This window comes from Hypanus sabinus, chromosome 5 (genome assembly GCF_030144855.1).
Source record: "Hypanus sabinus isolate sHypSab1 chromosome 5, sHypSab1.hap1, whole genome shotgun sequence".
In the NCBI taxonomy this organism is placed as follows: domain Eukaryota; kingdom Metazoa; phylum Chordata; class Chondrichthyes; order Myliobatiformes; family Dasyatidae; genus Hypanus; species Hypanus sabinus.
The window spans coordinates 176749249-176893427 of NC_082710.1; the positions used below are offsets into that span (position 1 = coordinate 176749249).

At 45.4% G+C, this 144179-nt stretch overlaps 1 protein-coding gene across 2 annotated transcripts; it reads right to left on the reverse strand.

Moving 5' to 3' along the window:
* Positions 1 to 28099: 28099 nt before the first annotated feature.
* Positions 28100 to 116383, reverse strand: LOC132394656 (butyrophilin subfamily 1 member A1-like). 2 transcript variants are annotated; one of them, XM_059971017.1, is made up of 9 exons: positions 116252 to 116383; positions 115125 to 115265; positions 107650 to 107728; positions 102063 to 102410; positions 78049 to 78327; positions 62068 to 62187; positions 58662 to 58694; positions 44923 to 44949; positions 28100 to 28716 (listed from the first exon to the last, which is right to left on the reverse strand). In XM_059971017.1, the coding sequence occupies exons 3-9, from the start codon at positions 107705 to 107707 to the stop codon at positions 28184 to 28186; spliced, it is 1398 nt and encodes a 465-aa protein (XP_059827000.1). In that variant the 5' UTR covers positions 107708 to 107728; positions 115125 to 115265; positions 116252 to 116383; the 3' UTR covers positions 28100 to 28183. The 2 variants fall into 2 exon arrangements, with proteins under 2 accessions (XP_059827000.1, XP_059827001.1); XM_059971018.1 differs by lacking the exon at positions 107650 to 107728.
* Between the last annotated feature and the right edge of the window lie 27796 nt (positions 116384 to 144179).

The window sequence follows — 144179 nt, forward strand, 5'->3', positions numbered from 1 at the left end:
AGGTGCATTCTGAAATGTACAGAGAGCACAAGGGAGTGTTTGTCAAAGATGGAGTTGCCCTTATTGAAGGAAAGCTTGTGGTTCCAGAGGGAGGAAGAAACCAGATGATCCACAGGTTCCATGATCTATGGGGACACCAGGGGCACAAAAGCACCTGTGAAAAGTCCAAGGAAGTGGGCTGGTGGTCTAAGATGAAGGATGATGTGGAGCATTATGTAAAAAATAGATTCAATTGTGCACAATATAATCATGGCAGACATGTAAAGACAGGAGCCCTTTGACACACCAGACCAGTGGAAGGGCCTTGGACAAATCTCCAGATAGATTATGATGGTCCCTTCCTGCCCACCCCAGGAGGGTACAAATATATTCTGGTAGTAATCGATACCTTTACAAAGTGGGTGGGAGCTTTCCTGGCTGAAACAAACACAGCAAAGGCCACAGCAACAATCTTATTGGAAAGGATATTCACTCGCTGGGGACGACCCCGGAGTATTGAATTGGATAAAGGCACTCGTCTCACAGCCCAGATAATGCAAGATGTCATGGCACTGTTAGGGATCAAGCAGAGATTTCATTTACGCTATGGACCAGTCCAGGGGAATTGTGGAAAGGATTAATTGAACACTAAAAATTATGATTGCAAAATGGTGTGTAAAGCTCTGGTTCATATTTTCACTGTTATGCAGTGTGTATTTCATTTTGGCAGTTCTGTAAGAGCAGTTTGTTTTCAGCCTGTTTGGGTTACTGTTGAAAACGAGGGGTGATGTGGAATGTGTGCCATCCAATTTCTGGGAGATTTTCTTGGTGAGGGACAATAAGGTTGGTCTTGGGCTTTTGTTCAGTGGGAGATGAAGAGAGAAGATGTGGGGAGAACCGGTCATAGCATAAGATCCGGTTGGAGACCCATTTGTTCGCGATGGATCACGAGCGATGTTCAGAAGGTGCTGTGGGCGTTCATGCTGACGAGAGCCCAGCTTGTGAGTGACAGAGAAGTTCAAGATGAGCTCCAACTGTTTAATTGACTGTTTAATTAGAGTGGGGCTTATCTTCTTGTTATTCTTTACTAACCCTTTAACCCTTTAATTGTATGCAGTGTACTGTCTGTTATTTCATGGCACCAATTTGTGACGGGGTGGAAGGTTACACCGCATCCACACAGAGTGGGGTTTGGGGAGGGAGAACACCTCAATCTCATGGGTTTGGCGGAGCCAGAGGTTGTCTTCCCTAGACTTACGTAACCAAGGAAACCGGGGGTTTCAGGTGCAACAACATGGCAGGTCGTTTTGCCTTATGTACTGATGATAATAAGGAATACAGTGGCATCTTCTACAGGTTACACCCCGTATAAACTCATGACCCGAAGGGACGTGAGAGGATTAGAGGATTGTTAGGATTAAATTTGGCAGAACCTGAAATAGATGGGATTGTGTCAGAAAAGTGGGTACAACAATTGGTAGAGACAGTGAAAGAGGCCGATTATGTGGCAGCCCACCAAACAGGAAAGAAGAAGCAACAGAGTAAAGCTGACTTTGACTCAAACATCAGTCCATAGAATTAACCCCAGGACAAAGAGTGATGATTAGAATACATCAGCCCACCTCATTTTTAAATCCAAGGTTTGCAGGGTCCTAGGAAATTACAGACAAAGCAAGTCCTTCAGTGTACAAAGTTCTGACTTCTCCAGATAAAAGTGCACGGTAGGATGGTTGCCCCTCTGACTGGAGGCCTGTCACTGGTGGGGTGCCACAGGGATCGTACTTTATCATCCATATTAATAATTTGTGTGATAACATGGTGAACCTTTCAGCAAATTTGTGGATGACACCATTTTGGGGATGCAGTGAACAGCAAGAAAGACTTGTTCCACTTGCAAGGATATCAAGAGGGAGATCAGTGGGGAGGGACGAGTGGATAAGGGAGATGAGTAGGGAGCAATCCCTGCAGAAGGTGAGAGGATGAGGGAGGATGTACTTGCTGGTGGGATCCTGTTGGAGATGGCGGAAATTATGAAGAATTATGTGCCGGCCGCAGAGGCCTATAGGGTGGTAGGTGAGGGCCACCCTATCCCTGGTGTGGCAGGGGAGGATGGGGTGTGGGCAGATGTGTGAGAAATGGAAGAGATACTGGTGAGAGCAGTGTTGAAAGCCCCTGTCTTTGAGGAAGGGGGACAACTCAGTTGTCTTGGAATGAAAAGCCTCATCCTGAGAGCAGAAGCGGCAGAGACGGAGGAACTGTGAAGTGGATCACAGGTAGAATTGTTTGTGAAGAGAGCTGAGTTACAGGGAAATGTTAAATAGTTGGTGGATTTGAGTTGAATTACAACGTTTCAGAGAAGTTTGGACAATTACTTGGATGGGATGGGTCTGGTGGTCTATAGTCCAGGTGTGAGTTGATAGGACTAGACAGAATAATAGTACAGCATGGATTAGATGAGCCAAAGGGTCACACTCATACTCAATGACTCCATGAAGTGAGTTTGAACAAACTGGGCTTGTACTTGCTGGGTTTGGAACAGTAGGAGGAGATGATTGAAACATGGAAGATGGAGAGAGGGTGGATGTGGAGGGGTAGTTTACTCATGTAAATATCCGGCAACTCACTTCCGATGGAGATAGGGTAAAACTTTATCTCCCACAGAGCTGTCCTGAAGAACTTTCTTCTCCAAGGATGGGTGGAGGCAAGATCTTTGACCATCCTTAAGGCAAAGGGAGATACCCAGCACCCCAACCTGTCAACCACCACAAAACTCCCCCAACCATCCCATCTCCTTGCACCCACCCTATCCATTACCTCCCTGAATCCTGCATCATGGAGTTGGTGGATAAATTCTGTGAATATTAACCCGCTCTGGAAGCGGTAGAATTTAATGTGCCTTAGAATGTGGTTTAGCATAGTTTAGAATGCAGGTGAACTCAGCCCAAAACATCAGAGGCACCTCACTCCCCACCATCTGTACTATCTACAGGAGCCCTCAAGAAGGCAACATCCGTTATCTGGGCAATGCCACCTTCTTACCTCCTGCTCAATAGTAGCGGTAAGAGGCCTTAAGTTCCACACCACCAGGTTCAGGAACAGCTACTTTACTTGAACTATTCTGTTCTTAGACCATCGTCACAACACTAATCACCTCCTCATTACGGCAAAACTGGACCAGGGGTGCAGAGCTAGCCAGAGTGCACCCAACACATCTTTAAGAAAAAAGTCAAAATAAACAAGCTAATTAATTAGATTCCGCCCAGGGTGATTTGAGTATCTCAGAAACTGCTGATCTCCTGGGATTTTTACGCACAACAGACCCTGGAGTTTACACGAATGGTGTCAAAAACAAAAATAACATCTAGCGAGTGGCTGTTCTGTGGCAAAAACTTCTTGTTAAATCCACCCGCTGGATGTTATTTTTGTTTTTGGCATCATCCTTTGTAAACTTCAGTGTCTGTTGTGCGTAAAAATCACAGGAGATCGGCAGTTTCTGAGAGACTTAAATCACCCTTGGCGGCACCTAATTAATTAGCTTGTTTAGTTTGTTTTTCTCTTAAAGATGTGCCGGATGTGCTCCGGTGCGCTCCAGCTAGCACTGCACCCCTGAACTGGTCACTCTGATTGTACTAAAGTGGATTGTTAATAAATATTTTTTTATATTTTTGAGTATTGAATTGACTTTATTACTTACATCCTTCACATACATGAGGAGTAAAAATCTTTACGTTACATCCCCGTCTGAATGTGCAATTTATAGTAATTTATAATAAAAATATTGGGGATGGTTTAAACTAGATTCACAGAGGTTTGGGAACCGAAGTGAAGAGGCAGAGGATGGGATGGTTAGCACACAAGTAGAGATGGTCTGTAGGGAGTCTGTGAGGAAGCAGAGACAGATGACAGAGCAAAGATTCACTCAGCCAGATGGATTGAGATGTGTCTAATTTAATGCAAGGAGTATCATAAACAGGGCAAATAAACTTAGAGTGGGGATCAATATGTGGAACTGTGTCATTGTGGCCATTACAGAGACTTGGATGTTTCAGGAGCTGCTGTGTGTGCCGGGCTTTAGATGTTTCAAAAAGAACAGAGAGGGAGGCAAACAAGGTGGCATTGCTAATCAGGGATAGTGTCACGGCTGCAGAAGAGGAGGAAGTCATGGAGAGATGGTCTATTGTGTCAGTGTGGGTGGAAGTCAGAAACAGGAAACGGGCAATCACTATCAGTGACAGAAGGAGAGAGTCGAAGACTTCTCAGCTTTCCATGGAGATTCATGTTCATCACTCGCCCAGTTTTTCCATAATTATTTCAAAATGAATAGAAAGATGCTCACTGGGCGAAGGCTCTCCCACTGACACATTAACCACCTTCCCAGCCTCACTTACTGTGAGGTGGCCAAAGGGAATCCCTTCTCCAGTTGGGCCATCTACATATATCTTGTCAGAACTTTCACAACACATTTTATAAATTGCGCCCTGTCAAATCCCTCAGCACAATGGCTGTCCCAGTCAATATTAAAGATGTTGAAATCACCTCTTATTGCAATTTTAACATTCCTTCAGTAATCTGCAATCTCCCTACAACTGGGTTCTCAAATTCCCACGGATTTTTGGTCCCATAATTAAATCCCCAAAGAATGGTTCTCCTCCTTTTATTCATAACTTCAACCAATATAGTCTCACTGGATGCACTCCCAGCTTTATCGCTTGAAGTATTGCAGTGAAAATTGTTACTGTGTTTGTACCCCTCTTACTTATAATTTCTACCAATTGAGCCTTACTACACATTCCCCCAGGAATATTCCTGAGTTCTCCAGTGAAGATCTCTGTATCCAACATCATGATCCCCTCCTCTCTTACCTCCATCTCTACCACTCCTGTAGCCCCTGTACTCCAGAACACTGAGCTGCCAGTTCAGACCTTCCATTAAAATCATTTTGAATGCAATATGCTATCAGAATCCTGTGTCCCACAGACCCAGATGGAGAGAACGAGGCACTGGAGATCTGAGAGTCAGAGGGGCAGAGAGAAACCCACACTGGGAGGAGAGTGTGAAGACCTTTGACCCTTCACTCCCCAGTGAGGGCCACTTTGCAAATGGAATCGGGTCCACAAGTCTGGAGAGTGAGTGAGTGAGTGAGTGAGTGAGTGGAAAGGGCAGGAGTTGAGTGCATGGAGGTGGAGTAAGGGAGGATGCAGAGAGGAGGGGGAGTGCCAAGGCTCAAAGGGTGGAGTGGGAGTGAGGGTCTGTGAGGGAATGCAGGAGGAAGAGGTGAGATGTGGGAGTGAGGGTCTGTGAGGGAATGCAGGAGGAAGAGGCAGGATGTGGAGATGTGGGAGTGAGGGTCTGTGAGGGAATGCAGGAGGAAGTGTCAGGATGTGGAGATGTGGGAGTGAGGGTCTGTGAGGGAATGCAGGAGGAAGACGCAGGATGAGGAGATGTGGGAGAGAGGGTCTGTGAGGGAATGCAGGAGGAAGAGGCAGGATGTGGAGATGTGGGAGTGAGGGTCTGTGAGGGAATGCAGGAGGAAGAGGCAGGATGTGGAGATGTGGGAGAGAGGGTCTGTGAGGGAATGCAGGAGGAAGAGGCAGGATGTGGAGATGTGGGAGTGAGGGTCTGTGAGGGAATGCAGGAGGAAGAGGTAGGATGTGGAGATGTGAGTGTGAGGGTCTGTGTGGGGAATGCAGGAGGAAGAGTCAGGATGTGGAGATGTGGGAGTGAGGGTCTGTGAGGGAATGCAGGAGGAAGAGGCAGGATGTGGAGATGTGGGAGTGAGGGTCTGTGAGGGAATGCGGGAGGAGGAGGCAGGATGTGGAGATGTGGGAGTGAGGGTCTGTGAGGGAATGTGGGAGGAGGAGGCAGGATGTGGAGATGTGGGTCTGTGAGGGAATGCGGGAGGAAGAGGCAGGATGTGGAGATGTCGGAGAGAGGGTCTGTGAGGGAATGCGGGAGGAAGAGGCGAGATGTGGGAGTGAGGGTCTGTGAGGCAATGCGGGAGGAAGAGGCAGGATGTGGAGATCTGGGAGTGAGGGTCTGTGAGGGAATGCGGGAGGAAGAGGCAGGATGTGGAGATGTGGGAGAGAGGGTCTGTGAGGGAATGCGGGAGGAAGAGGCAGGATGTGGAGATGTGGGAGAGAGGGTCTGTGAGGGAATGCGGGAGGAAGAGGCGAGATGTGGAGATGTGGGAGTGAGGGTCTGTGAGGGAATGCGGGAGGAAGAGGCAGGATGTGGAGATGTGGGAGAGAGGGTCTGTGAGGGAATGCGGGAGGAAGAGGCAGGATGTGGAGATGTGGGAGAGAGGGTCTGTGAGGGAATGCGGGAGGAAGAGGCGAGATGTGGAGATGTGGGAGTGAGGGTCTGTGAGGGAATGCGGGAGGAAGAGGCGAGATGTGGAGATGTGGGAGTGAGGGTCTGAGGGAATGCGGGAGGAAGAGGCAGGATGTGGAGATGTGGGAGAGAGGGTCTGTGAGGGAATGCGGGAGGAAGAGGCGAGATGTGGAGATGTGGGAGTGAGGGTCTGAGGGAATGCGGGAGGAAGAGGCAGGATGTGGAGATGTGGGAGAGAGGGTCTGTGAGGGAATGCGGGAGGAAGAGGCAGGATGTGGAGATGTGGGAGAGAGGGTCTGTGAGGGAATGCGGGAGGAAGAGGCAGGATGTGGAGATGTGGGAGAGAGGGTCTGTGAGGGAATGCGGGAGGAAGAGGCAGGATGTGGGAGTGAGGGTCTGTGAGGGAATGCAGGAGGAAGAGGCGAGATGTGGGAGTGAGGGTCTGTGAGGGAATGCGGGAGGAAGAGGCAGGATGTGGAGATGTGGGAGAGAGGGTCTGTGAGGGAATGCAGGAGGAAGAGGCAGGATGTGGAGATGTGGGAGTGAAGGTCTGTGAGGGAATGCGGGAGGAAGAGGCAGGATGTGGAGATGTGGGAGAGGGTCTGTGAGGGAATGCAGGAGGAAGAGGCAGGATGTGGAGATGTGGGAGTGGGGATCTGTGAGGGAATGCAGGAGGAAGTGGCAGGATGTGGAGATGTGGGAGTGAGGGTCTGTGAGGGAATGCAGGAGGAAGAGGCAGGATGTGGAGATGTGGGAGTGAGGGTCTGTGAGGGAATGCAGGAGGAAGAGGCAGGATGTGGAGATGTGGGAGAGAGGGTCTGTGAGGGAATGCAGGAGGAAGAGGCAGGATGTGGAGATGTGGGAGTGAGGGTCTGTGAGGGAATGCGGGAGGAAGAGGCAGGATGTGGAGATGTGGGAGTGAGGGTCTGTGAGGGAATGCGGGAGGAAGAGGCAGGTTGTGGAGATGTGGGAGTGAGGGTCTGTGAGGGAATGCAGGAGGAAGAGGCAGGATGTGGAGATGTGGGAGTGAGGGTCTGTGAGGGAATGCAGGAGGAAGAGGCAGGATGTGGAGATGTGGGAGAGAGGGTCTGTGAGGGAATGCAGGAGGAAGAGGCAGGATGTGGAGATGTGGGAGTGAGGGTCTGTGAGGGAATGTGGGAGGAAGAGGCAAGATGTGGGAGTGAGGGTCTGTGAGGGAATGCGGGTGGAAGAGGCAGGATGTGGTGATGTGGGAGTGAGGGTCTGTGAGGGAATGCAGGAGGAAGGGGCAGGATGTGGAGATGTGGGAAAGAGGGTCTGTGAGGGAATGCAGGAGGAAGAGTCAGGATGTGGAGATGTGGGAGTGAGGGTCTGTGAGGGAATGCAGGAGGAAATGGCAGGATGTGGAGATCTGGGAGAGAGGGTCTAAGGGGGGCTGAATGGTGAGTGAGGGTTAGGGAAGAGTCAGAGGGAGGATGAAGGTTTGGAGAGTTAGAGGGGAGGCTGGGGAATGTGAGGAGGGGTCAGTGGGTAATTTCTCTGTGCCTCAGCCCAGCTCTGTGTGTGTCTTTCTGCGGAGGTGGGGGGAGAGGTCGAGAGTGAATGAACTTTCAACTTTTGTGGGACTGTCTGTGACCAAATCACACAAACCATAATTTAGAAGAACATCTAGCCATCAAACTGAATCTGACAGACTTTTTCCTGACTTCACAGAGAAAATGCAGTGCTCACATTTCCAGTTTCTGGGACATCTAGAAGGAGGGGACACGGTGAGGGGACGTCTATTCTGATGATAAATTAATTCACCAAGCAGGAGTGAACATTTCGAGCTGGGGGTGGTGTGGGGCCTGTGGATGTTTGGAGAGCCAGTATGTTCAGGAGAGATGGTTAGATTTTTCAATAAGGGAAATCGTGGAAATGACATCAGCACAGGGAAGTGATGTTGATGTTATTTAATAGGAAAGCAGGAGTGAGGGGCTGAATGGCCTCCTCTTGCTTCTATTCCTGATGCTCTTCAGAGCAGCAGACAGACTAAACTGAGGGAGAACAGAAAGGGCCGGGGTGTACGTAACCGTGTCAGGCAGTAAGGTGATAAAGTGGTTAAATATAATTCTTGACGAACTCTTATTCAAATAATTTAAACTGCATGCAAGCAATCTTCACAATAAAAAGGTCGATCTGGAGGCAACGTGACGTTGTGAGATGTCGGACACACTGGGATTACTCAGTCAGGGCGGCAGAGAAACTGTCTGACTTCACCCCTGTGCAGTCCTGCTCTGATGTGAGGAACTCTCTTCCTCATTATCCCATCAGAAAACATGTTTGAATCATGTAATTTTTTTCATAATTACACCAATGTCGTTTAAGTTCGACCCGGATTCAAATCCTCTTGCAATAAAGGCCAACATACAGTTTTCCTCCTCATTGTTGCTTTCAGCTTCATTTTCAACCCCCAGTGAAAGGGAGATATCCAGTGAGTCAGAATCGGAATCAGGGTCATTATCACTGACTTACAGTGTAATATTGAATTTATTGATTGCCAGCACCAGTATCAGAATCAGGCTTATGTTGTGAAATTTGTTAACTTTGTGGCAGTGATACAATGTAACTATTCCATACATAGAACATAGAAACCTACAGCACATTACAGGCCCTTCGGCCCACAATGTTGTGCCGACCATGTAACTGACTCCAGAGACTGCCTACAATTTCCCTCGCGCAGAGTGCTCTATTTTTCCCAGCTCCATGTACCTATCTGAGAGGCTCTTAAAATACCCTGTTGTATCTGCTTCCAGCACCACCACCGGCTGTTCACTTCATACACCCACCACTCTCTGTGTGGAAAACTTACCCCTGACACCCCCTCGGTACCTATGTCCAAGCTCCTAAAACTATGCTCCCTCGTGTTAGCCATTTCAGCCCTGGGAAACAGCCGCTGGCTATCCACACGATCAGTGCCTCTCATCATCTCTATCAGGTCACCTCTCATCCTCTATTGCTCCAAGCAGAAAAGATCGAGTTCACTCAACCTATTCTCATAAGGCATGCTCCGAAATCCAGGCAACATCACTGTAAATCTCCTCTGCACCCTTTCTATGATTTCCACATCCTTCCTGTAGGGAGGGGACCAGAGCTGAGCACAGTACTCCAGGTGGGGACTGACCAGGGTCCTATATAGCTGCAATATTACCTCTTAGCTTTTAAACTCAATCCCACGATTGATAAAGGCCAATACACCATATGCCTTCTTAACCACAGAGTCAAACTGCGCAGCTGCTTTGAGTGTCCTATGGACTCGGACCCCAAGATCCCTCTGATTCTCCTACTGCCAAGAGTCTTACCATTAGTGCTGTATTCTGCCATCATATTTGACCTACCAAAATGACCAACCTCACACTTACCTTGGTTAAACTCCATCTGCCACTTCTCAGCCCAGTTTTGCATCCAATCAATGTCCTGCTGTAACTTCTGACAGCCCTCCACACTATCCACAACACCCCCAACTTTTGTGTCATCCCTACACTTCCCCATCCAGGTCATTTATAAAAATAAAGTAGGGGTCCCAGAACAGATCCCTGAGGCACTCCATTGATCACCAACCTCCATGCAGAATATGACCTGTCTACAACCACTCTTTGCCTTCTGTGGGCAAGCCAGTTCTGGATCCACATAGCAATGTTCCCTTGGATCTCATGCCACATTACTTTCTTAATAAGCCTTGTATGGGGTACCTTGTCAAATGTATTGCTGAAATCCATATACACTACATCTACTGCTCTACCTTCATCAATCACATCCTCAAAAAATTCAGTCAGTCTCATAAGGCACGACCTGCCTTTGACAAAGCCATGCTGACTATTCCTAATCATATTATGCCTCTCCAAATGTTCATAAATCTTGCTTCTCAGGATCTTCTCCATCAACTTACCAACCATTGAAGACTATAATTTCCTGAGCTATCTCTACTCCCTTTCTTGAATAAGGGAACACCATCCAGAACCCTCAAATCCTCCAGAGCCTCTCCTGTCCCCAGTGATGATGCAAAGATCATTGCCAGAGGCTCAGCAATCTCCTCCCTCACCTCCCACAGTAGCCTGGGGTGCATCTCGTCTGTTCCCAGTGACTTATCCAACTTAATGCTTTCCAAAAGCTCCAGTACATCCTCTTCCTTAATATCTACATGCTCAAGCTATTCAGTCCACTGTAAGTCAACCCTACAATCGCCAATATCCTTTTCCATAGTGAATACAGAAACAAAGCATTCATTAAGTACCTCTGCTATCTCCTCTGATTCCATACACAATTTCCCACTGTTACACTAGATTGGTCCAATTCTCTCACATCTTATCCTCTTGCTCTACACGTACTTGTAGAATGCCTTGGGGTTTTCCTTAATCCTTCCCGCCAAGGCCTTCTCATGACCCCTTCTGGCTCTCCTAATTTCATTCTTAAGCTCCTTCCTGCTAGCCTTATAATCTTCTAGATCTCCTTCATTACCTAGTTTTTTGAACCTTTCTTAAGCTCTTCTTTTGTTCTTGACTAGATTTACAACAGCCTTTGTGCACCACGGTTGCTGTACCCTATCATCCTTTCCCTGCCTCACTGGAACGCACCTACTCAGAACCCCACACAAATATCCCCTGAACATTTGCCACATTTCTTCCATACATTTTCCTGAGAACATGTTTCCAATTCTGCTTCCAAGTTCCTGCCTGATAGTCTCATATTTCGTACGATAGCCTCATACGGCAATTGCGCTTGTGAATATGCATGTGTCATCTAATTATTATTTCATTATGATAGTATTTAGCTCCATTCATTCCATTGTAGTGCTTGTCAAAACTTGGACACAGCACAGTAACACTTCGCTGCCCATCTGCTTTTGGCCTTGCCTGAGGAATGGGACAGTTGAGTCAATGACTCTGAAGACTAATGGTATTCCTTTTATATTGAGTTGTTCTTTTCAGCCGGAGTGTGGGCTTCATTTTCCAATTGAGAGTTTTAGTTAACGGCCCTGTTTGGCCTAGCGTTTATTGTTTCTTTTCCCTTTAACACTGTTCACGTAAAAGTCTGTGAACTATCGACCCGCGTCAGTGTCTCTCACTCCACACTTGGGCCACATCCAAACCGGGTGACAGCAAGTCTCAACAAGCAGTGCGATGGAATGAATGGAGTTTAATATTATCACGATGAAATAACAATTAGCTGACATGTACATATTCACAAGTGCAGTTTCCATATCTACTGCTCTGCAAAATCCATGGTTGCGACAGGAGATTGACAGACAGACTTTATTGATCCTGAGGGAAATTGGGTTTCGTAGGAGTTCCTGCTGCTGAACGGCTGATCCAGCGCCACAAATGCACCTGGAGACGGGCCAGGGCTTCTCAGCTGCGCACCCAGAAATAACATTCCCAGAAGGCTGATCAACTCCGTCGACAGGTGAGCCCGTTCAAGCCAGAGCCGGAGGTCTGGTCGGCATCAAGGGATCTTCCCCGGAAATCAAGAGCCGGATATTTTCACCACGCTACGTGGGACCATTTGTAGTGGAAAAGGCTGTCAGCAGAGTGTCCTATAGATTACGTCTGCCAGCATCACTGAAGATCTACACAGTGTTCCATGTTCCCCAGCTCAAGCCGGTTACTACCCCTCCCTGGCCCCAGTCACCCCACCTCCCCCTCCTCCCCGCCTGGTAGATGGTTCCCTTGTCAATACTGTGCGATGCCTCCTGGCATCTCGCTGGGTAGGTGGTGATGTCCAGTACCTTGTGGATGGGAAGGGTTTGGCCCAGAAGAACTCACTTGGATCCCGGTGAAGGACATCTTGGACAAGTCGCTGATCCAGCACTCTCAGCGGACACAGGTCTGTTGTGCCTAGAGAAGGGGACCCTGTCACAACCACGGATTCGGCAAAGCAGCAGATACAGAAATTGCACTTGTGGATTTGCACGTGTCAGCTGATTATTATTCCATTGTGACAGCATTTACCTCCATTCATTCCGTCGCAGTGCTTGTCGAGACTTGGACACAGCACAGCAACGCTTTGCTGCCTGTCTGCTTTTGGCCTTGGGCCATATCCGAACCGGGTGACACTTCATTCAGGACATTTATAAAAATCACAAAGAGCAGGGGTCCCAGAACAGATCCCTGCAGAACACCACTGGTCACCGACCTCCATGCAGAATACGGACCATCTACAATGACCATTTGCCTTCTGTGGGGAAGCCAATTCTGGATCTATAAATCAAGGTCTCCTTGGATCCCATGCCTCCTGACTTTCTGAAGGAGCCTCGCATTGGGAATCTTATCAAATGCCTTACTGAAATCCGTATACACTACATCCACTGCTCGACCTTCATCAATATGTTTTTTTACTTCCTCAAAGAATTCAATCAGGTTCGTAAGGCAAAACCTGTCTTTGACAGAGCCATGCTCACTATCCCTAATTAGACTACTGTAGGTCTCTCCAAATGCTCATAAATCCTGTCTCTCAGGATCTTCTCCAACAACTTGCCCATCACTGGTCAGACTCACTGGTCTATCATTTCCTGGGCTACCTCTACTCCCTTTCTTCAATAAAGGAACAGCATTTTCAAACCTCCAATCCTTTGGAACCTCTCCTGTCCCTACTGATGATGCAAATATCATCACAAGAGGCTCAGTAATCTCCTCCCTCACTTCCCACAGTAGCCTGGGGTATATCTCATCCGGTCCCGGTGACTTACCTAACAATACTTTTCAAAAGCTCCAGTTCATCCTCTTTCTTAATGTCTAGTGGTCGCCAACCTTTTTAAGCCCAAGATCCCTACCTCAGTCTTAGTGCTGAAGTGGAATTCATACTCATATTTTGTGTTTGCTCAGTGTGAATGGGTTGAGGATGCAGGGGTTTGGTGCCAGAATCTTTACCAGATTAGTTAGGATGTCCATGCTTCCCCTGAGACACAATCTTAGACCAAGGAGGTCAATCCACCCCCAAATGATATTGAAAGTCACTTTTTTCTTCTAATTATTATTTAACGGTGCAAGGACAAAGGAAACTGTACAAGTTTTACCTTGCTTAATGGCAACATAAGTTTCTTTCAACAATGTTTTTAGTGAGAAGAGATGATCGAATTTCTCCGTTGTCAGGGTACCATCTGTCACTGACAACACTGGAGCTTCATCGCCAACACTGCGAATGTTAAACAGCTGTTATAAACGGAGCATCAGCCAATTTTGAATTATTTTATGGATGAATTTTGTCAAGAGATGTCCTACCTGCTCTTCTGATGATATTCTTCCTAAAATAAATGAAATACAGATTTGAATTAACGGAGACTGGACGTCCTACAACAGGAATTTTGTGCCAATTATTGCATGGCACTGAATATTCCCTTTTCCGAACTCACTCCTGCTGGCACACAGATTTTAAAAAGGTCATTGTGGAAATGACGTAGGGCCACCAGACACAGTACAAAGAAAGCTTGAGAAATTTATAATATCGGGGATGATACTTTCTCACCCGAGTAAGAGATTGAGGTGATCAGACGGATATTTAACATTATGCATGGATTAAAGGGTGGGGGAAGATAAAGAATGTATGTGGATGCCTTCAGCCAAAGATAAAATGTAAGGCAGGCTTCAATAGATCATGCAGTAAGTTCAGGAAAGAGAATGCAAAACTCGCTGCCATGGGTGTGGTTGAAACTGGCAACAGAGACCGAATGGGGAAGCTGGAGAAACACACGAGGGAATATGGTTCACTGTTCGCTGTTCCCCTTGTCTCTACCTACTACCCCACGTGCCTCCATATCCAGCACATCATTACCCCGTTAGTCTATCCGGGTCATCGACTGTATTGAGTGTTCCTGGTGTGGCTTCTAATAGACTGGGAGAATGCTTTGTCAAGCACTTCATTCCATCTGTTGCAAAAAAACCCAGAATATCCCGGTGGCCTCACATTTCAATGGGACTTCCCATTCCCATTCTGACATGTCAGTAAATGGTCTCCTCAACTGCTACAATGAGACCACACTCAAGTTGGAGGAAGAGCACCTCATATTAAACAATCAGACCATAAGACAAAGGAACAGAAGTCGGCCATTCGGCCCATCGAGTCTGCTCTGCCATTTCTTCATGAGCTGATCCAATCTCCCCTTTAGTCTCATTCCTCCGCCTTCTCACCATAACCTTTGATGCCCTGACTACACAGATACACATCAATCTCTGCCTTAAATACACCCAATGACTTGACCTCCACTGCTGCCCGTGGCAACAAATTCCACAGATTCACCACCCTCTGGCTAAAAAATCTTTTCGCATCTCTGTTCTGAATGGGCGCCCTGCAATCCTCAAGTCATGTCCTCTCGTACTAGACTCCCCCACCATGGGAAACAACTTTGCCACATCCACTCTGTCCATGCCTTTCAACATTCGAAATGTTTCTATGAGGTCCCCCCTCATTCTTCTAAACTCCGAGGAGTACAGTCCAAGAGTGGTGAAACGTTCCTCATATGTTAACCCTCTCATTCCCGGAATCATTCTAGTGAATCTTCTCTGAACCCTCTCCAACATCAGCACATCCTTTCTTAAATAAGGAGCCCAAAACTGCACACAGTATTCCAAGTGAGGTCTTACCAGTGCCTTATAGAGCCTCAACATCACATCCCTGCTCCTATACTCTATTCCTCTAGAAATGAATGCCAACATTGCATTCACCTTCTTCACCACCGACTCAACCTGGAGGTTAACCTTAAGAGTATCCTGCACGAGGACTCCCAAGTCCCGTTGCATCTCAGAACTTTGAATTCTCTCCTCATTTAATAGACAATAGACAATAGGTGCAGAAGTAGACCATTCGGCCCTTCGAGCCTGCACCACCATTTTGAGATCATGGCTGATCAATTCCTATCAATACCCTGTTCCTGCCTTGTCCCCATATCCCTTGATTCCCCTATCCATAAGATACATATGTAGCTCCTTCTTGAAAGCATCCAGAGAATTGGCCTTCACTACCTTCCGAGGCAGTGCATTCCAGACCCCCACAACTCTCTGGGAGAAGAAGTTTTTCCTTAACTCTGTCCTAAATGACCTACCCCTTATTCTCAAACCATGCCCTCTGGTACTGGACTCTCCCAGCATCTGGACATATTTCCTGCCTCTATCTTGTCCAATCCCTTAATAATCTTATATGTTTCAATCAGATCCCCTCTCAATCTCCTTAATTCCAGTGTGTACAAGCCCAGTCTCTCTAACCTCTCTGCGTAAGACAATCCAGACATCCCAGGAATTAACCTTGTGAATCTACGCTGCACTTCCTCTACAGCCAGGATGTCCTTCCTTAACCCTGGAGACCAAAACTGTACACAATACTCCAGGTGTGGTCTCACCAGGGCCCTGGACAAATGCAAGAGGATTTCCTTGCTCTTGTACTCAATTCCCTTTGTAATTCCACCTGTTTATTTCTTCTACCAAAGTGCATGACCATACACTTTCCGACATAGTAATTCATTTGCCACTTCTTTTCCCATTCCCCCAATCTATCCAAGTCTCTCTGCAGACTCTCTGTTTCCTCAGCACTAATGGCCCCTCCACCTATCTTTGTATCATCAGCAAACTTTGTCACATCTATTCCATAATCCAAATCGTTGATATACAACGTAAAAAGAAGCTGCCCCAACACGGACCCCTGTGGAACACCACTGGTAACTGGCAGCCAACCAGAATGGGATCCCTTTATTCCCACTCTCCGTTTCCTGCCAATCAACCAACACTCTATCCATATATGTAACTTTCCCGTAATTCCATGGGCTCTTATCTTGTTTAGCAGCCTCATGTGTGTTACCTTGTCAAAGGCCTTCTGAAAATCCTGTTACGATCCCCGTAACTGGGTCACTTACCAGCAAAGATAGAGAGGTCCGTTGAAGTCTGATGGTACTATTTTCAACAGTATTTATTGATAAAAATACACAAAACGAATATCAATGCAAACACACACAGATAATATACGTAGTCAATACTAAATTTTAAATGCGGGTATAATAATAATCAATAAGTAATAACTCTATCGTTGTCTAGGGGATAATGTATTGTCTGATGGAAATATAAAAGTATTATATAAAAATATAATTAGATCGTTCAAGCTGCAGCGTTTTGGTTGTTAGAGAGAGAGAGACGTTTAACTTGCCCGGGTCTTTTATGATGCCGATCCTTTTAGTCAGGGAGTGGGTTTCCCCGTAACTGATAAAAGCCGTTCTCCGTGTTGCAAGCCACCAGTCCCCCTTTCTTCAACGGAACTGAACGCACGTGGCCTCCGTCGAATGGCTTCCCGATATCACGGGAGCGATAGTGTTTCTTCTGGTGCGTCTGAGGGGCTGTTCCTACAGTCCCTCTTTTATCCTGACTCGCCGGGTAGTAGATGTCAATCAGGTTGGGATGATGCAATCTCTCTCTCAACCAGCCCACTTTGCCCGAGGGCTTGCACGTAGCATAGTCCCCAATCCACAAACGTTGTCTCCAGGAGACAATGGCCTTGTCTCGTAGCTTTTCATCGCCGGGGAACGAGGCATTCCGCACGCCCCTCCCTCATTTCCTGGACCCTTTTGACCCAACCCAACAGTGATCTGGCGATTCTCACAAAGGAGGGGGCTGCAGGCAAAGCAATCCAAATACACAACATCCACTGCATCTCCCTTGTCTAGCCTACTTGTAATTTCCTCAAAAAATTGCACTAGGTTTGTCAGGCAGGATTTTCCTTTAAGGAAACTATGCTCAGTTCTGCCTATCTTGTCATATGCCTCCAGGTACTCCGTAACCTCATCCTTGACAATCAACTCCAACAAATTCCCAACCACCAATGCCAAGCTAACAGATCTATAATTTCCTTTTTGCTTCCTTGCCCACTTCTAAAATAGCAGAGTGACATTTGCAATCTTCCAGTCCTCCGGAACCAGGCCAGAATGTATTGAGTTTTGAAAGATCATTGCTAATGCCTGCGCAATCTCCACAGCTACTTCCTTCAGAACACGAGGGTGCATTCCATCTGGTCTGGGAGATTTATCTACCCTTAGACTATTCAGTTTCCTGAGTACTTTCTCTGTCGTAATTGTGACAGCGCATATTTATCTTCCCTGACACTCTTGAATGTCTGGTATATTGCTGATGTCTTCCTCAGTGAAGACTGATGCAAAATACTCACTCAGTTCCTCCACCATCTCCTTATCTCCCATTACAATTTCTCCAGCATCATTTTCTATCGTTCCTATATCTACTCTCACCTGTCTTTTACTCCTTATATACTTGAAAATGCTTTTAGTATCCTCTTTGATATTATTTGCTGTTATTTGATATTAAATATATTTGATATTATATTCTTTCTGGGCAGCCTTCAGCTTTGTAGCATGACATCGATCAGTCTACACAAGAAATTCTGCAGATGTTGAAAATCCGAAGCAACATATACAAAATGCTGGAGGAACTCAGCACCATCAATTTCTCTAACTTTTGGCAGTTTCTCCTCCTCGTAATCTCTCTTTGCCATTGCCTATTCTGTTTCCCCTCTCACCCCTTCTCTTTCACTCAGCTCTCTCTAGTGTAGTGGTTGCCAACCTTTCTAAGCCCAAGATCCCCTACCTCGGCCGTAGTGAAAGGCAAGATTGACCGACTAAATGGTTGACACACACACATGCGCACTGGGCAGAAAAGACCATAAGGAAAACCCCACAACCCCGGAAACAAACTCTCTTTACAAACTGCTTTCCGTAGTGGGAGGATTGCTATATTACAATGAACATAATTAGAAGTACTTATTTTTATAATACTCACATTACAATACCTTTAATTCTGTGTTTCATTATTAAATTTTATTTGAACACAAAAAATAAATGAATAAAAATTGACTGAACAAACAGGAGGAAATCTGCAGATGCTGGAAATTCAAACAACAACACACACAAAATGCTGGTGGAACACAGCAGGCCAGGCAGCATCTATAAGGAGAAGCACTGTTGACGTTTGGGGCCGAGACCCTTCGTCGGGACTAACTGAAAGGAAAGATAGTAAGAGATTTGAAAGTAGTGGGGGGAGGGGGAAATGCGAAATGATAGGTGAAGACCGGAGGGGTTGGGATGAAGCTAAGAGCTGGAAAGGTGATTGGCGAAAGGGATACAGAGCTGGAGAAGGGAAAGGATCATGCGATGGGAGGCCTCAGGAGAAAGAAAGGGGGGGGGAGCACTAGAGGGAGATGGAGAACAGGCAAACAACTACATATGTCAGGGATGGGGTAAGAAGGGGAGGAGGGGCATTAATGGAAGTTAGAGAAGTCAATGTTCATGCCATCAGGTTGGAGGCTACCCAGCTAGTATATAAGGTGTTGTTCCTCCAACCTGAGTGTGGCTTCATCTTGACAGTAGAGGAGGCCATGGATAGACATATCAGAATGGGAATGGGACGTAGAATTAAAATTTGTGGCCACTGGAAGATCCTGCTTTCTCTGGCAGACCGAACGTAGGTGTTCAGCGAAACGGTCTCCCAGTCTGTGTTGGGTCTCGCCAATATATTAAAGGCCACACTGGGAGCACCGGACGCAGTATACCACACCAGCCGACTCACAGGTGAAGTGTCGCCTCACCTGGAAGGACTGTCTGGGGCCCCTGAATGGTGGTGAGGGAGGAAGTGTAAGGGCAGGTGTAGCACTTGTTCTGCTTACAAGGGTAAGTGCCAGGAGGGAGATCGGTGGGAAGGGATGGGGGGGTGGGGAGTGGACAAGGGAGTAGCGTAGGGAACGATCCCTGTGAAAAGCAGAAAGAGGGGGGAGGGAAAAATGTGTTTGGTAGTGGGATCCCGTTGGAAGTGGCTGAAGTTATGGAGAATTATACGTTGGACCTGGAGGCTGGTGGGGTGGTAGGTGAGGACAAGGGGAACCCTATCCCGAATGGGGTGGTAGACGGATGGGGTGAGGGCAGATGTGCGGGAACTGGGAGAGATGCGTTTGAGAGCAGAGTTGATGGTGGAAGAAGGGAAGCCCCATTGTTTTAAAAAAGGAAGACATCTCCATCATCCTGGAATGAAAAGCCTCATCCTGAGAGCAGATGCAGTGGAGACAGAGGAATTGTGAGAAGGGGATGGCATTTTTGCAAGAGGCAGGGTGGGAAGAGGAATAGTCCAGGTAGCTGTAAGAGTCTGTAGGCTTATAGTAGATATCAGTAGATAAGCTGTCTCCAGAGATGGAGACAGAAAGATCAAGAAAGGGGAGGGAGGTGTTGGAAATGGACCAGGTAAATTTGAGGGCCGGGTGAAAGTTGGAGGCAAAGTTAATGAAGTCAACGAGCTCAGCATGCGTGCAGGAGGCAGCGCCAATGCAGTCGTCGATGTAGCGAAGGAAAAGAGGGGGATGGATACTGGTATAGACTTGGAACATGGACTGTTCCACAAAGCCAACAAAAAGGCAGGCATAACTGGGACCCATACGGGTGCCCATGGCTACTCCCTTGGTTTGGAGGAAGTGGGAGGAGCCAAAGGAGAAATTATTGAGAGTAAGAACTAATTCCGCTAGACGGAGGAGAGTGGTGGTAGAGGGGAATTGGTTAGGTCTGGAATCCAAAAAGGAGCGAAGAGCTTTGAGACCTTCCTGGTTGGGGATGAAGATATATAGGAACTGGACGTTCATGGTGAAAATAAGGTGGTGGGGGCCGGGGAACTTAAAATCACTGAAAAAATTCAAAGCGTGAGAAGTGTCATGAACATGTGGGAAGAGATTGAACAAGGGGGGATAAGACAGTGTCAAGGTATGCAGAAATGAGTTTGGTGGGGCAGGAGGAAGCTGAGACAATAGGTCTACCTGGACAGGCAGGTTTGTGGATCTTGGGTAGGAGGTAGAAATGGGAAGTGCGGGGTGTGGGAACTATAAGGGTGGTGGCAGTGGATGGGAGATCCCCAGAATTGATAAGGTTGGTAAAAATTGGCTGTTGCTCTCAGTGTGGTGACTGGGGCTGAATACTTTCTGCTAGTTCCCTGAGATTTGACTCTTAACCACAGACAGCCAGTCTGAGACGGCCTGTGAGGTGTCTGTCAGTAAGACACCTACGTACTTAGATTTCATGATGTTCATCTGTTGCAACACAGCGCCCTCGCAAACCTCCTGACAGACTGAATATTTGAATGGACAGTTTCCTTTGTTGGACTGAATGTTGAACCTGCCACGGTTTTCAGGTGTTTTGATTGGTAAACTGTTACTGAGACACTAGTATAAGTTTCTGCGGTTCGCAAGATCATTGCACCACTGTTTTTTGTTTCCCAGTTATTTACATCTGGGGAATTTTGGAAATTACAGGGGGAGAAGTGTTGTAAAGTTAGCATTACAAAGATAATACAAATTAGCATAATGGTAATATAGCAATACTCCCGCTACGTAAAGGTGTTTGTAAAGAGTGGTTGCTTCCGGGTTGCAGTTTTACTTCCGGTTATTTCGAGTCCGGGTCATGGTAGGACTACACACACATGCGCACTGGACAGAAAGAACGGAACTAAAACCCCGCAACCCGGAAACAATCTCTCTTTACAAAAAAATCTTTCCGTAGCGGAAGTATTGCTGTTTTACTAATATCCTAATTAGTATTACTTATTTTTATAATGCTCACATTACAACGGTATTTGTGTATTTATTTTTCAATTTTTTCCGGATCTACTGGGAGGAAATTTAGTGTATTGCAGTACCGCTTTCAACCAGAGGGCGGGGATGGCGAGCGGCCCAATGGTCAGTTTCACGGTGCAGGACCGCCACCTGCTGCTGGAGACCGGTACTGCAGGAGGCGCAGAAACAAAATGTAATTGCTGGGAACCGGCACTAGAATTTATTGTGGCAAACACGAGGAAATCTGCAGATGCTGGAAATTCAAACAACACACACAAAATGCTGGCGGAACACAACAGGCCAGGCAGCATCTATAAGGAGAAGCTCTGTCGACGTTTTGAGCCGGGACAGAAGGGTCCTGACGAAGGGTCTCGGCCCGAAACGTCGACAGTGCTTCTCGTTATAGATGCTGCCTGGTCTGCTGTGTTCCATCAAGAGTTTCTTGTGTCTGGAGCGTGGGCGTCGGCAGCAGGAACAACATTTACTGCCCATCGACTGCCCTTGAGAAGGTCGAATCGAGAAACTTAAGCTGACATTTTTTAAGTTAACGATAATTTTCAACCTATTATAGACAAAACCAAAAAAAAAAAGATTAAACCAGTGGCTTCAAAAGGGACTTTGAAAGGCCAGGTTTTGCTTTGTAAAGCAGAAGGTCTTTCCAGGTTTACATATATAACTCTCCCCTTAAACGTCGATTAAAAAATCTGTAAATTGACAGACACCATGTTGTTTAACTTTTTATGCAAAAACAAAGTTCATTATATAAAAAATATCTGCTGTCATGAATAGTTATGACGGGGGGGGGTCTAAATTTTCTAGATTTTGACAATCTTAATAATACTTTCAAAATTAATTGGATGAAACAATTTTTACATAATCCCACTTCTATATGGAATTGTTTTCCTTTTTTCTTTTCTCAGGTTGGGGGATTGAATTTTTTTTCTTTTATGTAATTACAAAATAGACAAAGTTCCTCTCCATTTATCTCAGTTTCATGAACAGATGCTTTTATCTTGGTCTTTCATTTACAAACACGATTTTTCTCCACATAGTTACTTTATCTGGAATAACCACAACATAACATAAGAATAAATCTTTGCTTTATAGAGATTGGTTTGATAATAATATTTTGTTAGTTAAACAGTTATTTAATTCAAGCATTACTTTATTGAGTTATACTGAGTTTATATCCACCTTTGAATTTCCTGTGACTCCAAAAGAATTTGCTGTTGTGGATGCAATTCCCTCTGGTGTAATTATGTTGTTTAGAAATACATCATATTGGGTAGTTGAATTACCCAACTTGGATCCATCCAGTACAGCTGTAGGAAAGATTTGTTTTCATCCATCATTTTTAAAAAATATTAAAGGTATTAGAAGTTTGTTTAAAAAATTACTTCTATTCCTATGGCTGTTGGAATAGTCGCTTGGGGAATCTGAGGTGGAGGAGTATTTGGGGCCTATTTAATAAATTTTTATTGAGGAATAAAATTAATGAAATTTCATTTAAAATTATACATAGATATTATCCAACCAATGTATATTTGATGGGGTTTAATTCTGATATTGAAACTAACTGTTCTTGTTGTTAGTTATATCCAGAGGATCTATTTAATCTGTTTTGGGATTGTGAATGAGTTAAAACATTTTGGGTTGATGTTTGTCAATTTATAGATCAATATATTAATGTGGATTTTACTTTTTGTTTTGAAAATGTCTAATTTGGGTTTACTAATAATAGCAAATCTCATAGGGATCATTTCTTTATCATAAATCTTCTGTTAATTTACAGCAAATTTAATATCCATAAATGCAAGTACATCAATAAGAAACCTTCATTTATATTTTTTACATCAGACTTCAAACTATACATTAATACTCTGAAAACTTTCCATAAGCAGAAAGCTGTAAAGACTGTACAAATCTGTCAATGTTTCGGATTATCTTTGTAAATGTTTCTGTTTTGTGACTCCTTTTAGATATAGTTCCTTCTGTCCAACAGTATTTAGAGTGGATTTTCTTGTTCATTTGAAGTTAATAGTTATATATTTGTTGCTGCTTATGTGTGATTTCCTGGCTTTGTTAGCATATGTTTAGTGTTTCTGTTTTTATTTGTGTTCAATAAAAATAAAAAGAATAAAAAAGTTAATGAGCAGTTACAACATTTAGTTCCTATCTTACCACCACCCTTACAAAGCATTCCACGCACTCTCCACTCTCTGTGTAAAAATCTACCTCTGACAACCCCCCCCCCCCGTACTTTCCTCCAATCTCTTAACATTCTGCCCCCTCGTGTTAACTATTGCTGCCCCGGGAAATACTTCCTCTGCATGAACACTCTCTGTGTGAAAATTCCTGTTAAATCCTTTCCTTCTCACTTTATATTGATTAGTTCTTGATTCCCCAGTCCGGGGAAAAATGGGTCCGGCTAATTAAAACTGTCACAAGAGTTCAAAGCTTATCACCAACGACTCAGGATGCAACTTGAAATATCAAGTAAATCCAGACTTAAACACGAGCATCAGTGACGGTGACATTTTTACAGGATTGTTGTAAAAACCCACCCAATTCAGGTGGCACGGTAGCCCAGCAGTTAGTGTAACGCCCGGGGTCAATTCCCGCTGCTGTCTTTAAGTTTGCAACTTCTTCCTGTGACTGTGTGATTTTCCTCCAGATGCTCCGGTTTCCTCCCCCATTCCGAAGATGTATAGGTTGGGGTTAGTAAGTTTCGGGCATGCTGCGTTGGTACCAGAAGTGTGTCCGCATTTGTGGCCAGCGCCCTGGACAATCCTCAGACTGTGTTGGTGATTGACGCACAACGACCCATTTCACTGTGTGTTTCGATGTACGTGTGACAAGCAAAGCGAATTGTTAACTTTAAATTCACGACTGATCTGAGGGGAGGACATCAGCCCTCCGTACCCCATCTGGACTGGACGTGACTTCAGATTCTTGTCAATGTGGTCGTCCCCGAGATTCCCCGCTGAGCTGATCGTCAAGTCACACAGCCCAGGGGAGACAAAGTGACCAGGCAAGCAGAGTGATCACCCTGGGGTACAACAGGAAAAGGCTTCGAAAAGAAACCTGGTTAGCAGCTGACTTGAAACTGGCTATCAAAGAGTGGCTTTCATAGTTTCAAAGGATGTCAAGATTATGAATGAGAAGGCAACGGGATAGAATTACAGTCATGTGTGATTAGACCTGACCCACACAAGGAGCTGTAATGATGTAAGACAGGATTTCCCAGTGTGGGTCAAGAATTAGAATCAGAATCAGGTTTATTATCACTGATTTATGTTGAGAAAATTGTTTTGCGGCTGCAGGACAGTGCAGTCAATAGTGTTACTACATGTTACGTGGGGCAAACTGGTGTGGTACTGTTGATGGTCCGTTCAGAAATCTGATGGTGGAAAGAACAAGGTGTTTCTAAAACCCTGTGTGTCTTCAGGCTCCTGTACCTCTCCCTGATGGGATCGGTGAGAAGAGGGCAGTCCTGGATGCTGAGGATCAAAAAAACGCATTGTGGATTTTCCAGTCCTCTAGGACCAGGCAGGATCAAGTGACACTTGAAAGATCATGACCAATGTACACAAAATGCTGGAGGTAATTCAGCGGGCCAGGCAGTGTCAGTGGAGGGAAACAGACTGTTCAGAGGAAGTGTTTTCAGCAGCATCACAGACACAGACAATGGCAGAAGACTTAAATTCTACAAAAATTATACAAAGCAGTGAAGAAAGTGTGCTGGAAAGGATGAGGGGAGAGTGAACGGAGGAGTTTCACATCATGAACGGTTTAACAGAGGATAGATTCCAGTAGAAGATGAGCAGTAAGTGGTTTAATGGGGGGAAGATGGTGGAGGAGCATCTGCCGATCTCAGTCGGATGGAAATTCATTCAACTGTAACAGTCGAGGGGATCTGATACGATAATACGTGGGGTTGTGTGGAAAGGAAAAGGTGGTGGGGGAGAGGCTGGGGACCGTAAGTGAGTAATCCACAGCTTCCCGATTGGGTGGGAGGGACGGTTGTCTCTCACCGCACTCCCGGACAGTGTTCCTGTCTCAGTTGGAAATGCTCGTTGTCACACTGGAATTCGTGGGACCTTCTCCTGAAGCCCATCACCCCTCCTGGGGCAGAGTCCACCAACAGCAGCTCACCAGGGTCCTTGGTCCTAGGAGTCTTTCACGTTGTTCCTCGATATAGCCCATCTTCGACGATCCTTCCTCTCCCAGTGATGAGATCTTTGGAGCTTCTGCTGGTGTTCCTGCAGCTCTGGGATTTTACAGAATGAGGTTGCTTTCCCCCTGCCCAACCCTGCTCCTTTTGCAGCCAGGCTGGGGACTGTCCATGGTGGTACCTGCGATCTTTCTGTGCATAACTTGGCCTCAGGTGTCGGCTGCACTACAAGAGGACTTGGTCGACTGCTAAAGCTACGAAAGAAATGAAAGCCGGGCAGCGTCACTAAATATCAACAACAGGTAAATGCCCAGAAACCAGTCGTGTGGCCTTAAATGTCACGACATTGAACCCGGAGACTACCTGGTGGTGTGGACATTTAAAAGAAAGAACTGTTTGCAACTTCGATTTGAAGGACCATTTCAGGTTTTGCTGGTCACTAACACAGCCATCAAGGTCGGAGACAAACCGTCGTGGATTCACACCTCTCACTGTAAGACGGTGCTTAACCATGGCAGTTGGATTAGATCGTGTCCTTTCCCTGCCACGAACACTCAAGCTGCTGGGTGTGTATGGCTGTCCCAGCACATGTAGAAATGGATGTGTCCTTCACTGAAACAGAGATGAACTGTTACTTTAATTGGTCCAAGCCCTCAGCCCCAGGTATTTCTTGTACAATGATGGTGGGACCCCCTGCATCCCCTTACCCCTTTATACAGGCCCCTGCTGTATTCATTGTACACCCATGATTGTGTAGCCAAGTTTCCAACGAACTCAATATATAAGTTTGCTGATGACACCACAATTGTAGGCCGTATCTTGGGTAATGATGAGTCTGAGTACAGAGAGGAAACTATGAACCTGGTGGCATGGTGTGAAGACAATAACCTATCCCTCAACGTCAGCAAGACGAAGGAATTGGTTGTTGACTTCAGAAGGAGTAGCGGACCACATGACTATATCGGTGGTGCGCAGGTGGAACAAGTCAAAAGCTTTAATTTCTCGGGGTGAATATCACAAATGACCTGATGGTCTAACCAAGCAGAGTTCACTGCCCAGGAGGCCCACCAGCACCTTTACTTCCTGAGAAAGCTGAAGAAATTTGGCCTGTCCCCTAAAATCCTCACTAATTTTTATAGGTGCACCGTAGGAAGCGTTCTTCTAGGGTGCATCACAACCTAGTATGGAAGTTGTCCTGTCCAAGACCGGAAGAAGCTGCAGAAGATCGTGAACACAGCCCAGCACATCACACAAACCAATCTTCCATCCTTGGACTCACTTTACACCGCACGCTGTCGGAGCAGTGCTGCCAGGATAATCAAGGACACGACCCACCCAGCCAACACACTTATTGTCCCACTTCCCTCCGGGAGGAGGTTCAGGAGCATGAAGATACATACGGCCAGATTTGGGAACAGCTTCTTTCCAACTGTGATAAGACTGCTGAACGGATCCTGACCCGGATCTGGGCCGTACCATCCAAATATCCAGACCTGACTTGCACTACCGTACTTTCCCTTTTCTAATTATGATTTATAATTTAAATTTTTATTATATTTACTTTGATTTGTAGTTCAGGGAGCGCGAAGCGCAGAATCAAATATCACTGTGATGATTGTACGCTCTAGTATCAATTGTTTGGTGACAATAAAGTAAAAGTAAAGTATCGGATGGCCAGAATGTCACTGGGGATATGGGATGTAAATTTTGAAACAACCGGTGTTTCAGAGGATGGTATATTCCTCTGTAAGACAATAACCCCAGGGTAAAAAGGACAGTGTTGCCCCTGGAGAATGTTACACCTGCCTAGGGAGCCGGTAAACCAGCACAGGAACTGATTAACATGACATCAGCAATGGAAAAGTTAGTAAATTAAACTGCATATACTCTCGATCCAAGCCAATAAGCAATATCTAAATTGTCGGCAGAATTGGTGCCGGTCCATACAGTGACATTGCAAATCCAAACGGCTTTAGACTGTGTTTTATCCGAGCAAGGAACCACATGTGCCCAGACTGGACAAGAATGTTGCACCTACATATGAGATGAATCAGGACAACAGAACTCACTTCACAGATCACATCCTGGAGGGCACCAGGAAGATGAAGGAAATAGGAACTCAATTCCACAATTATAATCCCACAGGAAGCTTGTGACCCTGTTCCAATCCCATTTGTTTTTCCGGTATTACATACATGTTGAGAGGATCGGAGTTGGGGACACTGATGATTTTGTAATTTTTTTAATAGATACTATAAACAGCCCATTTATTTTTTTATATATTTTTTTCTCCTTCCTTTTTTTTCTTAATAGTTAGTTTAGTTTTTCTTAGGGTATTAATTTTTTTTTCTTTTTCTCTTTTCTTTTTTTTCCCCAACATGAATTACTTTTTTTTCGTCTCGTTTATATGATATTTGTATCATTCATGATTTGGGAAGACAACTATAATGTACTTATTGCTTATGTATCCTTTTATGTTCATTTTAATTTTGTAAATTTGTAACCCCATTATCTATGTACTAATCTTATCATGTTGATATTAATAAAAAGATTGAAAAAGGAAGCTTGTGGCCGTTTTCTTTCCCACCCTCTCCTTCTTCCCGTTCCCCACACACTCCTCCCCACCTCTCTCCGTTTATTCCAGTCTCCACAGCCCTCTCCAAGCAGATTCCATCATCTTTGTCTCTCCCACCTCTCACCTCCCAGCTTCTGACACATTTCCACACTCCACCCCTCCCTCATCCGGATCAGCTGTCAGCTTTTACTCCCCCTTCCTTCCACCTTTCTGCACCTTCGGCACTTTGTGTGTTACCACCGGCGCCTGTCCCGTCCCCTAAGATTCACCCTGACCTCCCTCTCCCAGTCAGTATCACCCCCACTTGCCCCAGTTACCCTGTCAGTCCCGGTGGACTTTAGCACCCGGAGGAGCCGGGGAGCTCAGGACCCGCCGTCCGCGGCTGCTGCTGAATCCGCAGTGTTTCTGTTCCGTTGACGGACGCGGTGAACGAGTTAAAATTAATGGATCGATAATTCTCACATCGTGTTTATTTCACTCTCCGCACATTTATATTTACACTGACTGACTCCTGACACCGGTCCCGGGACCCGACCCGTTTACAGACCCGGAGCGGAACCGGAGCAGATTCTCAGCCACTGGTTTTCATATCCAGTCTCGAAGTAAGGATAAAGTTTCTCCGTGAATTTATTCCCGGTGAAGGTGTGGAGATGGGATTTGGTCTCCGCATTGTAAAATGAAACTGTCCCGGACTCGTAACTGAGATAAACTCCCACCCTCCCGGGGATGGGACCGGCAGGGAGACGGGACTCAGGGGAGGTGAGAACCCACATCTCGTCATCATCCCGCTCGATGATCCAGAATCCGGTCTCCGGACTCACTGTGAACTCTCCCTTCCTCTCCACAGACTCTGCGGCGACTCCCAGATCCCAGACCCGATTCCCCGTCACCTCCACCTCCCAGTAATGTCTCCCCGATGTGAATCCCTCCGATCCCAGCACACAAGCCCAGTCTGTGAACCTCTTCCCGGTGTGAGGGAGATCCCTCCAGGTCTCGGTCCATCTCACACTCTTCCGATCCTCAGACACCTCGAGCTCCGGATTCGCCGTTTCCACATCCAGGGTGACAGAGACTGGGGAGAGAAGCAGAGAATTAGAGAGTCCCCGGAGATCGGGGGGAGACGGGCAGCGCGGCCCCGGGGATCGGGGGGAGACTCGGGCAGCGCGGCCCCGGGGATCGGGGGGAGACTCGGGCAGCGCGGCCCCGGGGATCGGGGGGAGACTCGGACAGCGCGGCCCCGGGATCGGGGGAGACTCGGGCAGCGCGTCCCCGGGATCGGGGGAGTCTCGGGCAGCGCGGCCCCGGAGATCGGGGGGAGACTCGGACAGCGCGGCCCCGGGGATCGGGGGGAGACTCGGGCAGCGCGGCCCCGGGGATCGGGGGGAGACTCGGGCAGCGCGGCCCCGGGGATCGGGGGGAGACTCGGGCAGCGCGTCCCCGGGATCGGGGGGAGACTCGGGCAGCGCGTCCCCGGGGATCGGGGGAGACTCGGGCAGCGCGGCCCCGGGGATCGGGGGGAGACTCGGGCAGCGCGGCCTCGGGAATCGGGGGGGGGGGGGAGACTCGGGCAGCGCGGCCCCGGGGATCGGGGGGAGACTCGGGCAGCGCGGCCCCGGGATCGGGGGGAGACTCGGGCAGCGCGTCCCCGGGATCGGGGGGAGACTCGGGCAGCGCAGCCCCGGGGATCGGGGGGAGACTCGGGCAGCGCGGCCCCGGGGATCGGGGGGAGACTCGGGCAGCGCGGCCCCGGTGATCGGGGGGCCGACCGGACCCTTTCCCGGGGTTTAACCCAAACGCAGCGGATGGACAACCGGCATCTTCCCGAGGTTTTTCACCGGGATAGTGAGCGGAGTTTTTTAGATCAACACACTGACATTGTGGAGGATCTCAGCGGGTCAAGCAGCGTGTGTGGAGGGAGATAGACAGTCGATGTTTGAGTCCGAAAGCCAGCATCAAGAATGGTGAGAACGAGGAGATAGCCGCTGGAAACTGGTGTAAGGCAGATGAGGGCGGACAAAATAAAAACTGGAGGCATTTAAAGAGGAGGTCAGGGAGGCTGTTCTGCAGAATTCATTCATCCTGACCAACTTGCTTCAACGAGCTTGTCCCACTTGCCTGTGTGTACCCATTATTCCTTTAAACTTCCTCTAGCAGCCTCCTCAGCTCCAGGGAAAGTCCCAGCCTCTCCTTGTAAACCGAACCCTCCAGTCCTGGTAACGTCCTTGTAAATCTGTTTTACTCCCCCTCAGTTCAATGACAGCCTTCCTTTCGGAAGGTAACCAGAACTGTACACATTGCTCCTAATGTGGCCTTACCAATGTCTTGTACACACGTAGTGTGACGTCCTAGCTCCAGCACTCAATATTCTGAAGATGAAGACAATCACCTCCTGGTCTCTCTGTTCCACAACACTCTCCAGGGACCCACTGATTCCTGTATAAATCCTGTCCTGGTTTACCTTCCCAAAACCCGCATCTCTCTGAATTAAAATCCATCTGCCCTTCACTGCCCAGCTGATGAAGATCACGTTGTAATCTTGGATAAACCATGGGCATGATGGTGATGTTCAGGGTTGTCATGGTAACGTAGCGGATACAGCTATGCTATTTCACCTTGGGGCCTTCCAGGGTTTGGGGTTCAGTTGTGGCACCGTCTGTAAGGAGGGTCTCTGTTCACCCCACGACTGCAGGGGTTTTGTCCGGGTGCTGGTTAGTGGGTTAACTGGTCATTGTAAATTGTTCTGTGATTAGATGGGTGTTAAACAGCTCGGTTGCTGGGTGTGTGACTTGCTGAGCTGAAAGGGCCCATTTCACACTATATGAAAAATAATAATTAAATAACTCGCTTCACTGTCCACTACACCACTGATTTTAGAGTCCCCCACAAACCTAATAAACACGTCACCTACATTCTCTCCAGATCATTCATATGGATGATGAAAACAGTGGACCCAGCACCGATCCCTGCAGAACAACCACTGGTCACAGGACTCCACCCAGACAACTCTGGGCCAGATCGTAGTGTAGCCCATGTGATCCAACTGTCTGGAATAGTCGACCATGAAGTACCTTGTCAAATCCCTAGTTAAAGTCCATGTAGACAATGTCTACTGCACTTCCATCATCTCCGTCCATGCAGAAAGCCAAGCTGGATGTCCCTGATCAGTCCTCACCTTTCCAAATGAATGTAGATCCTGTCTCTCAGAATCCCCTCCATTAATGTACCCACCACTGATGTTAGGGGTAAGTTTTCTACGCAGAGAGCGGTGAGTGCGTGGAATAGGCTGCAGGTGATGGTGGTAGAGTTGGATAGGATACGGTCTTTTAAGAGACTCCTGCATAGGTTCATGGAACTTGGAAGAAGAGAGGACTATGGGTAATCCTAGATAATTTCTAAAGTAAGTACATGTTCCGCACTGCATTGTGGGCTGAATGGCCTGTATTGTGCAGTAAGTTTTATTTGTTTCTATGTTTCTATAAAAGCCAAGCTGGGTATCTCTGATTAGTCATTGTCTTTCCAAATGAATGTAGATCCTGTCTCTCAGAATCCCCTCCATTAATGTTCCCTCCCCTGATGTTAGGTTCACCGGTCTGTACTTCCCAGGCTTTTCCCTACAGCCTATCTTCAATAAATGTTCAACATTAGTCTCCCTCCAGTCTTCTGGCCCCTCACCCGGAGCTATCAATGACTCACATATCTCCAAATGGGCCCCACACTCTCCTCCTGAGCTTCCCACAATGTCCTGGGATACACTTGATCAGGACCTGGGGATTTATCGACCTTTCTGCATCTTAGGACCTGCAGCACATTTGCTTCTGTAATGTGGTAGAAAATGAGGTTGATCATCTTCTGTAACACGGGGGAACTGAGGGCCCTGTGGAACTGGCACAGAAGAGGAGTTGAGGCCTGGGACAGGGAAATGATGACAGGGAAGGTTTAGAAGGATACGGGCCAAATACAGGTAAATGGGCTGAGGGGTGATCTGACAGAAATAGATACGATGATGAGGGGCTTAGATTGAGCAGATGGTTGAAATCTTCTCCCCACAGGAGTGGGATCAAATACAAGAGGTCACATGTCTGAGGTGGGAGGAAGGAGTTTAAAGGTGAGTTTACTTGAAGAGTCAGTGGTTGATGTTGAAACTTGCTGCCAGAGGAGGTGATGGAATCAGATACAATCACTGTGTTTCGGAGACACTCAGACTGACCTAATGCCGGCCAATGGGATGAGTATAGATGGGTAAATAGGTCAGCACAGAGTTGATGGGTTGAAGTGCCTGTTTCTGTGCTGTATGACAATGACTCTGTGACTTCAACTGAACTGAATGACTGAGACCCCACAGCCCTGCGGTGCAGAAAATTCCACAGATAAACATCCTTGCTATCGTATTCCAGCCATTCCTGCTTTGCCGTCATCCCTGCCAGTATTCTTTTCCAATGAATTCTGGCCAACTCCTCTCTCATGCCTCTGTAATTCCCTTTACTCCACTGTAATACTGATACATCTGCCTTCTGCTTCTCTTTCTGAAATTTCAGTGTGAATCCGATCATATTACGATCACTTTCACCAAAGGGTTCTTTGACCTTAAGCTTTCTAATCAATTCCAGTTCATTTCACCATTCGTGAATAGCTGATCCCAGAGTGGGCTCAACCACAAACTGCTCTAAAAAGCCATCTCTCAGACTTTGTAGAAATCCCTCTCTTGGAATCTGATTTTCCCAATCTATCTACATATTGAAAACCCAGCTTGTATCATTGCCCTTTTGGGATACACCTTCTATCTCTTGTTGTAGTTTGCAGACCACTTGCTACTGTTTGGGGTTTGTATACAACTCCCATCAGGGTCTTTTCACCCATGCCATTCCAAAGCTCTGTCCACAATTATTCAACACCTTCCGATCTGATGTCCTCTTCGTCTAATGATTTGATTTCATATTTTTTTAATAACAGAGCCACGGAGCCCCCTCTGCCTTCCTGCCTGTCCTTTTGGTACAATCTGCATCCTTGGACATTAAGGTCAAAAATATAATCTTCTTTCAACCACGATCAGTGATGCCTACAACATGATACATGCCAATCTGTAACTGTACAAGTTCATTTACCTTATTCCGTACACTGCACACATTCAAATGTAACACCTTCAGTCCTGTATTCAACCTTTTTGATTTTGTCCACCTTTGCATTACAACTCACCCTGTTGACTGCAATTTTCCCCGATCATCAGCCTCTCCTTGTCCGGAGTCTCACTACACACTGCCTCTGTTTGTAAACCAACTACCTCCTCCTCAGCACGATCACTCCGGTTCCCATCACCCTGCAAATTAGTTTAATATGCCACCCTCCAGGCATATGGCACCAACACTGTGACAAATGAGGAGACAAAGATGACCGTCAATGGCGCAGAAATCTCTTCCCTCACTTCCCAGAGTAGCCTGTGGTATTGACTGTGGTTTTATCTATCCTAATACTTTACTAAACAACCAGCACATCCTCTTTCTGAATATCGACGTTCTAGTGTATCAGCCTGTTTTGTGCTCTTCTCTTAAAAATCACAGTCTCTCTCTCTCAGTAGTTAATACTGAAGCAAAGTTTTCATTATAGAACTTTCCATCCTCCTCTGTCACCAGGCATGTTTCCACTTCTATCCTTGATCGGTCCTACCCTCACTCTCGTCATCTGCCTGTTCTTCATGTATGTGTACAATGCCTTGGGGTTTTGCTTAATCTGACTCACCACGGCCTTCTCGTGTCTTCTAACTCTCCCCAGTCCAGTTCTCAGCTCCTTCCTGGCTACCTTGTAACTCTCGAGAAGCCCATCTGATCTTTGCTTCCCAAAACTGGAAGTAAACTTCCTGCTTCCTCTTGCCCTGATGTTCCACATGTCCTGTCAACCATGGTTTCGTCACCCTCCCACCCTTTCACCGTCTCAGTGGGACAAACCTGTCCATGAACCCCTGCAAGTGCTCCCTAAACAAACACCATATCTACATTGTCCATTTCCCTATGTACCACCATTCCCAGTCGACAATCCCAAGTTCCCACCTAATAACATCATAACTCACCATCCTCCAGTTACATTGGCTGCTCAAATCCCTGTCCGAGGCTATGGGAAAAGTGATCTGCTGGATCAACTTCATGGCTTATTTTAGCCCTCCTGATTTCCTCTCAAGTGTTTGTTTGTATTTCTTATACTCAAGTACCTCATTTGTTCTTCGCTGCCTACATTTGCGATGCACCTGCTCCATCCTGTTAACCAGAGCCTCATTTCACCCCCGCAAAAAAGGTTTCCTAAACCTTTTAAACATGTCTTTTATTCTTGCAGGAACATACAATTTCTATACTCTCAAAATTTTTGAAGGCTTCCCACTTACCCAATCCTTTCTGATGCCATCAGATTGGCCTTTTACCAGTATAGAATCTCAGACTGAGGGTTAGACTTGTCCTTCTCCGTAATTAATGGAATTATGATCTTCTTCTTCTTCATGTGCCTTGTGGGTTACACGCTTGGGCCATCATGGCTCTCCACATCGAACGATCCCTCGCAGTGTCAATGATATCTCGCACACTTAGATCTGTTAGTTCTTTCACAGTGTCCATATATTTTCTTCTTTGCCTTCCTCTCACCCCATGCACCCCTCATACAAACTCTTCTCCCTCCTGCCATCTGGGAAAGGGTACCGAAGCATTCGGGCTCTCACAACCAGACTGTGCAACAGTTTCTTCCCCCAAGCCATCAGACCCCTCAATACCCAGAGTCCAGACTGACATCTACATCATCTATTATTATATTGAAATTTGTCCTCTACTGTGCCTATTGTCTTGTTGATTAATTAATTATTGTACTGCCCTGCTCTGTTTTGTGCACTTTATGTAGTCCTGCTTAGATCTGTAGTCTGGTGTAGTTTTTGTGTTGTTTTACGTAGTCTAGTGTAGCCTTGTGTTGTTTCATGTAGCACCAGGGTCCTGGAGGAACGTTGTTTCGTTTTTACTGTGTACTGTACCAGCAGTTTATGGTCAAAATGACAATAAAAAGTGACTTGACTCTTCTGCGTTTCCCAGGCATACAGCCGTGTAATGGAAGGCATTCTATTTCTCCCTTTCTGATGACATGGCCCAGGAATTAAAGTTCTTCTCATTTACTGTGCTCATTAAAGACCTTTCTGTATGGGCACGTTGGAGTACCGTCTCATTAGTTACCCTAACTCTATATGATATTTTCAACATTCTTCTAAGAAACCACATTTCTTTTGCTTCTAAGTTTCTTTGGAGTTCTGGTGTTCTAGGCCATGTTTCGGAAGCATACAGCAAGATTGGCCAGATGTCACATTTTAGTAGCCTAAGCCTTCTTGTCATAGAAATGTGTCTGTTGGTAAAAATGGGTTTCAGTTTCTGGAAGTTGGTTTTGGCAATGGCAATTCCTTTTATTTCTACTTTACTTCTAGCATCTTGTGATATAAAGCTACCAAGGTAATTAAAACCGGTCTTTTGTTCAATCTCTTGGTTACTGATGTACAATTGGCAGTTGGGAGTATCCTGCTGTTTCAATATTACCATACATTTGTTTTACAGTTGATGGTTAGACCAAAATCTGCACTTGTTTGTACTACTTTGTCTAGGAGGATTTGTAGGTCTTCTGCAGCACTTGCTGTGAGGGTGGTATCGTCTGCATATCTTATATTGTTGATGTTAACACCTCCGATTTTTATCCCATCCAGGTCCTCTATTTCTCTGAGAATCATTTCACTATAGATATTAAATAATTCCGGAGAGGCAATGCATCCCTATCTAATTCCTCTTTGAATTTTAGTCCAGCTGCTTATACTATCATCACATTTTACCGCCGTCATTTGATTCCAATATAAATTTTGAAGCAGTTGTTGGTCCCTTCTGTCAATGTTTAGTGAGAATTTGAAATAATTTTTCATGTTACACTTTGTCAAATGACATTATTTTGATATTCAATTCAAGTCAAGTCAACTTGCATTGTCATTTCGACCATAACTGCTGGTACAGTGTATAGTATAAATGAGACAACGTTTTTCAGGACCATGGTGTTACATGACACTGTAGCGGTGTGCTACAAGCAGCGCTAAAATTACGACACGGAGTCGGTAACTGCAGTCGAAGGAAAAACTTTATTCGAAAACTTCAGCCTCACTTTTAAGCCTCTGTCAACCGGCCCCCCATGGCGAAGAGGCTCCAAAGCTCTGTGCTCGCAAACCCCCGTAGGCTATCTAATTGTGAGTCGGTTCGCATACGCTAGGAAATGAGCCGCCACATAACCCCCCCCCAGAACCGGCGATACACCCCCCAATGTCCACAGTCTGGGCCAGAACCTGCTTGGGAGGTCGGCCTCTGCGCCGAGGCGCCGGAAACTCGGCCGGTTGCGCCAGGTCCACATGGGCCGGCTTGAGGCGGTCCACCGTGAAAACCTCCTCCTTCCCCCCAACGTCCAGCACGAACGTGGACCCGTTGTTCCGGAGCACCGTAAACGGCCCCTCGTATGGCCGCTGCAGCGGCGGCCGATGCCCGCCCCTTCGTACAAACACAAACTTACAGTTCCGTAGGTCTTTGGGTACGCAGGTCGGGTGCCGCCCATGCTGTGAAGTGGGTATGGGGGCCAGGTTACCGAGCTTCTCGCGAAGTCTGCCCAGGACTGCTGCGGGAGCTTCCTCTTGCCCCCTTGGGGCTGGTAGGAACTCCCCGGGGACGGCCAGGGGCGCGCCGTATACCAACTCGGCCGACGAGGCGTGCAGGTCGTCCTTGGGCGCTGTGCGAATGCCGAGTAGGACCCAGGGAAGCTCGTCCGCCCAGTTGGCTCCTCGCAGGCGGGCCATGAGGGCCGACTTCAGGTGACGGTGGAAACGCTCCACTAGCCCGTTCGACTGTGGGTGGTAGGCAGTGGTGTGGTGCAGCTGAGTCCCCAAAAGGCTGGCCATAGCTGACCACAGGCTGGAGGTGAACTGGGCGCCTCTGTCGGAGGTAATGTGGGCTGGTACACCAAAGCGGGATATCCAGGTGGCGAGCAGGGCTCGGGCGCAAGATTCGGAGGTGGTGTCGGTGAGCGGGACCGCCTCTGGCCATCTTGTGAACCGGTCCACGATAGTCAGGAGGTAACGCGCTCCGCGCGACACTGGCAGGGGGCCCACGATATCCACATGAATGTGGTCGAAACGCCGGTGGGCGGGATGGAACTGCTGCGGTGGGGCTTTGGTGTGCCGCTGCACCTTGGCCGTCTGGCAGTGCATGCACGTTCTGGCCCATTCACTGACCTGTTTGCGGAGTCCGTGCCAAACGAACCTGCTGGAAACCATCCGGACAGTTGTCCGGATGGAGGGATGCGCCAAGTTATGAATGGAGTCGAAAACACGTCGCCGCCAGGCTGCGGGGACGACCGGACGGGGCCGGCCGGTGGCGACGTCACAGAGTAGGGTCCTCTCACCTGGGCCCACGGGGAAGTCCTGGAGCTGCAAACCAGAGACTGCAGTCCTGTAACTCGGAATCTCCTCATCTACCTGCTGTGCCTCTGCCAGTGCCTCAAAGTCTACCCCTTGGGAAAGGGCATGAACGGTAGGGCGAGAGAGCGCATCCGCCACGACATTGTCCTTACCCGAGACGTGCCGGACATCCGTTGTGTATTCAGAGATGTAGGACAGGTGGCGTTGCTGGCGGGATGACCAGGGGTCAGATGCTTTCGTAAACGCAAAGGTAAGCGGTTTGTGGTCCGTGAACGCGGTGAAGGGCCGGCCTTCTAGGAAGTACCTGAAATGCCGGATTGCCAGGTAGAGCGCCAACAGTTCCCGGTCAAAAGCACTGTACTTGAGCTCGGGTGGCCGCAGGTGTTTGCTGAAAAACGCCAGGGGTTGCCAGCGACCTGCGATGAGCTGCTCCAGCACCCCACCGACTGCCGTGTTTGATGCGTCCACTGTGAGGGCGGTAGGGGAGTCCATTCTGGGATGTACTAGCATTGCGGCGTCAGCCAAAGCTTCCTTCGTTTGAACGAAAGCGGCGGCGGACTCCTCGTCCCAGGTAATGTTCTTGCTCGGACCCGACATCAGGGCGAACAGGGGGCGCATGATCCGGGCAGCTGAAGGGAGGAAGCGGCGGTAGAAATTGACCATACCTACGAATTCCTGAAGGCCTTTGATCGTGGTGGGTCGGGGGAAGTGGCGGACCGCATCTACCTTAGCGGGCAGAGGGGTTGCCCCGTCTTTAGTAATCCTGTGGCCCAGGAAGTCAATGGTATCAAGTCCGAACTGGCATTTGGCAGGGTTGATTGTAAGACCGTACTCACTCAGTCGGGCGCAGAGTTGACGGAGGTGGGACAGATGCTCCTGACGACTGCCGCTGGCTATGAGGATGTCATCCAAATAGATGAACGCGAAGTCCAGGTCCCATCCCACCGCGTCCATTAACCGCTGGAACGTCTGTGCGGCATTCTTCAGGCCGAACGGCATGCGGAGGAACTCGAAGAGGCCAAACGGGGTGATGAGAGCCGTTTTGGGGACGTCGTCAGGATGCATCGGGATTTGATGGTACCCTCGGACAAGGTCGACCTTGGAGAAGATCCGGGCGCCGTGCAGGTTTGCCGCAAAGTCCTGAATGTGCGGCACAGGGTAGCGGTCCGGTGTGGTAGCCTCGTTCAGCCTGCGGTAGTCGCCGCACGGTCTCCAGCCCCCCGTCGCTTTGGGCACCATGTGCAGGGGGGAAGCCCAGGGGCTGTCGGACCGCCGGATGATCCCCAATTCCTCCATTCTCTGGAACTCCTCCTTCGCCAGTCGGAGCTTGTCCGGGGGAAGCCGCCGAGCACGGGCATGGAGGGGTGGTCCCTGTGTCGGGATGTGGTGCTGTACGCCGTGCCTGGGCATGGCTGCTGTGAACTGCGGTGCCAGAACCGATGGGAACTCCGCCAGGACCCTGGTGAAGTTGTTGTCGGACAGCGTGATGGAGCCGAGGTGAGGGGCTGGCAACTGGGCCGCGCCCAGGGAGAACGTCTGAAAGGTCTCGGCGTGTACCAGTCTCTTCCTGGGCAGGTCAACCAGCAGGCTGTGAGCTCGCAAAAAATCCGCACCCAGAAGCGGTTGGGCTACGGCGGCCAGTGTGAAGTCCCACGTGAACTGGCTGGGGCCGAACAGTAGCTGCACCTGACGGGTGCCATAGGTCCTTACTGTGCTGCCATTCACGGCCCTCAGGGGGGGACCCGGTGCCCTGCTGCGGGTGTCGTAACCCGTCGGAGGTAAAACGCTGACCTCAGCCCCAGTATCGACCAAAAAGCGGCGTCCCGACCTGCTATCCCACACATACAGGAGGCTATCCCGATGGCCAGCCGCCGTAGCCATCAGCGGCGGCTGGCCCTGGCGTTTCCCGGGAACTTGCAGGGCGGGCGGCAACGGCGGGCTTCTGCGCCCCACCGCTGGTGGTAGAAGCACCAGTGGTCATTGGGCCGGGGGTTAGTGGGCTCTGCGGCCGGGCCTGGACTGGTTTGCTGCCGGGAGCGTGGCTGGGAGATCTGTGCGATGGACGCCCCGCTCACCTTTTTGGCGTTCCACAGCAAGTCCGCCCGGGCTGCCACCTTCCGGGGGTCACTGAAATCTGCGTTGGACAGCAGCAGGCGTATGTCCTCGGGCAGCTGCTCCAGGAATGCCTGCTCAAACATGAGGCCTGTGTGTCCCTCGGCCAGAGACAACATCTCATTCATTAAAGCCGATGGAGGTCTGTCGCCCAAGCCATCCAGGTGCAGTAAACGGGCAGCCCGCTCGCGCCGTGAGAGTCCGAAAGTCCTGAGGAGCAGAGCTTTGAATTCCGTGTACTTGCCGTCTGCCGGGGGCGACTGTACGAACTCCGCGACCTGGGCAGCTGTGTCCTGGTCGAGGGAGCCCACCACGTAGTAGTAGCGGGTGTCTTCTGAGGTGATCCGGCGAACGTGGAATTGGGCTTCGGCTTGCTGGAACCATAGGTCCGGGCGCTGTGTCCAGAAACCCGGCAGTTTCAACGAAACCGCATGAACAGAGGCGGCGTCGGTCATTTCTGGTCCAAAAATCGTTTGGACCGTCGGGGTCACCAATTGTAGCGGTGTGCTACAAGCAGCGCTAAAATTACGACACGGAGTCGGTAACTGCAGTCGAAGGAAAAACTTTATTCGAAAACTTCAGCCTCACTTTTAAGCCTCTGTCAACCGGCCCCCCATGGCGAAGAGGCTCCAAAGCTCTGTGCTCGCAAACCCCCGTAGGCTATCTAATTGTGAGTCGGTTCGCATACGCTAGGAAATGAGCCGCCACAACACAGTACAAAAAACTAGACTGAACTACATAACAAAAAAAAACACAGAGAAAGCTACACTAGACTACAGACCGACACAGGACTGCATAAGGTGCACAAAAAGAGCATTACAATAAATAATAAACAGGACAGTAGGGCAAGGTGTCAGTCCAGGCTTCAGAAATTGAGGAGTCTGATAGCTTGGGGGAAGAAACTGTTACATAGTCTGGTCGTGAGAGCCCGAATGCTTCGGAGTCTTTTCCCAGACGGCAGGAGGGAGAAGAGATTGTGCATGGGGTCCTTCATAATGCTGTTTCCTTTGCAGACGCAGTGTGTAGTGTAAATGTCCGTGATGGCAGGAAGAGAGACCCCAACGATCTTCTCAGCTGACCTCACTATCCGCTGTAGGGTCTTGCGATCCGAGATGGTGCAATTTCCGAATTCAGTTGCTCAGGATGCTCTCAATACAACCCGTGTAGAATGTGATGAGGATGGGGGGTGGGAGATGGACTATCCTCAGCCTTCGCAAAACTTGCCCTTTCTGAAAGCATTCGTAGTATGAAAATTGCATTCCTAGTTCCTCTATCCTCAACAAACTCATATTGCAGTTTAGAAGTTTCTGGCCTTAACTTGTTTTTAATTCGACTCAGAACAAAATCTTTATTCTGTGACTCATAAGACTGATTGTTCTGTAATTTTCACAATCAATAGTTCCAGGAATTTTTGGCAGAGTTATAAATACTGATTTTAAGAGATCGTCAGGCAATACACCAGACTCATACATGCCATTAAACAGTTCAAAAAGAATATCTATGCCCAGATCTTCTAGGGCTTGTATCATTTCCACTGAAATTTCATCAGGTCCAGTGGCTTTACCATGTTTCATACTTTTCATTGCTTTATTTATTTCTTCTTTGGTAATAGCTGGGCCAGAATTAGGGTGTTTAATATCTGGGGGTTCCCCTCTATTATCTTCAAAAAGCTGCTCTAGATACTGAATCCACCTCTCACATACTTTAGTAAACACAAAGTACTCTGCAGATACTGTGGTCAAGTCAACACGTACAACACGCTGGAGGAACTCAGCAGGTCGGGCAGCATCCGTGGAAACGAGCAGTCAACATTTCGGGCCGAGACCCTTTGTCAGGGCTGAAGAGGGATGGGGCAGGGGCCCTATAAAGGAGGTGGGGGGGAGGGTGGGAAGGAGAAGGCTGGTAGGTGCCAGGTGAAAACCCAATCAGAGGAAAGATCAAGGGGTGGGGGAGGGGAAGCAGGGAGGGGATAGGCAGGAGAGGTGAAGGAGGAATGTAAGGGGAAAGCTTTATTGGTAGTAGAAGAAGGCAGAATCAGGAGAGAGGTGATAGGCAATTGGAGGAGGAGGCAGAGTGAAACTGGGATGGGGGAAGGGAGGGGGAGGGAATTACCAGAAGTTGGAGAATTGCATGTTCATACCAGAGACTGGAAACTACCCAGACGGTATATGAGGTGTTGCTCCTCCAACCTGAGTTTGGCCTCATCATGGCAGTAGAGGAGGCCATGTATGGACATATCCGAATGGGAATGTGAAGCAGAGTTGAAGTGGGTGGCAACCGGGAGATCCTGTCTGTTGTGGCGGACGGAGCGGAGGTGCTCGGCGAATCTGTGTCGGGTCTCGCTGATGTAGAGGAGGCCACACCGGGAGCACTGGATGCAATAGACGACCTCAACAGACTCACAAGTGAAGTGTTGCCTCACCTGGGAGGATTGTTTGGGGCCCTGAATGGTGGTAAGAGATGAGGTGTAGGGACAGGTGTAGCACTTACACTTGCAGTGATAAGTGCCCGGTGGGAGATCTGTGGGGAGGGACGTGTGGACCAGGCAGTCGTGGAGGGAACGATCCATGCAAAAAGCAGAGAGGGGTAGAGAGGGAAAGATATGCTTAGTGGTGGGGTCCTGTTGAAGGTCCCTTTCTAGACCTCTTGGTCTCCATCTCTGGAGACAGACTGTCCATTGACATCTTCTATAAACCCACTGACTCTCATAACTACCTCAACTATACCTCTTCCCACCCTGTCAAATGTAAAAATGCTATTCTCTATTCCCAGTTCCTCCGTCTCCGCCGCATCTTTTCCCAGGATGAGGCTTTCCATTCCAGGACATCTCAAATGTCCTCTTTTGTTTAGAATCATGGTTTCCCTTCTGCCATCATTAATGATGCCCTCACCTGCACCTCCTCCATTTCCCACACTTCGGCCCTCACCCCAACCTCCTGTCACCACAACAGGGACCGTGTTCCCCTTGTCCTCACCTACCACCCCACCAGCCTCCAGATCCAGCATATTATCCTCCACAATTTCTGCTACCTTCAACAGGACCCCACCACTAAGCACATCTTTCCCTCTCTACCCCTCTCCACCTTTTGCAGGGATCGTTGCCTCCACATCTGCCTGGTCCACACGTCCCTCCCCACAGATCTCCCACCTGGTACTTACCCCTGCAAGTGTAAGTGCTACACCTGTCCCTACACCTCCCCTCTCACCACCGTTCAGGGCCCCAAACAGTCCTTCCAGGTGAGGCAACACTTCACTCGTGAGTCTGTTGGGGTCATCTATTGCATCCGGTGCTCCCGTTGCGGCCTCCCCTACATCAGCGAGACCCGACGCAGATTGGGTGACCGCTTCGTCGAACACCTCCGCTCTGTCCGTCACAACAGACAGGATCTCCCGGTTGCCACCCACTTCAACTCTGCTTCACATTCCCATTCGGATATGTCCATACATGGCCTCCTCTACTGCCATGATGAGGCCAAACTCAGGTTGGAGGAGCAACACCTCATATACCGTCTGGGTAGTCTCCAGCCCCTGGTATGGACATCGGATTCTCCAACTTCTGGTAATTCCCTCCCTCTCCCTTCCCCCATCCCAGTTTCACTCTGCCTCCTCCTCCAGCTGCCTATCGCCTCTCTCATGATTCTGCCTTCCTCTACTACCCATAGTGCTTTCCCCTTACATTCCTCCTTCACCTCTCCTGTCTATCCCCTCCCTGCTTCCCCTCCCCCACCCCTTGATCATTCGTCTGATTGGTTTTTCACCTGACCCCCTACCAGCCTTCTCCTTCCCACCCTCCCCCCACCTTCTTTATGGTGCCCCTGCCCCCTCCCTCTTCAGTCCTGACGAAGGATCTCGGCCCAAAACGTTGACTGCTCATTTCCACAGATGCTGCCCGACCTGCTGTGTCACATACTTTATCTGGATCTGTTAGTATCGATCCGTCTGCTGATCTTATGTATCCTGTAGAGGAGGTTTTTTAATTCCAGTAATTTCCCTAATTTTCTTGTGCATTTCTTTGCTGTTGTTAATGTGGCCTTCTACTTCATTGCATTTTTGATTCAGCCATCCTTCCTTTGCAATATTGTACAATTGTCTAGCTCTCTGTATTCATTATTCTTCACTAACCTTCTTTGTTCCATCAGATCTAGAATTTCTTGGGTTATCCACCCCTTGTTGGTGTGTTGGATTTCTGGTACTGGGATTATCTCCTCTGCTGATTGCTGTATAGCATATTTAAATCTGTCCCAAATCGGTGTTGTTTCATTTTCTTTGATGTGTTCTTTTACAGCTGTTTTGAATTGTTGCTTAAGGATGCGATCATTTTTAAGTTCTCCCAACATATACTTCTTTCTCTTTGTTCCACGTTTCAGTTTCTTTAATTTTGTTTTGATGGTAGCTATTACTGGATGGTGATCTGAACCACAGTCTGCTCCTGGGTAGGCTTTAGAATTTGTGATATTATTTCTAAAGCGTTCGTTCATGGTAATGAAATCTATTTGATTCCGTGTTCTATCTCCAGGGCTAATCCAAGTACACAATCTACGTTGATTGTTTTTATACCAAGTATTGGTGATCACTTGGTTGTTTCTGACACACCAATCAGTAAACCTTTCTCCATTTTCATTTTTCTCCCCTAATCCAAAAGGTCCTGTGATGTTATCAACCCTTCCCTGTCCAACTTTGGAGTTAAAATCTCCCATGAAGAGTTTTATATCCTGAGATTTACATTGCTCATAAGCACTGTCGAGATCTTCATAAAACTTGTTGATATCCTCTTCAGTGATCAGTGGATCCACATCCCGTCACACACTCCTGTCACCTAATTCCCTGATAGGAGATCCAGTATTGCATTCTCTCTACTTGTGACAGCTACATGTTGAGGAAACTTTCCTGAAACATTTGATGATCTCTATCCGACCCAACTGTCTGCGATCTCTCTGTGAATTTGCTCCTCTAAATCCTGCAGACTGTAGGGTGGTCGGTAATATAATACCGTTAACGTGGTCATAACTTTCTGATTCCTCAGTTCCACCCATATAGCCTCAGTAGACGAGCCCTCCAGTCTGTCCGGCCTGAGCACTGCAGTAACACTTTTCCCAGGCTGGTGATACCAGATTTCCCTCTTTAATGTATAATGCTCTATCATATTTGCCAATTTTGCTCCCATGTTTAAAAACATGTCTAAAACAATGGAACCTGGAACACTGAGCTGCCGGTCCTGCCCCTCCTCCAACCGATGGCTACAATGTCATAATTCCACGTGCTGATCCACGCTTTAAGCTCACCCGCCTTACGTACAGTACTTCTTGCATTGAAATGGATGCAACTCAGAACATTCTTCCCACCACACTCAACCTTTCAATTGCTGTCTTTGTACGGAGTGTTAACAGCATCTTTTCCCACAACTGCTCCATATCTGCTCTGGCACTTTGGTTCCCATCCCCTGCAAGACCAGTTTACACCACTCCACCCCACCCCACCAACCCAGAGCAGTACCAGCAAATCATCCCACTTGCAAACAAAACATACAAACTGTTATATTCTCTGCTTCAGCCTGTGAATGCAATCATGCCACATGACTCTTCCTCCTTTGTGAGAACACATCACCCTGAACTCCTTCAACCTCCTGAATACCTCCCATTACACCGAGACTGACTCATTTTCAAAAGCTGTTTATACTAAACCTCTCAGTTTAGTAACACAAGATCTTACCTTCATGGCCACATATCCTCTTCCACTCTGAAAACAGAAAGAACAGACAAGACTGAAGAAATCTCTCGTGGATTTAGTGTGCAATTAATTTCACAGGAAACGGCTTTAGATACATAATCAGCCCCTAATTCTGTGTCACAACTTGTAGGTCAGAAGGTAAATGTTTATCCTCAAGGACCACGTCAGTAACTTTCCCAGAGTCTCAGTCTCCAGCATTACCATTTCCCATGGGGTGGAAGATACAAAAGCCTGAACCAGTCTAAAGGACAGCTTCTACCCTGCTCTGATAAGACTATTGAATGGTTTCCTAGTACAATCAGATGCACTCTTGATCTGACAATCTACCTCAATGTGATCTTGCTCCTTATCATTTCCCTACTCTGCACTTGCTCCGGAGCTGTTACACTTGCTCCGGAGCTGTTACACTTGCTCCGGAGCTGTTACACTTTCTCTGCATGTTGTTGTTTTACCTCGTTCTATCAATGCACAGTGTCATTAATTAATCTGTACGAACAGCATGTGTCACATACCCTGGGTTACCAAACCAGCAGAAATGGAACAATACGTTGGAGTCTGGTATTACTGTAAACTGAGTAATACAGTAATATAAAATGCAAATATATATATATATATATATAAAACAGGTTAGCAATGATATATTCTGTGTGTATATATACATACATACAGAAGTGTGGAAATATGAATCAAAACCAAGCTCCATCAGTCTAGGGGGTCAATGAATAGTCTTATTGATGGTGCAGAGTTCAGTTCAGTTCAGTTCAATGCACTGTGGAGTGGAGGTGGGGAGGTGGATGGGGAGAGAGGTGGGGAGGAGAGAGGGAGAGGGGAGGGGCAGTAAAAAGTGGGAGTGGGAGAGAGTGGAGGACGGAGGAGTGAGAGATGGGTGTGAGAGATGAGGGGAGAGAGGTGGGGGTTGTGATGGGGGGAAAGATGGGGAGATGGTTGGGGGAGAGAGGCAGGGAGAGATGGGGAGAGACATGGGGTGTGAGAGGTGGGGGGAGAGAAGGCTCGGGAGGGGGTGTGAGACGGGAAGGAGACTGGGAATGGGGGTTGTAGAGAGATGGCAGGGAATGGTGAGGGAGAGAGGAGGGGAAGTAGGAGTGCGAGGGAAGGGAGAGCTAGAGTGGGGGCAGAGAGGGGAATGCTGAGAGGGGGAAAGGGAGAGACACAGAAAGATGGGAGGGGAGAGGGAGAGTTAGTGGGGATAGAGACGGGGAGAGAAATGGGGAAGAGAGATTGGGGAGAAAGAGAGGAGGGCACAGAGGGGGTGGGTGAGGGACAGAGAGAGAGGTGAGGGGGTGGGGAAGAGCAGGATAGTGGATAGAGAGAGAAGGTAGAGAGGGAGTGGGTAAAGAGAGAGGAGAGGGTGTAAAGAAGGCAGAGGGGTGCTGGAGATGGGGAGAGAATGGCTTGAGGTTTGGGACAGAGGGGGAGAGGGGGTGGGGGAGAAAGAGAGAGGGGAGAGAGAGGAAAGAGAGGGAGGGGCAGAGAGAAAGCAAGGGTGGGGGAGATGGGCTGAGGAGAAAAGGGGGAATAAGAGAGGAGGGAAAGGAGTGGGAAGAGGGATGTGAGGGAGAGAGGGTGGTGATGTAGGGAGAGCTCAGGGGTTAGAGGGCACGAGCATTAGGGAGAGGGGGACGGAGATTGGGGATAGAGAGTGGGGAGATGGGGAAGAGAGAGGTGGGGAGAGAGGGGGTAGTGGAATGGTGTAGAGGGTTAGAAAGGCTGGTAAAAAAGGGGGTTTGAGAGGTGGTAGAGAGAAAGAGGGAGAGGGGTAGAGAGAGGGGAGAGATGGTAGAAAGAGGGTTTGAGAGAGAGTTAGGGAGAGCGGTTTACAGACAGATGTTTAGGGACAATGTAGAGGGGGGGTTACATGGCGGGGTAGTGAGAGAGGAGTAGAAAGACAGTAGAGAAGGAGGGAGTAGAGAGTGGGTAGATGGAGACAATGGGTAGACAGAGAGGGTGAAAGAGAGAGGGTAGAGAGACAGGGTAGAAAGAGGGAGTTAGAGAGAAGGGGTAGACGGAGAGGTGGGTAGAAGGAGAGAAGGTAGTAGAAGAACAGAGAAGGTAGGGAGAGCAGGTAGAGAGAAGAGGGTAGACAGAGAGGGGGTAGAGAGAGGGGGGTTTAGAGAGGGTGAGGGTAGAGAGTGGGTTAGGGAGAGTAGGGAAGAGAGAGGGGATAGAGAGAGAGGGTAGAGATGGGTTAGGGAGAGTGTTAGATAGAGAGGGTGTAGAGAGGTGATAGAGAAAGAGAGGGGGTAGAGAGAGGGGGGTTAGAAAGTGGCCGGGGTTGAGAGGGGTTTGTAGTCTGTGGGTAGTGGTGAGTAAAGAGAGTTGGTTTTGAGTGAGGGTTTTGGGGGGTTAGAGGGAGGATTGTGCAGAGATTGGGGGCTTAGAGTGGTTTAGAGGTGAGCAGTGAGAGATGGGATAGAGAGAGAAGGGGAGGGGGTAGAGAGACGACTAAGGAGAGAGAGAGAGTAGAGAGAGGGGTAGAGAGAGAGGAGGCTTGGGAGGTGGCTGGAGAGAGGTGAGAGTGTGTGTGGGAGGTGGGGGGAGTGTGGGGGTGAGAGGGAGAGTGGGTGAGAGGAAGTGTGGGAGATGAGGGCGGAGTGCCAGAGGTGAGGGAGGTGAGAGGAGAGTGTGCTAGGTGAGGGTGGAGTACGGGTGGTGACGGGGAGCGGGGGAGGTGAGAGGGAGCGGGGGAGGAGAGGGAGAGTGTGGGGGGTGGGGGGAGTGCCAGAGGTGAGGAGGCAGTGTGGGAGGTGAGAGGGAATTGAGGAGGTGACTTTAGAGTTGGGAAGATGAGGAGAGGGTTGAGTGGTGGAGGTGAATGGGGAGTGTGGGATGTGAGGGGGAGTGAGGAAAGAGAGTGGAGTGTGGTAGGTGGAGTGGTGGAAGTGAGGGAGAGTGGGGGTGGTGAGGGAGAGTTGAAAATTTGAGCGGGAGTGCCAGATGTGAGGGTGGAGTGAGGGGAGCTGAGGTGGGAATGGGGGAGGTGAGGGGGTTGGGTGGGAGGTGAGAGTGAGTAGGGGAGAGAGGGAAAGGGGAGGTGATGGAGAGTATGGGAGGTGAGGGGGAGTGCCGGAGGTGAGGGTGAGTGTGGGAGGTGAGGGAGGAGTGTGCTAGGTGAAGGTGAGTGTGGGAGGTGAGGGGCGAGTGTCGAGGTGAGGGGTGAGTGCGGGAGGTGAGAGGGAGTGTGGGATGTGAGGGGGAGTGTGGGTGTTGAGGGTATGTAGTAGAGAGAGGGAAAGGGGAGGTAAGGGAGAGTGTCGGAGGTGAGGTGGGAGTATAGAAGGGGGAGTGGGAGGTGAGGGCAGAGTGCCAGAGGTGAGAGGGGAGTATGCTAGGTGAGGGAGGAGTATGGGGGGTGAGGGGTAGAGTGAAAGGTGAGGGAGGAGGTGAGGAGGAGCGTGGGAGGAGAGGGGAGGTGAGGTAGATTTGGGGAGTGTCGAGGTGAGGGGTGAGTGTGGGAGGTGAGGGGGAGTTTGGGAGGTAGGGAGGAGTGTGGCAGGAGAGGGGGTGTGGGAGGTGAGGGGGAGTGTGCAATGTGAGGGTGACTTTGGGAGGTGAGCGGGGATTGTGTGAGTAGTGAGGGAGAGGGGAGGGAAGGGTGAGTGTGGGAGGTGAGGGGGAGTGTGGGAGGTGAGGGAGGAGTGGGGGATGTGAGGGAGGACTGGGATGGGGAGGCGGAGTATGGGAGGGGGCAGCGTGGGAGGTGAGGGGGAGCGGGGAGGTGAGGAGGAGTGTGGGGGTTGACGGGTGAGTTGGGGAGGTGAAGGCGGAGTGCCGGAGGTGAGGGAGGAGTGTGCTAGGTGAAGGGGGAGTATGGGAGGTGAGAAGTGGCATGTCGAGATGAGGAGTGGGGGAGTTGAGGGGGGTGTGGATGTGAGTGGTGTGTGTGTGGAAGGTGAGGAGGGAGTGTGGGAGTTGAGGGGAGAGTGTGGGAGGTGAGGGGGAGTGTGGGAGTTGAGGGGAGAGTGTGGGAGGTGAGAGGGAGTGTGCGATGTGAGGGGGAGTGTGGGAGGTGAGCGGGGATTGTTCGAGTAGTGAGGGAGAGGGGAGGGAATGGGGAGTGAGGGAGGTGAAGGGTGATTGAGGGAGATGAGGGGTGGGTGTGGGAACTGAAGGAGGGTTGTGGTATTTGAGGGTGACTGTGGGAGGTGAGGGGGAGTGTGGGAAGTGAGGGAGGTGTGGGAGGTGAGGGAGGAGTGGGGTGGGGAGGCGGAATATGGGAGGGGGCAGTGTGGGAGGTGAGGGGGAGCGGGGGAGGTGAAGAGGGGTGTGGGAGTTGAAGGGTGGGTTGGGGAGGTGAAGGTGGAGTGCCGGAGGTGAGGGAGGAGTGTGCTAGGTGAAGAAGGGTATGGGAGGTGACGGGTGGAGTGTTGAGATGAGGGGGAGTGGGGTGTTGAGGAGGAGTGTGGGATGTGCTGGGCAGTATGGGAGGTGAGGGGGAGCGGGGAGGTGAGGAGGAGTGTGGGGGTTGACGGGTGGGTTGGGGAGGTGAAGGCGGAGTGCCGGAGGTGAGGGAGGAGTGTGCTAGGTGAAGGGGGAGTATGGGAGGTGAGAGGTGGCGTGTCGAGATGAGTGGGAGTGGGGGAGTTGAGGGGGGTGTGTGGAGGTGAGGAGTGTGTGTGTGGAAGGTGAAGGGGGAGTGTGGGAGGTGAGGGAGGAGTGTGGTTGTTGAGGGTGAGTGTGGGAGGTGAGGGGAGAGTGTCGAGTTGAGGGGAGAGTTTGGCAGGAGAGGGGGAGTGTGAGAGGTGAGGGGAAGTGTGGGAGGTGAGGGGGAGTGTGGGAGGTGAGGGGAAGTTTGGGAAGTGAGGGGGAGTGTGGCAGGAGAGGGGCAGAGGGGAGGAAAGGAAGAGTGAGGGAGTTGAAGGGTGAGTGTGGGAGATGAGTGGTGGGTGTGGGAGCTGAGGGAGGGGTGTGGTATTTGAGGGTGTGTGGGAGGTGAGGGGCAGTGTGGGATGTGATGAAGTGTGTGCGAGGTGAGGGGGTGCTGGAGGTGAGGGTGGAGTGGTGGGAGATGAGGTGGAAATGGGGGAGGTGAGGGGGAGTGGGGGAATTGAGGAGTAGGGTGGGGTTTGAGGAGTGATTTGGGGAGGAGAGGGTGAGTGTATGAGATGAGTGTTGAGTGGGGGAGGTGAATGGGGAGTGGGGGATGTGAGGGGTGAGTGTGGGATGTGAGGGGGAGTGAGGGAAGTGAGGGGAGTGTGGTAGGTGGAGTGCTGGATGTGAGGGAGATTGGGGGTGGTGAGGGAGAGTCGGGAATTTGAGCGGGAGTGCTGGAGGTGAGGCTGGAGTGGGTGGAGATGAGGTGGGAATGGGGGAGGTGAGGGGGTTGGGTGCAAGGTGATGGGGACTGTGGGCGGTGAGAGAGGAGTGTGGGGGTGAGAGGGTGTATGGGAGTTGAGAGGGAGTAGAGAGAGGGAAAGGGGAGGTGAGGGAGAGTGCGGGAGGTGAGGGGGAATGCCGGTGGAGAGGGAGGATTGTGCTAGGTGAAGGGGGAGTCTGGGGGGAGAGGGGTTGAGTGTTGAGATGAGGGGGAGTGGTGTTGAGGGGGTGTATGGAGGTGCGGGGTGTGTGTGGAAGGTGGGGTGGAGTGTGGGAGGTGAGGGGTGGGTTTGGGAGCTGAGGGAGGGGTGTGGTATTTGAGGGTGAGTAGGGAGGTGAGGTGGAGTGTGGGGGTTGAGGGGTGAGTTGGGGAGGTGAGGGAGAGTGTGGGGGTTGAGGGGTGAGTTGGGGAGGTGAGGGGGAGTGTGGGAGGTGAAGGCGGAGTGCTGGAGGTGAGGGAGAGTGCTGGAGGTGAGGGAGGAGTGTGCTAGGTGAAGGGGGATTATGGGAGGTGAGAGGTGGAGTGTCGAGATGAGGGGGAGTGGAGGGGGTGCGTGGAAGGTGAGAGGGGTGTGTAGGAGGAGTGTGGTAGTTCAGGGTGAGTGTAGGAGGTGAGGGGGGAGTGTCGAGGTGAGGAAGAGTGTGGGAGGTGAGGGGGAATGCCGGTCAGAGGGAGAAGTGTGCTAGGTGAAGGGGGAGGCGGGGGGGAGAGGGGTTGAGTGTCGAGATGAGGGGGAGTGGTGTTGAGGGGGTGTATGGAGGTGAGGGGTGTGTGTGGAAGGTGGGGTGGAGTGTGGGAGGTGAGGGGGAGTGTCGGGGTTGCGGGGTGAGTTGGGGAGGTGAGTTGGAATGTGGGAGGTGAGGGCAGAGTGCCAGAGTTGAGGGGAGTGCCGGAGGTGAGAGGGGAATGTGCTAGGTGAGAGGGGCGTACGGGATGTGAGGGGGAGTGTGGGAGGTGATGGGGAGTTTGGGAGGTGATGGGGGAGTGTCGCAGGTGAGGGAGGAGTGGGGGGAGGTGAGTGGTAATGTGGGAGGTGAGCAGGGATTGTGCAAGGTGAGGGGGAGAGGGGAGGTAAGGGGGATTGAGGGCAGTGAGGGGTGAGTGAGGGAGTTGAGGGGTAAGTGTGGGAGGTGAGGGGTGGGTTTGGGAGCTGAGGGAGGGGTGTGGTACTTGAGGGTGAGTAGGGAGGTGAGGTGGAGTGTGGGGGTTGAGGGGTGAGTGCCAGAGGAGAGGGAGAGTGCTGGAGGTGAGGGAGGAGTGTGCTAGGTGAAGGGGGATTATGGGAGCTGAGAGGTGGAGTGTTGAGATGAGGGGGAGTGGAGGGGGTGTGTGTGGAAGGTGAGAGGGGAGTGTAGGAGGAGTGTGGTAGTTCAGGGTGAGTGTGGGAGGTGAGGGGGGAGTGTCGAGGTGAGGAAGAGTGTGGGAGGTGAGGGGGAGTGCTGGAGGTGAGGGAGGAGTGTGGGAGGTGAGGGGGGAGTGTGGGAGGCGAGGGGGAGTATGGGAGATGAGGGGGAGTGAGGGAGATGAGAACAGAGTGTGCTAGGTGAAGGGGAGTATGGGAGGTGAGGGGTGGATTGTCGAGATGAGGGGGAATGGGGGAGTTGAGGGTCTGTGTTGAGGTGAGTGATTAGTGTGTAAGGTGAGGGGGTGTGGTGGAGGTGAGGGGGAGTGTGGGAGGTGAGGGGAAGTTTGGGAGTGGAGGGGAAGTTTGGGAGTTGAGGGGAAGTTTGGGAGTTGAGGGGAAGTTTGGGAGTTGAGGGGGAGTGTGGCAGGAGAGGGGCAGATGGGAGGAAAGGAAGAGTGAGGGAGTTGAAGGGTGAGTGTGGGAGGTGAGTGGTGGGTGTGGGAGCTGAGGGAGGGGTGTGGTATTTGAGGGTGTGTGGGAGGTGAGGGGCAGTGTGGGATGTGATGGTGTGTGAGGTGAGGGGGAGTGCTGGAGGTGGGGGAAGTGCCTGAGTTGAGGGTGGTGAGAGGGGAACGTCCTAGCTGAGAGGGGCATATGGGAGGTGAGGGGTGGAGTGTTGAAATGAGGGGCAGTGTGGAGGTGAGTGGTGTGTGTGGAAGGTGAGGGGGAGTGTGGGAGGTGTGCGGCGAGTATGGGGTGAGGGAAGGGTATGTGAGGGGAACGGTGGGAGGTGGAATTTGAGGGGTGAGTGGTTAAGGTGAGAGGGAGTTGGGGATGTGAGGGGGAGTGTGGGAGGTGAGGGGCAGTGTGGGTAGTGGGGTAATGTGGGAGGTGAGGGGGAGTGTGGCATGTGAGGGGGAGTTTGGGAGGTGAGAGGGAGTGTGGGATGTGAGGGGGAGTGTGGCAGGTGAGGGAGGGGAGGTAAGTGGGAGTGAGGGAGATGAGGGGTGAGTGGGGGAGGTATGAGGGAGTGTGGGAGGTGAGGGTTGAGTAGGTAAGTTATAGGGAGCGTGGGACGTGAGGGGGAGTGTGGGAGTTGAGGGGTAGTGTCGAGTTGAGGAAGAGTGTGGTAGTTGAGGTTCAGAGTGGGTGGTGGGGGTTAATGTGAGTTGTGAGGGGGAGTGTGGGAGGTGAGGGCGAGTGTGACAGGTGAGGGAGGAGTGGAGGAGGTGAGGGGGCATAGGGAAGAGAGGGAAAGTGGAGGTGAGGGAGAGTTGGGAAGTGAGGGGGAGTGCCGGAGGTGAGGGAGGAGTGTGCTAGGTGAACGGGGAGCATGGGAGATGAGGGGTGGAGTGTCGAGATGAGGGGGAGTGGGGGAGTTGAGGGGTGAGTGTGGGATGTGAGGGGGTGTGTGGCAGGTGAGGAGGAGTGTGGCAGGTGAGGGAGGAGTGGGGAAGGTGACGGGGAGTGTGGGATGTTAGGGGGAGTGTGGGAGATGAGGGGGAGTAGGGGAGAGAGGGAAAGGGGAGGAGAGGGAGAGTGCCGGAAGTGAGGGAGGTGTGTGCTAGGTGAGGGCAGAGTATGAGAAGTGAGGGGTGGAGTGTTGAGGTGTGGCTGAGTGGGGGTGTTGAGGGGTGACTGTGGGAGGTGAGGGAGAGTGGGGGATGTGAGCGGGAGCTTGGGAGGTGAGGGGGTGTGCCGGAGGTGAGGGAGGATGACCGGAGTTGAGGGAGTAATGTGCTCGGTGAAGGGGGAGTATGGGAGGAGAGGGGTGAAGTGTCGAGCTGGGGGTGCAGTGGGGGAGTTAATGGGGTGTGTGGAGGTGATGAGTGAGTGTGGGAGGTGAGGGAGGGGTGTGGGAGATGAGGGAGGGGTGGGGAGATGAGGGTGAGTGTGGGAGGTTGAGGGGGTGTGTGGGATGTGAGGGGGTAGGGGAGGTTTGGAAGGGAGTGTGGGAGTAGAGGGGGAGAGGGGTAAGTGAGGGTCGAGTGGGGGAGATGAGGGTGGAGTAGGGGAGGTGAAGGGGGAGTATGGGAGGTGAGGGGGAGTGGGGGAGTGTCAAGATGAGGGGGGAGGGGGGAGTTGAGTGGGTGTGTGCAGGTGCAGGGTGAGTGTGGGACATGGGGAGTGTGGGCGGTGAATGGAAGCGTTGGAGGTGAGGTGGAGCGGGGAGGTGAGGGGGAGAGTGGGGGTTGGGGGGTGAGTTGCAGAGGTGAGGGGTGAGCGGGAATTGTGGGAGGGGAGGGGGAGAGGGGAGGTTTGGGGGAATGAGGGAGGTGAGGGGTGAGTGTGGCAGTTGAGGGTGAGTGTGGGAGGTGAAGGGGAGTGCGGGATGTGATGGGGAGTGTGGGAGGTGCGGGGAAGTGTCGGAGGTGAATGGGAGCAGTGTAGGTGAGGGGGATTGTGGGGGTTGAGGGGTGAGTTGGGGTGGGGGAGTGTAGGAGGTGAGGTCGGAGTGCTGGACATGAGGGAGGAGTGAGAGAGGTGAGGGAGGAGTGAAGGATGTGAGAGGGGAGTGTGCTAAGTGAGGGGGGAGTATGGGAGTTGAGGGGTGGAGTGTCGAGGTAAGGGGGAGTGGGGGATTTGAGGAAGTGTGTGGAGGTGAGGGAGGAGTGTGGGAGGTAAGGGAGGAGTGTGGGAAGTGAGGTAGGGGTGTGGAAGGTGAGGGGTGTGTGGAGGTGAGGGGGAAATGTGGTTGAGGGGGGAATGTAGGAGGTGAGGATAAGCAGGTGAGGTTAAGGGGAGTGTGGGGGTGAGGGGTGGGTGTTGGCGGTGAGTGGGAGTATGGGGGTGGGTGTTGGCGGTGAGTGGGAGTATGGGGGTGGGTGTTGGCGGTGAGTGGGAGTGTGGGGGTGGGTGTTGGCGGTGAGTGGGAGTGTGGGGTGTGATAGCAGAGTATGCGAGGTGAGGGGGGAATATGGGAGGTGTGGGGGGAGTGTTGGAGGTGAAGTGGTGTGTAAGGGATGAAGGGTGAGTGGGGGAGGTGAGGAGGGAGTGTGGAGTGTGAGGGGGAGTGGGGGATGTGAGGGGGTAGTGGGGGAGTTGAGAGGGAGTGTGGGAGCTGAGCGGGGAGTGGCTGAGTTGAGGTAGGAGTGCGGGATGTGAGGGGAGGCGGAGGTGAGGGGGAGTTGCGGACGTGAGGGTGGAGTGTGGGATGGGGAGTGAGGGAAGTGAGGGAGTGTGGGAGGTGTGGGAGCATGGGAGGTGAGGCGGAGTGGGGAGGTGAGGCGGTCAGGGGGTGTGGCATAGTTGAGGGGGATGTGTGTGAGGTGAGGAGAGAGTGGGGATGTGAGGGGGAGTGAGGGATGTGAGGGGGAGTGGGGGAGCTGAGTTGGGGAGGTGAGGGGTGAGTGGAGAGATGAGGGGAGAGTAGTGAGATATAACAATTACAGCACGGAAACAGGCCATCTCAGCCATTCTAGTCCGTGCCAACGCTTACACTCACCTAGTCCCACTGGTCCACACTCAGCACATAACCCTCCATTCCTTTCCTGTCCATATACCTATCCAATTTTACTTTAAATGACAATACCGAACCTGCCTCTACCACTTCTGCTGGAAGCTCATTCCACAAGGCTACCACTCTGAGTAAAGAAATACCCCCTCGTGTTACCCTTAAACTTTTGCCCCCTAACTCTCAAATCATGCCCTTTTGTTTGAATCTCCCCTACTCTCAATGGAAAAAGCCTATCCACGTCAACTCTATCTATCCCCCTCATAATTTTAAATACCTCTATTAAGTCCCCCCTCAACATTCTACGCTCCAAAGAATAAAGACCTAACTTGTTCAACCTTTCCCTGTAACTTAGGTGCTGAAACCCAGGTAACATTCTAGTAAATCTTCTCTGTACTCTCTCTATTTTGTTCTCTCTAAATTATCTTTCATATAATTTTGTGACCAGAACTGTACACAATACTCCAAATCTGGCCTTACCAATGCCTTGTACAATTTTAACATTACATCCCAACTCCTAGACTCAATGCTCTGATTTATAAAGGCCAGCATACCAAAAGCTTTCTTCACCACCCTATCCACATGAGATTTCACCTTCAGGGAACTATGCATCATTATTCCTAGATCACTCTGTTCGACTGCATTCTTCAATGCCCTACCATTTACCATGTACGTCCTATTTGGATTATTCCTACCAAAATGTAGCACCTCACACTTATCAGCATTAAACTCCATCTGCCATCATTCAGCCCATTCTTCTTACTGGCCTAAATCTCTCTGCAAGCTTTGAAAACCTATTTCATTATCCACAACGCACCTACCTTAGTATCATCTGCATACTTTCTAATCCAATTTACCACCCCTTCATCCAGATCATTAAAGAATATGACAAACAACATTGGACCCAGTACAGGTCCCTGAGGCACACCACTAGTCACCGGCCTCCAACCTGACAAACAGTTATCCACCACTACTCTCTGGCATCTCCCATCCAGCCACTGTTGAATCCATTTTACTACTTCAATATTAATATCTAATGACTGAACCTTCCTAACTAACCTTACGTGCGGAACCTTGTCAAAGGCCTTACTGAAGTCCATATAGACAACATCCACTGCTTTACCCTCGTCAACTTTCCTCGTAACCTCTTCAAAAAAATTCAATGATTTGTCAAACATGAACTTCCACGCACAAATCCATGCTGACTGTTCCTAATCAGACCCTGTCTATCCAGATAATTAAATATATCATCTCTAAGAATACTTTCCATTAATTTACCCACCACTGACGTCAAACTGACAGGCCTATAATTGCTAGTTTTACTCTTGGAACCCTTTTTAAACAATGGAACCGCATGAGCAAAACGCCAATCCTCCAGCGCCAGCCCCGTTTCTAATGACATTTGAAATATTTCTGTCAGAGCCTCTGCTACCATGGAGCTCTCAAACTTTTAACCTTTCCTTTCAACCTAACAGGAACATAAAGATTCAGTACCCTCAAAATTTCACCTTTAAATGACCTCCATTTCTCCATTACATCCTTCCCATAAAACAAATTGTCCCAATTATTTATGGTTTTATATTGCAATACTTCCTCACTATTCTTGGTGGTGCGGCTGTAACGAAACCCAATTTCCCTCGGGGTCAATAAAGTATGTCTGTCTGTCTGTCTGTAAGTCCTTTTGCATCTCCTCAAAGTTAGCCTTTCTCCAATCAAAAATCTCAACCCCGGGTCCAGTCCTATCCTTCTCCATAATTATACTGAAACTAATGGTATTGTGATCACTGGACCTGAAGTGCTCCCCAACACATACGTCTGTCACCTGACCTATCTCATTCCCTAACAGGAGATCCAACACTGCCCCTTCTCTCGTCAGTACCTCTATGTATTGCTGCAAAGAACTATCCTGCAGACATTTTACAAACTCCAAACCATCCATCCCTTTTACAGATTGGGCTTCCCAGTCTATGTGTGGAAAATTAAAATCTCCCACAATCACAACCTTGTGCTTTCTACAAATATCTGCTATCTCCTTACAAATTTGCTCCTCCAATTCTCGCTCCCCATTAGGTGGTCTATAATACACCCCTATAAGTGTTATTACACCTTTCCCATTCCTCAATTCCACCCAAATAGTCTCCCTAGACAAGCCCTCTAATCTATCCTGCCGAAGCACCGCTGTAATATTTTCTCAGACAAGCAATGCATCACCTCCCCCTCTTGTCCCTCCGATTCTATCACACCTGAAGCAATGAAATCCAGGAATATTTAGTTGCCAATCACACCCCTCCTGCAACCATGTTTCACTAATAGCTACAACATCATATTTCCAGGTATCAATCCATGCTCTAAGCTCATCGACCTTTCTTACAATGCTCCTAGCATTAAAATAAATGCATTTAAGAAACTCTCCACCTCTTCCTCTCTGTTCATCCCTAACGATGTGATCAACTTTATAATCTCTTTCTTCCTTCTCCCCTACATCTTCGGTCTGAGCACTCCCCTTCTCTATCACCTGCCTATCCTCCCTCACACACTGTCTACTAGCTTTCTCTATTTGTGAACTAACCTCCTCTCCCCTAGTCTCTTCAAATTGATTCCCACCCCCAACCATTCTAGTTTAGTCTCCCCAGTAGCCTTAGCAAACCTATGATGATTTGATGAGGGGGAAGTGGGGGAGGTGAGAGGTGTGTGGTAGTTGAGGGTGAGTGTGGGATGTGAGGGGGGGTGTGGGAGGTGAAGGAGAGTGTGAGAGGAGAGGGGGAGTGGGGGAAGTGAGGGTGGAGTTGGGGAGGTGAGTCGGAGTGTGGGAGGTGAGGGAAGAGTGCAGGAGGTGAGGGGGAGGGGGAGTTGAGTGGAGTAGGGGAGGTGAGGGTGTGTGTGGGAGGTGAGGGTGTGAGAGGTATTATTCGGACCTTCAGGACTGTCGGACTGCAGAACACGGGTGCAGACACAGGGTGAGTGTGGGCTGGGATCAGCAACTTCTGACCTTGTAATATTCCAGCCTGTGTCAGAGTGGTGATTGATCTTCAGTGCAGAAATACATACCCAGTTCTGGGAATTTGCCAGCATGTTCTCGAGGTTGGTGTGAAGCACCCAAAGCACAAGGGCTTGGAAAATTCCACTCAGAGCATTTCATTCACACAACAAACAATGGGTGGAGGAAATCAGTGAGCAGCATCTCTGGGGTGGTGAAGTGAAATTTTGACAATGTTGGTCAAAATCCTGCATCAGTCTTTATGAAGGCTTTAAACTGAAAACATCCAGTCTTAATGCAGCTTTACGCCAAATATGAAAGACCTTTGCTCACCAACCATCACTCCCACCGATAGATTATGTTTAACCCACTGTTCCCAGAGTAGACTGTTCACTCCAAATCTGAAGTCTCTTGTATTTGATCAAGATTATTTTAAGGAGCCTTGGTTGTAAAATACAGGGAATTCGTTTATTATTCTTAATATACAAATCTCTAAACAGAGCAATGTCATGAAAGACTTAAATAATTCATCCTCACAGAAGAAAATGTTTTTATTAAATAAAACGGCTATTTCTTGTAGCTTCTGAATATTTCAATATTGAACTCTTACCAGATTCTACGATGGATTTCTGAAGTTCCAGCTCTGAAAAGACAGACCAGTGGTATATTAGAACAACAACAAATTTTCAGGACAATGATTTTGCTTCAGATGCTGGAGAACTGAAAGAATGGGGAACACTCAGGGGGTCAGGCAGCTATGGAGATGATAAATGACAACACAAAAACCATGACCAACAGTTGCTGTAGGAAAACATGAACACAGTGATCACAGTTTGAAGTGGTTACACTCAGTGTTGAATTTGAAATGCTGTGAGCTACCCGCTGTATATGGTGCTCACAGTGTGACCTCTTCTGCATTCGTGAGACCCGATGTAGGTTGGGGGACTGTCTTGTTGGCACCATCACTCCACCTGCATCAGGCAGGATTTCCCAGTGACCAACCATTTTAATGCCGATCCCCATTCCCATTCCGACATATTCAGCCTCTTCTCCTGGCACAATGAGGCCACTCTTGTGTTGGAGAAGCAACACCTGATATTAGTTTCCAACCTGATGGCATGAATATCAATTTCTCCCCCACCCAACTTCTCCCTTCTTCCATTTCCCATTCTGACCCCCTCCTTAACCCCTCTCTTCTCCTAACCTGCCTATCACCTCCCTCTGATGCCCTCCCTCCACTATTTTTCTATTCCCCATTCTGACTCCCCTCTGACCCCTTCTAGATAGATAGATACTTTATTGATGCCAAATGAAGTTACAGATATTAGAATAAAAAATGTAACCTTAAACAGTCTAACAGGAGGGGTCATCACTTCCCCTCTAGAGATTGACTCATTATCGATCCTAATGGCTGAGGGTAAGAATGACTTCATCTATGATTTTTAGACAAGCGCAGTTGTCTTAGTTTATTACTAAAAATGATCCTCTGTTCAGTCTAGGTGACATGCAGAAGGTGAGAAACATTGCCCATATTTTCTGTCGGGTCCTTTGTTCTACAACAGCCTCCAGTGTGTACAGTTTGACTCCTTTTACAGAGCCAGCCTGTCTAATCGGTTTATTGAGCCTGTTGGCATCTCCAGTGTTGATGCCATTGCTCCAGCACACCACCGCATTGAAGACTGTATCGGTGACAACAGACTGGTAGAACATGAGAAAGAGAGGCCTGCAGACTCCAAAGGACCTCAGTCTCCTCAGAAAGTAGAGGAAACTCTGATCCTCCTTGTACACAGCTTCAGTGTTGGTGCTCCATTCAAGGCTGTCATCCAGGTGTACCCCCAGGTACTTGTTGGTCCTCACCTCATTCACATTCTCACCATCAATAGTAACAGGGAGCAGTGCAGGATGTCTTCCTAAAGTCCATCACCATCTCCTTTGCCTTCCTGATGTTGAGCTGAAGGTGATTCAGCTTGCACCATTTGATAAATTCCAAGACCTGAAGGCAGATGAGCAGGTTAGGCCATTCAGCCCATTGAGTCTGCTCCACTATCCAGGACTGCTGATCTCTGATCCCACCCAACCCCATGCACCTGACACTCCCCATATCCTTTGATGCCCTGACCGATCAGGAAACGTTCAACTTCTGCCCGAAATAAACTCACTGACTTGGCCTCCACCACAGTCTGTGGCTGAGCATTCCACAGATCCACTACTCACTGGCTAAAAAAAAATTCTCCTTACCTCTGTTCTAAAAGGTCACCCCTCAATTTTGAGGTTGTGCCCTCTAGTTCTGGATATCTCCACCACAGAAAACTGACCCCTGAGGAATACCACTAGTCACTGGTAGCCAACCAGAAAAGGCCCCTTTTATTCCCACTCACTGCCTCCTGCCTTCCACCAGTTCCTCTCCATGCCAGTATCTTTCCTGTGAAATCCATAGGATTTTATTTGCTAAGCAGCCTCATGTCTGGCACCTTATCAAATGCCTTCTGAAAATCCAAGTAAATCACATCCACTGTCTCTCCTTTGTCCACACTACTTGGTACTTCCTCGAGGAACTCCAACAGATTGGTCAGGCAAGATTTCCCGTTACAGAAACCATGCTGACTTTGACTTATTTTATCATTAGTCTCCAAGTACCCCACAACCTCATCCTTAATAATAGACTCCAACAGTTTAGCAACCAGTGAGATTAGGCTAACTGGCCTATAATTTCCTTTCTTTTGCCTTCCTCTCTTCTTAAAGAGTGGAGTGATATTTGCAAATTCCAGTCCTCCAGACCCATGACAAACATCCTCCACCAAGGCCCTGTATTCATCCTCCCAGCCTCTCTTTATACACTATTGCTAAGTTGTCAGATAATTTTCTACAGATGAAATGACTGTGTTGTATTTAAAGCCTGGGGTATACAGGGTAAACAGCAAGGGAGCCAATACCATTGCCTGTGGGGCCCCAGTGCTGCTTCTAGTCATGTCTGACACACAGCTGTGAAGCCACAAAAACTGTGGTCTGCCAGTCAGGTAGTCCATTATCCAGGATACAATGGAATTGCCAACCAGTATTGAACGGTGCTTTTCCTCAGCAATGAGGGCTGTATGGTATCCTTACAGTGCTTCTCTCCGAACATGCCTATCACCTCCCTCTGATGCTTTCCCTCTTCTCTTTTTCCATTCCCCATTCTGAATTCCCTCCTACCACTTCTGCTCCACTGCCTATCAGGTCCCTTCTCCTTCTCTCTCTCCCCTGATCCATTCTCCTCTCCAATAAAGATTCCTTCTGCTTCAAAACTTTACTTTTCAAATCTATCATCCCCCATCTTCACAATTCAATTCTCTTCCTCATCCACCACTCTTTTCCTTCAGCTGCCTTCACCTACCAGCCTCTGGATTGTACTCCATCCCCTCCACCCATGTTCTCGCTGGCTTCTTCACCCTTCCTTTCCAATCAAGGGTCTTGGTCTGAGACGTTGACTGTTTATTTCTTTCCACAGATGCTGAGTTCCACCAGCACTTTTTGTGCTTCACTGCTTAAAAGATGAAGCTCTGTCCTTCAGCCCCTGATCAGCCTCTTTAGACCACTGTAGGGCACTGTGAGTGGGGAGCTCACAGGGTTCGGATACGTGAAGAAAATGCATATTTTAAAATTTGGTTTGAGCTATTGAACAAAGTTATCGTATAAACTGTGCCCAGTCTCACCACTGCAGAGGAGCCTAAACATCGGGAACCAAGTTACCGGAAGCAGGTGAATTAGTGACCAGTTGATCCTCCGGGCACGTCACCATGCAGACACAGGAGATGCAACATCGGGCAGTTTCCTTCCTTACTTCCCATCTCTATGGCTACAAATATTCTTTCCAAAGAAAACATTCACTGCTGGAATGTCAGACCCTGCTGGGAAATGTGGATTTCACATGATTTCTCCAGAAAATGCTCTGGCTTTTCATCGAAATTTTAGAGGGAAACTGGGAGATATTCCAGTGGATTTCTAGGCCAGTACTTCACAATATTGCAGAAACGTACCTTTTATGCGTCTGTTTTGTTTCACATTCCAATAAATCACAGTGGAGTTAGCAGCAATTACAACACAAATGGTGATGACCAGTGGCAGGACCCATTCAGGAACAGCAGGGAAGAGATCGTCTGTAGAATAAAGATCAGTGAATCAGACAATGAAAAAATCTGCAATGCACCCCAGCGGGATTAGTTCGGTAAACATAGAAACATAGAAAATAGGTGCAGGAGTAGGCCTTTCGGCCCTTCGAGCCTGCACCGCCATTCAGTATGATCATGGCTGATCATCCAACTCAGAACCCTGTACCTGCTTTCTCTCCATACCCCCGATCCCTTTAGCCACAAGGGCCATATCGAACTTCCTCTTAAATATAGCCAATGAACCGGCCTCAACTGTTTCCTGTGGCAGAGAATTCCACAGATTCACCACTCTCTGTGTGAAGAAGTTTTTCCTCATCTCGGTCCTAAAAGGCTTCCCCTTTATCTTTAAACTGTGACCACTCGTTCTGGACTTCCCCAACATCGGAAACAATCTTCCTGCATCCAGCCTATCCAATCCCTTCAGAATTGTAAATGTTTCAATAAGGTCCCACCCTCAATCTTCTAAATTCCAGTGAGTATAAGCCTAGTCAATCCAGTCTTTCTTCATATGAAAGTCCTGCCATCCCAGGAATCAATCTGGTGAACCTTCTTCGTACTCCATGAGGTGGAAAGTCCACAACTGCCCGAGCAGCCTCCTCCTGTCACATCAATAGGTGTTTACTGGAAGAACCAGAAATGGCTGCAATGGACTGTTATAATGGAGGCTCTGAGACTTCATCACTCTCACTGATGTTTAATTGCAGAGATATACAGCCCAGAAACAGGTCCATCAGCCCAACTGGTCCATGATGAACAACATGCCCCATCCAAACTAGTCCCTTTTGCCAGGGTTTAGCCCAGATCCTTCTAAACCTTCCTTGTCCATGTGCCTGACAAATTGTATCTTCAAAGTTTTAATGTTCCATGCACAAGTCCATGTAAGCACCAGCTCAAAAACAACACACACACAGCAACATCACAGGCTATATAGTCACAGAGGTAGCACTCACAATGAAAACATAAATTATACATAATTTTTGCAGGAAATAGCACAATCAGAATGAAAAAATAAACAAAGTCTGTTGTAGTGCAAAGTGATCAAGGTTGTGACAGTGTTGTACTGAGGTAGTGATTAGAGTTTTGTGAGTTAGTTCATGAACTGAACAGTTTCTATTCCTGAACCTGGTTGTGAGGGGACTTCAGGCTTCTGTAGCTTCTGCCTAATGGTCACTGCAAGGGGATGGCATGGCTGAATGGTGAAACTCTTTAATAATGGAATTGCCTTCTAGAGGCAGCACCTCCTGTAGATACTACCAATGGTGGGGAGGGATTTGCCCCTGATGTATTGGGCTGAGTCCACTTCTCTCTGCAGCTTCTTACATTCCTGGGCATTCAGATTGCCAGAGCAGATCATGATACAACCAGCCAGAATACAGAGTATTGTTACAATTGTTATTATTGTGCTTGTCTCAACCACCTCCCCTGGCAGCTTATTCCAGATACCAACTTCAGTGGAAAAAAGGTTGCTGCTCATGTTACTGCTAAATTCTCCCCCCCCCCCCCCACCACCTTAAAACTATGCCTCTGCAGCAGAAGATAGTGGAGAGTTTGTGGAGGCAAATGCTGGAAAGACCTCGGACAAAGTTAGGAATCCAAAGGTTGAGCATGGTGTGACCTGTGTTTGAGCCACAAATATGTCAATGCAAGAAGTGTCATAGGAAAGGTGGATAATAGTGCTGAAGGTCAGGTAGCTGGTTTACGGACAGAGGCAATGTGCAATGAGGAGAGGCTGCTGATAGGACAAAATTGCAGTCAACAGGATGAGTTGTAATGTAAAAGGTGGACAAAATCAACAAGGGTGAACACAGGACTGACATAGTATACGGAATAAGGTAGATGAACTTGCAGGACAGTTACAGATTGGCAGGTATGATGTGGACACCACTGAATCATGGCTGAAAGATTATAGCTGGCATCATAATGTCTGAGGATACACTTTGTATTGAAAGGACAGGCAGGAAAGCAGCATTGATCTGTTGGTAGAAACTGATATCATCATTCGACAGAGGTGAAGTAGGGTTGGAAGCTGTTGAATCATTGTGGACAGAGCTAAGGAACTGCAAGGGTAAAAAGACCCTGATAGGAGTTGTATACAGACCCCCAGACTGTAGTAAGGATATGGCCTACAAATTACTATGGAAGAAAGAAAATGCATATCACAAGGGCAATATTACAATAGTCATGGGGGGACTTCAGTATGCAGGCAGATTGAGAAAATCAGGCTGGTGCTGGATTCCTGCAGGGGGAATTTCTAGAATGTCTACGAGGTAGCTTTTCAGAACAGCTTGTTGAGCTCAAAAGAGAATCAGATATTTCAGATTGGGTGTTGTGCAATGAACCGGAATTGATTAGAGAGCTTAATGTAAAAGAACCCTTGGGGGGTGATCACTGAAATTTGAGAAGGAAAAACTCAAGTCAGAAGTATCAGTATTTCAGTGGAATAAAGGGAATTACAGAGGCATGAGAGAGGAGTTGGCCAGAATTGATTGGAAAAGAACACTGGCAGGGATGACAACAGTCGGCAAAGCCTGGAATTTCCGGAAGCAATTCAGAAGCACGGGATATATACATCCCAAAGAGGAAGAGGTTTTCTAAAGGAACGATGACACAACCGTGGCTAACATGATAAGTCAAAGCCAAAGAGAGCATATAATAGAGCAAAAGTTAGTGGGAAATTAAAGTATTGAAAAGCTTTTAAAAACCAACAGAAGGCAACTAAAAAAGTCACTAAGGGAAAGATGGAATACAAAAGCAAGAGAGCCAATAATATTAAACTGGATATCAAAGGTTTCTTCAGATACATAAAGTGTAAAAGAGAGGTAAGAATGTATATCGGACCACTCAAAAATGATGCCAGAGAGATAGTAATGGGGGACAACAGAACGGCGGAGGAACTGAAGAAGTATTTTGCATCAGTCTTCACTGTGAAAGACAGTAGCAGTATGGTTGAAGTTCCAAGTGTCAGGGGTCATGATGTTGGTGAAGTTACCATAACAGGAGGGAAAGTTCATGGGAAACTGAAGGACTGAAGGTAGATAAGTCACTGGACCAGATAGTGTACACCCTGGAGATCTGAAAGAGTTCATGGAGGCATTAATAATGATATTTCAAGAATCACCAGATTCTACAATGGATACAAAAGATTAGAAAATTGCAAATGTTACTCCACCCTTAAGAAGGGAGGGAGGCAGAAGAAAGGAAACTATAGGCCAGTTAGTCTGACTAACTGTGGTAGTGGCAGTGGTAGGGAAGTAGTAGCAGTGGTAGGGAAGATGTTGGTTGATTTTTAAGGATGAGGTCTCAGGGTACTTTGAGGCAAATGATATAATAGGCTGTAATCAGCATGGTTTTCTCAAGGGAAAATGTTTCCTGAGGAATCTGTTGGAATTCTTTGAATAAACAACAAGCTGTAAAGACAAAGGAGAATCGGTTGGTGTTGTGTCCTTGGATTTTCAGAAGGCCTTTGACAAGGTGCCACACATTAGGCTGCTTAACAAGCTACGAGCCCAGGAAAGATTCTAATATGGATAAGGGAATGGCTGATTGGCAGGAGGCAAAGAGTGGGAATAAAGGGGGGCTTTTCTGGTGATCTGCTGGTGACTGGTGGTGTTCCACAGAGGTCTGTGTTGGGACGGATTCTTTCTACGTTATATGTCAATGATTTTGATGATGGAGTTGATGGCTCTGTTGCAAAGTTTGCAGATGATATGAAGATAGGTAGAGGGGCGGGTAGTTTTGAGGAAGTAGAGAGGCTACAGTACGACTGAAAGTTTAGGAGAATGGGCAAAGAAATGGCAGATGGAGTACATTGCCGAGTAGTGTATGGTCATTCATTTTGGTAGAAGAAATGAAAGGGTTGACTATTTTCTAAATGGAGAGAAAATACAAAATCAAAACTGAGGCACAATGGGACCAGAGAGTCCTTGTGCAGGATTCCTGGACGTTTAAATTGAAGGTTGAGTCTGTGGTGAGGAAGGCAAATGCAATGCACTTATTTCAAAAGGACAAGAATATAAATGCAAGGATATAATGTTTAGACTTTATAAAGCAGTGGTCAGGCCTCATTTGGAGTATTGTGAGCAGTTTTGGGCCCTACATCTTAGAAAGGATGTGCTGATACTGCAGAGGGTTCAAAAGAGGTTCACAAAAATAATTCCAGGATTGAATAGCTTGTCATACGAAGAGCGTTTGATGGTTCAGTGCCTGTATTCACTGGAATTCAGAAGAATGAGGGGTGACCTCAATGAAATCAATCAAATGGTGAAAGGCTTGATACAGTGGAAATGGAAGGGATTGTTCCTATGGTGGGAGAGTGTAAGACCAGAGGACACAGCCTCAGAATAGAGAGGCATCCTTTTAGAACAGTGATGAGGAGGAATTTCCTTAGCAAGTGAGTGGTGAATCTGTGGAATTCTTTGCCACAGGCAGTTGTGGAGGGCAAGTCTTTATGTATATTTAAAGCAGAAATTGATGGATTGTTGATTGGTCAGGGCACGAAGGGACATGGGGAGAAGGCAGAAGATTGGGACTGAGAGGGAAATTGAATCAGCCATGATAAAATGGTGAAGCAGACTCATTGGGCCAAATGGCCTAATTCTGCTCCGATATCTTATGGTCTAATAGTTTTTCTAACCTGGGGGAAAAGACTGTGAATTCATCCTCTCTATGTTCATCATGATTTTACACAACTCTACAAGATCACTGGTTCCTGGTGTTATAACCAGGGCAGTTGGTGGAGATAAGCTCCCACAATCTACTTAATATTCCCAATGGAGTGCATCTCAAATAGCCCCTGACAATCAAGTCCACCTCCTGCCCTTCCAGTGTGGCTCAGCTACTAAGCATGGTGGGACCGTTTCTACTGACAGGAGAAGGGCCAGAAGCAGGTACTGGCATCTGAAGACAAGTCACTCTGAACAGATGGGGCTCGTCAGCTGTGGGTAGCAGATCATCTAGCAGACGGAAAATCCTAACCTCAATCCTCTGCTGTCTTGTGACTGTTCCCAGTCATGGGGGTGGCTTTGGGAGTAAACCCTGAGGAAAGACCCGGAGTTGGAGTCCTACAACACCACTGATGCCAAACTGTATTGGTTTCTGCTGTTCCTTTTGATATGTCGGCTGTTTGGAGAGGGGGAGAGAGATGGCCGGAGTTGGGGACGTCGTAAGCGGTTTGCGAGGAAGCGGAACCAAGGCGAATGGGCAGGAGTCCGTGCCAGGAAAAAAGTAAGCCACAGCCAGCCGGCTCTCCCGTTCATTCTGCTCTCCAATGTCTGTTTGCTGAGGGAATCGGGCCTGCAGCCCTTGGAGTCGCCTGATGCCGGTAGCTGGAGATGGGACCGTCATAAGTAGTGTGTGAGGAAGCAGAAACAAGGCGAGTGGGCAGGGATCCATACCAGGAAAAAAGCAGGCCCTCGCCAGCCGGCTCTCCCATCCATTCTGCTCTCCAGTGGACATTAAATTGCACTACATCTGTGGCAACGAAATACTCGGCGGGAGTACAGAAATGGCCGGAGTCCTGGACGCCGCCATTCGGCTGTTTATTTAGGTAACAGACTTTCCCCCAAGCCATTGGACTACTAACCTACTGCCCTCTGCTGTGCCTATTGTCTTGTTTTTTATTTATTGTAATACCTGCACTGTTTTGTGCACTTTATGCAGTCCTGGTTATGTTTGTAGTCCAGTGTAGTTTTTCTGTTGGTTTATGTAGTTTAGTGTAGTTTTTGTATTGTTCATGTAGCACCATGGTCCTGAAAAACATTGTCTTGTTTTTACTGTGTACCGTACCAGCAGTTATGGTCCAAATGACAATAAAAAGTGACTTGACTTGTCTTGACTTGCCCTGACTTGTGTACCAGTTTATATGATATGTAAACTGCTCAGATGCAATATCCATGTTTGACCCCAACCAATGGAAGGGGCTCATAAGATCAGTTCTCAGTCTCATACGCTCCAAGGAATAAAGTCCGAGACTGTGCAACCTCTCCCCATTACTCAGTCCCTCTCGTCCCAGCAAGATCCTTGTAAATATTTCTGAACTCTTTCCAGTAGCGGGGTGACCAAAACAGAACAGGCCAGTGTGCTAAAAGCTCCCTTTATCAACCCATGTAGCTGTGACTCCACTTTCTGGGAACCATGTACTTGGACTCCAAGGTCCATCTATCCCCCAACACTCCACTGCGCCCTGTTGTTCACTGTGTACCACCGCCCTTGATCTGACAATAGCTAGCACTTATCAGAATTAAGTTCATTCTGATGTACATCAGCCCACTTATTCAGCAGATACATATCCTTCAGTAATTTTCGATAAACTTTTTCTCTGTCCACCATACCCCAATTACAGCTGGACAACAAAAATTTTGCTTCCTGAATACTTTTGGGTGTATCTTACGGATTTTGAGTTGCTGATCATGAAATGCACCATGAAATTTCCCTATCATGTACATTTTCTTGAAATCATCTATATTTGTTATTTCAATTCATAAATCATCAGAATAACTGATGCCAAGATTAATGAAGGCATTTTTGATGGTCCACAAATAAAACAGGTCATCAATGTCAGGCAATTTGAAGAATTTTTAGTGGGACTGGAGAAAGTCACATGGTAGGCAACCAAGGATGTTGTTAAACATTTTCTGGCAACTGCAGAGCACCAAACGACATGCAGCTCGTTGACAACATGAGTCAAGCATACAAAACCATGAAGAGCAACATGTCACTAAAGAGTCATTTTCTGATTCCCATTTAGAATGCTTCCCTGTAAATCTTGGTGCTGTCAGTGATGAGTATGGTGAAAGGTTTCACCAGGATATTGCAGTCATGGAGAAAGAGTATCAGGGCAACTGGATTCTGTCAATGCTAGTGATAATTCTTAGACACTTAAGTGAGAAGCTTCAGACACTGAATATAAATGAAAGTTATCAACAAAAAAAATTAGCATAGTTTAACTTTTGCAAAGAGTCAACACCGTCATTATTGTCAATAAAAGTTAATTTCCTGATTCTCCAAATTCCTGTCTGATGCAAGTCTGAAATCATATTTGTGTTCAGCATCATGTGCTCTATCATACACAATCAAATATCTGATGAAGCAACACTTTCATAACAATTTGCTGTCCAGTGTTATTTTCATGTCATCTGCAAACTTACTTCTTGTTAATTCTCATGAAATAGCACTAATAGGCTGAGCACTGTATCATAGGAAAGGTGGATGACAGACCACACAACAAGCCGAGGGATTTAAATCAACAAATTTGTAAAGAGATTGCAGACTGCTGCAAGAAACACATGCTATTCGGGAATGACACAGAGCAGGTGATAGAAGCTTGTGTAGGGGAGCAGTTTACATCCAGTGACCACAATGCTATTAGTTTCAAAGTGAATATGTAAAAATATAGATCCGTTCCAAGGGTTGAGATGCTAAATTGGAGAAAGGCCAATTTCATGTCATCAGAAGTGATCTGGCAAGTGTGGATTAGGACAGGCTGTTTTCTGGCAAAGGTGTACTTTGAAAGTGGAGACTTTCAAAACCAAATTTTGAGAGTAAAAGGTAAAGGTAAAGGTAACAGGTGTATGGAGCCTCAGTTTTCAAGAGATATTGAGGCCCTGGTTAAGAGAGGAAAGGATGTGCATAGCAGGTATAGGAAGGAAAAAACATATGAGGTGCTTATGAAGGACAAAATGCAAGAAAACACTTACAAAATAAATCAGGAAGGCTAAAGGAAAGCATGAAGTTGCTCTAGCAGACAACGTGAAGGAGGTTTCTACAGATACGTTGTGTAAAACGACTGCTCGGCACAAAATTGGTCCTCTGGAAGATCAGAATGTTAGATAATCCAAGTGTGGAAACAAAACACATGGGGGAAATCTTAAATTAATTCTTTGCATCTGTATTTACTCAGGAGATGGATGCAAAGTCTTTAGAAGTGAGGCAAAGCAGCATCAACTCCATGGACCATGTGCAAATTACAGAGGAGGAGGTGTTTGCTACCCTGACGCTAATCAGGGTGGATAAATTCCTTGGGCCTGATGAGGTGTTCCCTCAGACCCTACAAGAGGTGTGCAGAAATTGCTGGGATCCCAGCAGAGATATTTAAACCATCCTTTGCAAAAGGAGTGGTACCAGAGGATTGGAGAAAAGCTAAAGTTGTTCTGTTGTATAAAACAGGCTCTGAACATAAATAAGGAAATTATAGACCAGTGAGTCTGACATTAGTTGTGGAAAAGTTATTGGAAGATATTGTAAAGGACCAGATATATAAGTACAATGCCTATAAAAAGTATTCACCCCCCCCCAGAAGATTTTCTATTTTATTAATTTACAGTATTGAATCAGAGTTGATTTAATTTGACATTTTTGACACTGATCAACAGGAAATGTCTTTTCTGTGTCAACTTGAAAGTAGATCACTACAAAATGTTCAAAGTTAATTACAAATATAAAACACAGAATAATTGATTGCGTAAGTATCCACCCCGTTTCATATGACACACCAAATCATCACTGGTACAGCAGTTTAACTTTAGAAGTTACATACAGTCGGCCTTCTTTATCCGTGAGGGATTGGTTCCGGGACCCCTCGCAGGTACCAAAAATCGCGGATGCTCAAGTCCCTGATTCAACCTGTCTTAATACGGTGGTCCTTAGGACCCAGCAGAACCCTAGACTTTATTTAACTTGTCTCAGTGCAGTGGACATTAGGACCCGGCGATGGGCTCTGAATCTGCAGTGTTTTTGTTCACGAAAATAATCACGATCACGATTGAAAATAAAGTGGAAATAATAAGCGATCAGAAAGAGGTGAAACACCATCGGACATTGGAAAAGTGTTAGGCTACGTCAGACAACGATCAAAACAATTTTAAAGGATAAAGTGAGAAAAGCTCTGCCCCGATGAAAGCTACAATTATTACTGAGCAATGCAGTGGTTTAATTATTGGGTTTTGGGGTTTTGGGTTTTTTATCCTCCACATCAACCCGGCACGGTGGAGAGCGCACCCGGGAGTGATCTGTTACTGGATCAAACTCGGGAACTTTTGTTCCCGAGCCGGCGCTGAAACATACGTTTTAAGTGTTTTATATGCATAGAAAGGTAAAATATATACTATATATTAAGACAAACGAATACCTGTTCTGACTTACTTAGTAAGAGAACTTCTGATTTTTTTTTGATCCCGATCCACGATAACTCCATCCTCCCATATACTTTAAATCATTTTTAGATTACTTATAATACCTAATACAATGTAAATGCTATGTAAAATAGCTGTTATACTGTATTGTTTAGGGAATAATGACAAGAAAAAAAGTCTGTACTTTCTGGAACAACAAGTGCTGGAAGAGCACTTCCGGGTTTTCTCGATTCGCAGTTGGTTGAATTCGTGGATGCGGAATTCACGGATAAGGAGGGCCGACTGTATTTAGTTAAATGGAAATCTGTTTTTGGAGACCTGTGTGTTGTCGAGGTGTTTCGATGGACTGTGGTAAAAATACACCTGTACCTGGGACCAACTGCTGGTGTCAGTATCCTGGCAAAAACTACACCATGAAGACAAAAGAACACTCCAAGCAACTCTGCAAAAAGGTTATTGAAAAGCTCAAGTCAGGAGATAGATTCAAGAAAATTTCCAAGTCACTGAATTTTGCTTGGAGTACAGTTAAGTCAATTATCATGAAATGGAAAGAATATGGCACAGCTGTAAACAATGGAGCTGGTTTTGATCTACAGGAGGAATGGAGACAGGCCAGCTCCTATTGACATCAATGGATCTGGGATTGCGAGGGTGAACAGCACATCACGTGGTCTGTACATTCTGGCTGTGTGGTGAAAAAAGCACAACAGCACATCTTTTACCTCAGATGGTTGAAGAAGTTTGGTATGGGCCCCCAAATCCTAAGAACTTTCTACAGGGGCATGATTGAGAGCATCCTGACTGGCTGCATCACTGCCTGGCTGCATCACTACCTGGTATGGGAACTGTACTTCCCTCAATCACAGGATTCTACAGAGAGTGGTGCGGACAGCCCAGCACATCTGTAGATGTGAACTTCCCACTATTCAGGATATTTACAAAGACAGATGTGTAAAAAGAGTATGAAGGACCTTTGGGGACCTGAATCACCCCAACACAAGCTGTTCCAGCTGCTACCATCCAGGAAACAGTACTGCTGCAGAAAAGCCAGGACCAAGAGCCAGTCTCCAGGACAGTCTCTTCCACCTGGCTATCAGACTGCTTAGTTCATACAATTGTATTTCTATGTTATATTGACTGTCCTGTTGTATATATTATTTATTATAAATTACTATCAATTGCACATTGCACATTCAGTCAGAAACGTAACATAAAGATTTCTAGTCCTCATGTATATGAAGGATGTAAGTAATAATATTAATTAAATTCAATTCAGTTCAAAACCTCAAAAACCGTGCAAGAAGAGGACACGTGAGAGAAGCCACCAAGACACCAATGCCAACTCTGGAGGAGTTACAAGCTTCAGTGGCTGAGATGGGACAGACTGTGCATACAACTACTGTTGCCTGGGTGCCTCACCAGTCGTAGCTTTATGGGAGAGTGGCAAATTGAAAGCCACTGTTGAAAAAAACTCACATGAAATCTCGTCTAGAGTTTACCGGAAGGCATGTGAGAGACCCTGAAGTCAGCTGGAAGAAAGTTCTATGGTCTGATGAAAGCAAAATTGAGCTTTTTCGCCATCAGACTAAACACACCATCCCGACCATGAAGCAGGGTGGTGGCTGCATCATGCTGTGGGGATGCTTCACTGCAGCAGGCCCTGGAAGGCTTGTGAAGGTTGAGGGTAAAACAAATGCAGCAAAATACAAGGAAATCCTGGAAGAAAACCTGATGCAGTCTGCAAGAGAACTGTGACTTGGGAGATTTGTTTTTTACTAAGACAATGACCGCAAGCATGAAGCCAAAGCTACTCAAGAATAGCTTAAAAATGTTAATGTCCTGAAGTGGCCAAGTCAGAGTCTAGACCGCAATTGGGAATTTGTGGCTGGACTTGAAAATGGCCTTTCACTGATAATCACCATGCATTCTGACAGAGCTTGAGGAGTTTTGAAGGGGGAGAGTAATTGTGCAATCAGTTGTTTTGTAATAATAGAAATATATTTAGATCAATTTGTCAAAATTTGGCTTCACTTTACATGATTGTTGATTTTGTTGTTGATCAGTGTCAAAAAAGCCACTTATAGACACTGTGTTTGGATAGACATAGACCGATGAAGGATAGAATGGCTTCATGCGTGGTCAGGCATGTCTAACCAATCTTATTGAGTTGTTCAAGAAAAATTGATGACATACTTTAGTAAGGTATTTGACAAGGGCCCACATGGGAGGCTGGTCAGGAAGGTTCAGTCGCTCTGCATTCAGGATGAGGTAGTAAATTGGATTAGATGTTGGCTTTATGTTAGAAGCCAGACAGTGATAGTAGAGTGTTGTCTATCTGACTGGAGGCCTGTGACTTGTGCTGTGCCACTGGATCAGTGCTGGGTCCTTTGCTGGTTGCCACCTATCAATGATCCAGATGATAATGTGATTAATTGGATCAGCAAATTTACAGATAGCACCCTGATTGGGAGTGTAGTGGACTGTGAGGAAGGCTTATCATGACTTGCAGGGGGATTTGATCATCTGGGGAAATCGGCTGAAAAATGGCAGAGGGAATTTATTGCAGAGAAGTCTGTTTGGCGCTTCAGTAGGACCAACCGGGGTAGGTCTTACACAGTGAACGGAAGGGCACTGAGGAGTGTGACAGAACAAAGGGATCTGGGAATACAGGTACATAATTTGTTGAAAGTCGTGTCACAGGTAGATAGAGCCATAAAGAAAGTTTCTGCAACATTGGCCTTCATGAATCAATGTATTGAGTACAGGAGATGAGATGTTACATTGAAGATGTTTAAGGTGTTGGTGAGGCTTAATTTGAAATATTGTGTGCAACTTTGGACCCCTACTTGCAGGAAAGATGTAAACATGGTTGAATGAGTACAGAGAAAATTCACAAGAATCTGGAGGACTTGAATTACAAGGAAAGATGGAATAGGTGGGGACTGCATACTTCAGAACATAGAAAATTGAGATTTGACAGAGGTGTACAAAATTATGAGGCTATAGATAAAGTAACTGCAGGTGGGCTTTTTCCAGAGGTTGGGTGGGACTACAACCAAATGTCATGGGTTCAGGGTGAAAGGTAAGAAGTTAAAGGAGAACATGAGGGGAAACCTCTACATTCAGAGGGTCGTGAGATTTTGGAATGAGCTGCCAACACAAGTGGTGCATGGGATCACAATTTCAATGTTTAAGAAAAGTTTGGATAGGTACATGGATGGTAGGGATACTATCCCAGTGCAGGCTGATGGGAGCAGGCAATTTAAATATTTTTAGCATGCACGAGATGGGCCAAAGGACCTGCTTCTGTGCTGTACTTCTCTATGAGTCTATAATGTAGAGCAGCAAATTTGTAGACAGATTGCAGACTGTTGCAGGAATTAAATGATTGTGATAGAGGGTGACATTAACTTTCCACATATTGACTGGGACTCCCATACAGTAAACAGCTGGATGGGAAAACGTTTGTCAAATGTGCTCAAGAAAGTTTCCTTAATCACTACGTGGAAGTCCAAAAGAGAGAGTGTGTGACACTTGATCTGCTATTAGGGAATGGGACAGGACAGGTGACAGAAGTTTCTGCTGGGGAATATTTTGCATCTAGTGATCATAATGCCATTAGTCTCAAAGTAATGATGGAAAATGACAGCTCTGGTCCAAATTGGAGAAAGGTTCTGGCAAGTGCGGATGATGACAGAGTATTTCTTGCGATGGTGCACTTGTTAAGTGAGAGGCTTTCAAAAGGGAAACTTTGAGAGCACAGAGATTGTATGTTCCTGTCAGAATAAGAGGCAGGGATAATAGGTTTAGACAGCATTATTTTTAAGAGATATTGTGGTCCTAATGAAGAAAAAGGAGGTACATCACAGGTATCGGCAGGCAGGAACAAATGAGGTACTCGAGGAGTGAAAGAAATGCAAGAAGAAAATCAGGAGGGCTGAAAGAAGACATGTGGAAGAACAGAGTGGTATCCATGCACGGAGCTGACAGAAATTTAGGAGATCTTAAATGGATTTTTGCATCGGTATTTACTCGAGAGAGAGAGAGAGAGAGAGACAGGATCTATTGATATGAGGCTGTGCAGTAGTGAGTTAATGGACCTGATAAAGATTACAGAGGAGGAGGTGTTGCTGTCTTGAGGCAAATTAAGGTGGATAAATCACAGGACCTGACAAGATGCTCTTTCAGACCCTGTGGGAGGCTAATGTAGAAATTACAGGGACCCCAGCAGAGATATTTTAAACATCTTTAGCCACAGGTGAGGTGCCAGGGGATTGAAGGATAACTAATGTTGTTTTGCTGTTTAAGGATAAATCAGGAAATTATCGGCATATGAGCCTGACGTCAGTACTGGGAAGTTTTTGGGAAATGTTCTAAGGGACCAGATATAAAAGTATTTGGATAGTCAGTGACTGATTCGGGATAGCTAACATGGCTTTGTGTGTGATAAATTTGTCTAACCTATCTAACAGAGATTTTGAGGAAGTTACAAAGAAACTTGATGAAGGCAAGGCAGTGGATATTGTTTACAAGGCCTTTGAGAAGGTAGTGCATTGTAGTTTGGTGAAGAAGGTACAGTCGCTTGGCTTTCAAGATTGCAAGAGACTTTGCTTTCTTGTTTGAAGCCAGAGAGCATTGTTTATGGCTGCCTAGATGACTAGAGACCTGTGACTAGTGGTCTGCCACAGGGCTCGATACTGGGTACATTATTGTTTGTCATCCATATCAACAAACTGGATGATAATGTGGTAAACTACATCATCAAATTTAGGGATGGCATCAGGATTGGGGGTTACTGAACAGTTATGAAGATGATCAGAGCTTACAGCAGATCTGTGAGACCTGGAAAAATGGGATGAAAAATCCCATTGCAGATGCAGTTTAATACAGACAAGTGTGAGGTGTTGCACTTCAGTAGAACCAACCAGGGTTGGTCTTACACGGTGAGTGGTAGAGCACTGAGGAGTGTAGTAGAACAGAGGGATCTGGGAGTACAGTCCATAATTCTTTGGAAGTGGTGTTTCAAATAAAGAAAATTTTTTTTTGAAAAGATAAGGGTCATAAAGAAAACTTTTTGGCATATTGGCCTTCACACATCAATGTATTGAGTGCAAGAGTGGGATGTTAGGTACAAATTGACTAAAATGTTTGTGCAGCCCAAGTTGAAGTATTGTGTCCGGTTTTGATCACCTACCTACGGGAAAGATGTAAATCAGATTGAAAGAGTGCAGAGAAAATTTACAGGGAATTTACTGAAATCTGAGCTCCTGTGCTATGGGGCAAATTTGAATTACTTATTCACTGGAATGTAGATTATCCACTTTGGTTGCAAGAACAGGAAAACAGATTATTATCTGAATGGTGGCCGATTAGGAAAAGGGGAGATGCAACGAGACCTGGGTGTCATTGTACACCAGTCATTGAAGGTAGGCATGCAGGTACAACAGGCGGTGAAAAAGGCAAATGGTATTTTGGCATTCATAGCAAAAGGATTTGAGTACAGGAGCAGGGAGGTTCTCCTGCAGTTGTACAAGGCCTTGGTGAGACCGCACCCAGAATATTGGGTGCAGATTTGATCCCCTAATCTGAGGAAAGACATTCTTGCCATAGAGGGAATACAGAGAAGGTTCACCAGATTGATTCCTGGGATGGCAGGACTTTCATATGAAGAAAGACTGACTAGGCTTATACTCACTGGAATTTAGAAGATTGAGGGGGAATCTTATTGAAACGTAAAATATTCTAAAGGGATTGGACAGGCTAGATGCAGGAAGATTGTTTCCGATGTTGGGGAAGTCCAGAACGAGGGGTCACAGTTTAAGGATAAAGGGGAAGCTTTTTAGGACTGAAATGAGGAAAAACTTCTTCACATAGAGAGTGGTGAATCTGTGGAATTCTATGTCACAGGCAACATTTGAGGCCGGTTCATTGGCTATATTTAAGAGGAAGTTAGCTATGGCCCTTGTGGCTAAAGGGATCGGGGGTATGGAGAGAAAGCAGGTACAGGGTTCTGAGTTGGATGATCAGCCATGATCATACTGAATGGCGGTGCAGGCTCAAAGGGCCAAATGGCCTACTCCTACACCTATTTTCTATGTTTCTATGTTTTTAGATGATTGAGGGGAGATTTCGCAGAAGTATACAAAATTATGAGGGGTTTTTCCACTCTGATCATTCAGCTAGGAATTCCACTCTGATTGTATTAGCTTGGACCAACTTATAGAAGTTTTCAGTAGTAATCTGGATGATTATTTTTATAGATTTTCTTTAAATCGGACCATAGCTGCAACATCCACAGAACTTTCATCTTGGGCACAGCAATGCCAATAGTTCACAGGTAGGTCAATGAAGCAGATGTTAATGCTTTGGGAAATGTTTTGTAATGCCAATGTTTTTGGAAATGTTCCAAGTTGTATCCACTCAGAAGGAATTTATGTTTCATCTGAGTATCAAAGGATTGAAAATATCTGTGTTGATGTCCATCCTAAATGGACAAGTTGTGGATTCAATTGGACTTTAATGGTGTGCCAGATTTAAAAGATGCACAAACAGTAAAATTGTCAGTAACAGTGGACTGTCTTTAAATACAAAGGACTGTCTTCAACAGACATAATATTTTGGCAAAGACATTATGGAGGCAAAGTATTCTTTGGCAGTTAGGGTTTCAGTAGAAATTAGATCACTTCTTTCCTTCACCGATCAAACATCATAATTTACAAACCTGATATTGTAATAATTGCCGTATGTTCTATTTTCAAATGTTCACTCCTGATGATGCACTTCAGTTTGCCTGACGATTGCCTCATTACTCCAACACTGCTCTCAACATTTACAAGACCCGAGTCTCTGTGGTACTTTGTCTCAGCCTCTGTTAATGCATTTCCATCCCCACCGATCCACAGGATCTCTGGCTCAGGATACCATCCACTGGATTTACACACAAGCTGGATTCCCTCTCCATGGTATCCCGTCATCTGAATCCGAGGTTCACTCCCTAAAACTGTAGTTAATGACAAATGGAGAAATAATAGTCATTAGGAAAAATGAAACATGAATCCATAAAGCATGTATTAAATCTGCTTGCAATCACGTTTATTGATTTCTAACCTTTCCTAGTTCATCAACTTGAGACGTTAACTGTTTTTCTCTCCACAGATGCTGCCTGATGAAACATGTTAAATATTTGGAGGCTGAATTCAGACTGGAAGTTTCAGGAATATAAAGAACGTTAGAAAGTACACAAGCAAGGAATAAGGAGGGTAAAAATGGACAAGAAATGCCATTGGCAATTATGATTAAAGAAAATACCAAGGCATTTTTTACATACGTTAAAAGCAAAAGGGTAACAAAAGTTGTTCGCCGAGGATTAGATAATGGAAGATAGTGAAATCACTCTGTGAAATCCTACTGTGCCAGGACATTTTGAAATAAAGAAGAAGGTTGTTTTGAATCTTTCAAAGAGAAGTAAAGTGGATAAATCCCCAGGGTCTGTGGGATCTTTTGCCACAATAGGTCAACGTCAGACGCAATCTCAATGGCTTTTCACACGGCCTTAGACCACCTGGACAATACAAACACCTATGTCACAATGCTGTTTATTGACTATACACAGCATTCAACACTATCATTCCCACAATCCTGACGGAGAAGTTACAGAACCTGGGCCTCTGTACCTCCCTCTTCAACTGGATCCTCAACTTCCTAACTGGAAGACTACAATCTGTGTGGATTAGTGATAATATCTCATTCTCGCTGACGATCACCACTGGTGTAAATCAGGGGTGTGTGCTTAGCCCACTGCTCTGCTCTCTCTATACTCCTGACTGTGTGGCAAGGCATTGCTCAAATACCATCTAAAAATTTGCTGATGATACAACCATTGTTCATAGATGAGAGTGTACAGGAGTGAGATATGTTAATTAGTGGAGTGGTGTCACAGCAACAACCTTGCACTCAACGTCAGTAAGAAAAAAGAGCTGATTGTGAACTTAAGGAAGGGTAAGATGAAGGAACACATACCAATCCTCACAGAAGGATCAGAGATGTAGAGAGTGAGCAGTTTCAAGTTCCTGAGTGTCAAGATATCTGAGGATCTAACCTGGTCCCAACATATCGATTGAGTTATAAAGAAGGCAAGACAGTGACTGTACATCATTAGGAATTTGAAGAGATTTGGTATATCAACAAAAACACTCAAAAACGTCTGTAGATATACTGCGGAGAGCATTCTGACAGGCTGCATCACTGTCTGGTATGGGGGGTTACTGACAGGACTGAAAGAAGCTGCAGAAGATTGTAAATTTAGTTGGCTCCATCTTGGGTACTAGTCCACAAAGTACCCAGGAAGGACATCTTCAAGGAGCAGTGTCTCAGAAAGGCAGCGTCCATTATTGAGGACTTCCAGCACCCAGGGCATGTCCTTTTCTCACTGTTGCCATCAGATAGGAGGTAGAGAAACCTGCAGACACACACTCAGCAATTCAGGAACAGCTTATTTCTCCTCTGCTATCTGATTCCTAAATGGACATTGAATGCGTGAACACTACCTCACTTTTTTTAATATACATTATTTGTTTTTTTGCATGATTTTTAATCTATTCAATATATATATTCTGTAATTGATTGATTTATTTTTCCCCCTTCTTCTATATTGCATTGAACTGCTACTGCAAAGTTAATAAATTTCACGACACATGCCGATGATAATAAACCTAATTCTGATTTATACAAAGTTCAAAGTTACAAGTAAATTTTAATGTCAGAAGCCCTGAGATTCATTTTCCTTCAGGGATACTCAGCAAACCTACAGAATAGTAGCTGGAACAGGATCAATGGAAGATCCAGTAGAGTGCAGAAGGCAGGAAACTGTGCAAATGCAAAATCATATAAATAGCAATAAATAATGAGAACATGAAACAACACAAACAATCTTTAAAGAGAGATTGTGGGAACATCTCAATGGATGGGCAAGTGAGTGTAGTTATCCCCTTTTGTTCAAGAGTCTGATGGTTGAGGGCTTGTAACTGTTCTTGAACCTGGTGGTGTGAGTCCTGAGGTTCTTGTACCTTCTATCTGATGGCAGCAGTGAGAAAAGAGCATGGCTTGGGTGGTGAGGATCTCTGACGATGGATACTGCTGTTCTATGATGGTGTTTCATGTAGATGTGCTCAATGTTTGGGAGGGCTTTACCCATGATTTACTGGGCCAACTCCACTTTCTTTTGTAGGATTTTCTGTTCAAAGACATTGGTGATCCCACATCAAATCAGGTCGTGTTACTGCCAGTCAGTACACTTTCCGCTACTCAACTATAGACATCAAAATTTTTGAGGTCATGCTGAATCTCTGTAGGCTCCAAAGGAAGCAGAGGCACTACTGCGATTTCTTTGCAATTACACTTACATGCTGGGTCCAGAAAAGGTCCTGTGGAATAGTAACACCCAGGAATTTGAAGTTGCTAACCCTCTCATGTCTAACTCACCAATGAGGACTGGCTCATGGACCTCTGTTTTCCCTCTCCTAAAGTCTACAATCAGTTCCTTGGTCTTGCTGACATTGAGTGAGAGGTTGCAGTTATGGCACCACTCAGCCAAATTTTCAAATTCCCTCCATATGCTACCAGTAACAGAGAGAGGCAACACAGGAAATTTCAGCAATGTTCTGGGATTCCTGGCATTTTGGCAAAACTCTTTGCTCTGTCTTGCCGACAGAACACAGAGGGTAATGGTGGAATGCTGACCAGAAATGAATTCCTGGAGAACTGGAGAAAGCGAATGTTGTTCCATATTTCATGAAGGAAATAATCTAGGAGTCATAGCCCACAGACTTTACATCAGTGATGGACAAGCGATTGGAGAGTATTCTTTGGGATTCGATTTGCTCACATTTGGACAGCTTTGTGTGCAGTACTTGTTATGTCTTGCAAATTTGACTGAGGTTTTTGAGGAGATGAAGTTGATTTATAACAGTGGAGCAGTGGATGTTGACTACATGGGCTTCAGTAAGGAAACTGAACGGCCTCTCATGGTGGGTTGATCCCGATGATTCAGATTGAGGTGAAAGTGGAGGGTGAACACCGGCTGCCTGTCTTTTATTCACTCGCTGCCAGGGAGGGAAAGGCCTGCCGCTTTGCCTGGAGAGTGTTGCCAAAGTTTTCTGTGCTTTGGATGTGGACTTGGACTAGAATTTTTTTTCAGTCCTATAGTTTTTTAATAATCTGTCAACAAAAACACTCAAAAACTTTTGTAGATATACTGTGGAGAGCATTCTGACAGGCTGCATCACTGTCTGGTATGGGGGGTTACTGACAGGACTGAAAGAAGCTGCAGAAGATTGTAAATTTAGTTGGCTCCATCTTGGGTACTAGTCCACAAAGTACCCAGGAAGGACATCTTCAAGGAGCAGTGTCTCAGAAAGGCAGCGTCCTTTATTAAGGACCTCCAGCACCCAGGGTATGCCCTTTCCTCACTGTTACCATCAGGTAGGAGGTACAGAGGCCTGAAGGCACACACTCAGTGATTGAGGAACAGCTTCTTCCCCTTTGCCATTCGATTCCTAACTGTACATTGGACCCATGAACACTAGCTCACTTTTTGAATATATATTATTTCTGTTTTTGCATGATTTTCATCTATTCGATAAACATACGGTGTATTCTAACTGATTGATTGATTCTCTTTTCTCTGCTTCTATATTATGTATTGCAATGAACTGCTGCTGCTAAGTTAACAAATCTCACGACACGTGCTGGTGATAATAAACCTGATTCTGTTTCTGATCTATACAAAGTTCAAAGTAAATGTTATTATCAGAGTACGTATACAGGCCCTGAGATTCATTTTCCTTCGGACGTACTCAGCAAACCTGCAGAACTGTAACTGTAACCGGATCAATGAAAGATCCAGTGGAGTGCAGAAGACAACAAAATGTGCAAATGCAAAATTATATAAGTAGCAATCAATAATATGAAATAACAAAAACAATCCAAGGAAATATTATTGGTTGTGGGAACATTTCACTGGATGGGCAAATGAGTGTAGTTATCCCCTTTTGTTCAAGAGTCTGATGGGTGAGGGCTGGTAACTGTTCTTGAACCCGGTAGTGTGAGTCCTGAGGCTCTTGTACCTTCTACCTGATGGCAGCAGTGAGAAAAGAGCATGGCCTGGGCGATGAGGATCTCTGATGATGGATGCTGCTGTTACATGAAGGTGTTTCATGTAGATGCGCTCAATGGTTAGGAGGGCTTTACCCATGATACACTGTGCCAAATCCACTACTTTCACAGGAGTTTCTGTTCAAAGGCACTGGTGTTCCCACATCAGGCCGTGTTGCTGCCAGTCAATACATTTCCTGCCATACAACTATAAACTTCTGTTAAAATTTTCGATGTATTCTATTCAACATACGTAATTGATTTACTTGTTTATTTATTATTATGATTTATTTTATTTTATTTTTTTCTCTCTCTGCTAGATTATGTATTGCATTGAACTGCTGCTACTAAGTTAACAAATTTCACGTCACATGCTGGTGATAATAAACCTGATTCTGCTGTCATGCTGAATCTCAGCAGGCTCCTAAGGAAGTAAAGGCACTGCCATGCTTTCTTCACAAACACATTTGCTTGCTTGGTCCAGGACATGTCCTCTGGAATAGTAACAACCCGGAATTTAAAGTTGCTAACCTTCTCACCTCTGATCCACCAATGAGGACTGGCTCATGGACCTCTGTTTTCCCTCTTCTGAATTCTACCATCAGTTCTTTGGTCTTGCTGACATTGAGTGAGAGGTTGTTGCTATGACACCACTCAGTCTAATTTTCAATTTCCCTCCATATACTGATTCATCACCACCAGTAACTGAGAGAGGCAAGAGAGGAAATTTCTGGGATTTTCTGGGATTTCTGGCATTTTGACAAAACTCCCACGGAAGACAGAGGGTAATGGTAGAATGCTGGAGAATTGGAGATAGTGAATGTTGTTCCATAGTTCAAGAACGAATCCATGATAGCCGATGGATTTTACACCAGTGATGGAGAAGTGATTGGAGAGTATTCTCTGGGATTCGATTTGCTCGCATCTGGATGGCTTTGTGTGGAGAAGGGTATGTCTTGCAAACTTTATTGAGGTTTTTCAGGAGGTGAAGAAGGTGATTTATAACTGGAGCAGTGGATGTTGACTACATGGGCTTCAGTAAGGAAACTGAATGGCCTCTCATGGTGGGTTGATCCCGATGATTCAGATTGAGGGGAATGTGGAGGGTGAGCACCGGCTGCCTGTATTTTAATCGCTCGCTACCAGAGAGGGAAAGGCCTGCCGCTTTGCCTGGAGAGTGTTACCCAAGTTTTCTGTGTTTTGGATGTGGACTTGGACTAGAATTCTTTTTTTATTCCTATAGCTTTTTAATATTCTGTGTTTTTTACCTGATCTTGCTCTTTTTTTTTAGGGAGGGGGATTTTGGGGTTGAAGTGCCTGTTCCCATTTTGTTCTTTATTGTGTGGGAGGAGGGATTTGGAGGTTAATGTGCTTATTCTGTTCCTGTTTGCTTCTTTTGTGTGGGAGGGGGGATTTGGGGTTTGAAGATCATGTCACCTTTCTTTTCTTTCGTGGCTTCATGGCTAATCGGAGAAGAAGAATTTCAGAGTGTGAACTTTGATAGTAAATGAACCTTGGATCATTCTGAGATGCACAGGATCCATGGGGAATTCTACACACAGTATATATACAACATATAAATGACTGAGACAAAGTTGTAGACAGGTGAGTTGGCAACTTTGCAGACAATGCAAATATTGGTTGAATTGAATTGTGGGTAGTGAAGTAAGTTGTCAAAGGATAGAGTAAGACACAGATCATTTGGAGATCTGAGCGGACCAAAGGCAAATAGAGTTTCATCTGAAGAAGTGAGGTGTTGCACTTTGGAAGGTCAAGTGCAAGTGGAAAGGATACAGTTATTGGCATTGATGTACAGAGGAATTTTGGGTCCAAGTCCAATCTTCCTGATGGTGGCAATGCTAATAGATTGTGTGGCAAAAAAAGGTGTGTATGAAATGCCTGCCTTCATCACTAGGGGCATACAGTACAGGAGTCAGGAAGTCATGATACAGCTCTATTAAACTTAATGAGATCTGTACTTGATTCTGGCTGTGTGGCTAAGAGTGGGTGGAGGAAATTTGTCCTTGTAAAGTTATAATTTGTTCAGATTCTTTTTCTTATAACAGCTCATTCCAGCAGTAGGTCAGATTTACTGCTGGAAGCTCTTCAAACTTTATTTCATATTCAAAGCATTGGTCTACATGTCTTGTGTTTATGGGTCCCTGCGCATAGAGGTGTTGAGGGGAATGAGTGGGTTGATTGTTTGGCCAAAAAAGCTGTTAAAAGTGGATACAGACCTTCCACTGAACAAATCAGAATCTCAGGGGTTGGTGGGATTACGAATAGAGGACTATGGCAAAACATGGGATAATGGGCATAAGTTATGATTACAGAATACAACAAACTGTTGGATTGATGGGAGAAGCGGGTAAAACAAGAAGGGAAGGAATTATATTGACCTGACTTAGAATTGGGCATACTATGCTTAATTCTTCCTTGTATCTTGTTGGAAAACATCACTCTGGGATGTGTAGGCTTTATCACTATGCAAGAGTAGAACATATTCTTTTACAATGTGAAGATTGAAAGAAATCAAATGCAGGCTGCATGACTAGCTTTGGTTTTTGAAATTTTTCATTTTTCTAAACTTTACTAAGTAATGGAATTGAATTTAATTCACAATATTGTCTTTCATTATTTACAAACAATAGTGCTCTTTGGTGTCATTTAGTTTTCATTTGATAAAGAACTAAGGGGTTTTATTTCCCAACTTTCTATTCCACACTCCAGTCCAGTCGGTGGTGGGAATGCACCTTTAAGTTAGACTGCCAACTGCCATTAAAAGGAGGAGGAGGACGACGAGGATGGAGGAGGAGGTGGTGTTAGTTTGTAAAACTTTGTCTCAGCAGTACTTCGAATTTGATGTGCTATTCTGCCTGCCCCATTACAGGAAGGATGCGGTGTCTTTGGAGAGGATGTGGAAGAGGGGTAACAGGATGCTGCCTGGATTAGAAGGTATGAGCTACGAGGAGAAGAGAGCGATATGCCAAGGACGCGGCCTAGAAGAGTAGCGCGCCTTCAAGGTGTCAGATCTTTGAGGCTCTGGAGGCGGGCGGACTCAAAGTTAGTGCTGCCGCCTGGTGTGTTGTGGGAGATGGAAGATCGAAAGCCGCGAGCTGGCTGTGTGACCAGAGACCTGAGTTCTTTGGGCACAGAGCTCAGAAAAAGCAACACAACAGACTTTTAACACCATAAATCGGTGAGTTGTTCTGTAATATCTCCCCTCTCACTGTGAAACAGGGATACCTCTTTTTCTCTTTTTAGGGAGGGAGAGCCTGTGTTATGTCGAATACCGGGTGAACGAGCAGTCTCTGGGGTACTGCAAGTCTGTGTCTTTATTGACACTTTGCTACACACTTGAGTGCTCGGTGGGGTTGCCGATGCCTTTTTGATGGTGGGGAGGGGGGATGGTCGTTGATTTGCTGCTGATTGTGCATGGGAGGGGGGATCTGGGGGGGGCATAGGGGTTCTAACATTTAACTGTTATTCGTTCTTTGGGGCACTTCTCTGTTTTTGTGGTTGTTTGCAAAGAAAATGAATTTCATGCTGTATATTGCATACATTTCTTTGACATTAAACGTACCTATTGCCGGGGTAAGGAAGTATGAACTATAACGAGAGGTTATACGCACTTGGATTGCTTTCTTTGGAGTTTCATAGGCTGGAGGGATGCCTGACAGAGGTTTAAAAAGTTATGAGAGGCATAGATAAGGAAGGCAGTCAGATTCTTGTCCTCTCAGTAGAAACGTCAAATAGTGAGAGGAAAAAGATTAAAGGGATATGCAGGACATTTTTTTTAACAGAGAGCAGCATGTGACTGAAATAGACTGGTAGGGAGTGTTGTCAGCAGTTAGAACAGTGGCATCCAAGAGACTTTCAGACAGACGTATGAATGTGCAGGGAATGAAGCGATGTGGATCATGTACAGGTGGAAGGGATTAGCTTAATTCCACATTGACACTGAGAGTAAAAAATCTCATTCCTAGGCTGTACTATTCCATGTTTTCAAAAGCATTGATATACAGAGCAATCTTATGGTGCAAGTTCACCGCACCCTGCAAGTGGCAATGCAGGTAAATAGGGTGATAAAGGTGGCTTGGAGCTCTCTCCTCCCAGCTGGAAATCTCAAGTACTAGAGGACATGGGATTAGGGTGAAGGAGGAAATTGTCTGGAGTGTGTCGCAAGGTAACTGAGAGGAGTGGGTACAAACAAAATGTCTAAAATATATTCAAACAGGAGAAAGAACAAGCAGGGAATGGGGAATATGAATCACATGCAATTACATGGGATTGGTTGTATTAGGCATTTTGGTTGCCACTGATATTGTTGGCCAAAGAGTCTGTTCGGTGCTGTACTTTCCGTTATCTGATGGAAACCTCTGTATCAGCCCTGTGAAGCCAGTTGGGACATTGGTTGAACAGACAAGTTCAATCACTGTTTTCTAAACTGCAAGGGAAAAAGTAACTAAATTATCTGATCTTTCCTGCTGTGATAACTCTCACAGTTATTAATCTGGTAAGCTACCAAACTTTTGGACAGACTACACTGTGAGTATACCTTGTTTTAGATAACGAGAACAAAGCTCTGCACAGCCTCACCCAAAACGTCGACTGTACTTTTTCCCATAGATGCTGCCTGGCCTGCTATCCTCCAGCACTTTGCGTGTGTTGCTTGGATTTCAAGTATCTGCAGATTTTCTCGTTTGTGATTTGGTCCTCTTACCTCAGAGTCTTGTTTCACTGCCAATTATTCTCATTTTCCAGGGACCATGGCCCAACCTGATCAATCTTTCCTCAGAAGACAAGCCCTTCATCTCAACAATCAACCAAATTCCCTGAGCTCCCTCCTCAGCGAGTGTCTCTAGTCAGCCTGTTCATAGACCGTGCACTAAAACTTCCTGGATACATCTAACAAATTCACTCATCTAATCCTCTTGCACTAGGTCAATCAATGTTAAGCAATTGACGTTCCCATGACAACAACCCTGTTATATTTCAACCATTTAAAAATCTGCCTCCCGATCTGTTCCCCAGTGTCTTTGTTGCTTTTTGAGGGTGTATAGTATGCTCCAAATAGAGGGATTGCTCCCTTCCTGTTTCAAACCTCCCCCCTCACTGACTCAGTAGACAATCCCTCCATGACACCCTCCCTCTCTGCAGCTGTGATACTCTCTCTAATTAGCAATGCCACTCCCCCACTTCATTTACCACCCCTGCCCCTTTTGAAATATCTAAACACTGGAACATCCAGCAACCATTCTTGCCCTGGTGACAGCCAAGTCTCTGTCTCTGTGACGGCCACAACATTGTAGTTCCATGTACTGACCCATGCTCAAGGCTCATCAGCCTTGTTATTCCTTCAGCGGTTTGAACGGGACGTGACTGTGCAAGCGCGTGGAGGTCAGCCAGTGAGAAAGTCGAGACAGATTTATACAGCAGGTGTTGGAGAAGCGGGCATCAGAGTCGGAAGGCTTTGGCTCAATGGGGCTGTGGCAGTAAAGGGTCGAGGCGAGGTAGGTTATCTGTAGAATACAGACAGGAAGTATGTGTGTGAGACTGGTTTTCTGTGCTTTGTGTCAGATGTGGGAGGTCCTGGCCACATCTGCACCAGGTGCGTCGAGCTGCACTTCCTTAGGGACCGTGTTAGGGGACTGGAGATGCAGCTCGATGACCTTCGTCTGGTCAGGGAGAGTGAGGAGGTGTTAGAGAAGAGCTATAGGCAGGTAGTCACTCCGGGGCCTGGGGAGACAGATAGCTGGGTAACAGTCAGGAGAGGGAAGGGCAAGAAGCAGATGCTAGAGAGTAGCCCTGTGGCTGTACCACTTAACAATAAATACTCCTGCTTGAGTACTGTTGGGGGAGACAGCCTACATGGTGGATGTGACAGTGGCCGTGCCTCTGGCACAGAGTCAGGCCCTGTGTCTCAGGAGGGTAGGGAAAGGAAGAAGATGCAGCAGTGATAGGGGACTCTATAGATCAGGGGTCAGACAGACGATTCTCTGGACACAGGAAAGATACGCGGATTCTAGTTTGCCTTCCAGGCACCAGGATCCCGAATGTTTCTGATCACGTCCATGATATCCTGAAGTTGGAATGAGAACATCCAGAGGTCGTAGTACACATTGGTACCAATGACATAGGTAGCAAAAAGGGAGGTGGTTCTGAAAACAGACTACAGGGAGTTAGGAAGGAAGTTGAGAAGCCGGACCTCAAAGGTAGTAATCTCGGGATTACTGCCTGTGCCATGTGACAGTGAGTATAGGAATAGAACGAGGTGGAGGATAAATGAATGGCTGAGGGATTGGAGCAGGGGACAGGGATTCAGGGTTCTGGATTATTGGGACCTCTTTTGGGCAGGTGTGACCAGTACAAAAAGGACGGGTTACACTTGAATCCCAGAGGGACCAATATCCTGGTGGGGAGGTTTGCGAAGGCTATTGGGGAGAGTTTAAACTAGAATTGCTGGGGTTGGGAACCGAACTGAAGTGACAGAGGAAAGGGAGGTTGGCTGACAAATAGAGAAAGCTTGGAGTCAGTATGAAAGGGAGGATAGGCAGATGATAGAGAAGGGACGCACTCGGACCGATGGTTTGAGATGTGTCTATTTTAATGCGAGGAGTATTATGAATAAAGCGGATGAGCTTAGAGCGTGGATCAGCACTTGGAGCTATGATGTTGTGGCCGTTGCAGAGACTTGGATGCTGCAGGGGCAGGAAAGCTACTTCAAGTGCCAGGTTTTAGATGTTTGAGAAAGGACAGGGAGGGGGGCAAAAGAGGGGAGGGCGTGGCACTGTTGATCAGAGATAGTGTCATGGCTGTAGAAAAGGAGGAAGTCATGGAGGGATTGTCTATGGAATCTCTCTGGGTGGAAGTTAGGAATAGGAAGGGGTCAATAACTCTACTTTTACAGACCACCCAATAGTAACAGGGACATCGAGGAGCAGGTAGGGAGACAGATTCTGCAAAGGTGTAATAACAACAGGGTTGTTGTGATGGGAGATTTTAATTTCCCAAATATTGATTGGCATCTCCCTAGAGCGAGGGGTTTAGATGGGGTAGAGTTTGTTAGGTGTGTTCAGGAAAGTTTCTTGACACAATATGTAGATAAGCCGACGAGAGGAGAGGCTGTATTTGATCTGGTATTGGGAAATGAACCTGGTCAGGTGTCAGATCTCTCAGTGGGAGAGCATTTTGAAGATAGTGATCACAATTCTATCTCTTTTACCATCACATCAGAGAGGGATAGGAACAGACAAGTTAGCGAAATGTTTAATTGGAGTAAGGGGAAATATAAGGCTATCAGACAGGAACTTGGAACCATAAATTGGAAACAGATGTACTTAGGGAAACATACAAACATACAGAAGAAATGTGGCAAATATTCAGGGGATATTTGCGTGGAGTTCTGCATAGGTACATTCCAATGATATGGAAAGGATGGTAAGGTACAGGAACCGTGGTGTACGAAACGCTCAAAAAACTAGGTAATGTTAGAGATCTAGAAGATTATAAGGCCAGGAGGAAGGAGCTGAAGAATGAAATTAGGAGAGCCAGAAGGGGCCATGAGAAGGCCTTGGCAGGCAGGATTAAGAAAAACCCCAAGGCATTCTAGAAGTCTGTGAAGAGCGAGAGGATAAGATGTGAGTGAATAGGACCTATCAAATGTGACAGTGGAAAAGTATGTATGAAACTGGAGGAGATAACAGAGCCGCTTAATGAATACTTTGCTTCAGTATTCACTACGGAAAAGGATTTTGGAGAAAGGCTGTTGTAAATCTAGTCAAGAAGAAAAGAAGAGCTTATGAAAGGTTCAAAAAACTATTTCATATACCATGCATTCAGAAATAACTCCATCAGTCCAGTATTCATAATCCTTTTCAATTTCGACTTCTGTTACACTGCAACTCATCGCACTGACTGAAATTTTGCCCTATTATCTGTCTGTCCTTCCGGAAATTTTATTACAAATGCCTTTGTTTGTATAGCAACTGCACCATCCTCAGCCCTAATCCCCTATCACTACTGTACTCATCCTCTACCCCCTCCCCTTCTGAGTCCCAGAACCAGACTCAGCACCAGAGCCCTGCTCACTGTGTCATTCTCCCAACACCAGTCAGAGTGGTATACTAGTTATTGAGGGGAATGGCCGCAGGGTTACTCTGCACTGTCTGTCTACTCCCTTTCCCTCTCCTGACAGTCACCTCCCTACCTGCCTCCTGGAACTTTGAGCAGCCTCCATCACAGAGATCGAAGCCTGAGAAGGGGAGGTTCACTCAGGCTCACCAAGAGACAGTGACACGTGGCAGTTTGGAGCTTACAGCAGCACAGTGCCCAATCACTGGGATTGATTGACAGAAAGAAACTAAAGTAAGGCAGAGGCAAGTGGAGCAGCCATTGTTGGAATGACCGTCGGTGGAGTGGAGGGAGATAGAATTGGGATTTTGATGCTTCAGCTCTTCCTTGCTTCACTGAGGAGAGGCTTGAGTGAGAGAAAGCTAAAAACTGTAGGTATTATTTCCCCAGTTTGTTGTTGTTTTTCCTTCTTTATATTTGTTCAGATAGAAAATCAGGGATGCCAGGCAGGATAGTTGAATGTTCCACTTACAGGATGTGAAAAGACAGGGAGACCTGCAGTGTCCCTGACGACTACAACTATGAGAAGTGCATCCAGCTGTTGATTCTAACACTCCGTGTTAAGGAGTTGGAGCTGCAACTGGATGAACTCTGGATCATTTGGGAGGCTGAGGGGGTGATAGATAGGATAATTAGCGAGGTAGTTACAACCAAGGTGTAGGGCACAGGGTGATAATCAAGAAGGCGAAAGGGGTTAAACAGCCTGTATAAGTGTCCTCCTAGGGGACTCCGCAGCGCATGGAGTGAGACGCGTTTTACAGCGGCTCCACTTTTTTATATGTTGTACATCCCACTGACAGATTCCTTTCAAGTCTGATGATTTATTAATTTTGTTGAAGGATTTATGATTTAATTACGATGGCCGGAAGTCGATCTGGTATTGAACTGAGAAGCAGCAAGACTTTTCCCGAAATGGAACAAACTGAGCAAATAAAGAAAATGGAGGAACCTGTTACTTTAGCAGGAATATTCTCTTCATTACAAGATATGAAGTTTGAATTTGGATCACTCAATACTAAGATTAATAAGCTGATGGATAACAACTGGAAGCATGAAAAATCTATTTTTAATGTCCAAGAATCTTTGAAGAATTTGGACTTTCAATTTCAGATGCTCAAGCAGACTACACATCGAATCAAGAATGAACACGAACAATTCAGGCAAATTATTAAAGATCAAGAAGTGAAGATGTCTTCGATGGAAAAGAAAATTAATGAAAATACTGAAGCTGGTGACCTGTTAAAGTTCTTCTCAGATATGCTGTACTCGCTTTTTAGTGAGACCCTTGAAGCAAGCCCTTTACTCAATAGACTCCACAGAATTCCAGGATTTCCATGTTCATCTGAATTACACCCTCGGCCAATCGTGCTTTGTTTGCGTTATTATACAACCAAAGAAGCCATACTTCGAGAGGCCAGAAGAAAGCGAAAGTTCATCTTTAAATCAACAGAAATTCGTATAGACAATAGGTGCAGAAGTAGACCATTCGACCCCTCGAGTCTGCACCGCCATTCTGAGATCATGGCTGATCATTCACTATCAATACCCAGTCCCTGCCTTGTCCCCATCTGGGAGATTGCTTGTGTCCTCCCTGGTGAAGACAGATCTAAAATACGCTTTAAATTCTGTTGCCATTTCCCTGTTTCCCATAACAATTTCTCCCAATTCATTCTTCAAGGGGCCAACATTGTTCTTAACTATCTTCTTTCTCTTCACATAGCTAAAAAAGCTTTTGCTATCCCCTTTTATATTCCTGGCTAGACTGAGCTCATACCTGATTTTTTCTCTCTGTATTGCTTTTTTAGTTAAGATCTGCTGTTCCTTAAAACTTTCCCAATCATCTGTATTCCCACTCATCTTAGCCCTGTCATACTTCTTTTTCTTTAATGCTATACAATCTCTGACTTCCTTTGTCAACCACTGTGGCCCCTTCCCCCTCTTTGAATCCTTCCTTCTCATTGGAATGAACTGCTTTTGCATCTTTTGTATTATGCCCAAGAATATCTGCCACTGCTGATCCACTGTCTTTCCTGCCAGGGCATTCGCACATTTAACTTTGGCCAGCTCTTCCCTCATGGCTCCGTAGTCTTCTTTATTTAATTGCAACACTGACACCTCTGATCTGCCCTTATCCCTCTCAAATTGTAGATAAAAACTTATCATGTTATGATCACTACTTCCTAATGGCTCCTTTACTTCAAGATCACTTATCAATTCCTGTTCATTACACATCACCAAGTCCAAAATAGCCTCGTTCCTGGTTGGCTCAAGCACAAGCTGTTCCAAGAATACATCTCTTAGACACTACACAAACTCCCTATCCTGGGGTCCTGCACCTACCTGATTCTCCCAGTTCACCTGCATGTTGAAATCTCCCATAACGATTGCATTACCTTTAGCACATGCCAATGTTAACTCCCTAATCAATGTACCCAATATCCACGCTACTGTTTGGGGGCCTGCACACAACACCCATTAGGGTCTTTTTACCCTTCCTGTTCCTCAGCTCAATTACACAGACTACTTCCCCTGTTCCCAAGTCACCTCTTGCTAAGGACTGAATCTCATTCCTCACCAACAGGGCCACCCCACCCCCTCTTCCCATATTTCTGTCTCTACAATAGCACGTATACCCTGGTACTCTCAATTCCCAGGCCTGATCCCCTTGCAGCCATGTCTCCGTTATCCCAACAATATCGTAGTTCCCCATTTTCATCTGAGCTTCAAGCTCATCTGTCTTATTTCTGACACTGCGCGCATTCAAGTATAGAATTCTGAGCCCATTCCTCCTCTCTTTGCTTAAAACACTGTCTACTGTACCTAACCCAGCTTCTTGAACTTCCATCGGGCTAATTGCACCCTGAATTTTGATGACCTTCTCAAGATCACCCAAACCTTCTACACATTTAATCCCATGCTCCTTCTGACCAACCCTCTGGATCTGGATCCCTGCCCCCTGCGCATCTAGTTTAAACCCCCCCGAGCAGCACTGGCAAACACTCCTGCAAGAATGTTAGTACCCCTCCGGTTCGGATGTAGACCGTCCCTTCGAAACAGATCCCAATGTCCCTGGAACAAAGACCAATTATCCAAAAACCTGAACCCTTCCTTCCTGCACCATGCTCTCAGCCTCGTATTAATGTGCATAATCATTCTATTCTTCGCCTCACTCGCACGTGGCACAGGTAGCAATCCCGAGATTGTCACCCTGGAGGTCCTGCCTTTCAGCTTCACTCCTAACTCCCTGAACTCTCTAAGCAGGACCCCCTCACTCACCTTACCTACATCATTGGTCCCTACATGGACCATTACATCTGGGTTCATGCCCTCGTTCTCAAGAATAGCCTGCACCCGATCTGAGATGTCCCAGACCCTGGCACCAGGGAGGCAACATACCATCCGAGACTCCCGATCTGCCCCACAAAATCTCCTATCTGCCCCCCTGACTATAGAATCCCCTAAAACTATCGCTCTCTTCTCTTCCCTCCTCCCCTTTCTAGTTGAGGATTCAACCTCTGTGCCAGAGGCAGGACCACTACAACTCATTCCTGGTAGGTCATCCCCATCAACAGTATCCAGTACGGTATACTTATTGTTAATGGGAATGGCCGCAGGGGTGCTCTGCTCTCTCTGCCTGCTCCCCCTGCCTCTCTGGACCGTCACCCATCTGCCTTCTTCTTGGTTTTTTTGGTGTGACTACCTCTTGATAACTCCTATCTATCTCTGCCTCTGCCTCCCGAATGATCCGTATAGTTGAAGATTTTCCCCCTGAGATTTTTGCCGAAAGAAGGAAATAGAGAAGTCATGAGTGAAATGTATAAGAAAAATCTCCATCCATCCCTTCGGTCCCCAGCGTGGCTGATAATCTTTCCTGCTGATTCTCAGCCACAGAGGATCTACTCCCCTGATGAGGGCTGGCAGTGTATTAAAAATCTCCAAGCTAAGCCGAATGTAACCTGAATTGGTAACTCTGATGTATCAGATGTTTAGAGATGCTCTGAGCAAAGTCTATTCTACACTTTTTGAAAGTCCATATGGGACTTGGCTGATTTAATTTTTCTCTTTATTTGTTAATAATTAGTATATATTCATAATTGCTTTGTAGGGGACTTTTACAGTATTATATTATAGAGGTCCGTATAGGACCTGGCTTGAATTATTTTTTCTATTCTTTTGTTTGTCCCAATATTAATATAGTTTTAGGTTTGATAGATATATATTCATCTAATTTTCTGTATGACTTGTAAGTTCTTTTGAAAGAAAGAACTTTAGTTTTAATTTTATTTGCTTGGATTCACTTTTCTCTGAGTATGTGATTAATATACTTTAGATGAATTTAAGATGGCCGTCACCAGTTACATTTTTATTATTGTTAGACATAACATTGCAATATTTGTAATTTGTTTGTCTTTTTTATTGTGGCTAAATTGTGGGGGGATGAGTATTTCAATTTTAATATGCGTAGCTGCAAAATGGAGGATAGGATCAAGGGTTATTAGTTAGCATGCGATCAGCTTATTAGTTGCTGTTTTTTGGGCTTTGCAGGTGGGGGGTGTGCTATTAGAATAGGTTTCCTTTCTCGATTGGGCAGTTTTTTTGATGGATATTTTCTCTCAAACATCTCACTCCTGCCAGTCATAGCTGTTCCTTTTGGTTAAATGTGTGCCTGTGCATTAGTTTTCTTTATAAAATATCAAATTAAATCTTAAACATGGATGTTAATAAAATTAATATAATCTCTCAGAATCTGAATGGTGTGGATCATCCTATTAAGCGTAAAAAGATTTTTAAGAAATTAAAAACACAATGCAGATAGTATTTTTGCGCAAGAAAATCATATATGGAGACAAGATGATGACTATTTTTTTTTAATTTTAGAAAGGCCCTTTATATCATTCTTGGTTGACTAGTAAAGCTAGAGGGGTATCTATTTTTGTTAACTCTAAAATCCCTTTTGTACATTTTAATACTATTACTGATTCGATTGGAAGATATTTAATTGTCACCTGTTTATTATGTGATCAAAGGGTAGCTTTGATGTGTGTATACGCACCTAATTTAGACAGTCCTGAATTTTTTAAGAAGCTTTTCTCTGAGCTACCGAATCTGAATGAATATAATCTGATTCTGAGCAGTGACCTTAATTGCTGTCTGAATCCGGGGATCAACAGGCCATCAACCAATCCGTCGCTTCCCAATAAAGCGGCGGCTTATATTAATTTTTTTCTACTAGAATATGGCCTGGTAGATATCTGGAGATATAAACACACTAATGAAAAAGATTTTTCATTTTTTTCACATGTTCATCATAAATATTCTAGAATTGATTACTTTTTTTTAGATACACGTTTGCTACACTCTGTTGTTGAGTGTGTGTATGATGTCATTGCGTCGTCAGATCACGCGCCTCTGAAATTAACCCTGAAGCTCTCTGATAGTTTTTTGAAAATGTCACAGTGGAGATTGAACCCCATATTGCTACAGGACCCAGCCTTTGTTAGTTTTATTAAGGAGCAAATTTCCATATTTTTTGAATTTAATAAAACTGAAGGAATGTCAAACTTGGTTGTATGGGATACGATGAAATCTTTCCTTAGGGGACAGATAATTTCATATTCAGCAGCTTTTAGAAAGAAAACTAAAGGGGAACTGTCAGTGCTTACTAATAAAATTAGAGAGATAAACAAAACGTATTCAGTAAAACCTACTGAAGATCCATATAAGGAAAGGGTTGAACTTCAAATACAATATGATTTGCTTCTGACCTTCAATATTGAACAGCAAATATTTAAAATTAAAAGTTTATTTCATATACATGGAGAGAAGTCAGGTAAACTTTTGGCTGGTCAGTTAAAAGCGGCCATGGGTAGAAGACAGATTTTGAAAATACGCAGACCAGACAGAACTGAAACATTAGATCCTTATGAAATTAATAAGACATTTATGGATTTTTACTCCAATCTTTATAAATCTGAATTCTCTGATAGTACTCTTATTATGAATAGATTTTTGCAAAAATTAAATGTACATAAAATTTCAACTCGAGGTATTAATACATTAGATGCACCTATTAAACAGGAAGAAATAGTTAAAGCTATATCCTCTTTGCAATTACGGAAAGCTCCAGGACCAGATGGGTATACAATGAAATGCTTTGTCAAACTTTTACTGATTCTATATCCTCTTGAGGTATTAATACATTAGATGCACCTATTAAACAGGAGGAAATAGTTAAAGCTATATCCTCTTTGCAATTACAGAAAGCTCCAGGACCAGATGGGTATACAATGAAATGCTTTGTCAAACTTTTACTGATTCTATATCCTCTAGGAATCTTCCAAAAACTTTTTAATGAGGCATTAATTTCATTGATTCCTAACAAAGGAAAAGATTTATTGGAATGTGCATCCTATAGACCTAGCTCATCACTGAATGTAGATTTTAAAATCCTCTCTAAGATTTTAGCCAATAGACTTGAGAATTTTCTGCCTACTGTTATCTCAAATGACCAAACTGGATTTATTAAAAATAGGTACTCACATTTTAATATTTGAAGACTGTTAAATATCATTTATTCCCCCTCAGTTAAAGAATCTGAATGTATTGTGTCTCTGGATGCAGAGAAAGCTTTTGACGGGGTGAAGTGGCCTTATCTGTCTCAGGTTTTGAAGAGGTTTAATTTTGGTTTGGGATTTACTTCCTGGATCAAACTGTTTTATCAAGCCCCAGTGGCTGCAGTTATAACTAATAATTAAAAGTCTCCTTACTTTAGATTATATAGAGGAACCTGTCAGGGTTGTCCTCTCAGTCCTTTATTATTTAATTTGGTTTTCGAAACACTTGCTATTACTCTTAGGGATTCTAATTCTGTGCAGGGTATTAAGAGAGGGGATAAACTACATAAGGTTTCATTATATGTGGATGATTTATTAGTTTAAATTTCAGACGCTAGGAAATCTATTCCCTTTATGTTATCTATATTTACTGAATTTAGTATTTTCTCTGCTCCTATATCTTATGGTCTTATATAAAAGTGAATTATTTCCTATTAATAATTACTCTGATTATTATGATCAAATACTTTTTAATATTGCTAAAGTCTATTTTACTTAACTTGGTATTAAAATTAATAAAAATTTTGAAGACCTATATAAGTATAATTTTTCTCCTCTAATTGAATATACATAACAAATACTCTCTAAATGGTCGTCTATGTCGATGTCATTAATTGGTCGAATAAATGCTATAAAAATTGTTATTTTACCGAAATTTTTATATAGATTTCAAGTGGTTCCATATTTTGTTCCGAAAATGTTATCTGATAGAATAGATTCCACGATCCTGTCATTCATTTGGAATAATAAAAGCTCCAGAGTGAATAAATCTTTATTGCAAAAATCAAAAAAAGATGGAGGACTGGTGCTACTAAACTTTAGATTTTATTATTGGGCAATTAATATTCGTTATATCATCTTCTGGATTCACGGTATAGATAACCAGGACTGCCCTTCATGGTTACATTTGCAGGACATTTCAGTAAGGGGGTTTCCTTTAGCTTCTTTACTAGGAGCTCCTCTTCCTTTTTCATTCTCCAGGATAGGTAGACAAGGTCTTGGTCCAATTGTTAAACATACTTTAAAAATTTGGTTTCAGCTTCGTAGGTCTTTTGAATTAAATAACTTTGTACTCTCGTGTAATATCCATTTTAATTTTTTCTTTAAACCATCAACTCTGGATAAGGTCTTTTTAATATGGAAAACCAAGGGAATAAAAACTGTTTTAGATCGTTTTCAGAGGATTGTTTGTCTTTTTCACAGTTAGTGGATAAATATGATATACTGTATCTAGTGCATATTTTTTTTAGATACTTGCAAGTTAGGAATTTTTAATCTGATTTTCTACCGAATTATCCATTTGTTCAATTACCAAAATGATACATGAGGAAATCTGCAGATGCTGGGAATTCAAACAACACACACAAAATGCTGGTGGAACACAGCAGGCCAGGCAGCATCCTTATAGATCCTTATAAATGCTGTTTGGCCTGTTGTGTTCCACTAGCATTTTGAAGTATGATACATGCTATTTTTCAGCTCAAACTACTTCAAAAACGATTGACAGCCATTATATATAAACCATTAATGAATGCTCGTACGATGCCTAATGATAAGGTTAAATGTGCTTGGGAAATGGAACTTCAGCACTCACTTTCAGATGATCAATGGAGTAAAATTTATTAACTAGTTAATAATTCATCTATTTGCGCACATCACTCCCTAATTCAGTTTAAGATAGTACACAGGGTGCATATGTCCAAAGATAAACTAGTGTATATATTTCTAACATAAGCCCCACCTGTGACAGATGCAACGCCGAGGTGGCTACTCTAACTCATATGTTTTGGTCCTGTGCAAAGTTAAACAATTTTTGGAGGGATGATTTTAGAACGTTATCAAAAGTTATAGGTGTGGACTTACAACCTAACTCACTTACAGCAATTTTTGGGATTATTCCAAAGGAAACAGGAAGTGTTCCCATTTCCTCTCAACATGTGACAGCCCTTTCAACCTTACTGGCTAGGAGAGCTATCTTGTTATACTGGAAAGATTCTAATCCACCGACTGTTTTTTATTGACTCTCCTCCATTATGTCCTGCTTAAGTTTGGAGAAAATTAGAAGCTGGACGTTTGACACATCTTTTAATTTTGAACAAGTCTGGTGACCTTTTATTCAATATTTTCATTTGATTTAAATTTTTTCCTCTCTCTTTTTTATTTTTTCAGGTAAACTTTTATTTTTGTTTTTTGTTTGTTTCGTTTTTGTCCCTCGTCATCCATAAAGGTTCAGAACTGACTAGAAGTATGTTTTCTTTTTTCTTTATTAATTTTATCCTCAAATGGACTGCCCAGTCTCTTTTTTCTTTGTTTTAGGTTAGGTTAGTGTATCAAAGATTTCTAATCTTTTTTTTTCCTATGATCTGTCAGGAGGAGTTCTGGTTTCTGTGACTTTGATAGTATTTGTTGTTTGTACACTTTTTGCATTATGTGTTTCTTATAACTTCTCCTCTGATTTGTATCCTTTTTTTGTTTAAAACCTATAAAACAGATTGAAATTTTTTTTTAAAAAGTACCCCTATGGCCATCCACCACAACAACGGGTACTTTGGTTACTGTGCCAAGTGATGACCTAGCAGAAGAGAAGGTGGGGGGAGGGGGCAGTAGAAGAGGCAACTTGTGATGATAGGGGATACTTTACTGAGGAGAATGAAAAAGAGGTTCTGTGGATGAAAACAAGATTCCTGGATGGTACGTTGTGTCCCGGGTGACCAGCTCTGGGACATCTTGGACTGCGTCCTCAGCTTTCCAAAGTGGGATGGTCAACAGCCAGAGGTTGTGGTCTATGTAGGTACCAATGACATAGGCAGGAAAAGTGATGCTGTTCTGCAAAGTGAGTTCTGGAAGTTAGGTGCCAAGTTAAAGGGTTCTGACTGCAGGATTGCTATGCATGCCATACACTACTGAGAACAAAAATATGAAGATTACAACCTTTAACTCATGGCTAAGGAGTTGGTGCAGGAGGGAGGGCACAAGATATCTGGATCATTAGACTCTCTTCTAGGGAAGGTGGGACCTGCACAAAAGAGATGGACTGTACTGGAGATGGAGGAGGTCTACCATCCTCACAGGAAGGTTTGCTCGTGCTTCACATGGTGGTGGGGGGAGGGGGTGTGGTGAACAGGGGAGGAGGGGCGCAGAATTGTTTAAATTGGAGTTGTAGTGGATGTTGTCTACATTGACTTTAGTAAGGCGTTTGACAAGGTCCTACATGGGAGGTTGATCAAGACAGTTCAGTCACTCAGCATTCAAGATGAGGTAGTAAATTGGATTAGAAATTGGCTCTGTCAGTGAAGCCAGAGCTTGGTAGTAGAGTGTTGCCTCTTTGACTGGAGACCTGTGCCTAGTGGAGTGCCAGAGGGATCGGTGCTGGGTACGGTGTTGTTTGTCATCTCTCTCAATGAACTAGATGATAGTGTGGTTAACTGGATCAGCAAATTTGCAGATGACACCAAAATTGGGGGGGTAGTGGACAATGAGGAAATCTATCACGGCTTGTAGCAGGATCTGGACCAGCTGAAAAATGAAATGAAATGAAATATGACAACTGGTATTTAATACAGGCAAATGCAAAGTATTGTTCTTCATAGTATCAACCAGGATAGGTCATACACAGTGAGTGATAGGACACTGAAGATTGCGGTAGAACAATGGAATCTGGGAATATAGGTCCAGAATTTGTTGAAAGCGGTGTCATGGGTTGATAGGTTCACTAAGAAAATTTTTGGCACATTGTGTTTCATAAATCAAAGTTTTGACTACAGGATCTGGCTGCTATGTTGAAGTTGTATAATTTGGAGTATCGTGTACAGTTTTGGTCACCAACCTACAGGAAAGATGTAAATAAATTTTAAAGAATACAAAGAAAATTTACAAGAATGTTGCCGGGTCTGGATGATCTAAGTTACAAGGAAAGATTGAATTGGTTAGCACTTTATTCCTTGGAACATAGAAGATAGAAGGAAGATTTGACAGAGGTATACAATATTATGAGTGGTATAGATAGGATAAATGCAAGCAGTCTTTTTCCATTGAGGTGGGGTGGGACTACAATCAACTCATGAGTTAAGGGTGAAAGGTGAAAAGTTTAATGGGCTCATGAGGGGAAACTGCTTCACTCGGAGGTTTGTGAGAGTGTGGAACAAGCTGCCAACACAAGCAGAGCATACAAGGTCAATTTCAGTGCTTAAGAGAAGTTTGGTTAGGGACTGTACATGGTTGGCAGGGGTGTGGAGGGTCATGGTCCCAGTCCAAGTCAATGGGTGTTGGCAATTTAAATGATCCACCATGGACTACATGGGCCAAAGGGCCTGTTTCTGTGTTGAAATTTTCTATGACTCTGAGACTAAGGTTTGAGAAGAAACTGAAGAGTTGTGAACAAAGCCGGGTCCTTCATGCAAACCAGAATCTCTTCCACTGATTCTGTCTACAATTCCCACTGGGTTGGAAAAGCAGCCGATATAATCACAGACCCGACGCACCCTGGTCATTCTCTCCTTTACCCTCTCCCATTGAGCAGAAGATACAAAAACCCTAGATCACCAACCACCAGACTCGAGGGCAGTTTCTATGCCATGGTTATCAAACTCCTGAATAGATCTCTCACACACTAACATATGATCGCTTGTACCCCCAGTCTAACTCAATGTACCCCTCACACCTTATTGAGTAATTGTGTAATTACTTGCACTGTAATTTCTCTGCAACAACAGCACCATATTCCACATTGTTTTCTTTTTACTACCTCAATATACTTGTGTACACAGTAATCTATCAGGATGGCATGCAAAACAAAAGCTTCCCACTATACCTTGGTACAAATGGCAATAATACTCACCGAGAACATGCAGTTCAACTACAGATTGTTTGAAGTCAGTTCTGTCTTCAACTGAACATGTATATTGCCCTTCATCATCTCGCCTTACGTTCTTTATTCTGAGGGAAACGATTCCTTCGGGGATTTCATCTTTAAACAGTTCTGTCCTTCCTCTGTAATCCTGGTGTTGAGCGAGGGGGTCATCTTGTCCCTGTCTGTACACGTGGATGGGTGAGCTGAGACCGGATTTCAGCCACTGCACTGCCATGTTGCTGGCAGAGGTTGGTGGGATCAGCTCACATTCCAGTACAACATCTTCACCTGCAATGGCTACAAAAGGCTCATCGGGTGTAAGTAGGATAGAATCACCTGGAGAGAAATAATTGGTAAGACAAGGAAACCATATTGAACATTGATGAGGAACTTGTTACCCAATATACAGTTCAACTACAACACAACCAGGACAGTGAACTGAAATGAAAAAAAATCTCAGCAAGTATTACGATTTTGATTACATACCGTGAAATAGAAATGGGTAAGTTGGTAGCTGGTTATAACAGAAGTTTGTATATAAATTTACTACGGATTATAATAACAATATTAAAAAAAATATTGGTTCTGCCCCTGCTTCTACCCCATCCCCTTGAACCATCAAAATAGTTTTGGCATCCCACAGAGCACCGGGGTGGAAAATAACATCCCACAGCTACTCCACCGCAACCCACCCAACAGGCATGAAGAAAGGGGTGGCTTGGGTCTGAGGGTGGGTAATGGTGTGGGTGGAACTCAGCACGGAAATCTCTATGTGAAATCCAGCCAGGTGGCAGCTGGACAGAAAAGCCCAAATTACAAGTAAAAAAATTGATGAGAAAAGTTTATTGCATTCCAAGTGCTCAAGGTCCAACTTTTGAGGGTTGAGGTACCAACTTTATATTGACATTGTCCAATCGTCATTTTTTTAATATAAATTCCAAAAACTTGAGGCTCCATCACTACTCCCAATCAAACATCACTCCTGGGATCTTGAGGCTCCATCACTACTCCCAATCCAACATCACTCCTGGGATCTTGAGGCTCCATCACTACTCCCAATCAAACATCACTCCTGGGATCTTGAGGCCCCATCACTACTCCCAATCAAACATCACTCCTGGGATCTTGAGGCTCCATCACTACTCCCAATCCAACATCACTCCTGGGATCTTGAGGCTCCATCACTACTCCCAATCAAACATCACTCCTGGGATCTTGAGGCTCCATCACTACTCCCAATCAAACATCACTCCTGCATCTTGAGGCTCCATCACTACCCCAAATCGAACATCACTCCTGGGATCTTGAGGCTCCATCACTACTCCCAATCAAACATCACTCCTGCATCTTGAGGCTCCATCACTACCCCAAATCGAACATCACTCCTGCATCTTGAGGCCTCATCATCACTACTCCCAATCAAACATCACTCCAGGGATCTTGAGGCTCCATCACTACTCCCAATCAAACATCACTCCTGGGATCTTGAGGCTCCATCACTACTCCCAATCAAACATCACTCCTGGGATCTTGAGGCTCCATCACTACTCCCAATCAAACATCACTCCTGGGATCTTGAGGCTCCATCACTACTCTCAATTGAACATGATGACACAGAGGTTGGAGGTGTTGTGGATAGTGTGGAGGGCTGTCAGAGGTTACTGCGGGACATCCATAGGATGCAAAACTGGTCTGAGAAGTGGCAGATGGGATTCAAGCCCGATACGTTTGAGGTGGTTCATTTTGGTAGGTCAAACATGATAGCAGAATATAGTATTAATGGTAAGACTCTCGGCAGTTTGGAGGATCAGTGAGATCGGGGTCCGAATCCATTGAACTCTCAAAACAGCTGCGCAGGTTGTCTCCGTGTTAAGCAGGCATACAGTGTATTGACCTTCATCAATCATTTGCAGGTTTTTCAGCCAGGGTTCTGCGAGAGATCATGATCATGATGTTAAAAAAAATATTGTTTTTTGAACTTCGCGCAATACATGATGCTAGCGCTCAGATTGGTGGGCAGTGACCGAGGAGCCCCATTGGCAACCTCAGCCCAGTATGGCAGTGCACAGTAGGACAGTGTTTATTTGGTTGAGTCCATTCTCAGTTTTTGACGTGAGATCGGGAGGCCGTTGGTAATTGGTGAGAGCACGGAGAAGTGGACGGTAGGCGTGACCTCACCCGACTTCCCCTTACACACCATCAACTGACTTTTGGAAGTGAACAAACTACAGGCGAAGTAAAAAATTTGGAGGGAAATTTTCACTCTGAAGTTGGTCCAGTGTGGCGATTTCTGAAGAGGATGTGTGAGATGGAAGAGGATGCTTGGCCTAGGCCTATGGTCATTTCTGATAAGGTTAATGAAGCAGAATTACAATCTTCAGAGTCATTTCACTGAGGTAGTGCAACAGTGGACAGACAATAGTCCATTTATACAATGAGAGCTGCTCATCAGTGGGTTTTACATGGACTGGTGATCCACGTTGTCCGATTCCATTGAGCCTAGTCTGTAACAAACAACTTACAAATGCAGCAATGGCTCCAGCAACATTGAAAAGACACTTAACTACAGATCACAGCCATTTGACACATAATTGTGCTGATTATTTTAAACAGCTATTGGAATCTCTAAAAAAAGATTAAAGCTTTGAAAATAAAGTCACTGTCATTTAAAGCATTCAGGAAGCATGTTATTAAGTAATTTTAAGACCAGATCACTGGAGAATGTTTAATGAACTGTGTGAAACCCTGGACAAAGAGCACACCAATCTCCTGCTACATACAGAAATCTGGTGGCCGAGCAGAGGAAGAGTTTTCAACAGGGTGTTTGAGTGAACGGTGAATTGCAGGTGTACTTTCTAGAAAATAGTAGGCCAGATTTTGCTGAGTGCTTTGAAGATGAAGAATGGCTTCAGAAACTAGCCTACTTAACACACATTTTGTCATCATATGAACCAGTTGAACAAGGCTCTGCAATGTCCTGGAGAAAATGTTTTGACTTCATGACAAGTTTCTTGGAGTTAAAAGGAAACTGAATCCTTTGAAAAATCACATTGCAGAAAAAAAAATCTTGATATGTTTCTTGCTGTTTGGGCTTGAGAGTGAGGAAGGATATCAGAAAGTCTTGACTCTTATTGAAAAGCACCTGGAAAAACTGCAGAACAAAATTGAACAGTCATTTCTCTCCATTTCAACACAAGAGTATGACTGGGTGAGGGAACCTTTCTCTGAATCTTCTGCTCAGCCTGAAAACCTGATTTTGAGAGAAGAGGATGAACTTTGTGAGCTGCACTCTGATCGTGCACTCAAGATTAGATTTGAAGAGTATCCTGCCATTCATCAGAAAGCAATGAACATTTTGCTGCAGTTTTCAACCTCTTACACATGTGAGCAAGCTTTTCCTTGCTGAACAAGCAACAAGAGCAAGGATAAAAATCGTCTCATTTCAGTTGAAGGTGAAATCCATGTGTGCTATCTTAGCTTTGACCCAGAGTTGAAAAAAAATCTGCTTGCCTTATGAGTTTTTAAAAGTTATGGAAGGGAAAGAAAGATTAATTCCAAGAAAGGTAAACTAAGCTTAACTGGTCTGTTTTCTTTTCAAGGAAGGTCAGTTAAAAATACATTCTCTATTCAAAAGAGCATTGACAAATATTTTTGAATTATTTTATCTACAACCTACTGATCACACTAAGGTACCATGAGCTGTAGATATAATTTTTATGCAGGGGTTCCTGGAGACATAAAAAATATTTCACAGTTCCTCCAGGGAAAAAGTTTGAGAAAGGCTGCTCTAAATATCTACATGACAATTTCCCTCTGTGTCCGATTGCTTGGAGATATAAACCAGAATTAGGCAGATGCAAGTTCCTGACGACAAGTTACCAACACACTCTGGAATTTAGCAGAGATGGTTCCTCACACCACAGCGTATCCCCACAGTCCAATGGCCTATGTGAGTGGTTTCACCGCTCCTGAAAGGCTGCTCTGAGGGTTCCCTGATCTATGTGTGTTGGCATGATCATCTCCCGTGGGTCCTCCTGGGGCTCAGAACAGCTCCAAGAGGACCTGCAGTCATCCATGGCTGTTGGTATAAGGGCAGCCATTCCGAGTGCCAGGTGAATTCATTCCTGGCACCATGACTGCCCTGTCGACCATTCAAAGCGTTCCACCCTCCTCAGTAAATTCAATTCCTTTCCACCTATTCCTACCTCCCGTCATGGTGTAATCTTGGATTCCTGTTGACCTACATTCTGCCTCATTTGTGTTTGTCTGCCATGATGCACATTAACATCCCCTTAGGCCCCCTAACGATGGCATGTTTCACATTTTGGAATGGGGAGAAAAGACCGTTATCACAGATAAGAGGGGTAAATCTGAACATATTTTCGTAGATCGCCTTAAACCGACCCACCAGGACTTGGAGGATTCTGCTACCATGCACCTGGTGTCACAACATGACCATGAGTGTGTCAGCACTCCTCTGGAGGAGCCGAGGCACCTGCTGTTCCTCCTCCCATGGAACACAGAACCTGAGCTGGGAGGCTCGTCCAAACTCCGGACAGGTTCACAATGCCGGTTTTAGTGAACTATGTGGAGGGGGAAGGCTGTGTAGTGTAATGTAATTAATGGAAACATATAGAATTCACAACCACTGATATTGAGTTGGCGTTTCACTTTAAGAGGCTGGTCTGACTTAATTCCTGGCTTGTTACTCACGGCCTGTTTAACATTCCTTTACAGATATCAGATCATTTATACGCCATGACCTTGGCACAGAGCCTAATGATGACCCGGTCTCACAGATATTGCTGGATGCAAACCAAACTTTGCTTCCTCAATTTACAAGATTGGTACATCAATTATTCTTGAGGATGTGGTGATGTTTTCCTTCTTTGAACTGCCCCGTTGCTTCAGGTGAATGCCTCCCAGTGTTTCTGGGGAGGGTGTTCCACCATTCAGACACTGATGGGGAAGGGATTCCTATACAGGGTGTGTCTGATCCACCAAATGCAATGCTGGTGAAAAGGGAAAGGCCCAGCAAGGAATCGTAGGAATCCAGGACCTCTGGAGTCCTGATGAAGGGTTTCAGCCCGAAACAGTGACTTCTAATTCTTCTCCACAGATGCTGCCTGACCTGTCAGAATTCCTCCAACATTTACTGAGTTACTCTGGATTTCCAGTACCTGCAGAATTGTGTGTCTGCGTGTCTGTGTTGTGTGTGCGCGTTTGTCGGCGCATGTGTGTGCCTAGAAGTTTATTGGGAGTTGTAACAGAAATGATTAGGTACACACCAAAAACTAAACTCAATGCTCATACATTCCATCTATCTCACAAATTAATTCATATGAATATTAGCAATTTATATTTTGTAACCAAATAAGAGGCACTTGAAAAGTTTTTTGTAATTACAGACATCAATAATCTCACTTCCAAGGACAGGAATGGGACATTCATTTATTGCAATTAAGTAGTGTGGACAATTTCATAAGGTAATAAATATAAAAAGCTTCATCTTCTGATTCCGAGTGTCTACTCTGTGATAAAGAAGCATAATCAAACAAGATTTTGTGATAATTACCCTGGAGTGAGATGAGAATCCCGTTCAGTAACAGCAGAGTGCAGAGAATCACTCTCATCTCAGCAGAAGAGTCGAGAGGCTGGGGAGAGGGGGAGGGGTTGTGGGTTATGGAGTAAGTGAGGGGGAGAGGGGGAGAGAGAGAGAGAGAGATGTTAGTCCTGTCATTTGGGGGAAGCTGTGAGCATTCCCTCCCCCACTGTCCTCAGCACCAACGTTCACCAACCCCACTCCCAATAACCTGTGAAAAATGCCCTTGACCTCTCCACACAAGGTGGGAACAAGTTACTGGGCAAAGGGGCACCAGGTTCAGCACGGAACACCCCACTTCACCTTAGAAATGTAGAAAACATTTCTAACCAACAAACTTGATTTAAAATAGTCAAATTATTGTCAAGGTTTCAATAATTATATTTGTAAAATGTATTTACATAATTCAGAACAGTATAATGTTCAATAATACAAAGGTACAATCATCACAGTATCATATTAGTAAAAATATTGTTCCTGTAGATGTTTAAACCAGTTGTTCGTGAAGATTGAACAACACTCTGACCAGCGCTGGGCAAGTCCAATGGGAATTGTAACTGGGAAATGTTGCTGAGGAGCGGTCAGGAAGCATGGGATTCCTGTTCCCTCATTTGTGAAGAGTTTATTCATCATATGTGCCACAAAAGCACTAGATCCTTTTAAATAGCATATTTTATTGACTTTGATAGATTTAGAAAACGGAACAGGATGGAAACATGCCAGCTGGTCCTCAAAATCTGTGTTAACACCAAACACCCACTGACATTAATCCTTCCCTCATTCATTTTATTCTGCCCACATTCACATCAACTCCCCAAATGTTCCTCTGGTCATTACAGTATTTACAGCAACCAATTAGCCTTCCAATCTGAGAGTTTATGGGACGCATGAGGAAGCTAAGCAAGCAGGGCAATCCTGCACAGTCACAGAGAAAATGTGTAAACTCCACAAACAAGACCTGAGGTCAGGATTACAACCTGGTCATTTAATCTCTGAACCAATAATACAATATGAGCCACAAAGTTTGTCATGAACAACATATGCAGCAACATTTCTCACAAAGGGCCAGCAAGTGATGGAGCAACTGAAAAACCAGGCTGCAAACAGTGGCAGAGTACAATCAAGTCTTTCACTGTCAAAAATTGCACTTAATGTATTTTGTGTTATTTCTTGCTTTGTACAAAACATAGACAAGGAGAAATTCCCCCACAGTTTAAACAAATGGACAAGTATTGATTAACTCCAGAAGAGTTAAGTGCACTCTAGGCTTTTAATACATGGCAGAGAATAAAGGGTAAAATTGTGGAAAGAAAAGAGAATGTTGACAAAATTGTTCATTTCAACAACTTGCTGTTATTCAGAAGTGGAATATTATATACAAGTAAATGTATTGCAGTGTATACCAAATTTCTGAAGAATTCAGCAGGCCAGGCAACATTTGCAAGGAAAAAGAGTCAATGTTTTGGTCCAAGGACCTTTCATCAAAATGGGAAAAATAAGACAAGTTTGCTTTAAGTTGCAAAGTCCTGTACAATGGAGAGAATGTATAATGACTATGATTGCGTGCAGACCAGGGTTGTTATCAGAACTATTACTGAAAAAAACAGTTAATACTGTCAAAAGGGAGAGAAACACCAGCATTAAATTCCTGATGGCTGATATGAATGAGGAGTATCTGTATGATAATGATAAGGGGCTGTGCCTAGATTCACAGAGCAGCTTCACTGTGGTAATCCAGCAGTTTGAAAACACAGACGCCAGTGGGGCATAGTATTAAACTGGATTCACATTAAACTCAGAAAGGATATTCAGCTTAAAAACGGAGGAAGGTGTTTGACCCCCACCAAATGGAGTAGCCCCCCCACACACACACACACACACACAAATTTAAAGGATTTCAATGTGAAGATCCATGTGGAAGTACAAGCCACTCACACCTTCCACAAGACCCAAACTCTTCTCCAGATCTCAAAAGAAGCAGTTGTGCATGAACTGGGCTGTCTGAGGAGACATGGTATTCTGTCCCATTTGAGCTGTGATTGGGCCGCTCCGATTTCCAGTCATTCCAATGCAGGGTGAAACAGTGATGCTGTGGGATGAAATTGCTACATGAATGTTCACACACATAACTCAATTTTAATGCAACTTTGACAGGCGATTGAATTCAGTAAGATGAATTCATCCATCACTGAACAGCAGATGGGCCTGAATCCAGTAACTGGCGTGTCCCACAATTAACACACACAAAGGGCGTGTGGAGGTTAAACAGCACCAGAGTTTATGCACTGTACCACAGATGAGATTTTGGATCAGCTGATTATGTTCTTTGCTTCATCTGTGAAATCCTGGTTTCAGTATGGAGCTACAGGAGTAGTGACGGTCAGACTGTAGTTCAATGGAATCAGTGTCAGCATGCAAAATGCCAATTTCCACAAATATTAAAGCATTACATGGCCTGTCAAACTGATGCTCAAGTTCAAGGCCTCAGAGCAAATTGATGCAATTATCAAAGTCCCACCCTCAGCTGATGCAGCTGAACTCAGGTCAGTCTTGAGCTTATTGAATTATTAGATGTCAACCTTCATGCAACCATTTCAGGAGTCAACGTGACCAGAGGCCAGATAGAATGAGTCCCCTGCATTGCAGAAAAGCACTAACTTTTACAGGTGACTGGCACACTACAGTTCAGAGACATGTTGCTAAGGCCATCAGCAAACAAATTTTCCAAAGTAACAATATGGAATCATGTCCTTTCAAAAAGCTTAGATTAAACTCAATAGGGAAGAGCAATATCCTGAGCTGTGACCTTTTGATAAGAAGGATCAGCAATTTACAGATCAGGACTGTATCGAGTGGGGTTCTCCATTTGGACTCTCTGAGGTTGAGGAAACAGTTACTGAGAATCACCCTCATGTTTCAGACCAACTCTTGGCCATGACTAGATCAAGATGGAGAATTTGAGAGTCAGTGTTTCGTCAAGCTGCTGGAAATCCACCTCTCCAAGCCCCCCCACATGTGGAACTGCCTGCGGACAAACAACGTCTGCTGGGCACAATTTGTGTTCACTCAGAATGTCTGGAACAGCTTCTCACAGACTGACTGTGACAAACAGGACTGAGAGTCCTGGGAGACAATTGCTTGCAACTTTTAGATTATAAAGAGCAATGGTGCTGCTTCTTCACTTCAATCAATGACACTGGCTCCATCCTGACCTGTCTGGGACTGTCTGTTGGGAGTTGCACAGTCTGAGACTGATGGGTCTCCCCTGGGAACTCCAGTGTCCTCCCACATCCCAGAGTTTGGTTGGTTGATTGGTTAATTGGCTGCTGTAAATTCCCCTACTTCATTTGGCACCCAACAGTAATAAGTTTCTGGGGAAATAACAGGGAAATTGAACAAAAGTCACTGCTGTTGGATTCCACACAGACTCCCTGACCAAAATGGCCTCCCCTCGTAACAAATAAAATATGAGGTTCCGAAAATTGAAATCACATTTTAGTCCAAAAGACAGGACATTAAGACAAACATCTCAAACAGTCTCTCAGTGTATATGCTTCATGCTGTCCTCCTCTTCTCAGCACACAATATCCAGTTCATCTCTGACCATCAATCTCCTGAGATTCTAAAGACTTCCAACAAGACCCCTGTCCCAACCTCCGACTGAATCAATAAGTGATGGAAATATGAAATGTGCAACAAGACAGCCCGGAAACACACAAATAACAAGAGTAAAAGCGGAGGGAGGAGTGGGAACTCTCCAATGAACTGTGCAGTTTGCCTCGACACCCAGACCCGGGAAGCGCCCACAGCCCTGCCAATGAGTTTCAGCACAGGGAACAGAAAGTTTCCCTCCTTCCTCCTTCCAGCCAGTTAGTGCCCGTCACAGTCTGACAGCTGTCACAGAAGAGGCTGAAGAGCAAGGCTTCAGAAATTAGGACCACAAAGAGGTGGTCCCTGGAGACAGAGGAACGGCTACAGGATTGCTTCGAGTCAGCAGACTGGGCTTTGTTCAAGGACTCATTTGTGGATATGAATGAAGACACCATGGTTGTCATGGAGTTTGTAAAAAGCAGCTATGTCCCCACAAAATTGCTCATAATAACTCATGTTCTTGATATTTATTGCTCATTTATTATAAGACCATAAGATATAGGAGCAGAATTAGGCCATTTGTCTGCTCCACTATTCAATCACGGCTGATCCTCTTTTTTCCTTCCTCAAACGCATTCCACGACCTTCTCCCCGTAACCTTTGATCCCGTGGCCAATCAACAGCCTATCAATCTCTGGCTTAAATACAGCCCACGACCTGGCCTCCATGACGATATGTGGTAACAAATTCCACAGATGCATCACCCTCTGGCTGAAGAAAATTCTCCACGTCTCTGTTTTACATCGGCACTCCTCTATCCTGAGGCTGTCCCCGCTTGTCCTGGACTCCCCCACCATGGGAAACATCCTTTCCACATCCACTCTGTCTTGGTCTTTCAACATTCAAAAGGTTTCAATGAGATTCCCCACCCTCCATCCTTCTTACTTCCAGCAAGTACAGACCAAGAGACATCAAACGTTCCTCTTATGATATTTCTTTCTTTTTGTATTTACAGAGATCGTTGTATTTCACTCACTGGTTCAATGCCCAGTCGGTGTGTTCAACCAGTTAGAGTTATTATTCTATGGTTTTGTTGAACATGGACACTTGAAAATGAATCAGTGTTGTATATGGTGAAATATGTACTTCAATAATAAATTTACTTTTAACTTTGAAAGTCACTGCTGTAAATAAACAAACCCCAGGATCCATCCAGTTTTCAATGGGAGATTGCAAAGGGAGCTGGACAGGGAATCTAATAAGAGTAAGGTCACAATTGTAATGGGGGACTTCAATATGCCAGGGGATTGGAAAAATCAGGTTGGTGTGGGCTCGCAAGAAAGGGAATTTGTTGAATGCCTACAAGACAACTTTTTAGAGTAGCTTGTGCTTAAACCTACAACGGGAAAGGCTATCTTTGATTGGGTATTATTTAATAATCCAGATTTTATTATGGAGGAATACTTTGGAGGCAGTGATCATAATATGATTGAATTCATACTGTAGTCTGAGAGGGAGAAGCATGTCAGATGTATCAGCATCACAATGGAATAAAGGGAATTACAGAGGCATGAGAGAGGAGCTTGCCCAGGTGGATTGGAGGAGGATACTGGCGGGGATGACAGCAGAGATTGTTGAAGTTTCTGGGAATAGTTCAGAAGGCAAAGGATAGATATGTCTCACAGAAGAAGTAGTTCTGAAATGGCAGGTGTAGTCAACCATGGCTGATAAGGGAAGTTAAGGATGGCATAAAAGCCAAGGAAAGGGCAAAAGTGAGTGGGAAATTGTATGACTGGGAAGTTTTCAAAATCTAACAAAAGGCAATTAAAAAAGTGTTAAGAAGGGAAAAGATGAAACACGAGGGCCAACTAACCAATGACATAAAGCAGGATACTAAAAATATTTCTTCAGTTATATAGGGAGTAAAAGGAAGGTGAGAGTTGATACTAGACCACTGGAAAATGATGCTGGTGAGGTAGTAATGAGGGACAAAGAAATGGCAGCTGAACTTAATGAGTTCTTTGCATCAATCTTCACTGTGCCGGACACTAGCAGTGTGCCAGAGGTCCACGAGTGTCAGGGAGCAACAGTGAGTGTCATTAATATTAGAAAGGAAAAAGTGCTGGCAAACTCAAAGATTTTAATGCGGATAAGCCACCTGGCCCAGATGGACAATATCCCAGAATCCCAGAATCAAGGAGAGAGGTTGCTGCAGAGACAGCAGACGTGATCTTTCAAGAATCACTTGATTCTGGCCTGGTTGCAGAGGACTGGAGAATTGCAACTGTCAACTCTCTTTCAGAAGGGAGGAAGGCAAAAGCAAGGAAATGATAGGCCAGTTAGCCTGACCTCAGTGGTTGGGAAAGGGTTGGAGTTTATTATTAAGAATGAAGTTCCAGGGTACCTGGAGACTAATGATAAAATAAGTCAAAGTCAGCATGGTTTCTGTAAAGGGAAATCTTTGCGGACAATCTGTTGGAGTTCTTTGAGGAAGTAACAAGCAGGGTGGACAAATGAAAGGCAGTGGATGTCATTTACAGGAATTTTCAGAAAACATTTGATAAGGTGCCACATATGAGGCTGCTTAACAAGATAAAATCCCATTACATTGCAGGAAAGATACTGACATAGATAGAGGAATGATTGACAGTCAGGAGGCAGAGAATGGGAATAAAGGGGACCTTTTCTGGTTGGCTGCCAGTGACTAGTGGTGTTCCTCAGGGATCAGTATTGGGACTGCTGCTTTTCACATTGTTTATCAATGATTTAGATAATTGAATTGATGGCTTTGTGGCAAAGTTCACAGATGATACAAAAATAGGTGAAGGGGTAGGTAGTGCTGAGGAAGCAATGCGATTGCAGAAAGTCTTGACAAATTGGAAGAATGGGCAAAAAAGTGGCAGATGGAATAGTGTTGGGAAATGTATGATAATGCATTTTGGTAAAAGGAACAAAGGTGCAGAATGGGGAGAAAATTCAAACATCAGAGGGGCAAAGGGCCTTAGGAGTCCTCATGCAAAAGTCCCTGAAAACAATGCTGTTTTTTATTTCAAGGGGAATACAATACAAAACAAGGAGATAATGCTGAGATAATACGACACTAGTCAGGCTGCACTGACAGTATTGCCAACAGTTTTGGGCCCCATATCTCAGCAAGAATGGGTTGTCATTGGAGAGAGTCCAGAGGAGGTTCACGAGGATGATTCCGGGAATGAAGGGGTTAACATACAAGGAGCGTTTGGCAGCTTTGAGCCTGGACTCACTGGAATTTAGAAGAATGCGGGAGAGGAGAGGGAATCTCATTGAAAACTACCGAATGTGGAAATGACCAGATCAGGTGGATGTGGAGAGGATGTTCACTGTGATGGGCGTGTCCAGAACGAGAGGGCAAGCCTCAAAACTGAGGGGCGACTTTTCAGAACGGAGACATGGTGGATTTTTTTGTAGCCATAAGTCGCGAATCTCTGACACAAACTGCCGTGGAGGCCCAGTCCGTGGGTATATTAAAGGCGGAAGTTGATAGTTTCCTGACTGGAAAGGGTATCAGAGGGTGCGGCGAGACGGCAGAGTGTGGGGTTCAGTGGGATCAGGGTCACCCATGATGGATTCTGCTCCTTTGTCTCAGGGTCTTCAGGGCTTCCGCCTCCCTGAGCGGCCGAGCTCTCGCTCTCCCCATTCTCCGGAGCAGACAGGTTCGCCGCTCCGGCTCCGGTAACGAGGCGGAGCCGATCTCGGGGCCGTGGGCCGGCCGGTAGCGGCGGGTCTCCCTCTCACCGACTGCGCTCGGAAAGAGGAAAGTGACCCACTTTGTCCAGGTGGCTCCCGTGCGGTGACCCCTGATCCTGAGCCCCACTCACCGGATCAGCTTCCTCAGGCGGATCCCCCTCCCCACTCCTGGTGGGGAAACTTGTAACGAGCGCTCAGCAGTAACGTGGAGTAAGCGACCTCAGAGCAGAACTTCCTCGGTGAGGAGCACCACAAAGTCGGCGTCACGGCAGCTGCCAGCGGAAAAATTAAAACTATTGTACTTTTCCGCAAAATGGATGCAGTTAAATAGGCGGGAGGGAAAGAGTGAAACTGTGTAGGGGATTGGAGAGGACAACACCAGCCCGACACTCCCTCTGGTGTTCCTCCCCCTTTTCTTTCTGTGTGACCTTCTGCCCTCTCTCCATTGGATTCCCCTTTCTCTAGACCCGTATTTCTTTCACAGATCAATTTCCCAGTTCCTTCATCGCTCCCCCTCCCAGTTTCATCTATCACCGTGTGTTGTCTTTCCCCTCCCCCCACCTTTTTAACCCACTTTCCATTTTCTGTCGGGATCGCTCCCTGTGCAACTTCCTTGTGCAATTGCCCCTCCCCACTGATCTCCCTCGCATTAGGCAGTTACCCCTGCAAACGGAACAAGTGCTATACCTGCCCCACAACTCCTCCCTCACTACTATTCAGGGCCCCAAACAGTCCTTCTAGGTGAGGTGACACTTCACCTGTGAGTCTGTTGGGGTTATATCCTGTGTCTGGTGCTCCAACTGTGGCCTCCAGTAAATCAGGATCTCCCAGTGGCCACCCATTTTAATTCCACTTCCCATTCCCATTCTGATATGTCTATCCGTGAGCTCCCCCACTATTGTGATGAGGCCACACTTTGCTGGAGGAACAACACTTTATATTCTGTTTGGGTAGCCTCCAACCTGATGGCATGAACATCATTTCTCAAACTTCTGATAATAACTCCCTCCCCTTCACCATTTCCCATCCCCTTTTCCCTCTCTCACCTTTTCTCTTTACCCACCCATTGCCTCCCTCTGGTGCTCCTCTCCCCCTCCCGCCTTTTATTTCTTCCATGGCCCTCTGTCTCCTTCACCAATCAACTTCCCAGCTCTTTACTTCATCCCACCCGATTCAGGTTTCACCTCTCACCTTGAATATTTCTCTCCCCCCCCCCCCACCACATAAAGCTACTCCTCGGGTTTTTCCCCAGTCCTACCGAAGGGTTTAGGTCCAGAATGTCGACTGTACGCTTTCCGTAGATGCTGTCTGGCCTGCTGTTGCTCCAGGATTTTGTGTGTGTTTATTGCCTGTGAGGACTCGCCTGTTTTACTGTTGAAAGTCAAAGTCCGATAAAACTCAAGTTCAGAGGCGGAGTCTGTGTCACAGAGCTTGTCAGCGAGGCCAGAAAACAAAAGTTTCTTTGAAATGGCTCCTCACACGTTTAAACAAGTTTGCCAATTATATCACGGTGAATCCCAGCTGGCGATGAGTCAGTTTACAGGAGTGACACGGTACCTGGCTGAATGATGCTGAAACAAAGTCAATATATGTCACCATATGCACACCTGAGTTCCATTTTCCTGCAGACACACTCAATAAATCCATCATTGGCCCATTAGCACAGTGGTTAGCACGATGCTTTACAGTACAGGCGACCCAGATACAAGGAGTTTGTGTGTTCTCCCCATGACCCAGTGGGTTTCCTCTGGGTGCTCTGGTTTCCACCCACAGACCAACGACAGACCAGTTGGGAGGTTAATTGGACATTGTGAACTGTACCATGATTTGGCTAGGATTACATTGGGCAGTGTGCTGCTGGGCAATGAGGCTCGAAGGGCCAGAAGGGTCTATTCTGCACTGTATCTCAATAAATATTTAAATAAATAAATATCCATAGAGAATCAATGAGAGACTGCACCAACTTTGGCATTCAACCAGTGTGCAAACTGTGCAAATAATAATAAATAAGTGACAAATAGTGAGAACATGAGATGAGGAGTCCTTGAAGGTGATCCATTAATTGTGGGGAACATTTCAAAGATGGGGCAAATGACGTTATCCACTTTGGTTCAAGAGCCTGATGGTTGAGAGGTAATAATTGATCCTCAGCCTGATGGTGTGAGTCCTGAGGCTCCTTCCTGTCTCTTATCCCTGATGGAAGCAGCAAGAAGAGAGCAGGACCTGGGTGGAGGGGTCCCTGACGATGGATGCAGCTTTCCTGTGACAGTGGTTCATGTAGATATGCTCACTGGTGGGGAGGACTTACCTGTGATGGACTGGACTGTATCCAGTGCGTCTTGTAGGATTTTCTGTTTAAGGGTATTGGTGTTTCCATACTAGGCTCTGATGCAGCCAGAGTCAATATACTCTCCTCTGACACAATAGAAATTTGTCAAGGTTGTAGATGTCATAGAAATCTTCATAAACTCCTTTGGAATTAGAGGTGCTGCTGTGCTTTCTTCATAATTGAACTTGCAAAGTGGGCCAAGGACAGATCCTCAAAAATATTAATACCGAGGAATTTGCTGACCCTTTCCACCTCTGATCCTCTGATGAGGACTGGCTCTTGGACCTCTGGTTTACTCCTAAAGTCAGGAATCAGCTCTTTGGTCTTGCTGACATTGTGTGAGAGGTTGTTGTTCTGGTGCCACTCAGCCAGATTGTCAGTCTCCCTCTTATATGTTGATTCATTATCTGATTCGACGTATGACAGTGATGTCATCAGCAAACTTGAATGTGGCATTGGAGCTGTGCTTAGCCGCACATTGAAAAGCGAGTAGACTAAAGGGTTAAGCACACAGTATTGTGGTGCAACTGTGTTGATGGAACTCCCGAAGGAGACGTTGTTCCCAATCCGGACTGACTGGTCTGTAATTGAGGAAGTTGGGGCTCCAGCTGCAGAAGGAGGAGGTGAGAGCACAGTCTGAAGCTCACTGAGGGGAAATTGGTTTTAAATGCTGAGCTGCAGTCAATAAAGAGAATCTTTAGAAGGATGAAGGGGGATCTCATTTTTGCTGTCCAGATGTTCCAGGGTTAATGAGATGAAATTTCCTTTGGCTCCAGTAGGCAAACTTTTTTCCCCTCCTCAACCCCATTCCCAGCCTTCTCCCCATAGCCTTTGATTGCATGTCCAATGAAGAACCTATCAATCTCTGCCTTAAATACACCCAACAACCCGGCCTCCACAGCTGCATGTGGCAACAAATTCCACGAGTTCACCACCCTCTGGTAAAAGAAATTTCTTCACATCTCCATTTTAAATAGACTCCCCTCTCTCCTGAGTCTGTGCCCTCTTGTCCTAGACTCCCCCACCTGGGGAAATATCCTTTCCACATCTACTCTCTCAGCCTTCAAATCTTTGAAAGGCTCCGATGAGATCCCCCTTCAACCTTCTAAATTCCAGTGAATACAGACCCAGGACCATCACACATTCCTCATACGATAACTCTTGTGTATCTCCTCTGGATCCACTCCAATGCAAGCACTATCGCTTGTAGATGAGGATCCCAAAACTGTTCACAATACTCGAGCTGAGGTCTCACCAGTGCCTCAGCATCACATCCTTGCCCTTGTATTCTGGGCTTCTTGAATGTTAACATTGCATTTGCCTTCCTCACCACCAACTCTACCTGCAAGCTAACCTTTAGGGTGTTCGGTACAAGGACTCCAAAATCCCTTTGCATTTCAGATTTTTGGAATTTCTCCCTGTTTAGAAAATAGACCACACATTTATTTCTACTACCGAAGTGCATGACCAAGCATATTCCAACATTGTATTTCATTTGCCCCTTTCTTGGCCATACTCCTAATCTGTATGTCCTTCTGCAGCCTACCTGTTTCCTCAGCACCCCTCTACCAAGCATCCTAACATCTGCAGACATGGCAGCAGAGCCATCTATTCCAACATCTAAAGCATTGATATACAGCATAAAAGAAGCGGTCCCCACACTGACCCATGCAGAACACTACTAGTCACTAACAGCCAACCAGAAAAGGATCTTTTTATTCCCATTCACTGCTTCTTAGCAATCAGCCAATGCTCTGACTATGTTAGTAACTTTTCAGTAATACCATGAGCTCCTAACTTGGTCAGCAGCCTCACGTGTGGCACCTTGTCAAAGGCCTTCTGAAAGTCCAAATGTACAACATCCCTTTTATCTAAAATACTTGTAATCTCCTCAAAGAATTCCAACAGGTTCACCAGGGAAGATTTTACCTTAACGAAACCATGCGGACTTTGTCCTATCTGGTCCTGTGTCACCAAGTACTCCATAACCTCATCCTTAACAATTGATTCCAACATCTTACCGACCACTGAGGTCCTTTTCTCACGTTTTCCATCAAGTAGGAGGTCCAGAAGCCTGAAGGCACACACTCAGTGATTCAGGAACAGCTTCTTCCCCTCTGCTATCTGTTTCCTAAATGGTCATTGAACCCATGAACACTACCTCATTTTTAATATACATTATTTCTGTTTTTGCATGATTTTAAGCTATTCAACAAGAATACTGTAAATTTATTTCTTTATTATTGTTCTTTTTCTTCTATATTATATATTGCATCGAACTGCTGCCGCTAAATTAACAAATTTCACAAAACGTGCCGGTGATAATAAATCTGATTCTGAGTCTGTAATTTCCTCTCTGCTGCCTCCCTCCTTTCTTAAAGAGTGGAGTGACATTTGCAATTTTACAGTCCTCTGGCACCAAGCCAGGGTCCAATGATTTTTGAACGATCATTGCTAATGCCTCCGCAGTCTCTAACGCTAGCTTTTTCAGAACCCTAGGGTGCCATTCATCTGGTCTGGTCACTGAGGCAAGTTACCACGTTCTTCTTAGACACTGGTATAATTGACGCCTGCTTGAAGCAGACTGCCAGAATGAGAGGGTAAAGATCTCAGTGACTACTCCAGCCAGTTCATCAACCCAGGTCTTTAATAATTGGCCAGGTAACGATCTGGGCTAAATGCTTTACATGGGTTCACCCTCCTGAACATCGCTTGCACGTCGGCCACAGAGACTGGAATCACAGGATCATCAGGGGCTGTGAGAATTTGTGATGTTTTCTCCATGTGTTGATCATCAAAGTGAGTATAGAAGGCTTTGAGCTCATTTGGAAGCGAATCTCTGTTGCCACCTATGTCACCTGATTTAATTTTATAAGAGGTGACAGTATTCAAGCCCTGACACACTGTCGAGCAACCTTCACTTGGTCAGGAATTGCAACTTGGTTGGTGAGATGGTTTTCCAGACATCGTACTGTACTTGGACCTCTTGTAGCTTGTTACGTATTTGTAAATTTAGAAACGAACCGGCAGCAAGAGATTTCACACGGAGTCAGGTTTTAATGTTTAAAAAACTTTCTTTATTAGTATCTACTCATAATATAGTAACTGAACAAGATAAACAAAAGTTAACAGTGTTATTGTGTGTGATTGACTATCAAGCTTAGGAATAGAACTTAGTAAGGTTCAGTAATCCACAGAATAAATGATAGGAGAGAGATTTGTCATCCAGGGTAGAACGGACAGAGAGGGTGATTACGTCGAATTCCACAGGTTCTACGCTGGTAAAACAAAAAAGTAATCGTCGAAGATCTTGTCTGTTGAGTTGTTCCAAATCCACTCAGGAATAACAGCAGGTGACAGTCACATAGGAATATCATCTTCACAGTGGTTACCACATACCACCCCGATTCCAGGTAAGGGTTAACAAAAGTGATACCACTCGAGAAACTCCACAACATCCACACATATGGATTTTACGAAGTGAGAGTCCCATATCCGTTGTGCACTGCATTCGATGATCAACCCAACCGTTTGGGCACAGGAGAGTTCCAGACAGTGACAAGCAGAAATGCCACTAGCTTCTTTCTCTCCCTCTCTCTCTCTCTCCCTCCCTCCCTCCACAGACTGCGACAGCCTGTGACTGACGTCATAGTCCCGCCTCACTCAGGCGCTCTTAAAGTAACAGAAACAGAAACAAGACCACAGGCTCGTGATAAGCTTTCTTGGTCACCAGATCTGAATGTCTCTGATCTGGCTCTCAACAGATTGTGGATCTCGTGGTTCATCCAGGCCTTCTGGTTGGGGAAGACTTGAATAATTTTGTGGGGACACGCTCATCTACAACTGTCAATTACAGCCATGGTGTATTTAATTCAAATCCACAGATGTGTCCTGAGCATGGCCCAGTCCAACAATTCAAAACAATCGCATAGCCACTCCTCTGCCTCCAATGACCACCTCTTTGTTATCCTAATCTCTGGAGTTCTGCTCTTTAACCTCTCCCTGTATGTCGGTATGTAGCCAAGTGACCAGAGTTACCAAAATACAGTCTGGGCATGGAGTGGTAGGCACTCCTGTGGTCTAGTCTGTTGTGGCCTCTGGTGCTACAGGTTATATGCTGCTGATAAGCGGGCAGGGTTTTCATCAAGCAAGCCTGGGTGAAGTACTCGACAATGATTTGAAATTCACCAGGACGGACTGTTTCTTGTTTGGAGATGGCATCATACAGTATCTTAAGCAATTGATTATATTCAGCCACTGGTGGTATGTGACCTGCAGTTAGGATTATAGATGAGAATTCTCTAGGCAAATGGAACAATTGGCATTTTATTGTTAGGTGTTCAAGGTCATAAAACCGCCACAGTGGAGCACAACCAAGTGTTTGTCATGAAACACACACCTCCACCTTTTGCCTTTCCTGAATCAGCAGTTCAGTCCATCCTGTGAATCAAGCAGCCTTTAGGTCTGATCACTGTACCTGGCACCCTGTTAGTAAGTTATGTCTCGTTCAAACATAGAATACAAGAGTCCCTGGTTGTCCTTCTTTACAGCGATCTTGCCACGAGTCCTCAATGTTGTTCTTCAGCAACTGCACATTTGCTCACCATAGTGAGAACCTTCATCCACTTACTGTAAAGGTGACGTTCCTGCTTGCTTGAGAGCTAAGTCTGCAAGATTGTGAGATCTGTAGATCATTGTTGATCTAAAATTACATTGCTGAAAGGGAAATTACATTCTTCAGATTGCAGTGAGAAGAATTCAGCAATGCAACAACCTCTCACTCCATCAGTCTAATAAAGACCCTACAGATATTTGCAAACACCATCCCACCAGGGGTGGGGTTCCTTTGACCTCACCTACCACCCCATCAGTGTCTGTGTCGAACACATCATTCTCTGAAACTTCTGGCATCTCCAGTGGGATCCCACCGCCGTGCTCATCTTTTCCTCCCCCCCCCCTCCACTGTCTGCTTTCCGCAGGGATTGCACCCCATGCACCTCCCTTGTCCATTTGTCCCTCTTCACTGACCTCTCTCCAGGTGCTTATCCTTGCATGCAGAACAAGTGCTGCACCTGCCCCTACACTCCTCCCTCACTACCACTCAGGGCCCCAAACAGTCCTTCCAGGTGAGGCAATACTCCACTGGTGTGTCTGTTGAGGTCATCTATTGTACAGTATATGATGACATAGATGTATTTTCCTCTTTCAATATTTTTATTAATATATAAATTGCTGAATACAAATACAAAATTCATAAGGATACAAGTAAGTAATATGAATTTCATTACATTTAGATGACAGTAATATGATCACAGTAACCCATATTCCAAATCAATCAGGTGAAAAAAATGAATTATGAAATGAAATAAAATAAAATAATTTTATTTTATTAAAAAAAGTCTACCCCACTACCAAAATGAGCTGGTTAGTTAAAAGAAAGAGAAGGAAAAAATCCTTACCATGTAATATCAAAATAATAATAATGGCTCAGATCCATACTTTAATAACAGTTCAAAGATTATGGAAATAACTCAAGGGTCCCCATAACTTTAGAAAATCATGTTTAGAATCAGAAATAGAACAATGAATCTTCTCTCGATCCAGGCATAACATAAGATCAGATAGTCATTGACCATTAGTGGGCGGGGCGGCCCCCTTCCGCTTGAGCAAGATCGCCCTCCTGGCCATAAGAGACATAATGGTCAATACCTGCAAATTATCTGGCTTCAGTATTGTAGCACTATCCTCAACAATACCAAACACAGCAGTCAAGGGTTTAGACTTAAAACTAACATTGAAAAGTACACAAAAGGTTTGAAATACATCTTTCCAAAAGTTTTCAAGGCTTGGACGTGTCCAAAACATATGAATTAGTGTGGCCACTCCATTAGTGCATCTATCACAGTAAGGTGAAATATCTGTGTAGAAACGAGAGAGCTTCTCTTTAGACTTATGAACTCTATGTACCACTTTGAATTGTACTAAAGAATGACGAGCACATAATGATGAAGAATTAATCAATTTTAAAATAATCTTCCAGCTCTCTTCAGATATGAAAATCTGTAAATCCTTTTCCCAGTCTCATTTAATTTTATCTAAAGAAGCCTTTTTCAGTCCCAACAGCAGACTGTAAATGTAGGATATTGAGCTGTTGTCAAAGGGTTTCAGATTAATAATTGTATCTATTATATTCTCATCTGGACTTGTAGGAAATGTATGTAATTGAAATCTTAAAAAATCTCTAATCTGTATGTAATGGAAAAAGTGGGTATTGGAAAGGTTAAATTTCATTGAAAGTTGCACAAAAGAATACCAATTCCCTCCATCAAACAAATCCTGAAATCATTTAATACCCAATCTATCCCATTCTTTAAAAGATAAATCAATTGTAGATAGTTTAAAAAAACAATTAGAAAATATGGGACTCAAGAGGGACAATCTCAATAAACCAAAATGTTTTCTAAACTGTAACCAAATCCTCAAAGTATGTTTGACCACCACATTGTCAGTTATTTCCTTTAAAGATAAAGGAAGCGAGGATCCATGTAAAGAAATAATGGAAAATTTCATAACAGTGTTGACTTTCAAAGAGACCCATATCGGACAATTCTCATGGTTAATGTAATAGATCCAGAAGGTAATATTTCATATATTAACTGCTCAGTAATATAACCTAAAGTAGGGTAAGGCAAAGCCTCCATTCTGTTTGGTTTTTTGAAGGTGAGTTTTATTTATTCAAGGTTTTTTATTTTTCCATATATAGGAAGAAAGAATTGGATCCAGAGTCAAAAAAGATTTAGAAATAAAAACAGGCACAGCTTGAAAAAGGTATATAAATTTAGGTAGGATATTCACTTTAATAGAATTAATTTGGCCAATCAGTGATAAAGAGAGAGGCAACCAATTAGAAAGTGTATTTTTATCATAATTCATTAAAGTTAAAAAAAATTTCCTTAAATAAACCTTTATAATTCTTAGTAATGTTACTCCTAAATATGTAGATTGTTTTCTTCAAATTTTAAAAGGAAGGTTAATGTCAGTTGGTATTAAATTGTTTAAGGGAAACAGTTCACTCTTACGTAAATTTAATTTATATCCTGAGAACTGACTAAAATTAGTCAGTAAATGGAACACAAATGGTAAAGAGGTTGTAACATTAGATATAAGAAGCAAAAAGTCATCAGCATAAAGCAACACATTACGAATAGTACTTCTCCTTAACATACCAGTAATCTCTTTAGATACTCGAAAAGCAATTGCTAAGGGTTCTAATACCAATTCAAAAAGCAGAGGGCTACAAGGACAACCTTGTCTAGTCCCATGTTGGAATTTAAAGGGTTTAGAATTCTGAAGATTGGTACGAACCCAAGTGGAGGGAAATAAATAAAGTAATTTAATCCAATGAATAAAATTAGGTCCAAATTTAAATTTTTCTAAGGATGTAAAAAGATAATTCCATTGAACTCTGTCAAAGGCCTTCTCCGTATCCAAAGATATCACACATTCCGATATTTCCTTAGATGGAGAATGCATAATATTTAACAAACACCGTATAATAACATGGGAATATTGATTTTTAATAATTCCTGTCTGATCATCTGAAACTATAGAAGATATAATATTTTCAAGTCTGTGAGCCAAAACTTTAGATAAAATTTTAGTGTCAAAATTGAGTAAAGAGATAGATCTATACGAAGAACATGCAGTAGGATTCTTATTTTTTTTAAGAATAAGCAAAATGGAAGCTTCGTTAAAAGACTGTGGTAACCTTCTTACCTTAAAGGAATCTGTAAGGGAAGAACATAAATGTGGTATAAGCAAGGAAGAAAAAGCCTTATAAAACTTTCCAAACTCTTATCAGGTCCTGGGGATTTCCCAGAATGCAATTCTCGAATAGCCTGAGCAATTTCCTCCTGAGAAATAAGTTGATCCAATTGCCTCTGGTCATCTACTGAAAGATTAGGAATATTTAATTGTTCTAAAAAATATTCATTGCAATATTATCATTAACAGAGTCAGAACTATACAATTTGGAATAAAATTCCCTAAAAGTGTCATTAATTTCAAAGTGGTCAGTTGTCAAGTCCCCATTAATTTTACATATTTCTTTAATTTGCCACTTGGCTATAAATGGCTTCAATTGATTAGCCCGTAGCTTACCAGTTCTATCTCCGTGAATATAAAATTGACTTCTATCTTTTAAAAGCTGTCTTTCAATTGGATACATTAAAAGAAAATCATATTTAGTTTTGGTTTCAATACGTCTCTTATATGTTTCAGGATTGGGTACCGAAGCATATTTATGGTCCAGTTGGTTTAACTGATTAGTTAGTTCATTTCTTTCTTTGTTATCTTTTTAAATAATGTTTGCAGGTTAAGAAATAATTTGACCCCAGATATATGCTTTAAACGTATCCCAAATAATAAGACTAGACATCTCTTCCAATGTATTTTCTTCAAAACAAAAGAGTAATTTGATTCTCCATGAATTTTAAAAAGTCTTCATCAGATAACAGAGTTAAATTAAATTGCCAAAATCTACTCATAGGGATAGGACCAGGAAGATTTAAAGATAAAAGTACAGGAAAGTGGTCAGAAATAGCAAACATATAATCAGCGCAACACAGCTCCCAGAGGGAAATAGGCCCTATCCCCTTCCCCACCCAAAGCCAGAAGCCAGAAGTCAGCGAGCTAACAACTAAAAAGTTCCCTCCTCAAAAAATCCTGTTGACAGAAACTCCGGTCCTTCAAGGTCAATTATGTCCCTACCAAGGCACAACATTAAAAGAAAAAGAACTCGGTATTCAAAAATATAAAAGGACCAATTTAAACAAATTCAAAGAAAGATATATTAAAATAAAGCCTCAAAAATGGATATAATAAAAAGTATCAAAAAATATAACAAAAACAATATATGAACAGCCAAAATGTAAGCTTATTGAAACCTTATTTCAAATTCATATTAACAGAAGAAAAAATTGATCAAATGAGAAATATAACAGTGTTAGACCTCAGCCTTCAGAGATTCTTTAGCATTTTCAACCGACTTTATTCAATTTTGCAATCCGTCCTTTAAAACAATACGCAGAGGGGCGGGAAAACGAAGAGATGGTTTAAATCCTCTGTTGTAACTTTCTGACATTACTTCTTTATGTTTCGTACAATCAATCATAACTTCAGGTGAATGGTCCTCCACAAATCTGATCTTGTAACCATGAAAATTGATCAATACTTATCGACGAGTATGGCGAATTAAAAGGTCCTTAATACGAAATTCACGAAAACTTAGAATGACCGACCTAGATCTTGCTGCCGACAAGTGGCTTTGAAATCGGCAAGTGATATGCTCGATCAAGCTTTGGCTCAGAAGTGAATAAAACAGGGAATAGCTGCTTCAGAAAGTTTGCAAAGAACTTCTTAGGGTCAACACATTTAATTGATTCTTCAAGACACAGAATTCGCAAGTTATTTCTCCTTTTTCTATTTTCTAGATTGATAATCCTTTCCATTAATTTTTCATTGGATAAAGATAACACTTTGCAGAGTTTAATTCTATCTTCAACATTCTCTTCAAGTGGCAACAGCTTTGCAGTATTTTCCAGAATTCGATTCTCATGCTCTTTCAAAGTTTATTGGATTGTATCCAATTTGCCATTAAGTCATTGAAACTCCTCAGAAAATTCCAATTTTTGCCGTTTAAGGAAGTCACTGATTGAATCGAAAGTGACTGGGGATTTATTTTCTGTTTCCCTTTCTTTGCAGAAGCTTTTGTTTATTTTTCCCAGCCACAGTAGAGCAGTATTAAAGAATTATAATAAGGTTTCAAAAAGAAACTGGTAGCAGCCAATGAAGTAAATAGGGTAGGAGCAATCTAAAACGATGTTACTCCATCAACTGCCAACAGGGCTCTCCCTGATACGTATTTTAATAATAAAATTTACTTTGACAATAAATTGCCTTTGCAACCAGTTGTTTGTGGCATGGACTGAGAAATGAGACCCATTATCCAGTTGTGTTACTTGCGCGTTCCCTCAACAACTAGTTATTTCTGCAATCCCTTCAGGGTATGGACTTGATCTGCACTCGTGCAAAGAATTGCCAGTGAAGGACCTGAATTATGTCCAACTATAGTTCAATCGTTGCTATTGTGGCAGGAGTCGACCTGTCATATTTCCAGATCTGGGCGAGACCCGATTTACAATAGGCAGCTGCTTTCTCCAGGAAGCTCTTCTCTTGACCCGTTGCTGTAAATTTATTTGTGACTGAACTTAATGCAGAGGGTTTCCACCCCTGTACGCTGGCTTTCCAGTGACTGAAGCTGCCTGCAAACCAGGCGTGGTGTTTGTCTGCTGTTCTATGTGCGAGGAGAGGGAGCGACTGGGATAGGGGACCTGATGCTCTCTGTGCAACTCTCCACAGAATGAAAAGCCATTGCATAGTTTGCAGAGTAAATAATTTTTTGCATCTGCAGACCCATTGATGTTGATCAGGCCGAGCCTGTCTCCGTTCCTCCTGTAATCCACAATCAGCTCTTTTGTTTTTTGGACATTGAGGGAGAGGTTGTTATCCTGGCACCACTGTGTCAGGGTGTCAACCTCTCCTCTGTAGGCTGTCTCATCACCACCAGAAATAAGGCCGATTGAACCTGTGTCATCTGGGAATTTGATCAGCAGATTGGAGCTGTGTGTGGCAGTACAGTCGTGGGTGTAAAGGGAGTAGAGGAGGGGATCAGGACACAATCCTGGGGGCACCTGTGTAGAGGGTCAAAGGGGCAGAGGTGAGGGAACCAATCCTTACCAACTGTCAGCAATTCGATAGGAAGTCCAGGATCCAGCTGCACAAGGTGGGGTGCAGGCCAAGGTCTCTGAGCTTCCTGTCAACTCTGGAGGGAATTATGGAGTTGAATGCTGAACTGTAGTCCAGGAACTGCATTCTAACGTATGCACCCCTCTTCCCCAGGTGAGTGAAGATGTTGCATAGTGCTGTGGCTGTGCCATTATCAGGAGACAGGTTCGGTTGGTCGGCGAATTGTAGAGGGGCCCAGTGTGAGTGGTAGCAAGCTGCAGATGTAGTCTTTAACCAGCTTCTCAAAGCATTTGCTTATAATTGCGGTGAGTGTACCAGGGTGCTAATTGTTCAGACATGCTGCCTGATCTTGATCTGCTGCCCAATAGGTCATATGTCTTTTTCCATAGCATGACCTTTCAAGAAGAACAAAGGAGCTGGTTGTGGATTACAGGAGGAATAGAGATGGGCTAACCCCTATTGAAATCAATGGATCTGGGGCTGAGAGGCTAAACAGCTTCTAGTTCCTTGGCATCCACATCACTGAGGACCTCACTTGGTCTGTACACACCAGCTGTGTGGTGAAAAAGGCACAACAGCATCTCTTTCACCTCAGACGGTTGAGGAAGTTTGGTATGGGCCCCCAAATCCTAAGAACTTTCTACAGGGACACAATTGAGAGCATCCTGACTGGTATGGGAACTGTACCTCCCTTAATTGCAGGATTCTGCAGAGAGTGATTCAGGACATTTACAAGGATAGGTGTGCAAAGAAGACCTGTAAATAACCCATGTTATCCCACCCACAATCTATTCCAGCTGCTACCATTTGGGAAATGGTACCAAGCATAAAAGCCAGGACCAACAGGACAGCTTCTTCCACCAGGCCATCAGACTGATGAACTCACACTGATTTGAGTGTACTGACTGTTCAATTTACTACTGATTACTATAAATTACTATAATTGCACATTTAGATGGAGACATAATGTAAAGATTTTTACTCCTCACGTATGTGAAGGATGCAAGGAATAAAGTCAATTCAATTGAATTCAGGTCGTACCCTTACACTCCCCCGGATCGGGGAGCTCTAAGTTATTTATCAGAGTGGCTCCATAGCCTAGACGTAACTACTCCTGCTCTCCCTCTTGCTTCTCTGGAGGACAATATGTTGCCACTGCTCCGAAACCATGGGTGTTGTCCATATACCTGGTACCCCAGACTGCAACCCACCTGTGGTTTGTGAAACATAGCCCCCATTTTGCTGACTCCTGCTGACAATGTCAATTGTGCAATGAATATATTTTAATATTTGTTTGTTGCTCTTTTCTGAATCAGCAGCAAGAGGAATCCGCAAACAGAGGAGGTACTGTACACATGTTAAAAGTGAGAGAAAATCACTTTGAGTTATATAAAGAATAAAATACAGAAAGAAATAATGGTTAATAAAGCAGTACAAGTGATAAAGTAATATTTATCAACCAATCACTAAACCTTGCTACACAACACACTGTCAGAGGGAACCAAAGATACTCGACAGCTTTCTCTCAATCTCTGCCTCTCTTACTTTCTCTCTATCCCTGTCGTCTCCATCCCCAAGTCCTAACGAGGGTCATGGCCCAGCCTGAGAGAGAATTCCCGTTTGTTGTTTTTTATATCCTTTCAGATATAAAAACGTCTCAGCAACACATCTCTGAACTGTAGTGTACCAGTCACCTGTAAAAGCGAATGCTTTTCAACAATGCAGGAGACCAATTCTATCTGGCCTCTGGCCATGTTGCCTCCTGAAATGGTTACATGAAGGCTGACACGTTGATGAGGACATATCTAACAATTCAAAAAAAACTCCAGAATGACCAGAGTTTGGCCGAATCAGCTCAAGGTGGTACTTTGATAATAGCACAAACAAAAGAAAATCTGCAGATGGAAATCCGAGCCACACACAGGAAATGCAGGAGGATCTCAGCAGGCCAGGCAGCATCTATGGAAAAAAGTAGAGTTGACATTTTGGGCCAAAACCCTTCGACAGAACTGGAGAAAAAAGCTGAGGAGTAGATTTGAAAGGTGGGGGGAGCGGGGAGGGGGAGAGAGAAGTGTCAGGTGATCGGTGAACTTGGAGAGGGAGGGATGATGCAAAAGCTGGGAAGTTGATTGGTGAAAGAGACGGAAGGCCATGGGTGAAAGAAGAAGGGAGGGGGGAAGAACACCAGAGGGAGGCGGGCAAGGAGATAACATGAGAGAGCAACAAGGGGATGGGAAATGGTGAAGGAGGGGTAGTGGAGGCATTACTGGAAATTGGGGAGATCGATGTTCATGCCATCAGGTTGGAGGCTACCCAAAGTGTTGCTCCTCCAACCTAAGTGCGGCCTCATCACGACAGTGAAGGAGGCCATGGATGGACATAATGCAATGGGAATGGGAGGTGGAATTAAACTCAGTGGCCACTGGGAGGTCCTGCTTGTTCTGCCAAATGCAGCATAGGTGCTCAGCGAAGAGACTCCCAGTCTACGTCGGATCTCACCGATGTACAAGAGGTCACTCTTGGAGCACCCAATACAGTATATGTCCCCAACAAACTCACAGGTGAAGTGTCACCTCACCTTGAAGGACTGTTTGGGGCCCTGAATGGGAGGAGGTGTAGGATGGGTGAAGCACTTGTTCAACTTGAAAGGAAAAGAGACAAGAGGGAGCTCAGTGGGGAGGGACAAATGGACAAGGGAGTCACGTAGAGTGATCCCTGTGGAAAGCAGAAAGTTGGGAGGAGGGAAAGATGTGTTTGGTAGTGGAATCCAATTGGAAATGGTGGAAGTTTCATAGAATTATGTACTGGATGTGGAAGCTGGTGGGGTGGTAGGTGAGGACAAGAGGAACCCTATCCCTGGTAGTGTGGTGAGAGGATTGAGTAAGAGCAGACATGCATAAAATGGAAGCGATGTGGTTGAGGGCAGAATTGATGGCTGATGAAGGGAATCCCATTTCATTGAAAAAGTAGGACATCTCCTTCGTTCTAGAATGAAAAGCCTCATCCTGAGAGCAGATGCGGTGGAGATGGAAGGGTTCAGAGAAGGGAATGGCATTTTTACAAGTAGCATGCTGAGAGGCGGTATAGTCCAGGTAGCTGTGAGAGTCCTTTGGTTTATAATAGACATTGGTGGATGAGCTGTCTCCGGAGATAGAGACAGTGAGATTGAGAAAAAGAAGTGAAGTGTCAGAAATGGACCAGGTGAATTTGAGGGCCGGCTGGAAGTTGGAGGCAAAGTGGATGAAATCGACGAGTTCAGCACGGGTACAGGAAGCAGCACCAATACAGTTGTTGATGAAGCGTAGGAAAGTGCGGGACGGTCACCATGTCCTACACCAGTCCTACACGGACTGCAACATAGACTCTTCCACAGCCGACAAATGGGCAGGCATGGCTGGGACCCATGGGAGTGCCCATGGCAACCCCTTTTGTTTGAAGGAAGTGGGAGGATCCAAAGCAGAAATTATTTAGATAGAGGACAAATTCCATGTAGCAATTTAGTCGCACAGCATCACTGTTTCACCCTGCTTTGGAATGACTGGAAATAGGAGCAGCCAATCACAGCTCAAATGGGACAGAATACCATGTCTCTTCAGACAGCCCGGTTCATGCACAACTGCTTCTTTTGAGATCTGGAGAAGAGTTTGGGTCTTGTGGAAGGTGTGAGAGGCTTGTACTTCCACATGGATCTTCAAATTGAAATCCTTTAAATTTGGTTGTGTGTATGGGGTGGGTCAAACACCTTTCTAAGCTGAATATCTTTTCTGAGTTTAAAGTGAACTTTTTAACCCAGTTTTGCCATGTGATTTTAAAAAGCAAACATGAGGAAATCTGCAGATGCTGAAAATTCAAGCAACACACACAAAGGCCAGGCAGCATCTATAAGGAGAAGCACTGTCGATGTTTCGGGCCAAGACCATTTGTCAGGACTTCGTCTCTTCGTCCACCAGCATTTTGGGTGTGTTGTTTGCCACGTGATACAATTCTGCCCCTTAATTCCCACCAGGCTCAGCATCCATTTGCTGCCTCTGCTCTTCATTTCACTGGAAATGAAACTCCTCCACAACAGGATACCTGGATCCATAAGTGACAAATAGTGAATGCATATTGTCTGCAAGAGACAGGTGGTCAGTCTCTCCTTGTAAATGTGCTCTGGCCTGAGTGACACAGACGCCCAATGTTCAGCATCGTAGTGACTTTCATGCCAGGTCAATGTAGAAGTAAGTTCCGTCACTGTTGTGTAGACAGTTAATTGTCAACATTTCATTGTTGGGTTTGATGTCAATCACATAGTTTGCAGAAGCACAGCCTTGTGCACTTTTGCACACTTTGAGTGAACATTTGTCCAAACCCCATCGCCTTTACTGATGAAACCCACAGAACATTTGCAGCACAGCATGAATATGCTTGTGTCACATGGCCTTCATTTGCATTTCATGTTTCTGAGAACCCGGAGTTGCTGGTAAAGTGCAGGAGGTCAGTTTCAATGTTTATCACATGTTGTATCATGGTGCTGTGTGGACTTTTTGAACAGCACATCCCTTGGTACCAGCTCCTTGGTACCCTTGCAGGCAAATTTCAAAGTTGATTTAAAAGTCAAATCCTCTTGTGACAAGCTTCAGCTATTTGTGCTAAGCTCTGGTCACTGGAGTAGATCTGTTATGTTCAGTGCTGACGGTGTGGTGCTCTCTACTCTGGGAAAACTAAAATCTGTATCATCCTCTGCAGGATTGCAATAAGCCTCCATTTATCCTGCGAGTGTAAACCTGGAGTTTCAGTCTCCTGTCAATATAATACCCTGACCCACTGGCTTCTGTATTTTCAAGCTCCCAGATTACCTCAATGATGCTGCTCTGTGAATCTAGGCACAGCCCTCATCATTATCATACAGATACTCCTCATTCGTATCAGCCACCAGGAATGTAACACTGGTGTTTCTCTGCCTTTTGCCAGTAAGACCACAAGACATTGGAGCAGAATTAGGCCATTCAGCCCATTGAGTCTGTTCCACCATTTCATCACGGCTGATCCCGAATCCCACTCAACCCCACAAACCAGCCTTCTTGCTATATTCTATTCAATGCCCTGACTGATGAGGAAATGATCAACTTCCACCTTAAATATACACGCAAACTTGGCCTCCAACACAGTCCATGGCAGAGTATTCCACAGATTTATGGTTCTGGTTCAAACAATTGTGAGAATGTGCCCTCACGTTGTGGATCCCCCCTGAATTGGAAACATCCTCTCCACATCCACCCTATCTGGTCCTTTCAACATTCGGTAGGTTTCAATGAGATCCCCCCGCATACTTCTAAATTCCAGTGAGTACAGGCCCAACCTGCCAAACACTCATGTTAACCCCTTCATACTCAGAATCATCCTCCTGAACCTCCTCTAATCTCTCTCCAATGACAACACATCCTTTCTGAGATATCGAGCCCAAAACTGTTGACAGTACTCTAAATGTGGCCTGGCTCGTGTCTTATAAAGGCTCAGCATGATCGCCCTGCTTTTATATTGTATTCCCTTTGAAAGAAATGTCAAAGTTACATTTGCCTTCTTTACCACAGACTCAATCTGTAAATTAACCTTCTGGGATTCTTGCATGAGGACTCCCAAGTCCCTCTGCACCTCTGATGTTTGAACCTTCTCTCCATTGAGATAACAGTCTGTGTTATTGTCAAAACTGCATTCTCGTACATCCCAACAATACATTTCATCTGCCATCTTTTTACCCATTCTTCCAATTTGTCTAAGTCCTACTGGAATCACATTGCTTCTGCAGTACTACCTACCCCTTCACCTATCTTCCTATCATCTACAGACTTTGTCACAAGGCCATCAATTCCATTCTAAATCATTGACAAACAATGTGAAAAGCAGCAGTCCCAATACTGACCCCTGAGGAACACCACTAGTCACTGGCAGCAAACCAGAAAAGGCCCCCTTTAATCCTATTCACTGCTCCTGCCTGTCAGTCATTCCACTATCCATGCCAATATCTTTCCTGCAATGCCAGAGAATCTTATCTTGTTAATCAGCCTCATGTGTGGCACCTTATCAAACACCTTCTGAAAATCCAAGTAAATTATATCCACTGCCTCTTTTTTGTCCAGCCTACTTGTTACTTCCTCAAAGATCTGTCAGGAACAATTTCCCTTTACAGAAACCATGTTGGCTTTGACTTATTTTATCATTCGTCTCCAAGTACCCCGAAACCTCAACCTTAATAATAGACTCCAACACTTTCCCAACAACTGAGGTTAGACTAACTGGACTATAATTTCCTTTCTTTTGCCTCCTTAAAGAGTGGAGTGATATTTGCAATTTCCCAGTCTGCAACCAGGCCAGAATCAAGTGATTCTTGAAAGTTCATGACCAATGCATCCATTATCTCTTAAGCAACCTTTCTCAGGACTCTGGGATGTAGTGCACCTGGTCGGGATGAACTATCCACAAAATACCTTTGAGGTTGTCTTGCACTTATTCCTTTGTAACAGCAATGGCACTCACTCCTGTTCCCTGACACTCATGGACCTCTGGCACACTGCTAGTCTCTTCCACAGTGAAGACAGATGCAAAGCACTCAAAGCAGCTGCACAGGTTGACTCTGTGGTTAAGAATGCGTACGGTGCATTGGCCTTCATCAATCGTAGAATTGAATTTAGGAGCCGAGAGGTAATGTTGCAGCTATATAGGACCCTGGTCAGACCCCACTTGGATACTGTGCTCAGTTCTGGTCGCCTCACTACAGGAAGTATGTGGAAGCCATAGAAAGGGTGCAGAAGGGATTTATAAGCATGTTGCCTGGATTGGGGAGCATACCTTATGAAAGCAGGTTGAGTGAACTCAGCCTTTTCTCCTTGGAGTGATGGAGGATGAGAGGTGACCTGATAGAGGTGTATAAGATGATGAGAGGCATTGATCGTGTAGATAGTCAGAGGCTTTTTCCCAGGGCTGAAATGGTTGCCACAGGAAGACACAGGTTTAAGGTGCTGGGGAGTAGGTACAGAGGAGATGTCAGGGGTAAGTTTTTACTCGAGAGTGGTGAGTCCATGGAATGGGCTGCCAGCAATGGTGGTGGAGCCGGATACGATAGGGTCTTTTAAGAGACTTTTAGATAGGTACATGGAGCTTAGTAAGATAGAGGGCTATGGGTAAGACTAGTAAATTCTAAGGTAGGGATATGTTCAGCACAACTTTGTGGACCAAAGGGCCTGTATTGTGTTGTAGGTTTTCTATGTTTCATCTGCTAATCTAGCAGATTCTTTCAATGTTTCAGTGACCTTCTCATCTAAATATGTCTTTATCTCATTAGGGACGCACCCTTTAAATTCCTCAGTTAGAACCAACTCTTTCAAATTGTCAAAATCATCATCCACATTTTTAGATGTGCACCATCTTTCAAAACACAGATTTTTCATTAGCAAATTCCACATAAGTCTGGTTCACAGATTTCTTCAAATTCCTAAATCTTTGGCTATTAGCTTCTGGAACCAATTCATAGGCTTTCAGCACAGCCTGTTCCACAATGTCATAGTTAGCTGCCTGTTCAACGGATAACACAATATAAGCTTGTTGTGCTTTACCTTTAATTACACTTTGTAAGAGAAGAGACCAACTTCTTTTTGGCCAGTGTAAGTTCTGAACAACTTTCTCAAAAATGTTGGAAGTATTTATCAACCGGAGCCTCATTAAATGAAGGGACCAATTTGACTTGCTGACTGGCCACAAACTTTTCACCAGATTATCACTAGACCCCTTTGCTGCAATCTCTCTGTTTTCTCTAGCTTGATCTCCCTCTGTTTTTCAGCTTCTTCCCTCTGTTTGTCTGCTGCTCTAGCATCAATCTGCCTCTGTCTTTCTTTTTCCTCTGCTTCTAATTTAAGTCTATCAAACTTAATTAGTTCGAATCAGAACTGGATCTCCTCTGTACTTACAGGAAACCTCTTTAAATCCTCTTCATCAAATTCCTTCTTAGGTATATAGTGCTCAGCTATTTCCCTCTGAATCACTGGCTTTTTCATAACCTGCTTTATCTCAGTAAGCTTCAGCTCTTTAGCGATTTTTAGCACATCATCCTTTTTGGCTTTCTGTAATGCCTTAGGAGTTGGCAATGCAACAATCTCCTAACATCCATTGCTGTTGATTTCCACACACAAGCAAATCGAAAGGGATTGGGTATTTCTGTTTACCCAGTCAAATTAATAATTAATCAATCAATAAATTCCCAAATTTGTTCTTTCCAGGATGAGCCCCCAATTTGTAATGTACTGTAATGGTTTAGAAACAAACCAGCAGCAAGAGATTTCACACAGAGTCAGGTCTTAATGTTAAAACCACTAGTTTTATTAGTATCTACTCAGAATATAGCAAAATAACAAGATAAACAAAAGTTAACAGTGTTATGTGTATATAACTATCACGTTTAGGAATACTTCTTAAAGTTTTCAGATGACAAATTAATAAAGTTCAGCAATCCAGGGAGAGATATTTGTAATCCACATTATGATGCAGAGATCATGCAGACAGAGAGGGTAATTACAAAGTATTCCACAGGTTCCACGAAAATAATTGCCGAAGTTCTTGTCCATCGAATCCTTCCAAATCCACATACGAATTATCACCAAGTGATCTGTCACAGGAATATCATCTTCGAGTGGTAACCACATAACATACCCAGGTAAGGGTTAAACACTAAGTGATCCCACAGGATATTCCAGAATCCACTTCTCTGGATTATACTAAGTGGCTTCCATATCCTTCCTGTAGTGAGGTGACCAGAAATAAGCACAGTATCCAAGTGGGGTCTGACCAGGGTCCTATATAGCTGCGTCATTACCTCTTGCCTCCTAAATTCAATTCCACGATTGATGAAGGCCAATACACCGTATGCCTTCTTAACCACAGAGTCAACCTGCGCAGCTGCTTTGAGTGTCCTATGGACGAGGACCTCAAGATCCCTCTGATCCTCCACACTGCCAAGAGTCTTACCATTAATAACATATTCTGCCATCATATTTGATCTAGTAAAATGAGCTTCTTCATACTTACCTGGGATGAACTCTATCTGCCACTTCCCAGCCCAGTTTTGCATACTATCAATGTCCCGCTGTAACCTCTGACAGCTCTCCACACTATCCACAACACCCTCAACCTTTGTGTCATCAGCAAACTTACTAACCCATAGCTCCACTTCCTCATCCAGGTTATTTATAAAAATCACGAAGAGTAAGGGTCCCAGAACAGAACCCTGAGGCACTCCACTGGTGACTGACCTCCATGCAGAACATGAGCCATCTACAACTGTTCTTTGCCTTCTGTGGTCAAGCCAGTTCTGGATCCACAAAGTAATGTATCCTTGGATCCCATGCCTCCTTACTTTCTCAATAAGCCTTGCATGGGGTACTTTATCAAATGCCTTGCAGAAATCCATATGCATAATTCCCCATACTCCAATTAAATGCTTTTCTAACCTGTCTGTTCCTATCTCTCTCCAATGCTATTTTGAAGGAAATAGAATGATAATCATTATCTCCAAAATGCTCTCCCACAGAGACATCTGAGAGCTGACCAGGTTCATTTCCAATACCAAAACAAGTACAGACTCTCCTTTTGTAGGCTTATCAACATATTGGGTCAAGAAACATTCCTGAGCATACCTAACAAACTCCACCCCACCTAAACCGCTTGCTCTATGGAGATGCCAATCGATATTTTGGAAATTAAAATCTCCCATCATGGCGACTCATGGTTATTATTACACCTTTCCAGGATCTGTTTCCCTATCTGCTCCTCGATATGCCTGCTACTTTTGGGCGGCCTATTGACCCCCTCCTGTTCCTAACCTTCAGCCACACAGACTCCGTAGACAATCCCTCCATGGCATCCACTTTTTTGGCTGCTGTGACACTATCTCTGATCAACAGTGCCACGCCCTCACCTCTTTTGCCTCCCTCCCTGTCGTATGACACGTATGTTCAGATGCTGTTCATAGACTTCAGTCCAGCATTCAACACAATCATCCCTCAGAAACCGATTGGAAAGCTGAGCCTACTGGGCCTGAACACCTCCCTCTGCAACTGGATCCTAGACTTCCTGACTGGGAGAACTCAGTCAGTCTGGATCGGGAGCAGCATCTCCAACACCATCACACTGAGCACGGGGGCTCCCCAGGGCTGTGTGCTCAGTCCACTGCTGTTCACTCTGCTGACCCACGACTGTACTGCAACACACAGCTCGAACCATATCATCACGTTCGCCAATGACACGACCGTGGTGGATCTCATCAGCAAGAACGACGAGTCGGCTTACAGAGAGGACGCACAGTGGCTAACAGACTGGTGCAGAGCCAACAACCTGTCTCTTAATGTGAACAAGACAAATGAGATGGTTGTTGACTTCAGGAGGGCACGGAGCAACCACTCCCAGCTGAACATCAACGGCTCCTCGGTAGAGATCGTAAAGAGTACCAAATTTCTTGGTGTTCACCTGATGGAGAATCTCACCTGGTCCCTCAACACCAGCTCCATAGCAAAGAAAACCCAGCAGCGTCTCTAATTTTTGCAAAGGCTGAGGAAAGTCCATCTCCCACCCTCCATCCTCATCACATTCTTCCTGTTCCTATTCTCCTCCTACAGATACTCCGTAAACAATCTTTCCACGATGTCCACCTTTTCTGTAGCTGTGACACTTTCTCTGATCAACATACCATGCCCCCACCTCTTTTGCCTTCCTCCCTGTCCTTTCTGAAACATCTAAAACCCGGCACTTGAAGTAACCATTTCTGTCCCTGAGCCATCCAAGTCTCTGTAATGGCCACCACATCACAGCTCCAAGTACTGATCTGCGCTCTAGGCTCATCCGCTTTGTTCACAACACTCCTTGCGTTAAAATTGACACAACTCAAACCTTCGGTCTGAGCGTGTTCCTTCTTTATCACCTGCCTGTCCTCCCCGTCACACTGTCTCCAAGCTTTCTCAATTTGTGAGCCAACCTCCTCTTCCCCCATCTCTTCAGTTCAGTTCTCAACCCCTCAACAATTCTCATTTAAACTCTCCCCAGTAGCCTTAGCAAACATGCCCGCCAGGATATTGGTCCCCTGGGATTCAAGTGCAACCCGTCCTTTTTGTGCAGGTCACACCTGCCCCAAAAGAGGTCCCAATGATCCATAAATCTGAATTCCTTCCCCCTGCTCCAATCCCTCAGCCATGCATTTACTCTCCACCTTATTCTATTCCTATTCTCACTGTCGCGTGGCACAGGCAGTAATCCTGAGATTACTACCTTTGCAGTCCTGCTTTTGAACTTTCTTCCTAATTCTCTAAACTCTTTTTTCAGGACCTCTTCTCTTTTCATACCTATGTCATTGGTACGAAGATGTACATGATCTCTGGCTGTTCTCTCTCCCACTGCAGGATACCTTGGATGCGATCTGCATCATCCCAGACCCCGGCACCTGGGATGCAAACTACCATCCAAGTTTCTTTCCTGCATCCACAGAATCGCCTGTCTGACCCCCTAACTATAGAGTCCCCTATCACTACTGCCTTCCTCTTCCTTTCCCTACCCTTCTGAGCCACAGGGCCAGACTCTGTGCTAAAGGATGGGCACTGTTGCTTCTCCTAGGTCAGCTGTCCCCCGCAACAGGACATTGTCAAGGGGTTCAGCCCAGAGGGGTACTCTCTGGTACCTGACTTTTCCCCTTCCCTCTCCTGGCTGTGACCCACTTATCTGTCTCCTGTGGCCCCGGTGTGACCACCTGCCTGTAACTCCTTTCTATCAGCTCCTCGTTCTCCCTGACCAGGCGAAGGTCATCGAGCTGCATCTCCAGTTCCCTAACTCGGTCCCTTACGAGCTGCAGCTTGATACACCTGGTGCCAATGTGGCCGTCTGGGAGGTTGGGAGACTCCAGGATCCTCCCACATCTGACACAGAGCACAGAAAACTGGCCTCACAAACATACTTCCTCCTTTCTGCAAACAACACAGTTAAACCTACCTCGCCTCGTCCCATTACCGCCTAAGCCTGTTGAGCCAAAGCCCAATCACTCAGCTGCCCGCTGGATATGGTGGTCTTCTTTTTAAACCTTTCGCGCTTTACTGGATGATGTCACACGCCTGCACGGTCTTGCCTCTCTTTTACCCCAAGTAGTTAAAAAAACTGCCTTCACTCCGGAAAACAGCCGTTCACTCACAGCCCTCTTGCTCCGAATCACTCACCAGCAGTCTTCCAGCTTCATCCCAGCTTGCGTCACACAGCCGTGTTGGTGAGGCCTGACACCATCACTGAAGCTCAGGGTACAATTCCCTGGATGGTGGTGTCTCCATCATGTTATTGTGGGCTCCGTCTTTCTGGACCCTCTAAGGGGAAATGGCACTGCTCTGCTCTTTCTCGTCTCGGGTTTGAACATCCTCTCTTAATGTGCCCCTTTTGAACACAGTAAAAGTGTTTAATTACTCCACCTCCAGATCTCCCTGTTCCTGGCCCTGTTCCATTTCGTCTGCCCTTAGCTGCCCCTTGATAGTGTGGCAGGGAGTTCCTCAGGGTGGGTCCCCTACCCTCTTTTCTCCAGGCAGGTGTCTGACTTTTAATAGGTGTCACCTCCCATTAGGGAGTTTAGTTGATCTTTGTATCTCCTTTTCCCACACTCTACACATTTTCCTCAGTACCCATGCCTCCGTATGTGTGGGTTCAGAAGAATCAAACATTTCCAGAGCCTTTTTAGAGTCATCGGTACAATGAGACTCCAGTGTCCTCAACCATCTATTTGAGGCCTCTGGTCCTAAATGGTCCCACTGTAATGCTGCCAAATAAACCCCTTGGAACACAGTCCATAAACAGGGTGCATAAGCAGTGGGATGTTCACCTCTCCTCATTTGGCTAGTGCGTCTACTGGGTCCCCTAGACACTAGACACTAGAATAGAATACTATAGCATGGTACCGGCCCTTCAGCCCTCAAAGTTGTGCCAACCCATATATTCCTTAAAAATAGTACTGAACCCACACTACCCCGTAACCCTCTATATTTCTTTCATCCATATGCCTGTCCAAGAGGCTCTTAAATACCCTTAATGTTTTAGCCTCCACCACCATCCCTGGCAAGTCATTCCAGGCACTTGCAACCCTCTGTGAAGAAACTTACCCCTGATGTCTCCCCTAAACTTCCCTTCTTTAATTTTGTACATATGCCCTCTGGTGTTTGCTATTCATGCTCTGGGAAACAGGTACTGGCTATCCATCTTATTTATGCCTCTCATAATCTTGTAGACCTTTGTCAAGTCCCCTCTCCTCCTTCTATGCTCCAAAGAGAAAAGTCCCAGCTCTGCTCATAAGACTTGTTTTTCAATCCAGGCAACATCCTGGTAAATCTCCTCTGCACCCTCTCCATAGCTTCCCCATCCTTCCTATGATTAGGTGACCAGAACTGAACAGAATACTCCAAGTGTGGTCTCACCAGAGCTTGGTAGAGTTAACACCCAGAACAGTCATTATTGTGTTGTATATCTGACAATACTAAGTGTATTCAGAGCAAGAAGGCTGTGAGTGACTGGCTGAATTTCAGAGTGAAGGGAGTTTTTTACTAATTGGGGCAACAGAGACACAAGACTGCGCAGGCATATGACATCAGCCAGTAGAGCGTGAAAGGTTTAAAAAAGCAAGGAATCTTCAACGGTTTTTGATTCGGAGCATGAAAGGTTTAAAAAGAAGACCATCTTATCCTGTGGACAGTGGAGTGAGAGGCAGCAGAGTGATTGGGCTTAGGCGGTACGAGGCAAGCTAGGTTTAAATGTCTTATTTGCAGAATGGAGGATGTATGTTTGTGAGGCTAGTTTTTTGTGCTTGGTGTCAGATGTGGAAGAACCTGGAGTCTCCCAACCTCCCAGATGGCCATATCTGCACCAGGTGTGTCGAGCTGCAGCTCCTGAGGGACCAAGTTAGGGAACTGGAGATGCAGCTCAATGACCTTCGCCTGGTCAGGGAGAACGAGGAGCTGATAGAAATGAGTTATAGGCAGGTGGTCACACCAGGGCCACGGGAGACAGACAAGTGGGTCACAGTCAGGAGGGGGAAGGGGAAGAGGCAGGTACTAGAGGGTACCCCAGTGGCTGTACCCCTTGACAATAAGTACTCCTGTTTGAGTACTGTTGGGGGGGACAACCTACCTGGGGAAAGCAACAGTATCCGTGCCTCAGGCAGGAAGGAAACTCTGGTGGTAGTTTGCCTCTCAGATGCCAGGGTCCGGGATGTTTCAGATTTCGGCCAAGATATCCTTCAGTGGGAGATAGAACAGCCAGAGGTCACGGTACTGTTACGTATTCAGGCAACAATAAATATATGAGTTCGGCAAGGGTTTCTTATAACAAACAACACGTTTATTAAACACAGAAAACAAACCCCCCAAAAGTAAACAAATGCTAACGCAACCGGAAACAGCTGCGGTGCGGCAGCCCAAACAGTTCTTAAAGCGATATTGCAAAAACAGTTCTTTAAAGTGGTATTGTCAAAAGTTCGATATGCTCACAGTCCATTTAAAAGGAGAGACTTTATAAGACGATTTAAATTCTCTTTCACATCACTTGGCTTCGATCTCCGACATAGAACTTCCCACGAAGAATTCACGAAACAGAACGGCTTAAAGGCACTGACCTTTCCTTCTTCACTACCTTCAATCCTTTCTGGTTACCCAGGGATTAACATGAAGATAGTCAACGAAATCCTTCTGTATAAGGATCAAACAAAAAGGTCGAACCCGTTTCACCGTAGAAAGCAATTCTCCTCGATCTTTAACTTCCGAACTTTGATCTTCACTCTCCACTAATTTCTCGAACTAGCAGAATCGTAAAGAACCTGCTGGCAATGACCTCTTAAACTTTAGGCATTAGATAAAAACTTCATCCTTCAACTAAACTGCGTCATCACTTAAAACACGCAGTGGCATGAAGTCAACCTGGCAAATCCAGCCACAAACTGCCCCTCCTCACAGGGTGGGGTCTACCTTTTATAACCTGTAAAAAAAACCTGTCACATGATCTCTACTGGCGGGAAAATGACGTCACTCCACCATCACAAGACCATCACCTCAAGTCCAGTATAGCTTCAACCCCAGTCACGTGACAAGGGCACCACTGTCATGTGTCAGGAGTACGTAACAGTACATATTGGTACCAATGACATAGGTAGGAAAAGGGAAGAGGTCCTGAAAAAAAGACTACAGGGAGTTAGAAAGGAAGTTGAGAAGCAGGACCACAAAGGTAGTAATCTCTGGATTACTGCCTGTGCCACACGACAGTGAGTATAGGAATAGAATGAGGTGGAAGATAAATGCGTAGCTGAGGGATTGGAGCAGGGGGCAGTAATTCAGATTTCTGGATCACTGGGGCCTCTTTTAGGGCATGTGACACCTGTACAAATAGGATGGGTTGCACTTGAATCCCAGGGGACCAATATCCTGGTGGGGAGATTTGCTCAGGCTACTCGGGAGAGTGTAAACTAGAATTGTTGCAGGGTGGGAACAGAACTGAAGAGACTATGGAAGAGGAGGTTTGCTCGCAAATAGATAAAGCTTGTAGACGGTGCAAGAGGGAGGATAGGCAGGTGATAGAGAAGGGACACTCTCAGACCGAAGGTTTGAGATGTGTCGAATCTAATGCAATGAGTGTTGTGAACAAAGCAGATGAGCTTAGAGCGTGGATCAGCACTTGGAGATGTGATGTGGAGGCCATTGCAGAGACTTGGATTGGTTACTTCATGTGCCGGGTTTTAGATGTTTCAGAAAGTCAAGTCAAGTCAACTTTTATTGTCATTTTGACCATAACTGCTGGTACAGTGCATAGTAAAAATGAGACAATGTTTTTCAGGACCATGGTGTACATGACACAGTACAAAAAACTAGACTGAACTACATAATTTAAAAAAACACAGAGAAAGCTACACTAGACTACAGACCTACACTGGACTGCATAAAGTGCACAAAACAGTGCAGGCATTACAATAAATAATAAACAGGACAGTAGGGCAAGGTGTCAGTCCAGCCTTCGGGTATTG

Coding starts and splice junctions, on each gene's coding strand:
- LOC132394656 (XM_059971017.1), bottom strand. CDS start 107,707: ATGAGAGTGATTCTCTGCACTCTGCTGTTACTGAACGGGATTCTCATC. Junction 102,411..107,649: donor GATTCTCATCTCACTCCAGG/GTAATTATCACA, acceptor ATTTCTCTCCAG/GTGATTCTATCCTACTTACA. Junction 58,695..62,067: donor ACAAAACAGACGCATAAAAG/GTACGTTTCTGC, acceptor CTGTCTTTTCAG/AGCTGGAACTTCAGAAATCC.